Genomic DNA, 144,179 nt, shown 5'->3' with positions numbered 1-144,179 from the left:
AATGTTGTCGTCTTTTACATACTGACGTCTCTGTTTTCCTATTTTGAGTGTTTTAGCTTTGATTTATTTTTGTGCTTCCCTATCTGGGTTGACATCTGGTTGCTCTGTCTTGTGTTCTAGTCTTGAGTTGTTATCTGATGTTATTGATTTTCTAACCAGAGGACTCCCTTTAGTATTTCTTGTAATTTTGGTTTGGTTTTTACAAATTCCCTAAACTTCTGCTTATTTGCAAATGCCCTAATTTTGCCATCATATTTGAGAGACAGTTTTGCTCGATATATAATTTTTGGCTGGCAGTTTTTCTTTTTCTTCAAGACTTTGTATATGTCATTCTGTTGCTTTCTTGCCTGCGCGGTTTCTGCTGAGTAGTCCGTGCTTAGTCTTATTCACTCTCCTTTGTAGAAAACTTTTTGTTTATCCCTGGCCACTCTTAAAATTCTCTCTTTATCTTGGTTTTGGCAAGTTTGATTATAATATGTCTGGGTGACTTTCTTTTGGGGTCTACCTTGTATGGGGTTTGATGAGCATCTTGGATAGGCATCTTTTCCTCTTTCATGATATCAGAGAAGTTTTCTGCCAACAAATTTTCAACAATTCTCTCTGTATTTTCAGTTATCCCTCCCCTGTTCTGGTACTCCAATCATTCTGAGATTTTTCCTTTTGATAGAGTCCCACATAATTCTTAGGGTTTCTTCTTTTTCTTAAATTCTTTCATCTGATTTTTCCTCAAATATGTCGGTGTCAAGTGCTTTATCTTCAATCTAATTCTGACTTCCATTGCCTCAATTCTGCTCCTATGCCTTTTTATTGAGATGTCTAATTCTGAATTTTTAAAAAAATTTTCTAGATTTCTGTTTGCTGTCTTTTTCTGGGTTCTTACAACCTGTTACACTTTTCATCATGCTCTTCTATAATCTTCTTAAGTTCCTCTATTGTTTTATCTCTGTGTTGCTTTGCTTGCTCTGTGTTTTGCCTGATCTCCTTCCTGATCTCTTGAAGAGTTCTGTGTATTAATCTTTTGTATTCTACCTTCAGCAACCCTGGTGGTGTAGTGGTTAAGTGCTACGGCTGCTAACCAAGAGGTCAGCAGTTCAAATCCTCCGGGCACTCCTTGGAAACCGTATGGTGCAGTTCTACTCTGTCCTATAGGGTCACTATGAGTCAGAATCAACTCGACGGCAGTGGGTTTGGTTTTTTGGGGTTTTTTTTTCTACCTCTGGTAATTCCAAGAAATTATCTTCCTCTGGAAGTTTTTTTTTAACATAATTTTTACTGTGCTTTAAGTGAAAATTTACAAATCAAGGCAGTCTCTCACACAAAAACTTATATACACCTTGCTACATACTCCCAATTACTCTCCCCCTAATGAGACAGCCCGCTGTCTCCCTCCACTCTCTCTTTTTGTGTCCATTTCGCCTGGAAGATTTCTTGATTCTTTGTTTTGGGAGCTTGCTGAAGCCATCATGGTCTGCCTGTTTATGTGATTCGGTATTGACTATTGTCTCCGAGACATCAGTAAGTTATTTATTTATGTTTTCTTACTGTGTCCTAGTTTCTTGTTTTGTTTCATTTTGATATGCCCAACGGGCTGCTTGTGTGAGCTAGTTTGATTACTGGCACCTTTGAAGTTCTCACATCCTGTCACCAGGTGGTTAGATCTGTTACTAGGTATGTGAGCTGAGGAGTCCATTTACTTTTCTGGCATGGATTCAGCTCAGGTGTCCAGGTAGTCAGTCACCAAACGTGTGGTGCACCTACAGTCCTACCTGGGCAGGGGTGATTGGAGTAGGCACAGGTTTCTGGCTGCGCTAGGGGATTGTGTGCTGAGCAAGTCAGGGGGCTGACAGCTGCCCTTGGGTATCTGGGAGGAAAGCATTTCCCTGTTCCCTAAAGCACGTAGGTGGGTGGGTTTTGCAGCCAGGCTATGGGCACCCAATGCTGTTGTCCATAAGAACTGGGAGGCCCCACTTATCTTGGACCCCTGTCGCAGGTGACTAGGTGGTGTGGGTGGAGCTGCAGTCCTCAGACCCCTGATGTGGGTAGGCGAGGACCCTGCTTAATGAGCAGAGCAGTGTCAAATGTCACAAACCTGTCACTCCACCATGTAGCTGAACCAATGAAGTTAGGCTTCAGATATATGCCCTGTTGTACTGTACTAATGAGGATCTACACTGTTGAAACGGGCCCACACAGGTCTATGCAGGGGAGAAAGGCATTGAAAGTCCATGCACCCTTTATGCCTGTGCCTAGACAAATGAGCTGTGTCTGCCCTGAGGTCACAGATTAGGGAAGCTGGCTGATTATTTTTTCCTGTTTAATTTGTTCCCTCTCCAAGGCCAGGAGAATGGCTCAGGACACATAATGAGTCCTACTTCCAGTCCCGGAGACGCAGCAATCTCTGAAGCCAGCCCAGGACCTGGTGCAGAGCGGGGACGGGACAGATAAATGGGAGAGAGGTTTTTCCCAAAGGGGTGTTTTTGATTCGCATGGTAGGTTAGACACTTTACTTATCTTTTGCCAATTGAATGCCGCTTTTCACTGGTTCTGGAGGTCTGAGATAAATCTCTGCCGCTCAGTTTCTCCCAATGTGGAAAACGTGTCTCAAGTGCCACTGCTTATCTCACCTCACACAGCTGATCCCAGCCTACAGGGTACTGGTTCCCACTGGGTCAGGTCTGGCAACTCCTTGCTGCTTCTGAACCATCTCTCTCTCCCCTGCCACTCAGTCTGATTCCTCAACTTCCCCATTGGTGTTCACAGCTCCTAGATTGTCATACATAATCAATTCACTTGTTTTTGGGAGGGGTCTTTGTTGCAAGAGGGACCACAGGAAGCATCTGACTACTCCACCATCTTGGCCTTGCCAAGAGTGTGTATTAACAGATTAAGTTCTTAAGTAATAACCTTTCAATCAGAAAAACCTAAAAACCAAACCTATTGCTATCAAGTTGATTCTGACTCATAGCTACCCTACAGGACAGAGTAGGGCTGTAATCTTTTCAGAAGTAGGCTGACACATCTTTCTTCCGCAGAGCCGGTGGGGGGTTCATATCTCTGATCTTTCCTTTAGCAACCAAACATTGAGCCATTGAGCCATCAAGAATTCAAAAGAAGTGGAGTATTTCAAAACTGAAAATTGCCATCTCATTTTTTTTTTTTGTATTCCTCTGCAAATTTTATGTACTAAGATTCCAGAAGAAGATAAAAATAGGCTATGAATCAAAACCATTAATCACATCCTGTTATTTTTAGTTATCTTTTTCATCCTGATATTTTAATTCAACATCAGTTTAATATATATAACCGTACTTTTTTTAGGGGAAACATATTTTAGACCGATCATGGAAAATTTTTACCAAAAGATTAATTTAAAGTTAAAACGGGGTGGTTGTCAGGATCTGTATCCATGACCTTGGAAGATGGACTTACTTAGTCACTTGGGAAGTCCTGTTAATAGTCTGTCCTATGACTCAACTATCAGCCACATAGAGACAGTGCAAAACACTCTAAATATTTCATATCTAGAAATGTAAAATCACAAATAATCATTAACAATTGGGTGGCAGGTTACATTACCCTCCATACTAAAAACAGACACTAAAAACAGGAATTTTGAGATAGCTTATAAAATATTTGGCTCTGAGTAAACTTAGAGTCAAAACAAAGTACCAGTGTTTTACTTCTGTTGGAATGTTTAGAAAGACCTTTCCTTACACAACAGGTGCTCAATAACATTTGTTAATTGGATTTAATGTGAGAACCCAGATTCTACAGCACAGCAACCATTAGATTCCTGATTATGTTTAGATACAATGGCTATGCTTTATTCCTGGAATTCAGGAATTCAGCAACCTGGAATTCAGCAGAAAAGCCCTTGCTCTGCACTCTGTGCATTTCCTGCTGCCCCAAATCTGTGCATGTGTATTCAGGGCTCATGCTGAATTTGTGTTTGTGAGGGTGGAGAAATCCAGTATTCCTACCTCACCCCCATTCCCAGCTTCCAGGGAAGCCAGAGGACTGTCCACAAGCTGGGTGATAACGAGGGGATTTTCTAGATATTGCCAGAAAGGCACTTATCAACAATTTCTTTTTACACAGTGTCTTAGTCATCCAATGCTGCTATAACAGAATACCACAAGGGGATGGCTTTAACGAAAAGAAGTTTATTCTCTCACAGTCCAGTAGGCTAGAAGTCTGAATTCAGAGCACCAGCTCCAGGAGAAGGCTTTCTCTCTCTGTCGGCTCTGGAGGAAGGTCTTTGTCATCATTCTTCCCTTGGTCTGGGAGCATCTCAATGCAGGAACCTCAGGTCCAAAGGATGCTCTCTGCTCCTTGTGGTGTGAGGTCCCCATGTCTCTCTGCTCACTTCTCTATTTTATATCTTAAAAGAGATTGGCTTAAGACACTATCTAATCTTATAGCCCTCATCAATATAATTGCTGTTAATCCATCTTATTACATCTTAGTGATAGGATTTACAACATACAGGAAAATCACATAAAATGGTGGACAATCACATAAAACAGTGGGCAGTCACACAATGCTGAGACTCATGGCCTGGCTAAGTTGACAGACATTTGGGGGGGACACAACTCATTCCATGACACACATCACTGAAGTGCTAATTCTTCTGAATAGAAGGACTTGGTAAGGATGTCACAGCTCCTCAGACAATTCTCGTTCACCCTTTCCTGGCCTGGAAGTCATCAGAAGTAGGTGGAGTGTATATTATCATGGATGCTTCTAACCATGTATCAGCTTGTATATAAACACATTTTATCAGCCCACATATTTTTCTACCATCACACTTTCACTCCCAGCAATGTAGTAAAAATAAAACAACATCACTTTACCTCTCTATGAAGCCATAGGCTGTATTTTACAGGAAGGATGATATGGGCGAATAACTTTATATTACTCAGGGCCAAAAACAAACAAGCAAACAAAAATTCGATGTACCTAGGCTCAGTTTTCCTTATTATGCTATATTTATTCCTCTCTCAATCATCTTTGTAAGGGCAGTGCCTCCAATATTTTTTGCTCCCCCAAAAGAGTACGTGAGAATCATGAAGAATTTTTTAAAAGCACAAGTTACTTGGACCACCCCAGGATTTTATCAGAAACTCTAGAGGATAGGATCCAAAAATCTACCATTTTAACAGCAACTCAGGCACCTTTCTCTGGCCAACACCAGCAGCGTGTGAGAATCACCACCCAGGGTGCTTAGAGTAGCATTTCACATAGTTTTATTAAAATATTTGATGAATGAATCAATAAATGAGTCAAAACTGTGGAAATTAGCAACAACATGAGCTCTGACCACACCAAAGGTCTGTAAGTCCCATTCTTGGATCTTCGGGCCTAGGTGGATGCCGGTTCAACTCTTATCAGGGTTGCCGCGCTCCCATTTCACCTCTGAGCAGCCAGCAACAATCACGCTCAGCTGAGAAACGGTGTTGAGAAAAACTTGGTTTCTTTACCTCTTGAGTTGTAAAGTAAAAGATAAAATCATAAGCCTCCAAACCAAAAAACCAAACCCACCGCTGTCGAGTCGATTCCAACTCATAGCCTCAGCTTCCACATAAAGGTACTGGTACTGAATATAATAGTGCCCTGGTGGTGCAGGAGTTAAGAGCTCAGCTACCAACCAAAAGATTAGCAGTTCACATCCACCAGCAGCTCCTTGGAAACCCTGTGGGGAACTTCTACTCTGATCTGTGACTTAGGAGATAATATTGGAGCCATTATTCCCTGTCCTAAAATGTGACCCAATTAGAGCTGGACTCACAAGAATGCATGAACTGGGCCCTGAGGTATAATGATGATAGCTAGGACAATGTTGGAAAACATCTTCTAGGGAATTTTCACATAAACAAATCATAAACAGAGCACAAAAGACCCACATATTTTCTACTCTTATCTTTTGCTATCAGCATTTAGTGAATAGTAAGATTTGTTGGACCAATGAAGATCCTCCTTTTACTGAAACCTGTACCAATGATAGTTAAGAAAGATAATTCTAAATGTAGGATCACAGTTTCTAGCCAGTCCGTGAAAAGGTGAAGCTTTCAGTGGTTTTGGCCATTTGCAATGTTAATATACACTGATGACTCTGTAATATTCCTTGGACTCGGGCAGACATGGCACTAGTACCATGCTTATCTGTTTTCCCACTTTTGCCTTTCTGAATATATGCTAAATAAAACTTTTCTTTTAGCTCTACTAAACTTTGTGATGTTTTTACCCTACAACACCTATAGGGTCCCTATGAGTCAGAATCGACTTGACAGTAATGGGTTTGATTTTGGTTTTATTCAATATACTAACTATTTATATAAAAAATATAAGTTGGAATCAACTCAAAGGCAACCAACAACAACGACATTGAGTATCTACTGTATACTCTTGCAGGCATAGCAGTGAATACAGAATAATGACAAGGTATCTTACTTCTACTGCTGCTATAAACAGAGATACCACAAGTGGATGGCTTTAACAAAGAGAAACTTATTTTCTCACATTCTAGGAGATCAGAAGTCCGAATTCAGGGTGCCAGCTCCAGGGGAAGGATTTCTCTCTGTGTTGGCTATGGGGGAAGGTCCCAGTCATCCATATTCCCCAACTGAGGAGCTTCTCAGTACAGGGACTCCAGGTCCAACGCATGCGCTGTGCTCCCAGTGCTTCTTTCTTGGTGGTATGAGGTCCCCATGTCTCTCTGCTCGCTTCTGTTTTTTATATCTCAAAAGAAACTGACTTAAGACACAGCCTTATCTTGTAGATTGAGTCCTGCCTCGTTAACATAACTGCCACTAATCCCGCTTTGTTAACATAATAGAGGTAGGATTTACATCACACAGGAAAATCACATCAGATGACAAAATGATGGACGGTCGCACAGTACTGGGAATCACGGCCTAGCCAAGTTGACAAACATTTTGGGAGCACACAGTTCAATCCATAACACCAGGTGAGCATTGGATACAAACTTGGAAAGACAAAAGGATGTGATGGTAACTTTGTTGACATCATCTTATTCATTCCTCAGAAGAATTCTGTAGGTGGGACAAGTATTTTTATCTCTAGTCTCCAGGGGAAGAATCTGAGGCTCAGAAAGGTTAAATACCAGTTCAAGATTGTATACTGGCAGAATCTGGATTTGAACTTCTCTTCTTTATGATGGCAAAACTCAAGCTATTACCATTAAACTTCTACACACAGGGCAATGGAGGTTACTATCCATTCAACATCCACTCCAGAGGTATGAAATAAGCATTTACTATTTTTTTATGTGCTAGCCCTGACATAGATGGGGTTACACATGGTCTCTGTCTTCATACAGCTCTAGTTTAATCCGGAAGACAGATATTTAATAGTGAGTGCAACAAGTATTATAAAGGAGAACTGCAGGATGTTACAGAAACCAGTAACCAGGAACTTATCTTGGCCTAAGGATTCAGCTAGCAGCTAAACCCAGAAACCCCACCGCCTAGCTGCATAATTTTGAGGAAGTTACAGTTCCACATCTGCAAGCTGATAACACCTATTAGAGGTTTTCTGAGGGTTATGTGATACAATGTATATGTTGTTATTGTTGTTGTGTGCTGGTGAGTCGATTCCGACTAATAACCACCCTAAAGGGCAGAGTAGAACTGTCCCATAGGGTTTCCTGGGCTGTAATCACCACAGAGCACACAATCAGGTCTTTTCTCCCACAAAGCGCCTGTTGGGTCAAACCATCAACCTTCCGGTTAGCAGCCAAGTGCTTAACCATTGAACCACCAGGGCTCCTTACAATGTATGTAAAGCACCAAAAAAAAAAAAAAAATGCCATGACTCAACTGACCCCATTTGGGTCAGAGTAGAACTGTGCTCCATGGAGTTTTTAATTGTTGATTTTTCAGAAGTAGACCACCAAGCCTTTCTTCCAAGGTGCCTCTGGGTGGACTCTACCACTAACCTTCCATTTAACAGAGTACATTAACCATTTCGCACTTGCACCACCCAGAGGCTATGTAAAGCACCTAGCCTGACAAAGAGTAAGCACTAAACAATCCTAAATGAGCAATTATTTAAAATATTCATTTACATTTAAGATGGGGCTGAAGAAAATTTTAGAATATGCAAAATTAGGGGCAAAAGGAGAAGAAAAAGAACAACACAGGCAAAGGAAATACCAAGGGCAAATGCCCTGAGGCAGGAGGAACATAGAATTCTATAACTTGGTTTAAGGTCCAGTTCTAGAGGGTCCTGCCAGAAGAAGCTGGAAAGGTAAGTGGGAACGAGACCAAACATCGGGGCAAAGATTTTTGTCTTTGTTCAAAAGCAATTGAAGCAATTAAACATATTTTAAAAGAGGAAGTAACTTGATCAGATTTGAATTTTAAAAGATTACCCCAAGAGTGGGTGGAGAGAATTTCTATTTTCACTTCCTTATTGCTGATTTTTTTTTCAGCTAGCTTACACAGCTTTTTTAATTTAAAAAAATAAAATTAGGATGGATACTTCTATCATCTGAATTGTGACGGTTTCATAGGTGTATACATATGTCAAAATTTATCAGCTTACATACTTTAAATAAATGCAGTATGTGCGTATGTCAAATATACCTAAATATAGCTAGCTGGTTTTTTTTTTTGTTGTTGTTATGGAGCCCTGGTGGCACAGTGGTTAAGAGCTATGGCTGCTAGCCAAAAAACCGGCAGTTCAAATCCACCAGTTGCTCCTTGGAAACCCAGTAGGGCAGTTCTACTCTGTTCTCTTGGGTCGGTATGAGTTGGAATCAACTCGAGGGCAACGGGTATAGCTGTTATACACAATTATCAGAAAGAAAAGTCACTTTGACAGAGACAAAAGTAAAGACAGAGAGACAAAATAGTAGCTACTGCAATAGTTTACTTAGCTAAAAGGTGGCAATGTCTTGGATGAGGATGGTGGCAACTAGCATGGAGAAAAGTAAGGACCTGATGATTAATTAAGTATGGAGCATGTTCAGGATAAACATAAGAAAGAAGTCTGAGTTGAGCAAACTGGGTAGATGATGATGTTGTACATTGGGCTCCCTAGAGAGCAGACAGAATTAGATATAGACCTTTAACTGGTGAATGCTTTGGGGATCAGCAACAATGGAAGGGTAGGGAAAGAAGCAAAATTACACATGTGGAGAGGTTCATCTGTGAGACCGACAAAGGCCTCAGTCAACCGTATGTGGAGCCCTGGAACTGAGGTGATCCTTCAGAATGGTCCTCAGGTGAGAAGAAGGGGTCATGCTGACCAGTCATCAGATGGCAGCTGCCTCTGGAAGCAGCCATGACCTCAGGCAAGGCGGCTCTCTTAGCTGAGTCAGTCCCCAATGAGGGCTGACATCTGAGGGCCATCCTTGGGCAGCAATCTCAGGAGCCAGTAGAATAAGCCATTCCTTCTCAAAGGGGATCTGGGGGAACATCTCAGAGACACCACCGCTGGTATCTCTCTCACAGAGACACAGAACACTCATTTCTCAGATTAATCAACTTTACATATTATAAAAGTACAGACATCAGTCAAATACTACACTAGCTTCTTTGTAAGAACCTAAATTTGATGGTTATGAAGGCATTTTCGAAGATTTACCTCCTGAAATCACACCACTGCAGGAATAACTCCAGTTTCTTCATATGGTCGTGATGAAGTCTCAGTAGGAACAGAAACAATCTGAGGAAACCCATTCTACCTACTTCTCTCCTTTCCCTCTTTTGTAAAACCCTCTCATTTGTCTTTGCTCAAAAGCAATTGAAGCAATTAAATATATTTAAGAAAAGGAAAAGATTTGGTCAGATTTTATCTGGATCATCATTATAGCCTCCTACCTGGGTGATGTAAGCTGCTTCTGTGTCCAGGCAAACCATTCTCTACATTTCAGCTAAATATCTCAAATACTAACCATTTATATCTCCAATAGCTAGCAAGTGCCTGGTAGATAGTACATGATTAATTAACACTTGCTAAAAGAAAAAAAAAATGACTAAAGAATTTTTACGTTAAGATATAGTTCATGTGTAATACCAATAAAATTCACAGATTTATATGTGACTTAACATTTGAGAGACCAGTTGCCCTTGAGTCCGTCCGGCTCATGGTGACCCCACCGGTGCCAGGGTAGAACTGTGTTCCATAGGGTTTTCAGGGGCTGACTTCTCAGAAGCAGACTGCCAGCCTTACTCCTGAGGCCTTTCTGGGTGGGTTGGAACCTCCAACTTTTTGTTTAGAAGCTGCGCACTTTTGTACCACCCAGGACTACTTAACATTTACTGTGGGATTAATATGACATAACTTTTACCTAGACTAGGTGGCACACAATTTTAAAGCCATTCAAAGGCTCCCGTTGTGCCAGAGTAAAATCCAGCCTCAGGCTGTAAGAGGCCCTTTGCCTTCTGGTCGCTGCTCACCTCTGCAGTTTCACTTTTTACCTCTTCTGCCTCTTCTCTCACTTTCTAAGAAACATAACTACAAGATGCTTCAAAATCCTCAACATGTCACGTCCCCTTTGCCTTTCGTGGTCTTTCCACAGGATGTTCCCTCTGCATGGGACATTTTTCACTCTCCCTATATGCCTCCCTCTCCACATACCTTTACGCAGACACACACAAACACCCTCATTCATAACACACACCCACACATGTAATTAATTCCTATAAAACTATTACGTCCTATTAAGACAAGGCTAGAGCCATACAGCCATTTTTCCTTAGCCTCAAGACAGCCCCTCACCCAGCCCATTTCCTGGAGTTCTTTCTTTTCCTCCTCAGAACCTCCTTGAACAGAAACAGCCACGGGCTGGCCAAAACTGACTGAAACCCGTCCTGTCCCCCCATCTTGGCACCTTAGGTGACTGTTAGCTCATAAACTGCCTCATGCATGGCAAATTCTCCAACCATGTGTGGAGAGCTAACCTGCTAACGAACAAAAATGGGTAACTTTCTCTTGTGCAGGGGATTGAACCCAGGCCTTAGAAAATGCTTACTCATTCTAAAATGCTCCGTGCATTTTATATTTTGAAACTGATCCTGCCTATATAAACTAGCCTCAACAAGCTGCCTATGAGGCAGTCTTGGATGACACCCAGCCCTGACTGTCTCCTCGTCTGAACAAACAATAAAGTTGCCTTTCATTCTTCCGAACTCGCTGTCTTTTGGGCCCTCATGTAGTCATGCCCAGCAGAAGCCAGAGTTCCTGGCAACACTATCTTCCATGACCAGCCTGCATCCCTGCAAATCTGGGTTAGGTGATTTTCCTTTGGGCTTACATAACTGGCTGACATCAAGTCATAGTAACCATACTGGACAGAGTAGAACTGCCCCATAGGGTTTCCAAGGCTGTAAGTCTTCATGAAAGCAGATCGTCAGGTACTTTCTCCTGCGGAGCCAATGGTGAGTTTGAACTGCCAATCTCTCAGAAGCTGGGCACTTAACCACTGTGCCACCAGGGCTCCTTTTGGCCTCACACAGTACCTTTTAATTCCCTCATCAGAGCATTTATCAACTTTAGTCATAATTTCTTGTAATTTTTTTTTTTTAACCTCATCCCACTTCCATCCCACTTGACTATAAGCTCCCGGAGAGCAGGAGCTTAGACTGTCTTACTCATTTTTATGCCCTCTGTAGCTGGCTCAGTGCCTGATATAGCATAAGTTCTTAATCTGTTGAAGGAAAAAATAATTAAGTAGATATGTTAAGTGTCCCGTATTAAATATAAAACTAACAATACCAATTTATGATCTGTGCCAGGGGCCAGACATAACATTTACAAATAGCAAATACACAGTTTGAATAATGCATAAAGAATTCCTATTCATTTTCTGTGATCCACTTAGAAGAGTGAACTCTTCATCTGTTCCTAGGTCACCTCTGTGATCTAACAAGGTTCTATGCAATTTACTTGCAAGATTGACGTCAATTCTTTAACGCCAAATTGCCCTGGGGTGATTCAAGGGAAATTTCTTCTAATACAAGATGACAGTAGTTAGTTATAACTTGTTAATAATGCCCTTCACACTAATATACCCTTAAGCCATCAGCCAGTACCAGGGGCTGGCTGGTTTGCCCAGAAACCACACTGCTAGAGAACAGGTATCAGGCTGTTGCATTTTGAAGGTGCTTTTCCATACTTGTTCCTGGAAAAAGTATACCTTTGGCAACATTGGATGCTGAACAAAGTCATCCTCATCATCATCATTTTGGGACCAAAATTTTCTCTTATCCTTTGACCTTACACAAAGGTCAAAATGTCAAGTAAATATCTTGAAATTTTATTCATATCGTGCCATGTAAGCTTAACTCTTTTCCCATTATCTCTGCATTTTAACATTGAAAAAGATGGATAAATAAATACATAATGCATTGTTGAATTGTTTATTCCATTTGATTTTTACAAAGGGTTATTGAGGAGTTTTTTCTCCAAACCAGTAATGTACAGTCATGCATCACTTAATGTCCACTATATGTTCTGTGAAATAGGACGTTATGTGATTTGGACATTGTGCAAACACTGTGCCAAATCAGGCCCTGGGAGGCCGCTATCCCACTGCCCAGGGCGGCCTGGAGGGGAATGGAGACCTCCAGGGCCCAGGGGAGCCTAGTTCAGCCAGCACAGGTTATCTACAACCAAACCCTCTAGTTTTCCAAGAGGACCAGGAAAGTTTCCTTTTGTGTTGTGTTTGGTCCTGTTCTCTAATACATGTCCCATTCTCCAATCAGGATTTTTGAACTCTATTATAACCTTGGTCAAATGCCTTTGCACAGTCAATAAAACACAGGTAAACATCTTTCTGGTATGCTCTGCTTTCAGCCAGGGTCCATCTGAAAACAGCAATGAAAGATGTTTACCTGTGTTTATTGGCTATACTAAGGCACTGGACTGTGTGGATCATGATAAATTATGGATACTATTGCAGAGAATGGGAATTCCAGAACCCTTAATTGTGCTGAGGAGGAACCTGTGCAAAGATCAAGAGGCAGTTGTTCAGACAGAACAAGGGGATTCTGAGTGGTTTAAAGTCAGGAAAGGTGTGCGTCAGGGTTCTATCTTTTCACCAGGCCTATTTAACCTGTATGCTGAGCAAATAATCTGAGAAACTGGACTATATGAAGAATGGGGCATCAAGATTGGAGGAAGACTCATTAACAACCTGCATTATGCAGATGATAAAACCTTGATTGCTGAAAGTGAAGAAGACTTGAACCACTTGCTAATGAAGATCAAAGACCACAGCCTTCAGTATGGATTATACCTCAACATAAAGAAAACAAAAATCCTCACAACTGGACCAATAAGCAGCATCATGATAAACAGAGAAAAGACTGAGGTTGTCAAGGATTTCATTTGACTTGGAACCACAATCAACACCCATGGAAGCAGCAGTCAAGAAATCAAAAGACACGTTGCATTGGGCAAATTGGCTGCAAGAGATCTCTTTAAAGTGTTAAAACCAAAGATGTCACCTTGAGGACTAAGGTGTGCCTAATCCAAGCCATGGTGTTTCCAGTCACCTCATATGCATGGGAAGCTGGACAACGAATAAGGAAGACTGCCTTTGAATTGTGGCGCTGGCGAAGAGTATTGAATATACCACGGACTGCCAGAAGAATGAACAAATCTGTCTTAGAGGAAGTACAACCAGTGTGCTCCTTAGAAGCAAGGATGACAAGATTACATCGCACATACTTTGGACGTATTATCAGGAGGGATCAGTCCCTGGAGAAGGAGATCGTGCTTGGTAAAGTAGAGGGTCAGCAGAAAAGAGGAAGACCCTCAATGAGATAGATTGACACAGTGACTTCAACAATGGGCTCAAGTATAGCAACGATTGTGAGGATGGCGCAGGACCACACAGTGTTTCATTCTGTTGTGCATAGGGTCACTATGAGTTGGAATTGACTCAACAACACCCAACAACAACAACAACATTATAACCTTATGGGACCACAGACTTACATGCAGTCAGACATTGCCCAAACTGATGTTACATGGCATGTGGCTAGAGTTACTTTAGTGCTTTTAATTATATCAGATAGATTTATAGCTCAATGGTTTCAGGGAATAGTATTTCCTGGACTATAACTTATTCTGCAATGATCTCCTTTTAACAAAGTATTTGGTCATGCTTATTCTTATTGTGTTTTTAAAGAATCAAATGAAAATCACCGTCTATCATTGAGTACGTGGAGATTTCACCAGCTTAGGTCATGGGACACAAGGCTCTACGGGCAAAAATGGTGGAATCAGCAGCATCAGTCACGGGACCTCCAGGTCACAGAAAAGTGATGGAGAGGTACAACCCTCGAGTGAAGCGTCAGAGAAAGTTTTCAAGGCAGGGAGTCTTCCAGGCAACCTCAAAGACATGAAAATGGATAAGGGCATGAGCTTTGTTGGACGTTAAGTCTCAGTTCAAATGCTAGCTCTCACTCTGATTATCACTGTAAGCTGCAGACAAGTCATTTAACTTCTCTGAGTCTCAGTTTTATCAGTTTTTTACAGACTGCTGAGTAAAATGATGAGTGCAAAGGACTTAGTGCAGCTCTGGTTCCCAGTAAGCATTCAGTAATCAGCAGCTCTGAGCAGGAAGCCCTGGAAACCCTGGTGGTGTAGTGGTGAAGTTCTACGGCCACTAACCTAAAGGTCAGCTGTTCAAACCCACCAGGTATTCCTTGGAAGCTATGGGGCAGCTCTACTCTTCCCATAGGGTCGCTACAAGTCGGAACTGACTCAATGGCAAGGGGTAAGTAGGAAGCCCTGGAGGCAGAGTGGGTAAGCACTGTGCTGCTAACTGAAGGGTCAGCGGTGCAAACCCACCAGCTGCGCCACAGTGGAAAGATGCAGTAGTCTGCTCCTAGAAAGATTACAGTCTTGGATACCCTATGCAGCAGTTCTACTCTGTCCTACAGGGTTGCTATGAGTCAGAACTGACACAACGGGAACGTGGTAGCACGAGTTAATGCAGCAATGACAACCAGGAGAGAACTGCAGCTGTTGCGGACAGGATCAGAGGGCTCCTCAGGATTCAATCCTTAGTTCTCTGTAGTCTGGCTAAACCCTCAGGAATAAAAGGACCTTCTCTGGTATTTGACCAGGCTCCCTTCCTGTTCATGGTCTCTGGCAAGGGCACCTTCTCAGGCAGACAGTAGAGACCGAAAGGAGATTTTAATGTTGGAGAAGCTTGTGACCAAGACCCAAGTTTCCATTTCACTATGAACAGCACAGGGTGACCAAATGTCCTGGTTTGCCAGGGCAGAGAAGTTGCCTGGATTGTTGGACTTTCAGTGCTAAAACCATGGCCAACCAAAACCTAACCCGCTACCACCAAGTTAATTCCGACTCACGGCAACCCTAGAGAACAAAGGAGAACTGCCCTATAGGGTTTCCAAGGCTGTACTCTTTACAGAAACAGATTGCCACATCATTCTCCCTTGGAGTAGCTGGTGACTTTGAACTGCCAGCCTTTCAGTTCACAGCTGAGTGCTTTAACCACTGTACAACCAGGGCTCCTAAAACCATGGCAGTCCCAGGCAAACCTGGATTGGCCATCCTCCCAGCATCCTCTGAAGGCTGGTCAGGTGACCAGGTGGTCATTACAGTGATCGAGACTTTTCCAATTAAACATTTCATATAGGAAATATTGAATATTAAAATAAAGGGAGTTTCACTGCATTGCAATTTACCCAGGGTATTAAACATTTTTTCTCAATTCTCTTTCAGTCACTATTTCTCTCCTTTTTTTCCTGGCAATACCGTACCCTATAAAGTTAACAGTGATCCAGTCCCTAGGCTATGATCCTACTAATTCCCATTTGAAGTAATTATCTCACTGAGACTCATGGCAACTCAAAAAAATATTTCTGAGATAACCATTTAATTAAACCCAGCAGAAACAAGAATGAATAATACAAAGAAACAAAATGTGAACTAGGTATGGGCTAATTTCTTTGTAACAGATGAAACTCTCTCTTCCACCAGAAGACTAAATATTGTTCAAAACACCTCATTCTGTGCTAACAATGAAATGTGCTATCGACTTCTTTTAATTACTGTGGAGCAATAAAAGTTTTGAAACTGAGTGTCTTCATTTAATACATTGTACATACAATTGGTTGGGCAACAACAACAAAGTGCCTTGTATACTTTTAGTAATGCTACAAGTAGCAGCAACAGTTACAATTTTAGAGGTAGTTACTGAACACTGTATTATATTCATCAGCAATATCTCAAGTTTCTGTTTTCTGGCCTAAAAATTAAGAAATCACCTTTTCTGTATTCTCAATCACAACCTGGCTCTTTTCCTTTGTAATCTTCTCTGCTACGCCAGCCTGTTTCCCTTTGGTCTCTGGATCTATTGCCTTTATCTTTACTTGCTTCCTGACCCAGGCAAATTGCCAGCCTCAGGCAAAACTGTGAGCTTGCAAAATTTGTTTACTCCATTTCCTCCCTGCTTTTCTTTTCCCTCCTTTATGACTAAATGTTCCAGATACTGTTCTGTGTTCATTAACAACACTAGACTCTCTTGACTTGGGCCCACAGGTCCAAGAACTTTGTGTCTCCTCTCAGCTAAGAATATTCTGGGGGATCTTGGGGGTAGGTGGTAAATCCTAGTTAATTCAGACGTGACTTACGACTTGTTATAAGTGAACAAACTTTTAGCCAAAATTATTCTTTAATTCAATTTAAGGGCTTCTTGAATCAATTAATAACAGAATTGTAAATAAGAAAAATATTTATTTTACTTCTACATAATATAATATATAATATATTTATATATGTTGCTGTTGTTAGGTGCCATTGAGTTGGTTCTGACCCATAGCGACTTTCTGTAAAATAGAATGAAACACTGCCTGGTCCTGAGCCATCCTTGCAATCATTGTTATGCTTGGGCCCATTGTTGCAGCCACTGTGTCAATCCATCTCCTTGAGGGTCTTCCCCTTTTCCACTAACCCTCTACTTTACCAAGCATGATGTCCTTCTCCAGAGACTGATCCCTCCTGACAACATGTCCAAAGTACGTAAGATGCAGTTTCGCCATCCTTGCTTCTAAGGAGCATTCTGGCCACTCTTCTTCCAAGACAGATTTGTTCGTTCTTTTGGCAGCCCATGGTATATTTAATATTCTTCACTAACACCACAATTCCATGTATCAATTCTTATTCAGTCTTCCTTATTCATTGTCCAGCTTCCACATGCATATGATGCGATTGAAAATACCATGGCTTGGGTCAGGTGCACCTTGGTCTTCAAGGTGACATCTTTGCTTTTCAACATCCTAACGAGGTCTTTCAGAGCAGATCTGGCCAATGCAATGTGTCTTTTGATTTCTTGACTGCTGCTTCCATGGCTGTTGATTGTGGATCCAAGAAAAATGAAATCCTTGACAACTTCAATCTTTTCTATGTTTACCATGATGTGGCTTATTGGTCCGGTTGTGAGGATTTTTGTTTTCTTTATGTTGAGGTGTAATCCATACTGAAGGCTGTGGGCTTTGATCTTTATCAGTAAGCGCTTCAAGTTCTCTTCACTTTCAGCAAGCAAGGTTGTGTCATCTGCACAACCCAGGTTGTTAATGAGTCTTCCTCCAATCCTGATGCCCCATTCTTCTTCATATAGTCCAGCTTCTTGGATTATTTGCTCAGCATATGGATTGAATAGTTATGGTGAAAGGATACAACCCTGACGCACACCTTTCCTGACTTTAAAACACTCAGTATTCCCTTGTTCTGTCTGAACAACTGCCTCTTGATCTATGTATAGGTTCCTCATCAGCACAATTCAGTGTTCTGGAATTCCCATTCTCTGCAATGTTATCCACAATTTGTCATGATCCACACAGTTGGATACCTTTGCATAGTCAATACAACACAGGTAAACCTCTTTTTGGTGTTCTCTGCTTTCAGCAGGGACCCACCTACCATCAGCAGTGCTATCCCTGGTTCCACGTCCTCTTCTGAATCCGGCCTGAATTTTTGGCAGTTCCCTGTTGATATACTGCTGCAGATGCTTTTGAATGATCTCCAGAAAATTTTGCTTGCATGTGATATTAATGATATTGTTCGATAATTTCCGTATTCAGTTGGGCATAGGCATCAATACGGATCTCTTCCAGTTGGTTGGCCAGGTAGCTGTCTTCCAAATTTCTTGGCATAGGCGAGTGAGCACCTCCAGTGCTGCATTTGTTTGTGGAAACATCTCAATTGATATTCCGTCAATTCCTGGAGCCGTGTTCTTTACCACTGCCTTCAGTGTAGCTTGGACTTCTTCCCTCAGCACCATCGGTTCCTGATCCTATGCCACCTTTTGGAATGGTTGAACTTCGACTAACTGTTTTCGGTATAATGGCTCTGTGTATTCCTTCCACCTTCTTTTGATACTTCCTGCATCGTGTAATATTTTCCCCATAGAATCCTTCACTATTGCAACTCAAGGCTTGAATTTTTCCTTCAGTTCTTTCAGCTTAAGAAACACTGAGCATGTTCTTCCCTTTTGGTTTTCTATCTCTAGCTCTCTGCACTTGTCATTATAATACTTTGTCTTCTCGAGAGGCCCTTTGAAATCTTCTGTTCAGTTCTTTTACTTCATCATTTCTTCCTTTTGCTTTAGCTGATCGACATTTGAGAGCAAGTTTCAGAGTCTCCTCTGACGTCCATCTTGGTCTTTTCTTTCCTTCCTATCTTTTCAATGACCTCTTGCTTTCTTCATGTATAGTGTCCTTGATGTCATTCCACAGCTCGTCTGGTCTTTCGTCATTAACGTTCAACACATCAAATCTTTTCTTGAGACGGTCTCTAAATTCAGCTGGGATATATTCAAGGTTGTATTTTGGCTCTCATGGGCTTGTTCTCATTTTCTTCAGTTTCAACTTGAACTTGCATATGAACAATTGATGGTCTATCCCACAGTTGCCCCCTGGCCCTGTTCTGACTCATGACATTGAGCTTTTCCATCGTCTTTTTCCACAGATGTAGTCGATTTAATTCCTGTGTATTCCAACTGGCAAGGTCCACGTGTATAGTCGCCATTTATGTTGGTGAAAAAGGTATTTGCAATGAAGAAATCGTTGGTCTTGCAAAACTCTTATCATTCAATCTCCAGCATCGTTTCTATCACCAAGGCCACATTTTCCAACTACCTATCCTTCTTCTTTGTTTCCAACTTTCGCATTCCAATCACCAGTAATTATCAATGCATCCTGATTGTGTGTTTGATCCATTTCAGGCTGCAGAAGCTGATAAAAATCTTCAATTTCTTTATCTTTGGCCTTAGTGGCTGCTGTGTAAATTTGAATAATAGTCGTATTAACTGGTCTTCCTTGTAGGCATGTGAATATTATCCTATCACTGACAGTGTTGTACTTCAAGACAGACCTTGAAATGTACTTTTTTGATGATGAATGCAACACCATTCCTCTTCAAGCTGTCATTTCCGGCATAGTAGACTACGCGATTGTCTGATTTAAAACGGCCAGTAACGGTCCATTTCAGTTCACTGATGACTAGGATATCAGTCTTCATGCATTTCCATTTCATTTTTGGTTATTTCCAATTTTCTTAGATTTATACTTGGTACCCTCCAAGTTCCATTATTAATGGATGTTTACAGCTGTTTCTTCTCATTTTGAGTTGTGCCACATCAGCAAAGGTCCCAAAAGCTTTACTCCATCCACATCATTAAGTTTAACTCTACTTTGAGGAGGCAGCTGTTTCCTAGTGTTATTTTGAGTGCCTACCAACCTGAGGGGTTCATCTTCCAGCATTATATCTGAAATATGCCACAACTATTCACTCACTGGATCCCTGGTGGCACAGCAGTTAAGAGCTTGGCTGCTAGCCAAAAGGTCAGCAGTTGGAATCTACTAGCCACTCCTTGGAAAACCCTAGGGGGCAGTTCTACTTTGTCTTATAGGGTTGCTACAAGTCAGGGTCAACTTGATGGCAACAGTTCTGGTTTATTCACTTGTCTGTCCATTTGTTGTACTGTGGTGGCTTGCTTGTTGCTGTGATGTGGGAAGTTATGCCACCAGTATTTCAAATACAAGCAGGATCACCCATGGTGGACAGGTTTCAACAAAGCTTCCAGGCTAAGACAGACTAGGAAGAAGGACCTGGCCATCTAGTTCTGAAAAAACTAGCCAGTGAAAACCTTATGAACAGCAGAGGAAAACCGTCTGGTATAATGATATAGTGACTATTGGTGATGTTGCTGTCTTAGTCATCTAGTGTTGCTGTAACAGAAATACCACAAATGGATGGCTTTAACAAAGAGAAGTTTATTTTCTCATAGTAGAATAGGCTAAATTCAGGGTATCAGCTCCAGAGGAAGGCTTCCTCTCTGTGTCGGCTCTGGAGGAAGGTCCTTGTCCTCAATCTTCTCACAGTAGAGGAGCTTCTCTGGCACAGGGACCCTGGGTCCAAAGGACACGCTCTGGTCCTGGTGCTGCTCTCTTGGTGGTGTGAGGTCCCCAACTCTCTGCTTGCGTCTCTTTCCTGGTGGTGCAAGCCACACCTGAGGGAAACTCCCTTTACATTGGATCAAGGAGGTGACCTGAGTAAGGGTAGTGTTAGGATCCCACCCTAATCCTTTTAACATAAAATTACGATCACAAAATAGAGGACAACCACACAATACCGGGAATCATGGCCTAGCCAAGTTGATACACATATTTTGGGGGTGATATAATGCAACCCTACAATCATTTAAAAGGCAGCAATGGAAATTAAATGACAAGTTTTCATTCATTCTGTCATAGAAAAAAAAATTATGGTGAGTTTATCTCTGCTTGCAAATAATCCAAGACAAAGTAAATTTAAAAAGATGTTGTAAATTTAAAAGTTGCATCAATACATGATGGTTTCCATGAGATTTCCCCCAACATCTTAGAAATAAGGGAAATACAACTGCTCTTTAAGAGTTAAACTTTAAGATGGATAAATTTTATAATGGATAAGAGCAGAAATTAGCAAAATTATCTTTAAATCACAAATGGGCCTGACTTGACTCTAATTTAATTTCTGTTGAAGGAATATATCATTGGTAAGAAGTCTGGGTAGCAAACTTGGAAACAGAGACAGGGCATACAGGGCACATGGGTACCAGTCAAGGAGGGGAGAAGCCCAAGTTTGCAGCACACAAGGGTGTCCCTGCTCTATTGGAGGTCAACATAGAAAGTTGAAACCACTGGAAACTGAGTCTTTCTATCTTTGGGACAAAATCATCCTGTCATGGAGATAGATGAATCAAAACACTCTAGTCATGTAACTCCACATGTTCTGAATCTATGCAATCAAACAACCTTCCGATAATGTCTTTGGTTTCCTGAGTAGGCTTGGCTACACAGAAAAATGCTTTGGCTTTGCAGTTGGACTACTCAGATGTATAAATCGAAGCTACTGGAAAATAATAAATTTAAAATTCTGGTTGTATATACCTGTCTTATGACCTTTGGAAATGTAAGCACATCCGATTGCTAAAATGATGATACTTGTGAGATAAGGACACTCCAGAACATCCCTTGGGGATCTCTTGGGGACAGCCAGTGGGCTTTCCCCTGGCAATAACCCTTTATCAGATACTTTTCCATTTCAAATGACTACCAATATCAATTGGAGTGGGGGGGATGCTATGATTTACCTTTAGTTATTGTTTTATTTATTCTAACATTGCCACAGTGGCAATTCCACGAACAAATACTAACTACTAGTGGGGAAGACAGCTCAGACCAGCTAGGCTGCAGGTAATACTTGGATTTCAAATATACCACAGATAATTCAAAAAGTAAACAAAAAAATTACCATTTATTACATATCGCTATAAGTTCAGACACAATATCAGGCACCTTACATACTCTATCTTACTAAATCTCACAGCATGGATCATCATTATACCCCTCTCTTACAGACACCCTCACCTCCCTGCATTACACTTGCCTAGTAAAACCCAGCATGGGTGAATCTTACTATCCATCTTCTCATTTGCTGCCCCCAAAGAGCTGAACCCGGCCAGAAAATTCATATAACTAAACTAAATGGCTTATTCGACATTTCATAATCGCAAACTTCGAAAGTGCTCTCAGCATAGCATGCTAATGCTTCTCTGTAGGTTTACCTTTTCGCACTCTGAAATAACTTTTGAATCTTCTCCAAAAATTCCTACTTGCTCCTTCCCAAAGCTCTCTCAGGAGATTGCCTTGCCTCTACTTCACTGAGAAAATAAATAGAAGGTACTTGATGAGACTTACCTTATGTTTCCACCCATCAAATCATCACATTTCCCTAGAGCTGCTCCTATTTCCTTTCTCTTCTATTAAAGGTCAGTCCTCTACCTGTTCTTGTTTTACTCTTAAGCAGAAAAATATGTACAGCTTTTTCAATCTTAAATAAACAATGGTATATATACACACGCACACCACACACAATCATTTGTTTCCCCTAATAATGTTACAGCATACTAATTTTTTTGTTACATATTATTATAAAATTTGGAAATTATCAAAAGGTCTCTCTCTATATATATATCTAAATTTTACCACTCAAAGATAACAATAACATGCATGTTTGTTTTTAAAACATACTTACGGTATAAGCACATTATGGCATACCTGCATTTTCCTGGTCATTAAATATTATTCAGAATTGAACGGCTTTTAAATATCCATAATACGCATTTATCAATTTCTTTATTGATGGACAAGTTTGGTTTTATGAAATCGTGTATGTACATGTAAGATATCAAGGTTAGAGATTATGTATAATTTGATTTTGATACATACTGTCAAACTGCTGCTTGAACCAATTTACAAACTCTCACATCAAATACCAAAATCGAAAACCAAAACCACCGCAGCAGAGTTAATTCCGACAAATAGCAATCCCTTAGGACAGAGAACTGCCCCATGGGGTTTCCAAGGCTGTACATCTTTAGGCAAGCAAACTGCCACATCTTTCCGCCGCAGGGCGGCTGCTGGGTTAGAACCGCTGACCTTCCGTTAGCAGCCGAGCGCCTTAACCACTGCGCCACCAGGGCTCCTTCTCAACCTGTCATCCTGGTCAATTCAGTAGTTCCTGGAGAGGCTCTTGGCTGTGCCCTGCACTCTAACTCTGGCTGCATGAGCTCCCTCCGCCCAGCAAGGGACGCTGTCGCCTTCCGCCGGGGTCGAGCAGCGGCGTGGGCGGCCTCGGCGGCGTCACGTGACCCGCTCTGTGCGCCGAAGGGCGGTCTTGCGGAGATTGGCCTTACGTACGCAGCGCCATGACGTAGTACGTAGGGGCTGGCTAGCCGCCATCTTGCTTCTTTTTCTCGCTAGCTCTGTATCTCTCGGGAGGCAGGGGAAGTGTTCTGGCAGTTTGTCCGTCCGCGGCTTTGGTTTCCTGGCCCGGTGGCCTTTCCGACCCCCTCTAGCCCTAACCTCCCCTTCCCCTCCCCTCGGCCGGAGCTCGGCGTAGACCCTCGAAGTGCGCAAACACGCTCGGCTTGACACTCACCCTGGCCGGTAAGGAAAGCGAGGGCGTCGGGGCCGCGCTCAAAGCGGGCCCCATCGGGCAGGGCTGGCGGGGGCGAGCTGAGGCTTCGAGTGCGCCCGCCCTGGCGCCCGGAGGAGGCCTCGGGTCCAGGCGTCCCCTCCGCTCCCTTTGGTTACCGTCATGTCTGTGGCTGGGGACTCGGCCTTCGGGCCGGGGAGCGGGAAACCCGAGTCAGACCGGCTCCATGTGGTCTGCGGCGGGGCCCCGGAGCCGTCGGGCTGCCCCACCGCGTCCCTAGCTCGGGTCCCGCGGGGCATTGCGCGCCCTGCCGGGTAAACGGAGGGACTTTCCATGCTGCAGGCCCGGCGGGCGCGCGGTTCTCCCCTGGTCTGGTGGACGCGCCCCCACAAAGCCGAGGGCCTCTACGCCTCCGTCTTCTCCGTGTGTGCTGGGGATACGGTTTGCAACCAGCATGGCGTGGGAGACACTGGGTTAAAGACCTGACTCGGTGAGAGGCCTTCGGGGAACCTGGACCAACCCTGCTTCCGCTAGGGACGTGCTGCCAGTGCCAGAGGAGGGTTCCGGTTATCTCTTCTCACCCGAGGCCGCCCCGTCCCCTCACCTGCCTGGTGAATCCCACTTGGCAGCTTCCTTTCTTTGCGATTGGATTAGTCTTGGTGTTATGCTGAAGGCCCACTTGAGGACTGAAGAAAAGAGTATGAGGACCAATAAGGATATTGATAAAGTCTTACTTTGCACGAGAGGAATGCGTCTGATCCCTTTTAAAGGGATGTATATTCGTTTTTACTTGATTTGAGATTTTTTTGAGGTTTCCAGCGTGCCTGATCTTTGCTGACATCTAAGGCTACCCGGATTTCCGCATTGGCTGGTCTTCAGCCTAGATTCATAGATTCGTACTTGGAATTGTTCTCTGCTCTGCAGAACTGGGTTTTTATTTGGAATGCACCAGAAGGAATGGAGGATTCTTGAATGCTAAGTGTTTGGGAGCTTTCTCCTGAAAATAAAAATCATAGTGTTACGTTAAGTGCCCAAGAGGCCTAACATCGGTATTTGTTAAAGTGGATTTAACCTGTATATTGGTAATCAAGATGTTGCCCCGACTGGAGTCATTTCTGTGTGTCACACACGCACCTGCAGCATCTCTTCTGCCCCATCCCGTTACATTGATCCCTAAAAAATCAGGAGCGGATTGAATTGGAGTTTTCCCTTTCGAATACAAGTCAAATAGTCATTCTCTCTCTTCCTGGAATGGAATTTTCAGGATGTAGGCTTTTTATGTTTTACTTTTTTGGTCTAATGAGTTTATATATGGGGCTGTTCTCCCTTCATCGTTAATTGACCTTTTACTATATACTGAGCACAGTAACAAGCCTTTTGTTTGTATACATTATCTTTTTTAATTCTACTGCATGTTTTTGAGGGACATGCTATTATTATCATCCCCATTTTACAGGTGAGGACACGAAGTCTGGGGTTAAAGTAATTAGACCAAGGTCACTGAGCATTTATTGGTGGTACTGTATAAACTCAAACGAAGGCTATGTAGAATCAAAGGAAATGCTCTAAGCCATCGTACTGCCTCCCTGTTCCTTGTAATTTTATGATTTATAGTAACTAAATAATATATAGCGTTAAGTGATAGTTTTCCTTTCCTTGGACTTCAGTATATGAACATTGTTGCATGTGAAGGTTAAAATGTTGCAAGGTGGGAAAAAGGGTTATACATGCTTTGGAGGTGGGATGGAAGGGTTTTTGTTTTGTTTAACTTTTTTGTATTTAAAGGCCAGGTGAGTGCTTAGAGATAATTCAAAACTCTAGCTCTGTAGTATCATAGATGTAAGATTTTAGAGATGAGGAAATATTTTACCTATAACACTATGAGTCGGAATCGACTCACTGCCGTCGAGTCGATTCCGACTCATAGTGTTATAGGTAAAATATTTCCTCATCTCTAAAATGGGGATAATAATAAGAACCTTCCTTAAAGGCTTGCTTCAGGGATTTAAAAAAAAAAAATGTATGTAAAGGGCTTATTACTGTGCTCAGTATGTAGTAAAAGGTGAACTGATGGTGGAGGGAGAAGGTAGAGCATTGATGGATGAAAACATTCTCTCCTAAGCAGTAGGTAATCTGCCGCGAGTGTGTATTCCTTAGATTTTTAAGAAAGTTTTTCTTTTCTCTTTTTCCTAATTTTTTTTTGAAGATACTAAACATTAATGTCTATTTTTTGTTTTGTGTTTTACTGTCACGTGGTGGGTTTTGTTTTTTAAGGATTTCTTCTTCGTGCTCTCCTGTCAGAACTCCTGGAGTCAGTGTCATACTGAAAATACTGCGCAGGAAGTGCTGGTTCCTCCCAGCCCCTCCCTCCGCCGCCTCCTTCCCTTCACCACTATCCTGGTAAAATGTGTCCGAAGGTTACCTGATGTCCCCCTCTACTTCCAAATCATCCTCCTTTTTCCCCAGAAACATTGCTTCCATTTGTAAGTCAGCTGGGTAACTTGTGTTTTGGATGCCATTTATACCATATTTCTGAAAGACAAGGATCAATCGTTAATAAAATGTTATGATATAAATTGGTACAGAACCATGTTCTTCCAGTGAAGGAAATCTAAAAGTTGTGTCTGACTAACTTATGACTAATACACTTTCAGTAAAGCGAGACTTGCCACCGTGTAAGTAAGGTAACATAGTGCACGTTTATCTGAGTCTGTTAACTGTGACGCTCAGAAATCTGAGAATTATGTTTTGTGAGTCATAACATTTTGAATTCCTCAATAATGCCATCGATGCATCAGTCAGAACGTAGAGAGGCTAACTGTAGTAAATTTCTGTTGTATTTTTTTCTTAGAAATCTAATTATAAACTGATCTTTCTGCCAGTTATGTTTCTAGTCCTTATTTTGCTCCACATTAGCAGAATGCCAGTCATGTTTTGGAGCCTGTTTGTGCATGCATTTGCCAGCAAATACAAGGGTTGTTACTTAAGTTTCAACAGGAAACTTTGGTCTGGACACAAATAGCGACATTATTACTGTCAATGTAATGTACTCACCCCTCTATGGTGCTGCTAGATGCTGTATATTACAGGAGTGTGGGATATGATATGATCAACATCTGTCCGGCACTTCTAGTATAGGAAAACACTGCTGTGTGTTATGAACCTAGCATGCCATCTAATAAATTTCTGTTTACTTGTCTGTGCCAGTATTAGCCTGCTTCCTCTTGCTAAACTGTTTCCATATCCTTTTCACCTAGCACTCAACTCTACAGCGAAGGGGTTTGGTATTTTGCTTTATCATCTAGTACATTCTTTGTCATATACCTGCAGTTTATTACTGAGTGAATAAGGGACAAACACAAAAGAATAGGCCCATGTTTATGATTCAACAGGCAAACATCTTACTGGTTCTCAGAGTAAATGTTGCCTCTGTCTCTTGCCTCTCCCCCAGTGCATCAGCCTCACCAAGAAGAGTATCTGCATCTTTCATAAGAGTATGTTTACAAAGAGGTCTAGTGGAGGCCCTGAAAGCGTCCTTGAGACCTGCTAAGGACGTGTTTAAAGCAACATCAGAAACAACCAGGAAACTGCAGAAATGGCCATTAAGGAACAAAAGGCTTAGAACTTTTTACTAAGATAGATTAGGTAGTTGGGCAAGTACAGAATTCCAATTTATGCAGTGTATTTTAAGGATGAGTATTGTAGCTTATTAAATGTTTCTAGTAACAGAGATCAACATGTATTAAATACCATACATAGATTATCAAATTTCAAAGAGAGAGACTAAGTATAAAACTGTACTTAACACAGTATAATCATTTTTTAAAACTCTTGAGAATTTTTCTCTTCCAGTTAAAATGTAAGTTTTTTGCAATGTGGCTGTTTATTATAGTGTGATCTGGATTTTAAGTAACCGTTTTAATGTCAAGGTATAAATTTTATAGATCTTAACTGAAGAAGCATAATATGGGAGCTATAGAGTTTACTTGCAAAGGTTACGAAAATGGAGCAAACAGGAATTTTGTTTTTAAAGTTATTGAAATGTATTTGATGGAGAAGGGAGAAAGGTTATATTGCAGTATGAGTTTTTGTTATTTAATTTACATTAAGAAAAATTGGATTTTTTGGTGTACAGTTTTGAATTTTCATACATGATAGATCCATGTAGCCCCCACCACAGTCAGAATAAGGACAGGTCCATCTGTAGCGTGAGTTTTTTCAGTCATCTCTGATAGTACTCTCCGGAAGGAACAGTTTTTATAGAAAGATAAAACATCTCCCAATTTTAAACCACAGTCTTCTGGTGTTTTGGAGGCAGGAAAGCATCTCCCCTGCTGAGGAAAAAACTATGGAATAGGGATGAAAAAGTCAAGAGTAGCCTACATGTGCTGAATAATTGGTTTCTTGTTCAGGGGAAAAATAATCCAGTTATATTAATGAAAAGCTTTAACGTGGAGTAAATGAAAGTAGGAATTAGGAGAAAGAAAGAGATGGGTGGGTTTATATGTCTCAAAACAGACATTTCAGTGATGGAGAATAGAGCCAGTGATGAGGGGGGTGCTAATTCTCTACACTTTCTTAAACTTAAAGGAGCCCTGGTGGTATAGTGGTTAAAACCAGTACAGCTGGACTAAACCAAAAGCTAAGAAGTTTCCTGAATGTAACCAAATACTTCAGAGGACAGACTAGCAGGGACAGGGTTCTGGGGACCATGATTTTGGGGAACATCTAGGTCAGTTGGCATAACAGTTTATTAAGAAAATGTTATGCATCCCACTTTGGTGAGTGGCGTCTGGGGTCTTAAAAACTAGTGAGTCGCCATCTAAGGTGCAGCAGTTGGTTCCAAACCACCTGGAGCAAAGCAGAATGAAGAACGCCAAAGACACAAGGAAAATATGAGCCCAAGAGATAGAAAGAGCCACCTAAACCAGAGACTCCATCAGCCTGAGACCAGAAGAATTAGATGGTGCCTGGCTACCACCAGTGACCGTCCTGACAGGGAACACAACAGAGTCCCTGATGGAACAGGAGAAGAGTGGGATGCAGAGCTCAAATTTATGTAAAAAGACCAGACTTAATGGTTTGACTGAGACTGGAGGGATTCCGGAAGATATGGTCCCCAGACTCTCTGTTAGCCCAAGACTAAAACCATTCCTGAAGCCAACTCTTCAAAGATTAGACTGGATTGTAAGACATAAAATGATACTTGTGAAGAGAGTGCTTCTTAGCTCAAGTAGGTACATGAGACCAAATAGGCAGCTCCTGTCCAGAGGTGAGATGAGATGAGAAGGGACAGGAGCTGGTTGGATGGATATGGGAAATCGGGGTGGAAAGGAGGAGTGTGCTGTCACATTATAGGAAGAGCAACTGGGGTCACTTAACAATGTGTGTATAAATTTTTGTTTGAGAAACTACCTTGAGCAGTAAACTTGCACTTAAAGCATAATTAAAAAAAAAAAAAAAAACTACGACGATGATAACTCTGGAAGCCAATAGTAACATTTGTTGAAATATTAGAAAGTTCAGAGTGACTGGCCATTTTCATTCTGTACATGGTAGTGGTTTAGAAAGAATGAGAGCACACTGCTTTCAGTACAGTGTGATCAAATTTAAACATTTCTGATGATGTTAGTAATAGTGGTCTGGAGAAATGAATAAATACATTAATGCAATTGAGAAAATGATCGACTGTTACTGAAAGGTAGGCGGTTCAAAACCACCAGCAGCTCCATGGAGAAAGATGTGGCAGTCTGCTTCCTTAGAGATTTACAGCCTTGGAACCCCTCTGGGGTCACTGTGAGTCAGAATCGACGTAATGGCAGTGGGTTTGATTTTGGGTTTCATAAACTTAAAACTCCAACCGTTAAAGGCAAACCTTTGAAAGATTTGAAAAAAAATGAATGATTTGAAAGATATGAAAGATTTAGAAAAATCCATGATGCTGAATGAGCAATTATTTATAACTCTTGGAGAGAAGGCTTCTCTCTTTTTCCTATAACATGCAACATACTGGCCTTACAAAAAATAAGATTCACTAAGAAATTATTTATGCTTTGGTTTTTGTTTGGATATGTATTATTATTTTTTAAGATATTGGTTACCGTCTGTGGAGCTCTTGTCAAGTGTCACACACTATTCTAAGAGCTTTATGCACATGTTGTCAATTAAATCTTATAAGAGTGTTTGAGTAATTAGCCCACACTTGAGGAAACAATTTGTTGGGAGTAAGTAATTCTCCTGAGTTCGCCCAGATGCTAAATGTTAGAGCTGAGATTTCAGTTGAATTAGTTTTAAGAGATTGGTTTTTTCTTACCATTCTAGATTAGCTTTGTATTAAAGTGATTTTGATAGAATGCTATAATGATAAAACAACTTTTTTTCTAGTACCACAAACTTGATCTTGACATATAGTTGTATGAATTTTTTTTTAATTCTTTTGGGTTTCTTAACGTAACTTGGAGCCATAGATTGGTATTTTTCTGCTAAATGAACTATTTTCCTTTTGTGTGTGTGTGTGTGTGTTGTATTTCCATGTGTGACTTTAAACATTTTAAATATTACATAAAATTGTGAAGAGTGTTCCAGCAATCACCTGATTGAGTAAATAGTAGAGAAAATGGCTTTACTTTTCTAGAATGGTAACTTTTAGTACAGAAGATTTGATGGCCACATTTCTTTTCTATTTGTTAAGGGCTTTCTTCTGCCTGAGAAACTTAATTCAAGTGTTTCAGTTTCCAAGAACAGCCCCTTCTACTGTTCTGAATAGAACTCCAACAGATTTATTTATATGACACTTTGTTTTTTAAAATGACAATTTTTAATACTTTTACTGTAATGCTATTTATAGGTTAGTCATTGAACATATGGTGGTATTCTTAGCTTTACTATTTTCGCAGCAAATGTAATCTTAAAACCATTTGATGTCACTCGGACTTTAGAATTACTAATTGATTATAACAATTAGAGCTGAAGAGACCTTAGAAGTTGGCCAGTTCAACTTCTTATCCAAAGCAATAACTGTCTTTAAAATATTTCTGAAAATGCCAATCTTGCTTTTGCTTGAATGCGTCTGGGAGGTCACTGCACTCAGCCCTTAACGTTTATAAGCCGTATATCCTGACGTCTTCCAAATTTGTCAACCACATAGTAGCCCGCAGCCGCTTTACTTTCCGTTTACCTCCATAGTCGGCACTGGGATTTGGCTTTCTTATTGGAGCTGTTTTTTCCAGAGAGAAACAAGTTGTAGATCTCTTCATAAGAGTAATTGTATGCCTAAAAAGAAAGTAAAGCCCTGGGGGGATAAGGGTCCTGTAAAGAAGGAGGGGAGGGATGGCTGAGTTTATCTCCTGGAAGGACCCTTCTCTCACATACCTGCTGGCACCAAATTCAAATTTGTGTCTCAGCAAAATTATAGATCACTTCATGTCACAGTTCTTTGGGTTGATTGGCAAATTTTGAAAGTAGAGAATGCTATGAATTTTTTTTCCACCTAAACTGGACAGTTAGAAAATTTTTCTTTTGTATTCAGTCGTTTCTCTTTTAGCGTTTATCTTAACGAAGCCCAGAATTGAACACAATACTCTAAATGTAGCATGATAAATTAATTCAGTAGAACTGTTACAGTAAAACCTGCGAAAACCAGAGCCCGTGTAAGGCGGAAAACTGCCAGAGCAAGAAAACTCGATATTTTCCACTAAGTACAGAGAAAAGTGGTGACTGCACCCTGTCAATGGCAGAAAACTTGCGACACCCAGAAAAACAAGATAGTCCCATTGAGTTCCGGCTCTCGCAGGTTTCACTGTTGTAAGAATGGCATGGGGAAAGGAGAATCAAGATCAACAGCCCAAGGCTGGTTACTGTGAGGTGGAGATAAGACTTGCCGCCTCTCTCTACCGTCTTTACCTATTCTGACAGGAGCCGTCCCTCCCACAGCACTCTACTTCTCTGCTGGGTTTGATAACTCATTGAAGTGACCACCCAGAACTCACAGACAATACTTAGGATTAGGGAGTTAATTACGGAAGTAACAGGTTACAGTCCAGGTTGAGGAACACTCAGCATACAGTTCTTCCATCAGGACAGTCTCTTCCCAGCCGTGCCACAGGCATACCCCTCCCTGGCCTCTGGGCCTCTACCCTGCTTGGGCAAGTGTTACAAAGCTTTTTTAGCTCTGCCTTTTAAGTGCCCAGGGGCACCCAACTCTGCCTGTAAGCCTCCTGCTCTCACCTTTCTTACTCTGTGGGCTGGGAAGCCCACTGAGCCATCTCTTGCCAGACTCTCCTGCCACTGTTTCTCTCTCTCCCCCTCTCTCTCTGTCTCTCTGTCTCTGTCTCTCTCGGTCTCCTGGTTCCAAGATCATCTCCGTGCAGGGATCCCAGGTCCAAAGGACACACTTTGCTCCTGGCTCTCCTTCCTTGGTGGTGAGAGCCTCCCCTGCTCTGGAATTGGCTTTCTTTTAAGCCTATTGGGTTGGCAAAAAAGATCAATCCCCTTGATGCATCACAGTTACCTTATTTGCACAGTCCCACCCAAAACCATGACGAGAAAGGCACACAGAAGCGATCCATAACGCCAAAACTGTTTAATTCTAGGTCTGGGCATTAGATGTCTATTAAAGCAGTGCTGTCACACTAGCTCTGGCTGTCGCAGAGCTAGAGCCCCATCATTTGAGCAGGCTGGGTCTGTGGGCTGCATTGACGAAGTCCAGTCTTTTTTACTGTGGAACTCAGTTTTTTACTATCGTTTGACTATAGAACTTGATTCTTACATTCAGTTTAATTCTACACTAGCTTTCTAAGACCTTTTTTAAATCTTAGAAAGTCATCGAGTATATTATTACTTTTTCAGATGTACTTATCATTTCATATGTGATGTCTACTTTCCAAATCTTTATCTAATTATTGGCAAAAGACATTGAAAAGTACAGGATACAATGTACTAGTTATTTAGGCCACATTACTTCATATTGACTACATGCTTTAGCTGTAAAATGATTCTTCCCCTTCAAATATTCTATGATTTTGATTTGTATTGTTTTTAAAGAGTGTGTAAAGGCATAGCACTTTGAATAATTAATCTGTTCAAAATAAATGGAGGAAAAGCAAATCTAAAAGTAAATTTATTTTTTTAATGTTTATATTTTATGGAGGCTGACTGGCCTGGACCTAGAAAGAGTGGTGAATGTTTTGGCTTTTTGATTTGAAGTAGAAAATTTTTAGTTAAAATTTGAATTATAAAATGCTCTTTTCTAAAATTAATATACCAATTCCCTGTTTTAAAAAAATCCATGGTACACTGATTTTTTTTAATTGTTTTATTGTGGTAAATATATGTATGTAGGTATATAATAACATTTGCCAATTCAGCACTTTTTTTACATGTACAATTCACTGACGTTGGTTATATTCATCATGTTGTGCAACTATCACCACTATCCATTTCCAAATTACTCTGCCACCATTGACAGAAACTCAGTGCTCTGTAAGCTAAGACTCTCCCTTTCCCTCTCCCCCTCAACCCTGGTAACCACTCAGTCTTTGGTCTCTACACATTTTCTTATTTCATTTAAGTAAGATCATAGAATATTGCTCCTTTGTGACTGACTTGTTTCACACAGCGTGTCTTCAAGATTCATCCATGTTGTGTGGCATGTATCAGGACTTCATTTCTCTTTGTGGCTGAGTAATACCGTATGGTGTGTGTGTACTACATTTCATTTTGTTTAGCCATTCTTCTATTGATGGGCATTTAGGTTGTTTGCACTTTTGGCTATTGTGAACAATGCTGCAGTGAACATTGGTGTACAAGTTTCTGTTTGTGTTCCTGCTTTCAATTCTTTTTGGATATATACCTAGGATCGAGATTGCTGAGTCTTATGGTAGTTCTGTGGTAACTTTGAGGAACTGCCAGACTTTCCCACAGTGGCTGTACCATTTTGTATCCCCATCAGCCATGGATGGGGGTTCCAATATCTCCACATCCTCGCCCACATCTGTTATTTTCCTTTTTTTTTTTTAATCATAGCCATTCTGGTGTGGGTGAATTGGTATTTCATTCTGGTTTTGATTTGCATCTCCCTGATGACTAGGAGCCCTGGACTAATGGAAAGGAGTCCTGGTGGCACAGTGGTTAAGCACTTGGCTGCTAACTGAAAGGTCAGTGGGTCGAGCTCACCAGCCACTATGTGGGAGAAAGATGTGGCAGTCTGCTTCTGTAAAGATTACAGCCTTGGGCAGTTCTACTGTGTCCTGTAGGGTCACTGTGAGTCGAAATCTACTCGAGGGCACACAACAACAACATTAAAAACTAATGGAGGCTCAGTGGTAGAATGATTGCCTTTCATGCAGGGACCTGGGTTCGATTTCTCATCAGTGTGCCTCATCTACAGCCACCGCCCGTCTGTCATTGGTGGCTTGGGCACTCCTGTGATGTTGAATGGGTTTCAGTGGACCTTCCAGACTAAGATGGGCTAGGAAGAAAGGCCTGACGATCTGTTTCCAAAACTCAGCCAGTGAAAGCCCTATGGATCACAGCAGTCTGATCTGCAGCTGATCATGGGGATGGTGCGGGACCTTGCAGTGATTCGTTCTGTTGTGCATAGGGTCACCATGGGTTGGAGGCTGACAGTGTTAGCTAACAACAATGACTGATGCCATCAAGCATCTTTTCATGTGCTTACTGGCAATTTGTATATTCTCTTTGGTGAAATATCTGTTCAAGTCCTTTGCCTGTTTTTTGATTGAATTAATTGTCTTTTTGTTAAGTTGTAGTTCTTTATATTTTCTGGAAATGAAACCCTTGTCAGGTAATAGTTTTTTTTTTCCCTTCCAATCTGTAGATTGTGTCTTTGTTGTTAAAGTTTTTTAATACATAGCACTTCGATTCTTACGTTTTACATTATTTTACCTCAAAATGATATTTCTAACAACAGATAGAATACATTTGTTGATAGAAATATTACTAGTCTGTGAGTTTTAGGCATAATACTTTATTTCCCTTAAGTTTGTTTCTTCATTGGTGAGCTTCAGTGACTTGGGCTTTGAGCTCTTCTACTCCCAATTTTTACATTATGCTGTATTCCTGTAGCTCAGAGTTTGTAAACATTTGGCTTCAAAAGACATGACTGAGTTGCAATGTATAGATAGAACTTGGATCCTTCTTTTTCGTTAGGAGAGGGAGAAATGTGAAAGATTATTTAAGGTTAGAAATCTAGAGGTCAGAAAAAATGATTATAAGGAAGTTTGGGAGAGAAGATAAACTTCTTTTTAACTTTTTCTTTTGAAATAATTTCAGGCTTACAGAAAAGTTGCAAGAGCACAGTACAAAGAATTCCAATATTCTCTTCATCCAGATTTCCCAACTGTTAATATTTTACCATATTTGCCTTATGTTTGCCTTATGTGTGTATGTTACTTGATTCTTACCCCCCCCCATCCCAAATAAGATCTTTTATTTGTCGCTATTAAATATCTGAATTTTAAACAGATTGTGGCACTGGTAGCTCATAGCCATCAGCGCCTTCAACTTTAGCACCTGTCTCATCTCTGGTAGCTTTCCCAGAACTGCTCCCTTCACCACGAAGCTCCGTGGCTTTTCCCAACTTAAACTTGGGCTTCTTCAGCATTTTTACTTTTCTAACGAATGCATCATGGAGAGGATAGGTTAGCAGTCCTTTTCTGTGTCTTTCCCAATGCAGTCTGGAATCAGTCGGTTGACTGCTTTTTTCAAGTCATTTGCCTACGCCCTTCAGGTCATAATTGCCATCGTTTTCTTCTGGATTTGGTGGACCCGTTGGTGCTGAGCATAAGAGGTCTTCCGACTCTGATTGTTGGTGTTTTTTAGTAAAACCAACAGAACAGACAAAGCAAATAACCATCAGTAGTCCTGCCATCAACATGAGCTTCAGTCGTGGTCTGCCATTTTTTGACCATGGAGCATATTTTGTCACGGGTAAGATCCATGCCAGGGAAGTTGATCAGGTAGTTTTTGCCATGAACATCCTCAGTAATTAGCTTGACTTTTCTAAATGCATCTCCATCATTCTGCAGATTGGCAAGGCTCCCTTCCAAAACATGACCCTTGAGGACATCAGGTGCAATTTTTGTTCCTTGAGTCCTGTGTCTAGTGTTTTGCCGATATTTCTTATATTGAACGTAGCTGGTGTTTTCACATCATACCAGTGTTTCTTAGAAAATGGATCAACCACTTTCTTCTTGGCTGTTTTTTTTTTTTTTTAACCACCTTTTACAAGGCACTTGTTCTTGCCGGCCACCATCGTGTTGCTTAGAGACCCAAAAGGCCGTGCTTGGTTCTTAATATCTGCTGTCTGAGTTCTGTCATCTCCCGAAACTGTCTTGAAACCTTACACTCAAACCACAAGCTCCTGTGCCAGCAAATTTTTTTGCTCGGTATATTTTCTCTCATTATTTTTATAAAACAAACAAAGCAATCCATAGTAAGCTTGACCTATAGTAAGCATTCAGTGATTTTTGGTGTTATTATCAGAGCTTTCATTCAACCATATTGAATTTACCAGTCCCTTCTCCTCTGCTTATTCCCTTGTGACTTTCCTTTCTTCCTTCTCTGGCTTCAACTTCACTACATCCATTCTGTTGGCAGTATCCTCATCTCCCTAGCTTTTTCTTTACACCTCTCTGGCACACCTCTAATCTCTGTTTCAGTCTAGCTGTTTGTATGCTTCCCACCACTGCCCACTGTGCTGCTGGCATTGGAAAGAATGGAAAGATTTGGGGATACAGTATCTCACTAGTCCTTAGTTTCTACTGGGCTTTCAATGCTGATTGTCAGTGCTTCGTTTTCCTGTTTGGCTTTCCTATTCTCCCAGTTGCTTTTGAACCCTTTTCCAAACTCCTCAAAGTGCCAGAGCCGCTAACCTCCCGCATAGGATGAGGGCAGCATGTCTCTTCACCTTTTCCTAGCAGTGCCCAGTGTATGGTAAGCGCTGGGGAAGTATTTGAAAGAGTTAACGGGGAATTGCACATGTTGAATTTGAAGTTAAGAAATTTAAGTGAAGATGTTTTGTTCTGTAGATAATAGTGTGTGTTTTAAAGACTGTAGTTGGAAGTAATGCTTTGGGAATTACCCTTAACAACATGTTTGAAGCAGTGAACAGGAGATGAGATGGCCAGAGGAGAAAGCACAGAAAAGAAGGACTGGCAAGAAGGCCTTCAAAAGCACATCAAAATTTATGTGGAGCACAAGGGAAAAAATGACTGAAAGCTGTCAGAGTCACAGAAAACAAGGTGAAATAGTTTACTAAAAAAAAAATAATCCACTGCTGTCGAGTCAGTTCTGACTCACAGTGACCCTGTAGGACAGAGTAGAGAACTGCCCCATAAGGTTTCCAGGGAACGGCTGGGGGATTTGAACTGCTGACCTTGCTTTAGCAGCCGAGCTTTTGACAGCTGCGCCATCAGGGCTCCACATAGTTTGTACAAATGCTAAAATATTTTCCTTTTATATTTGTGTGTGACATATGGTTATTAATTAGTTAATAGACATTATTCATCTGTGCGGTAGAAGTTTGAGGGCCTGCGGTATGCTCACCTGGAAATAGTTGCAGTTAACAATTTAAATAATGGGGCATTGGACTGGGTTTTCTAGGGGAACTAGACCGTCTGTCGTCGTAATAACAATGAGGAAAGAAAGTTAAACAGTACTTCGAAGCCCTTTATGGCTAAAAAGATAATTGTGTCATTTAATTGAATTTAGCAAAGTGATAGCTTGCTGAAGTAGGATTGTTGTTTCATTTTTTTTTTCAAATATACTAAATTTTAAATATTTAAAATAATAATTTTAGTATCAAAAACTTTTGAAATCATTTGTGATGGTGAGTAACCTTAGAATCTTATAATTTTTGTCGCTAAAGGAATTTTAGAGGCCGTCGCCGAGCTCCTTTGCAGATGTAGAAACCACTTACAAATGTTCCCAGATTTTCAACCTGTGATAGCTGTCCTTCCATGGCAGCCATCTTTTTGCTGTCACTCACTAGTCATTGTCATCATTTCATTTCGAAAGGTTGGTGTTTATGTTACAGTAAACTGCTGCCTTCCAAATTTCCCTTAGGCCTTTTGGAAACGGTCAGTTTGCTTTAAAAAAAAAAAAAACTCTTTGTAAGATGATATATTTATTATCCAAAATTTCAAAAACACAGAGGCACATGTGCTTTGGTACGTCTTATTTTAGTGAAAAATGCTAATTTATTACCAGCATTACTCAGTTTGAATGACAGAACCTTGAATTTAGAAAGATCCTAGCTTTTTCTTTTCTTAAACAAAGGGAGGGTGTGTCATTCAAAAAGGTTTGTGTTTGCAGACTGACTTGAAGATTTAGATTCTTAGGGGCGTAGTGTGCAGGACCAAAACCCAAACCTGTTGATTTCAATTCATAATGACCCTATAGGACAGAGTGGAACTGCTCCATAGGGTTTCCAAGGCTGAAATCTTGACAGAAGCAGACGGCCACATCTTTCTCCTGAGGAGGAACTGGTAGGTTCAAACCGCTGCCCTTTCAGTTAGCAGCCAAACACTTAATTATTGCGCCACCAGGGCTTCTTGTAATCAGGACAGTAATATTAGAGAGGTATTCTTAACAAAAAGCTTTTCAAGAATAAAAGGGCTACAGGTAGCAGGTGTAGTTCATTTGACACTATATAACTGTGCTGGTAAGTTTTTGAAATCAGAAGCTGCCAGGCTCCTAACAAATGCTCCTTGTTGAGCATACTGTTTCAAGTGTTTTTAAATTGCTAATTCTGTGAATTGTAGCATTTTGTTACTTAAAATGTGGCAGTGCTGAATGAGCTGTGCATTTACTTGGCAACAGAGGTGTTTGACTAACTGCTCTCTCCAGTGGCTTCTCCTGGCACTCTGAACAAACTCAAATGCAACACTCCTTTTCCAGGTCTACCAGGCCCTGCCTGCGCTTGACTTCATCGCTTGCCTCTCTCCCTCAGGCATGGCCTTTATGCTTGAACCTTCTTCTCTTAGGTCTTTACGAGACTGGTTCCATGGTTCTCAACTGTGGTTACATTTTAGACTCTCCTGGGGAGCTTTACTGTCACTAGGCTCAGACCCTGGGGCCTTGGTATATAGTGTTTTTTTAAAGCTTTTCCCCAGGTAAGGCTGTGTAGCCTGGGTTGACAACCACTAATTGGTTTAGCTCATGTCACCTTTTCGGAGAGATCTTTGTGGACCCTTACCGTCCTATCCAAAGCGCCTTTCTCCTTATCGCTATCCCGTTACCCATTTCGGTTTTTAATTCCCACAGTTTTGTTACTTGTTAAAATTTCCATGAAGACGGGGCATGACCTGTCTTTTCATGAATGGCCCAGCATCTAAAGCAGCCTTTGACCATTGTCAGCAAACAGTGCGTGTTTGTTGCGTAAGTGTTGCTGAGTGCATGTTTTCACTGCAGCGTTAAGGAGGAAGGCTGGTTTCTCTGTAGCCTGTAGAGGATTATTTTGCTAAATTGTGTTTCAGAGAATGTACTAATTACTCCAGGAGGCTTTGGGAGGACGTTGGTTTCATTATGTAAGGTTTTAGTATCCATGGGCAAGGGTACACAAGAGAGAAGCAGGTATGTGATCCCTTAGAAAAACTGTGTGGTAGGTTCTCATGTCAGTGCGCAAAAGTTAGAGGCATTCTCTTAACAGCCTTTGAGGGTGGAAGGAGGGCTAATGACAGTCGTGTAAAGCTCAGTGAAGGTATGTCCATTCAACAGAGTAGTTACGTGTATGCATTTAGATTCATTTTTCCGGATTTTTTTAATTGCATAAACCATAAGGTAGGTAAGGAGAACGTAGTCAAATGAACCTTCAAACCATCTACTGGTTTTTTCATGTTCATCATAGTATTAGGTATTTGTAATGCCAATAAAGATAGATTTCATTTAATTCTGTTCTTTTTATTTAATCATAAATCATAAACTTTTTTCATTTTCTGGTCTTGAAACTAATTTGCATTTCAAATCATGGCTCTTTTAAAAAATATTATATTTTTCTTGTTTTCTAGTTATAGAAGCAGTGTGCACTGATTGTTTAGACATAGATATTGTAGTGTATATAACCAAGAAAGTCAGTATCTGTTTTGATTATGTGACTAGACAAGTCTGCTGCTTATCATTCGTGCCGTGCTTTTCTAATATTTGACATATTTATTGTTTTCTTTGTACTTTATATTATTTCTTGTTTTAAGAAATCATTTTCAATTGTTGTGTGCCATTGAGTTGATCTCAGCTCATACTTTTTACTTTATACCTTGAGCATCTTTCTGCATAAATCTCTGGTTGTTTCATAAATTTCAAATACAACTGTCCCAAACCATCTTCTGGTTTTCCCCCCAGCACCCGTCTTCCCTAAATCTCCTCCCTCAGTCTTCTCCACTTCACATAATGCCCAGCTTTTCAAGCTGAAAACCTCAATTATCCTTGATTCCTTTCTCCACTAGCCCCTTACATTTGTCGGTGTTTACAGCCCACAGCATCCTATGATGTCACCTTCTCTGATGTCTCCACCTTCCACCCTTGGCCCCCTGTGATCCATTCTTCACACCATAGCCAGAGTTGATGTTTTTAAAACAAAGAACACAGGCCTCTGCTCAAAGCCCAGCAATTTCCTACTGCTCCAGAGGTAACATTGCAAACTGTCTTACCCAGTTACCTGGTGGTACAATGGTTACGCATGCAGCTATTAACCATAAGGTCTGTAGTTCAGCCCCACCAGATGTTCGAACCCACTAGTGGCTCCACAGGAGAAAAGACCTGGTGATCTGCTCATGTAAAGATTACAGCCTAGGATTAGCCCTATGGGGTAGTTGTACTCTGCCCTCTAGGGTCACTATGAGTCAGAATTGACTCTATTGCACACAGCAGCTTACCCAGTTGGTCAGACTTGTGCCTACCTTGCCAGTCTTCTCTTTCTTCTTTCCCTTTCTTACTATATTTCTGCTTCACCAGCTTTTCTGGTTTTGGACATGATTAGCATCTCAGGGCCTCAGGACCTTTGCATTTGCCTTTCATTCAGCCTTACTGGCTCCTTCCCTTTTGGGCCCAAATCAAATCTCTTCTTCAGGCCTAACTTAGTGATTAACTTACCTAATGTAGTTCAACACTTTCTCATATTGCCCTGTTGATTTTATTCATAGCTTTTGTCACCATCTGAAATGATCTTGCTTACCCATTGTTTCAGTTATTTTTGTTGTTGTTGTTGTTAGTTGCCATCATGGCGCCCCATGTATGCAGAGTAGAACTCCATAGGGCTTTCAAGGCTGCGACATCTCAGAGGTGACTCTGAGGTGACTCAGCCACCAGCCTTTCTGCTAGTAGTTGAACACTTAACAATTTGTGCCTCCCGGGAAACCCCTGTTATTCGAATTACCAGACTACAAAGTGAGACCAGTGAGAGCAGGTTCATGTCTGTCTTTCCACCGCTGTGTCGCCAGGGCATGACATAGAATACATACCTGTTTCAAAAACTGGGCTACTTAATGACTGATTTGTTTGTTTTAAATAAATTTTTGTTACATGCCATAGCGCGGTGAATGTATTTGTACATGTATTTAGCATACTGTATAAGTATTTCTTTAGGATGGATTCCTTTTTTTTTTTTATTGTACCTCTGGATTTTCTTTGCCTGTACTTGGGAGATTTTTACATTAATCCCTATAGATATCGGTTTATGTATTTTTTGTGTATATGTGTGCTTGTGTATCATTCTTGTCTGGTTTTTGTGTCAGTCCTAGACTGGCTTGAATTGAGATTTCCTTCCTTTATGCCAGAGGTTGGCAAACGTTTTCTTGTAAAGGATCAAATTGTAAATATTTTAGGCTTTGCCACATACAGTCTCTGTTGCATATTCTTCGTCTTTTTTAAAAAGAATTCTATAAAAATGTAAAAACTATCTTAGCTCACAGGCCATAATGTTAGCAGGCCAATTGTCCAACATTATCTTAACCTCAACTGTTGACGTTTGCATTTCCCTGTTACTCTTTTTGATTCTAGGTTTGTCTCTCATAGGTAAAATATGTTTTTACCTGGGTATTTTTCTTTTAATAAGTTGAGTTTATCTCATATTTCATTTAATAATAATTCTGTGATAATGCATTTGGATAGTCTGAGTCCATTCACATTTGTTTAGTGGTTAACATTGTAGCAATAAAGAATCTTAAACTGCTTTCTTATCAACTCAGACAAAACACTGTATTGATTCCGTGTTTATTGTTTTCCAAAGGTTTTCTCCCTCCCCCTACCTCACTGTTACTCTATTCTTGCATTGTTCTCCATATTCCTTATCAGGGCTGCTGATATTTTTACTTTCATATCTTGCCAGCTTGTTTCCTTCCTCCCCTCCCCTCTTCCGTTATAATCAACACTCCATTTGTGTATCTGCTAAATTTGTGTATCTCTGGTACGCCATTCTTAATTTCTCTCTAATCCCTTCATTGTCTTGTTCTCTGTCTCAGTTCTAGTGAATTTGTATAGTAAGATTCTTTGTTAGCCTATGATCTAGGGGTCCTTTTATAAACATGGTTTTTGTTGATACAAAGTGTCGTACCTGGCAGGTTTTGGTGTACGTGCACAGCCTGAACTTCAGTGAACATAGCCATCTCCGCCAGAAACTCCCTTGTACCTCTCTGTGATCTTTCTCCTCACCTACCCCAAGCAGCTGCTGAAGTGCGTCCTGTGCCGTGGATACGTGTGTATTCCGTGAGATGTTATACAAAGCGTGGTGTGTGTTGGAGGGGAGGTCCCGCCTTTTCATTCAGCAAGGTCACCTTGAGATTCATCTGTATTGTCTTTTTCAGCAGCTCATCCCTTTTTTTGTTCCTCCGCATCTCACTTAATCCCCAGCTTTTCAGGCTCAAAACCTAGATTGTTCTTGATTCCTTTCTTCTCTAGACTCCTGTATCTGTGCATTTTCGTAGCCCACGTCATCTTTTGGGTTTAGTAGTCCATTGTGTGACTATACTACACTTTGGTTATCCAGTCACCAGTTGATGGACAGTTGGGTTGTTTCCAGGTTTTGATTGTTACAAATAAAGCTACTGTGAACACTCGTACAAGTTGTTGTATGGGCTTAGGTTTTCACTTGTCTTAGACTAATACCTAGGAGTGGAATGGAAGTATCATATGGTGATGTCTGTTTAACATTTTAAGAAACTTGCCAAACTGTTTTTAAAAATGGCTGCACCATTTTACATTCCCACCAGTAGGCTGTGAAAGTGACAATTCACCGACTTCCTCACCAACACTTACTATAAAAAAAAAAAAAAAAAAATCATTCTGTAATTTTAGCCATTCTGATAGGCGTGTAAGGAGGTATCTTATTGTGATTTTAATTTGCGTTTCCCTAATATTAATAATGTTGAACATCTTTTCATGTGCTTATTTGCTTTTGTGTATCTTTGGTGACATGTCTTTTCAAATTTTTTGCCCATTTTTAAAAAATTGGGTTATTTACTTTCTTACTGAATTGTGAGCTTTTTCTATACAGCATATGAGTCCATTATTGTATATGTGATTCACAAAAATTTTATTCTGGTCTGTAACTTGTTATTTCATTTGCAGCAGTGTCTTTTGATGATCAAAAGTTTTTAATATTTTTGGATTCTGTTATGTTCCATTGATTTGTCTTATCTACCAATACCATGCTGCCGTCACTGCAGTAGCTCTGTGTCTTACAATCAGGTATTGTTAGCCCTATCAGCTTTATTCTTCTTTTTCAAAATTGTTTTGGCTCATCTACGTCCTGTCCATTTCCTTAGGAATTTTAGAATCAGTTTGACAAATCCTATCCGCCCCCTCCCCCCCGTCCCCCAAAAAATCCCTCCTGGGTTTGTTTAGGATTGCTTTGAATCTAGAGATCAGTTTGGAGAGAATTGACATTTTAATACATGAGTCTTAAGACCTATGAATATGGCATGTGTTTACTTAGGCCTTCTTTAACGTTTTATAGTTTTTTGCACTTCTTTTATGAGATATATCCCTAAGTATTTTGCTTGCCAAAACAGAGGGTCAGTGGAAAAGAGGAAGACCTTCAACAAGATGGAATGATAGAGTGGCTGCAGTACTGGGCTCAAACATAGCAATGATCATGGGGATGGTGCAGGATCGGGCAACATTTCATTTTGTTGTACATAGGGCCACTATGAGTTGGAACTCATTTGATGGCACCTAAATTTAACAACAATTGTAAATGGTATTAAATTTCACTTTCTGATTGTTCATTGTACTATATAGAAATACAGTTGATTTTTGTGTATTGATCTTGTATTTAACCTTGCTGATTCCCTCATGGCCCTGGTAGTGCAGTGATTAAGAGCTTGGCTGCTAACCAAAAGGTCGGCAGTTCGAATCCACCAGCTGCTTCTTGGAAACCCTATGGGACAGCTCTGCTCTGTCCTGTAGGGTCGCTATGAGTAGGAATCGACTCAACAGCCACAGGTTTCGTTTAATTCCCTTATTCTAGTAGCTTTTTTCTAGAGCCTGTCAGATTTTCTACACATATGATCATGTTGTCAGCAAATAAAGACAGTTTTACTTCATCCTTTTCAACCTAAATTCTTGGTTTTTGTTTTGTTCTTGTCTTAATGCACTGGTTAGAACCTCAGTGCAACGTTGAGTTGTTTCAGGAGGGAGGGTAAATCTGGTCCCGTCACTCCATCGTGGCTATAAGTGTAAGCCTGTTATCCCTGATCTTCACTTTCTGGGGAAAATCATGTAACCATGATTTTTTAAATTAATTTTTGGCATATAAACAGGAATTAAAATTTTAAAAAATACTTTAAATGATACAAAGTATAGCTAAGTCTTGATGATGACTGTTCTGGATTGCTTGGATTCTTTTGATATTTTGTCTAGAAAATAATAAATTTTTGAACAAGTTGCTGCCTTTTCTCTCAGTACATATTAGATGAAGTTTCACTGTAATTGAGAGTTTCAGGGCATCTCCCAAGCCTTTCAGGCACCAGGGAGCACGTAGGCTGAATTACACTTTGGCTTTAAACTGACTGAAAGTGCCCACACTGAACCGGCAAACCATTGTAGTAGAATTAGCCTCTCTGATTTATTCAGTCTTACTCTTTATTGGCTACCTCTAGAAAAATACGTATTCTTTTATAACAGTAGGTACAATAAGTCAGAGTTTCTCCCTGTATTTTGACTGGATTATCTTTGTTTACATTTACACTAACCTCAATCATGTCTTTTTACGACTTAATGTTTTATTTTGGTACAGTAGATGCTATAAAACATCAACAGATTTGTAAGTCCGGGAAAGCATAAATTTGCTCTCTCTTCTGGTGCTATCAGTAGCTAATTGTCTGTCTCACCTTGGGGAGTACACACACTATGTACTTTATTTACCTCTTGTTTGAGAAAGTAGCATTTTTAGACTGTCTTCGTAGGAACTTTTACTTTGACCTGCTACAGAACCTATATTTTGTGGCTTTCAGGGACAATTGCTTGTTCTTTTTATATTTGGAAATGTGTTCTAATATATAGGAGCGTTCTTTGGTTGGTTGGTTTTGTTTACTTTTATGTAGCAAAATTAAGGTTCATTTTATAATTCTTTCCAACCTCTAATGTTCTGTGATTTGAATTTGCCAGAATTGAATCAGAGATCCTAGAACCCCGTGGTTTAGATTGTATAATATTTGCTCTTGACGAGCATATGGGCAAGCTGAACCCACAAGATAAAATATCTCATTATTTTCGTTTTTTATTTGTATACTTGTGAAATTGAACATTTTGCTAATTTGTTTCCTGTTACTTTCTTTAGTGAATTGTCTGTTCATAGCCCTTGATTTTTTGGTTTCTTCAAGTTTTTTTTTTTTTTTTTCCTTTAATTCCTTGAGTTCTTTGTATTTAAATTTCATCAAATGTTGAGATTTTTTTCCATTGACTCTCAATTTTATTTTTTAACCACCATTTCCCTCCTCTGCCGGGCAGGACATTTGGCAGGTTTGCTTCTGAAAGCCCTGACAAGAAATCCTTGCCTGTGTTCTGGGTAGGGTTGAAACTTTGTTCAAAACAAAGAAGAGATGTAAATAGAAAATGGGATCCATTCGGGAGAGTAGAGCTCTGGGCTGAAGATATAAATGTTTATTGCAATTGGTAGTTAATGGCCTAATAGTAACTGAGATTCCCTAGAGAGAAGAGTATAGAGTAAGAGGGAACTGGGGCAGGGAAGAGAGCACAGGAGGAAGGAGTGGCCTTAGTGGAATGGGAGGAAAGATAACACTCCCGTTACTGCAGTGATTTTTAAGACTGCTTGCATATTAGAATTCCTTGGGGAACTTTTTTTAAGAGTTAAGAATTGGCACCCAGGCCCTACCCCACCCGCCTGTCATACTGGTGTAGTGTTCTAAATCCCCAAGTGATTTTACGGTGCTGCCAGGGTTGAGAACCGCTGCTTGTTTCTGTTTATAATAATAAATCAGTGGGTCTTAAAACTTTTGTTTGCCAGGAGTTTCACCTAGAAGACTTGGTAGAACACAGAATGTTGGGCCCCAACCCCAGAGTTTGATCAGTAGATATGGGGGTGGTGCCTGAGAACGTGCGTTTCTGACAAGTTTTCAGATGGTTCTGAGAATCACGTAGCAATAAGTGGAGGAAAGAAAGGATGTGTGTAGGTGCAGGTGGATTTGTAGGCTTGCCCCTGGAAATTGTAGGGTGCTCCTCTCTCAAGAGTATCAACTGAGATGTTTCAACAAATGAATGCAGCACTGGAAGTGCCCGCTCATCAATGCCAAGAAATTTGGAAGGCAGCTCCCTGGCCAGCCGACAGGAAGAGGTCCATATTTATGCCTATTCCCAAGAAAGGTGATCCAAACAAATGTGGAAATTATTGAACAATTTCATTAATATCACACGCAAGCAAAATTTTGCTGAAGATTATTCAAAAACGGCTGCACCAGTATACTGACCGGGAACTGCCAGAAATTCAGGCCTGTTTCAGAAGAGGACGTGGAACCAGGGATATCATTGCTGATGTCAAATGGATCCTGGCTGAAAGCAGAGAATACCAGAAGGGTGTTTACCTGTGTTTTATTGACTATGCAAAGGCATTCAACTGTGTGGATCATAACAAACTATGGATAACATTGAGAAGAATGGGGATTCCAGAACACTTAATTGTGCTGATGAGGAACCTGTACATAGATCAAGAGGCAGTTGTTCAGATAGAACAAGGGGATACTGATTGGTTTAAAGTCAGGAAAGGTGTGCATCAGGGTTGTATTCTTTTACCATACCTATTCAATCTGTATGCTGAGCAGATAATCCAAGAAGCTGGACTATACGAAGAACAGGGCATCAGGATTGGAGGAAGACTCAACCTTGCTTGCTGAAAGTGAAGAGAACTTGAAGCATTTACTGATGAAGGTCAAAGACCACAGCCTTCAGTATGGATTACACCTCCAACATAAAGAAAACAAAAACCCTCACAACTGGACCAATAAGCCACATTGTGATAAATGGAGAAAAGATTGAAGTTGTCAAGGATTTCATTTTACTTGGATCCACAGTCAACACCCATGGAAGCAGCAGTCAAGAAATCAAAAGCTGCGTTGCATTGGGCAAATTGGCTGCAAGTTCAAATCCACCAGCTGCTCCCTGGAAATCCTTTGGGGCAGTTCTAGTCTGTCCTACAGGGTGGCTGTGAGTTGGAATGAACTCAGTGGCAACAGGTTTGGTTGTTTTGGCTTTTAGGTGTTGATAGTCATCATAGACGGTGAAAGAACAAGTTGACTGTTTGGTACATCAGTTCATCTTTGTCACCTGATGAAAGATCTCTTGGGATCTTAATTTTGTCATCTAGTGTATATTTACTATCCGTTTTTTGTTGCTGTAAATGAATATTCTTTCTTTAGCCAAGTTATTGGTGAACATATACAAACGTGATAGATCCTGAGAGTGCACCTCCTTTCACATCATCACATCCTTGGCACCACTGGAACATAATTACATACATTATTATACATATGATAGTAAAAAAAAAAAAAAAACCCACCAAACCCACTGTTGTCACGTTGATTCCAACTCATGGTGACCCTACAGGACAGAGTAGAACTGCTTCTCACAGGGTTTCGTAGGCTGTAAGCAGACTATCACATCTTTCTTCCCGTAGAGCGGCTGGTGGCTTCAGATGGCTGACGTTTCAGTTAGCAGCAAAGTGCTTAGCAACTGTACCACCACGGCCCTAGATATGATAGTGCAGTGTCCATATATAAGTGTAGTTCTTTTGGTTGCAGGTGAGTATTTTCACGGTTATCTCACATAAAGGTGGTTTCGTAAGTCTGTGTGGAAAGCCTCAGTGGTTATCCACACAGTGCAGTGGAGGGAGACCACAGCCTCAGCGGTTATCCGCACAGTGCAGTGGAGGGAGACCACAGCCTCAGTGGTTATCCGCACAGTGCAGTGGAGGGAGACCACAGCCTCAGCGGTTTTCCGCACAGTGCACTGGAGGGAGACCACAGCCTCAGTGGTTATCCGCACAGTGCAGTGGAGGGAGACCACAGCCTCAGCGGTTATCCGCACAGTGCAGTGGAGGGAGACCACAGCCTCAGCGGTTATCCGCACAGTGCAGTGGAGGGGGACCACAGCCTCAGCGGTTATCCGCACAGTGCAGTGGAGGGGGACCACAGCCTCAGCGGTTATCCGCACAGTGCAGTGGAGGGGGACCACAGCCTCAGCGGTTATCCGCACAGTGCAGTGGAGGGGGACCACAGCCTCAGCGGTTATCCGCACAGTGCAGTAGAGGGAGACCACAGTGGAGGGGACCAAACCAGGACCTTTAGTTTTGCATTCAGTCTCATTTACCTCTGAACATAAGTTTCCTTATCTGTAAAATTGAGATGCTAACTATATCATAAGATTATTGGTTTGAAATATGATAATAACCAAAAACCAAACCCGTTGCCGTCAATTCAGACTCAGCAACGCTGTAGGCTTTCCAAGGCTGTAATCTTTATGGAAGCAGAGTGCTGCATCTTTCTCCCGTGGAGTGGCTAGTGTGTTCATACTGCCAGTGTTTCAGTTAGCAGCCAAGCGCTTTAACCACTGCGCCATCAGGGCTCCTTAAATGTGTTAACAGGTGAGAAAATACTTGATAAGGCTTATGGAACTACACACCTGTTGAATATGGCAGTCGATACGCATCGTCTCAGCATGTAATGCTAAGTCTGCATTTGACAAATGAAAAACTTCAGTAGATAAAATGATTTTTATAACGGTAGGTCAGTTAAGCGCTCGACTGCTAACCGAAAGGTTGGCGGCTCAAGCCCACCCAGAGGTGCCTCAGAGGAAAAGCCTAGCTGTCCACTTCTGAAAAGTTAGCCACTGAAAACCCCGTGCAGCACAGTTTTACTCTGACACACACGGAGTCGCCGTGAGTCAGAATCGACTTACGACAGCTGGTTTATGCAGCGGTTCCTGGACTTTGATGCTTTCTCCGTGACATGCCTGTTCTGTGTTGTTTTTAGCTCCTGTTGTTTATTTCTCAGTGCCGTCAGCTGTTGATGACGTCTGTGGTAGGACTTCCCACTCCTGCCCCACTCCCACCTTTACTCCCTCAAACACCCTTAAGTTGATAACGTGGTTACACCTTTATATTAGTCGGAGAAAGGTAATGTGAGAGCTCATTTGTGCCTTTTTTCCCATTTATTAATAGACTAGCTTTTTAGTTAGGGTGCATTTCCAAGATTAAGGTACATTAGCACCACCAAAGGTGAAAATTCTCTGTTTATATATGAATATTCATTAAAACACTGTTTCTAATAGCTTCTCATATATACAGATGCTTGTCCTGATAAATGCACTTCATTTCTTGAACACTTACTCCATAGACATGAAATACATTACTGTCGTTATATACCTTGTGTTTATAAGGAAATGTTCTATCTTTTACAAATGCAGAAAAAGTGGAAGAGTGTTCTTGCCATTCTAAACTGTTAAATTAATAGAGCTTTGGGCACGTAATGCCTGTAAACCAGGTATGCAGCTTTTAAGGAAATGATGTTATCCTTGTATCATATTGGAATTCTACACGTGTATAGGCTGATGGCACCAGTGATCTAGAACCTATTAAATTGAATAGTATTAAGTAGAAAGACGGCCTCCAAAGATTCACTGTATTTGAACTGTTCATCTCAGCATGTATTGTCTTCATTCTCTTTAATACAGTTAAATGATTACAAACTGTAAATAACTAATACGTTTGCTAATACATGGTAGTTTATTATGATTAACTTTGTTATGCGTTGGTTTGATTTTGACAGTACTAAACAGGTTAATGAAATTATCATTGATATGAGTTATTGAGGATTTCTTTCTCAGTGTTTTTATTTTCAGAATTTCTGTGAATATTTGAATTTACTAAAAAATGTTTTAGTTAATGAATTCTAAAATTTTCCTTATTTTTCTTTGTTATATGCTCCTTAAGACTGGTTTTAAGGGGTGCGGCAGGAGGTGGCAGGAGGCTTTGGACTCGATGAGTTTCCACCGAAATGTCGGAGAAGTCAGGCCAGAGCGCAAAAGCAAAGGATGGGAAAAAGTATGCAACACTCAGTTTATTTAATACTTACAAGGGTAAATCATTAGAAACACAGAAAACCACAGGTGAGTAAAATCAAGTGGTATTTATATGTTTTTCATATTTTTTATGCTTTTGTTTTATTACTGTAAATGGTACATCAGAACTGCTGCTCTTGTTGGGATTTTATCTTTCCCGTGTTCTTTATCAGGTAGTAGAAGATAAGTAGAAGTGTATCATCCCACAGGGAAACACAGTCAGAGAGACTGATAGACGTAGAGCTACCTAGGTGTGGATATTTACTACCACTTTAAGTGATGGAGGGAACCCTGGTGGCATAGTGGTTAAGTGCTATGGCTGCTAACCAAAGGGTCAGCAGTTCGAATCCGCCAGGCGCTCCTTGGAAACTCTATGGGGCAGTTCTACTTCATCCTGTAGGGTCGCTATGAGTCAGAATTGACTCAACGGCACTGGGTTTGGTTTCAGTTATGGAATAAAGTCCTGTGTTTTGTATGTAGTTACCTTGAACACAATGTGTACTCCTAGTGCTCACTTATCAACTATCTCCTTATCCGACATTTTGCGTTTTTGACAATAGTAAAAAAAAAAAAAAAATGTACCACCCAACTATTTTGTTCGTTTACGAGGCGGTGGGCGTGGCGGCAAAGGCTACAGAGCTTCCCCTCCCTAGCAGTGGCGGGTCTCCGGGCAGCCTCCAGGAAGCTGGGCAGCACTGCCCCTCGCCTCCATTCCCTCCTGCCTCCAGCTGCCACGTGGGGCTGGCCTCCTCTGTGGCCACAGCCTCCAGTCAGATGCATAGGCAGCACTGAGCCAGCAGACACCTGTTCTGGGTTTCCAGCTCCTGTGTGGCCTGAGGCCCTGCAGCTTAAAATTGCTGTGGAGTGGAAGGGGAGGAAAGAAAGGCATCAGAGAGATTTTTTTTTTTTTTTCCATATTTGAGGAAAATGCCTGCGAGTTTAATGACATCCCAAAGTGAACCAAACTGGGCTTGAAGCCTCTACCTACTTGGGCTGGGTGCAGAGCAGGCTTCTGGGTGTGAATGCAGGGCTTACACGGGTGGGAGTGGAGTCCTAGGGGCGGCTCCTCCAGGGAAGCTGTGACTCAGCACAGGTGGAAGGTGAAGTGAGTAAGCCTGGGCCCTCTGGTCATACAGCCTGGCTTTATCCAGGTTTGTCCCCTCCAGGCCTCCTTCCCTGCAGGGGAATAGTCCCTAATGGGGCTCCTCACAGGTGATGAACACATCAGTAAATCTTACCAAAAAACCAAACCCAGTGCCGTCGAGTCGATTCCAACTCATAGCGACCCTATGGGACAGAGTAGAATTGCCCCATAGAGTTTCCAAGGAGCGCCTGGTGGATTCAAGCTGCCGACCCTTTGGTTAGCAGCCGTTTAGCACTTAACCACTACGCCACCAGGATTTCCTCAGTAAATAATTAGCTTTTATTATCTCTACAATCATATGGTCTGAGTTAAAAAAAAAAAAAAAATCAAACAAATGGATGGTCTGAAAACAAACAAAAAAATACTCCGTTTTCCCGTAACACTGATTTTTACATAACGGCCTGGTCTTTGGAACCTGACCATGTTCATAAGTGAGGAGTAGGTATACAGTAAAAGTGAAAAATGTCTGATACGTTAGTAGTATTCATTATGAATATAAATTCAGTATATTCTTTAACATTCTGAAGTTTGACTTTGAAATAGATTGCCTGAAAACTTTTCAAAACCACCGTTATGAGTGTTTTGTTTTTCATAGTGTATTGGATTTCATGGTTAGAATTTTTAAAATATTTGTTTACTGCTTTATTTTACTGTTTATACATTGGGTACGCCGCAAATGTTTTAGTTTAAATTTCTTAAAATAATAGTTCGGGAGTTCCATTATTCCTATTTTCTGGGTTATCTGAAGAATAAAATGGGTAATATGATGGATGTTCTTAGAAAATTGATGTTATTGGTCTTTAGTTGCAGCTCGACATGGATTACAGAGCCTTGGAAAAGTTGGTATTTCACGGCGTATGCCCCCACCTGCTAACCTCCCAAGTCTCAAAGCAGAAAACAAAGGCAATGATCCTAATGTGAACATTGTACCTAAAGATGGCACGGGATGGGCATCCAAACAGGAACAGCATGAAGAAGAAAAGTAAGTCAAAGTGTATCAGAGTGTAAAATCATTCCCCTTTCTTCATAGGGAACTATTAATTGAGTACCTGCTGTGTAATAGGTGTTGTGCTGAGTATATTAGCTATCCCATGTCCTTTAAAGCCTTTGATTATATAGTCAGCCTTTGATTAATGTTTCCTATGACTGGTTTAGTCCATAATTCCATTAGTCAAGGTAGAGCAGTTGACAGAATTGCTTATTTGCCATTTTTCTTATGTAATAGCCTGTGTAGTTCTCTCCCCCACACCCCCCACAACCATACCAAATCAGACATTCCCTCTCTAACATGATTAATTACGAGTTGACTCTGTTTAGCAACCTGCATGTTGACAAGGATTTTTAAATATAATTCACAATTGTATCTCCAGTTTTGAAACTATACCTGATGCACAGTAGGTGTTCAAGTAATATTTATTGGGTAAATAAAGAGCAAGAAAGCCAGGATAGGATTAATAGTGTCTTCTTAATCACCATTCATTTGACAGCATGTACTTTAATGCCATCTATGCATTAGGCATTGTGCTGGGCTCCAGGTCATTGAATGATCAAGCAAAGTTTTGACAGTTTTTAAAAAGACAAGTCGTTGCGTTCTTGATGTGTTTTGCCTGTTCCTTCTGTACTCTGTTTGAGGAGTTTTATATAATAAACTTGTGTAAAAGCTTCTTCTTAAGGACTCTCTGTTCCCTGTTTTTTGTAGAATTATTTTATAATAGCAAGTCAGTTATAGGTCAGAATGTGCTAGAAACATAGTACATTTCTTAAGACTGGTCATTCCTTTTCAATTTAACCATTGTCTCATTACCAAGATTGACAAAAAACTGTAGGCCCTTTTTATCATGGAATGGAGCAGGTAGGTTGCTGTTACCTCTTTGAACAACAGTATTAAGTACGGTGGTAAAGCTGTTGACTGCCAGACGGAGAGCTTGCTTAGCCTTTTAGCCCCCAGCTAACTCCACCAATCCAGACTGTACGTATGCGTATACTGTTATTTTAATTATAAGTGTTAACTTCTTTAAAACAGTATTCTGGGAGCTATATTCAGTAGTTTTTGTTTGTTTAACAAAATGGAAAAGAAGCAAAATTGTCTTCTCTTTGGTGGTTATCATTCAAAGATAAATATGAAAGGGGACTAAAATAGTAATAATACATTTAAAGAAATGTTAGAGGGAAGACATTTGTGGGGAATGTATTTGTGAGTAAATATGTAGCCAAAATAATTTGTACACAAATTTATCTTAAGTATGATGTTTATGTTGTTTTAACATGTAATATCTGAAATAATGGATTCACATTTTTTTTAAGAACACCAGAAGTACCGCCAGCACAGCCAAAACCTGGGGTCACAGCTCCCCCAGAGGTAGCGCCTGCTCCCAAATCATGGGCCAGTACCAAGCAAGGTGGGCAAGGAGATGGTAAGTGGACATTAGCTGGGGAAACTGGTTAGGCTTGGTAGTTACTGAACAGCCATGCAGGAGATAAGGGGTGGGCCTGTCCTGTATTGGCAGGGTCTGAGCATTTTCAGAGATGACACTTGTTGTTAGGTGCCGTCGAGTCGGTTCTGACTTATAGCGTCCCTGTGTACAACAGAAACAAAACACTACCAGATCCTGCACCATCCTCACAATCATTGTTATGCTCTAGCCCATTGTTCCAGCTACTGTGTTAATCCATCTCATTGAGGGTCTTACTGTATTTTCATTGACCCTCTACTTTATCAAGCATGATGTCCTTCTCCAGAGACTGATCCCTCCTGATAGCATATCCAAAGTATGTGAGATGTAGTCTCACCATCTTTGCATCTAAGGAGCATTCTGTTTGTACTTTTCCCAGATTTGTTTGTTCTTTTGGCAGTCCATGTATATTCAGTATTCTTTGCCAGCAGAATTCAAAGGTGTCAGTTCTTCTTTGGTCTTCCTTATTCACCTTCATACTTGGGCCTTAAAAAGAGTTGTCTTTTTAATCCCTTGTGCTAATTAAGTTTCAGCGTTAAGGCCCATGTATGAGGCAATGATAGGAGTTTAAAAAAAGTCTAATTCACCCCACATTATTTTATCTTCACCCCTACACATCCAGGCAAAACTAAGGTTTCTTCGAGACATAAAAGTACCCAGACACTGAACATATTACTAGAAACCACGTTCAACTCCATCCGTGCCCTAACCTCTCTTATTTCAAACACACTGCCCATGGTCTCCTGGGTGGAGAAGAACTAGAAAATACCTTAAAGCAGGGTAGTTGTATAACAGTCACCTTCTCCCAAGAAATGATGGATCCCCAGCAGAATTTAATTTCCCCACTTGGAAAACTGGAACCATTATAAACATTCTATGGAAAAATTACTCTGGATCCTTAGTTAATAAAATCAGCTGTTTAATAGTTAGAGCTACAGAAGGTAGGTGGATAGGTGGGCAGGTGAATAGCGAGGTGCCTTCTGTATCTCATGCGAATTGAATGAAAGGTCTGTGAGTGTTTTAGCCTCAGCGTGTTGTGTGCATTATTTACTCACAAACTGTATTTCAGCAAAATGATTTGAACTGATTCTTGGAGTTATGAGCAAAGAAATTTGACTCTTATTGAAGATGTTAACAGTCATAATAAGAGAAAAAGAGAAGTGAGGTTCTCCTCACTTGCCAGATTATCTTAAATGAGTTCTCTGGACCAGTATCTGGTAGATTCCTTTCTTAAATTTTTTTTATCTCCTCATGGCTGTTCATTAACTTTTCAAGGGGTTCTTTATACATTAAAAAAGTTTTATGGATATGAACAGGCATCACTGAACAGTGGAATAACTTATCGGAAAGTTCTATCCTGGGAGGGTTATTTGAGTTATCTTCACTATTAAAGTTACATTTAATAATTTTTTTAAACATCTCTAGGAATCCAAGTGAATAGTCATTTTCAGCAAGAATTTCCCAGCCTGCAGGCAGCCGGGGATCAGGAAAAAAAGGAAAAAGAAGCAAATGATGACAGTTACGGACCTGGACCTAGTTTACGCCCACCGAGTAAGACTTCTTTCTATCTAATACAGATATAGAATGGTACTGTATTTGCATTTTCTTGTGCTAATATAACTTCCTGCCTGCTGTTGTTGTATGTAAGACTTTACTAGTTTGATTTAAGGGCCATGTACCTCTGGATGCTGGGCTCCGGGGCCAATTATCTACACCTGTATGTAATGGATGAGTGTTTTGTTCCCAGCATCACCTTTGATCACCCTGTGAGAAAGCCTCTGAAAGCACTAGGCCAGGACCCTTTCTTTGACAGGCACGTGATGGTGTCCAGGCTGTAATAGTGGGTAAAGCCAATGACTGTAGCAGGTGCCAATCAATATATGCCTTTCAACTTGAGGCTACTGAGAACCCAGGGGCTTTGATTAAAGACATTGAGGAGGATGGGATGAAGGTTGATCTTGCCATCAAACCAGGAACTACAGTTGAGTGTTCGGTGCCATGGGCTAATCAGATAGATACAGGCTTTGATATGACAGTGGAACCTGGCCTTGGAGGGCAGAAATTCATGGACAACATGATGCCAAAGGTTCACTGGTCGAGGACCTAGTTCTTGTCTTTGGACATAGAGGTTGATGGCAGAGTATGTCCTGACACTGTCCATGAGTGTGCAGAGGCAGGAGCTAACATGATTGTGTCTGACACTGCCATTAGGAGGAGTGAAGAGCTGGATCTGTGATCAACTGGTTAAGAAATGTTCGCTCAGAAGCTGCTCAGAAATGTTCTCTTGATAGATGAAACCTCAAGCATCCCCATGTTTCTGCTCATGAAATCTATCAAATCATATCAGTTTAGGCAGTGAGGCTTTTCCGAGCAATTATGCATTCTAGTGACTAAAATCTATAGTGCAGGAAGCTCTGAGACGGTAGAAATTGGTATGTGTATTGTATCTACGTTTTTAGTGATGGAATTTAAAGATCGGTATGGTGAATACTATTTTTACTGGAAGACTTGATTTTTATAAAGAATAAAAATATGGCTATATTAAGGTTACAAAACAAAAATGTGTCTTAATGCCAAAGAGACATATTAGCTACTATGAAATTTCTAGCAAGTTTCTGTTGTCTCTTAGCTGTTTTGCAAACGCAAAAGAAGTCATTATGCTTTTCCTGTTTCTTGTGATTTGTGTATATGCTTGATAATGTACTAAAATGGAACTTAGGAAAATTCTAAGCTTGGGGCTAGTTGAGATGAGATCCAATATTCTTGTGTCTAAAATATGCATTTTCCACTTTTCACCATACACTTGATGCGTAAAAACTGTTTTTAAAAAAAAAGACTGTATAAAGTTCAAAAACAAATCAAAAAAGAATGAAAGAAATCTGAGAGAGAGTGGATTAGCTGGGGTTTCTGGTTCAGGGATTTTCTCACAAGGTTACAACCGGGTTGTCATCTGAGGCTGACTTCACTGGGACTGGAGGACTCACTTGGCTGTTGTTGGCAGGTAGCCCTAGTTCTTTAGTATGTCTGTGGGCCTCTCAATAGGGCTGCTCAAAATGAACTCCTCAGATTAAGTGATGAGATAGAGACAGTCAGACATTCCCCACCCAAGATGGAAGCCCACAGTCTTTTACTGTGTCATTTCAGAAGAGACCTGCCATCACTTCTGACATCTTCTGTAAGTCACACAGACCAACCTGGTATACTGCTGGCAGGAACTACACAGAGTGTGAATACCAGGAGGTAGAGATGGTTGGAGGCTGGTTACCACACGGGATTTCCTTGCAAAACCACTTATCTGTTTTATTTGGTTAAGTGTAAGTTAAGCCAGGTAATACAATCACTAAATCTGCTCACCTGTAACTAGCAATAGTTAGGCTGAAAGCAAAGGATGCCGTCGCTGTCAACCTTTACAGGTTGTAGAATTCCCACTCCAACTTCTTCAGGAAATCTCCTGTTTTACCTGAAGTATGACTGTCTGACATACGGACCAAGTGAGAACAGTGGATTTATTTTCTGCATCGAATATTGATAAAGCTTAATAGAGAAGTTCTGATATTTTCTTCTCCCACCACAGTGTTTGCTTGTGGTGGCCTCCTTGAGGTACATGCTCTCTGCTTTGGAGGCCACTGCTCTTGTCTACCTAAACACTTGAAAGCGTTAGACAGCAATAGGGCCCAGTTTAGACTTTCACTGTTCCTTCATTGTGCTTGCTTGCTTGCTTAAATTGCCTTGAAATGTGCCCGGGTTGGTTTTACCCTGTTACAATTTCATATGTTTTCTTCTCTCTCTATATCAGATGTTGCTTGTTGGAGAGATGGTGGTAAGTCTGCTGGTTCACCTTCTCCATCCGATCAAGATGAAAAGCTCCCCAGCCAGGTTGACAGCACAGCTGGAACATCAGAGCAAAATGATATCCTCAAAGTGGTGGAAAAGAGGATAGCTTGTGGTCCTCCACAGGCCAAACTGAACGGACAGCAGCCTGCCCTTGCTGCCCAGTATAGAGCTATGATGCCTCCTTACGTGAGTACTGTTACAGAAACTAGCTAGTGAGATGATCTGGGATCCAAGGCGACGCTGGGAATGGGGAAGAGTTTAGGTCTTTATTTTCATTAACATCCAACTAAAAATTAGCACTTTCTTTGATTATGAGTGAATGAAACAAATCACAGGAGTATCAGCAGTACCCGTGACTTCATTATTAATAGGACTCATAGATATTTTCATGTCACATTGCATCGTTGTAGATGTCGCAAAATATTGTTTATACCCAACCTTATTTTAAAATTGTTAATTGTTAGACCCCAGGTAGACCCACTTGTTGTTTAATGACCTAATAAAGAAAAACTTACGTTACCGTATCACAAATTTTTTTTAAATTTTGTGGAAACAAATTTAGCGTAATTGTTTTCTTTTGCAATACTGTGTGTTTTAGATTATGCATTTAAAAACATTTTTCTGAGATGTGGTCCATAGGCTTTACCAGACTTCCAGAGGGCATCATCCATAAAAAGGTTAAAAATATTGCTTTAATTCTAAAGTTTTTATTGTTGTCGTCAGCTGCCCTCGAATCGGCCTTTCTCCCCTTAGTCCTTCATAGTCTGAAAGTGTCATTGAAACCTGCACAGTATTATAGCAGCATGCAAGCCTCCCCTGAAAGATGGGTCATAGCTGTGTGTGAGGTGCATTGGCCAGAAGCTGAACCCTGGTCTCCCACATGGAAGGCGAGCTACCACTGAACCACTGCTGCCCTCCTAAAATTTTTATTAGAGTACCTTTATTTTTATCTTAACTTTCCATTATGGAAAATTTCAGACATACACAGAAATACAGATAATAGTCAAGAACTTGACTCAGAATCTGCCTAGGCGTTGCCCATAGAAAATCTTCCAAGTAGCTCCCTACCCCATCCCTTGCCCCTCGGGCTACAGATTATCCCTTACTTTTATCTGAACTGAGTTCCTTGTTCTCAACAGATCTACCCCCAGTTAGTCTACTCCTGTTTTAGGTAAAATCCTACATTATTTGCCTCTGAGTATTCTAACTTGTAGGGTCACTATGAGTTGGAATCGGCTCGACGGCAGCGGGTTTGGTTTTTTTTGTTGTTGTTCCAACTTGATTCTGGTTGTGTGTGTATTTTCTTTTTCATTTAGTTTTTCATGGCAATACAGTTTAATTTTAATTTTATTGGTAGGAAAACAGAAGTTCTTCATTTAATATGCCTTAGTTATTATCTCTATTAGTAAAAACTTGATGGGGGCAATGTTCTTGTAAATGGCTTGTTATTGAGGGTGAAGGATGAGTTATATCAGCAGATAAAATTGTTAATACACCATTTATTTTAATAATTCTTTCTATAAATTATAATTTCAGGCTGAGGCAGGTTGATAATTTATAACTGGGTTGCTGAATTTATCAAAATATTTTTGTTTCCTTCCTTCAGATGTTTCAGCAGTATCCAAGAATGGCGTATCCTCCTCCTGTCCATGGTCCCATGAGGTTCCCACCTTCTTTATCTGAAACAAACAAGTAAGACCATCCAGTGGTTAAAATCTGCAGTGCATATATATGCTCATTGAGATTTTCTGGTGCCCAGTGGATTATAGTGATTGATTCATTTTTCTGTTTTCAAAGTACAATTTTGCTGTTGAGAAATGATTGGCTAACTCATGAAACGGAACAAAAATACTTCATTCTTCTAAAACTTTAATTGACGTAAAATTCTGGAAAGTGAAAATTATGGCCCTGAAATTGATGTCACTTGTTTCTCCATTCTTTGTTCCACGAGTTAAAGACTTGTGATGGTTTTTCTCAGTTACATATTTTGAGTTTAGTCTTGACCACATTGTCATTTATCATATCTTTAAGTTTTCTTTTAAATCTTTGAGAATTTCTTAAAAACTCTGCTGTTGAATAATTATCTTGATACAGAAAATAAGAGTGTTGAATTAAATGAGCTCAATTCCAATCTTTTAATATTCTCCTGAGATGGTGTTTTTTTTAAGATGGCATTACTAAAACTTGGTATCGTTTCCTCTCATAACCTCCCATTCATTAGAGGCCTTCGAGGAAGAGGCCCACCTCCTTCATGGGCATCCGAGCCTGAACGTCCCTCCATCCTTAGTGCATCGGAACTGAAGGAGCTTGATAAATTTGATAACCTAGATGCTGAAGCTGATGAAGGCTGGGCAGGTAGGAGACAAAATGAGCTACATGCTTTCCGTTGTTAAAGGCTCCTTCCTACACAGTCAATCTGAGTTTTCCATAATTTAATAGGTGCTCAGATGGAAGTGGATTATACAGAACAGCTGAATTTCAGTGATGATGATGAGCAAGGAAGTAGTAGTCCTAAAGAGAACAGCAGGTAAATTGTTGTGATATCTTTTACTCATTTGAAGAAAAAAAGTGTTTACATGCTTGGCATCTAATGAATGATATTTTGAAAATCAGTGTTGGGTACCATTTTAAATAAACTTGTTTGACTTGATCTGTATTTATAAAAATGGAGAGTAATTCCTTGAGTTACTACAACTGCTTTAAGTTCTTGATTTTTTAAACCTTACCAGCTGCATTAGGACCTAAGGAAATGAGAATGTTTTCTCCCTTTCCTTCTAGCCTATAGGAACATCAGAGTCAGGAAGTCTATGGGGAATGAATCATAAAATTTAGGCTCTTAAAATACACAAGAGTTTGTATGCACATATTGGTATAGTATCTAGTCATGGCATTGTAATAGACTGCTGTTTCATGATTGATTGTGATAGGCAGTGATTTTTTGCTATTAAAAGACTAGTTGGATTACTTTTTTCCTGATAAATTAGAATGCAATTGCATGATACCTCTAATGTCATATTTAGTTGCATTCAGATGAAATTTCTTGGGTGGAGGGATACAGAGTAGTGGGATCGTCTCCCTTTGCCAAGACTTGTGTCGAGTGTGAGTGCTCAGGTTTGATGACTGCTGACTGTTGCATTTTATGCCTTCTGATGAGCTGGCCGGGCCCAGTCCCCACTGCATTATAGATACATAGTGTATGATGAGTGAATTAATTATAGCAGCATATCACAAAAGCATTGTATTCCTTTATATTTTTCCCTCAAACCACATGGTAATTTTTTTTTTTTTTTTTTTACATAGAGAAAAATGCATTTACTTACGATACAGTCCACTTTTCTTTTTTTATTTCCCCTGGGTTTTGATTCTTCAGTGAGGAACAAGGTTCAAAATCCTCTGAAAACACTGAAAACCGTAAGGAAGCAGATGAAGTTAACAACACTAAATCATCTTCTCAGATACCTGCCCAGCCATCAGTAGCCAAAGGTCTCTATGGGAAAGGACCTCCATTTAATCAGGTTTGTTGGACTCATGGAGATCTTTGTCATTGAAGATACTATGGATGAATTAATTTTGTAGTCATAGAGTTGGAAGGGAACTTAGAAAAAGGGAACTGTATAATTTCTTTTAAATGTGGATCTGAACCATAATTTTTATTGCATATTAATAAGAGTTACCAATATATTAGCTAAAAATCAAGTAGAAACTAAAATTTTACCTTTTTTCTTACAGCCACTCAGTCATATCAAAGTAGAAGAATATAATTATTTTTCCAAGCTAAAACTTAAATTTCTGAAGTACTTTATGGGTTACAAAGTATTTTATGAATCCTTGTCAGTATTGATATGTTAAATTATACATATCTGAGAGCTTTGCTTAGTGAGTAGGGAAGTCTAAGAAGCTTGAGTCATTTTCAAGAATATTGCAAAAGAAGGGATATAAGAGGGCAACAGATAAACTTGATACCACTTCTAAGATGGTAAAGGGTAACAGGAGCTGCATTTCAAACTGGGGATGGGAAAGGGTTTCCCTTGAGGACGTCTACTCATTTTAAGGAGTCATAGTACGTTTATTCAACATGTATCTGTTGAATTCATGTTACTCAGATGGAGGAACCTGTCCCTTCAGGGAGCTAAAAGGAGGTGGCTAACAGTCTGTGAAAGGGAAAAAGCCAATAAGCATTCATTACAATACAGTGTGATAGCTCTGTGATACAGGTATGCCCATACAAAGTTCTTTGAGAACTCAGTCAGTGGAAGTGGTTTTGCAGAGGACTGTGCTTAAGCTAATTCTTAACAAAGCAAGAATTACCCCATAAACAAAGTGAAGAGAGCCATTCCAAGTAGCAGGTACATGTGCTGAGTAGTGAAGTTTGAGAAAGTGTGGCATTCAAGAAATTCTGAGTAGTTTGGTATGGGGGAGGGGTAGGAGAGCTAGGTAAGAACCAGCTGTTAAGTCGCGTGTGTTATACAAGGAAGTTTGCATTTTATCCCTAAGACATTGGTGCACCATTGAAATAAGCTTATAAACTTTGAAAAGGCTTTTTCAAATAATATTTTTATAAAATTATTGTTTTATAACTTTTTTACTTATTAGCATAATTAAAAAAAAAAAAACAAACCCATTGCAGTTGAGTTGATTCTGACTGATTGCAACCCTATAATAGGGCAGGGTAGAACTGCCACGTTGGATTTCCAAGGCTGTAATATTTAGAGAGGAAACCTGGTGGTGTGGTGGTTAAGTGCTACGGCTGTTAACAAAAGGGTTGGCAGTTCAAATCTGCCAGGCGCTCCTTGGAAACTCTATGGGGCAGTTCTACTCTGTCCTGTAGGGTCACTTTGAGTCGGAATCAACTTGACGGCACTGGGTTTGGTTTTGGTTTGGTTAATCATTACGGAAGCAGACTGCCACATCTTTCTCCCATGGAGTGGCTGGTGGATTCAAACCACTGACTTTTTGGTTAGCAGTTGAGCACTTTAACCACTGTACCACCAGGGTTCTTACTGGCATAATAAAACCAAACCCATTGCCATCTCGTTGATTCCAACTCATAGCAGCCCCATAGGACAGAATAGAACTGCCTCATAGGATTTCCAAGGAGCGACTGATGGATTCAGACTGCCAACCTTTTGGTTGACAGCTGAGCTCACGACTCTTGCACCACCAGGGCTCTGTTACTGGCTGATAAGGAGGATGATAATTCCTTACTTCATGGAAGAATAGAGGAATATATAAGAAATGTCTTAATGTCTTGATTTTTTTGTGTGTGGCATTGGTTTGTATATTAGCAAATGAATATTCCATATATTATATTTGGTTCCAGTATGTTTTAGATGCCTCTTTTCTTTAGATAAATCTCAGATTTTTCAATTTTCCATTAGGGCGGGAAAAAATCAGATAAAGAATTGTGCTTGCTCAATAAAATTTAGTAATTCTGTGAGGCATACCTCTCTCAGCCAAAACTTCCTAGGTTAGAACTCCAGAATTGATACACTAAAGTTCTCTTGTTAGCAAAGTGCATTTGAAACTGTCACCCCGTTGAGATGGCAGAGTGATTCTGCAGGAAGTTATCTTGCGGTGATGTGTTGTATTTAAGAAAAAAGACACAGCAGTCTTTTTAACAATCTTGTGGTTTCATTGAGAAAATTAATACATTAAAAAATATTTCTAGTAATTACCTTTATTGTTACCTGCTTATTTTGTAACTGTCTTTTTCTACTTTAAAATAGGAACGTGGACCATCTTCACACCTACCACCACCCCCAAAGCTGCTTGCACAGCAGGTAAAATCTCAACTAAATGCTGGTTTATGGTCTGTATGTTTTGTTTGATTTCTTTTGTTTTAATAGAAGGGCTCTTTCTATGTTTCTTATTTATAATTTATGAAATATAATTATGGATTTTTACCTTCTAACGCCTCACATCTTCCTTTTTATCCTTTCCGTCTTTATTGTCAGCTGATTATTGTTAGCATGCTCCTGATTTCACTAAGAAAATAAGAAAGCACTTAAAAGATAATCAGGGTTTCGAACAGGCGCTTCCAAGTTAAGTGATGGCCACAGAAGCAACACTGAAACAGACTCGAATTTTAAAAAATTTGGGTGAACCAGAACCATAACTGGAATGGAAAAAATTACAGGTCAAAGCCCTACTAAAAACTTTCCCTCTTAGAAAACAAGGGCAGCATACGGGTTGCAGAACAACCAGATCTCTTGCCCATTGGATCTTGTGCAGAGTCAGAAACGGCAGTGCCCTGCTCAAAGATGGCAGTTGACCACACTGCTTTGAATGTAAGTCAAGCTCCTCAATCTTGGCAGTAATCCAGTCTCATGCCTCAGGCTCCTGAAAGGGTACAACAAACCACTTCTGAGTTTCCCATTCCAGGGCTTAGAGCCGTAATTTTTCCCATTCCAGTTACAGTTCCAGATCACCCAGATTTTAAAAATTCAGGTCTGTTCTGGTTTTGCTTTATCAGCCATGATAAAGCCCAGAAGATGACTATACCTGTTTTCCCAAGTCGTTGTCCTTACATTCTGACTTCCTTCTGGTTACCATAGAACAGCTGTCCTTGAACTACTTCTTGTTCCCTGAATCCCATCCACTATCACTTACCTGCAACATTGTCTCCCGTCTTTCAAAAGAATTATCCTCCCGTCGTCGCTTCTCCCACACCCCCCAGCAGCTTCTCCTCTATTTCTCTGTTCTCTTTCAGGGCAAAATTCTTTTAGTGAGGTATTTATACTTGTCTTCACTTTTAACCCTCTCCAGCCATGCCTTCATCTCTTCGCTACTCCTTTGAAACTATTATTGTCAAAGTCATTAATAACTTCTGTCTTGGTAAATCCACTTCTCGTGTCTTCATGTTATTTGATCTCAGTGACATAGTTGATCTCTCCATCCTTCTTACGATAGTTTTTTAACTTGCTTCTGGAACTAAGTAAGACACTATCTTTTTTTTTTGGAAGATAGTTGAAATTTCAAATGTTTTGGTGTGTGTGTATATATATATATAATTGAAGGTTTACAGAGCAAATTTCTTGTTAAACAATTAATATATGTATATTGTTTTGTGACATTGGTTGCCCACCCATGACATGTCAACACTCTCCCCTTCTTGGCCCTAGGTTCCCTGTTACCAGCTCCCCTGTCCCCTCCTGCCTTCTCGTCCTTGAGTTGGTGTGCCCATTTAGTCTCCTTTTGATTTATGAGTTTGTCTAATCTTTGGCTAAGGGGTGAACCTCAGGAGGAACTATAGTACTGAGTTAAAAGAGTGTCCGAGGGCCATACTCTTGGGGTTTCTCCAGTCTCTGTCAGAGCAGTAAGTCTGGTCCTTTTTGGTGTGTGAGTTTGAATTTTGTTCTACATTTTTCTCCTGTTCTGTCTGGGACCCTCTATTGTGATCCCTATCAGAGCAGTCAGTGGTGGTAGCTGGGCACCACCTTGTTGTGCTGGGCTCGGTCTGGTGGAGGCTATGTTAGTTGTGGTCCATTAATCCTTTGGACTAATCTTTCCTTTGAAGACACCACCTTACTTTGTTTTCTCTCTTATTTCACTTTCTACTCCTTCTGGACATCCTATACTGACTTGTTCCTGACCTTTGGGTGATGAGGGGCTCAGGGCTATGTTCTTTCGTTTATCTATACCCTGGGGGAATCTCTCAATCATTTATCTATATCCTGGGGGATCTCTCATGTGTGCTGATGGCACTCAAATTTATATTTTCAGCCCTAAGAGCTCTACCTTGACTTCAAGAGTCTTATATTCAGCAATCCATTCACCACGTCCACTTGGATATCTAATAAATTTCTCATATTTATTATGTCTAAAGGACATCACGCTTGGTAAAGTAAAGGATCAGCAAGAAAGAAGAAGACCTTCAATGAGATGGATTAACATGGTGGCTTCAACAGTGGGCTCAAACACAGCAATGATTGTGAGGATGGCACAGGACCGGGCTGTGTTTCCATTCTTTCGTATATAGGGTCGCTGTGAGTCAGAACTGACTCTGCTGCACCTAACAACAGCAACAAAACTGTAACAAATCCCTAGTCCTATACATACGTAGTTAGGCTTCTTGCTCTGTTCTCCCCATCTCAATTAATGGCATTATCATCCTTCTGTTTGCTCAGGCTGAAAACCTGGAAGTCACCCATAAGTCTCCCTTCTTTCTTACCCCACACCCAGCCTAGCCTGTCAGCAAATTATGTCAGCTCCACCTTCAGAGTATATTCCCACCCTTACTCCTTGCCACCACCATGTCATGTTTTCTTTGAGCTATTGCAGTAGGTTATTAAGTCTCGCTTCCCACTCCTGCTGCTTGCTCATCTGCCACCTCCATCCCAAATTCTCCTATAGTAGACCTGATCTTTCTAAAACTGTGTGTATTAGGGCGCTCATTCCTTGCTTGGATCATATTTGTGACCTTTAAGGTGTCGGTCAGCATTTCTGATCTCATCTACTGTTCTCCCTCCTTCTATGTCTAGCTACAGAGATTTTTTTGCTGTTCTTTTTTATTTCATCCTCAAAACTTTTTCCTTGGTGTTTCCTCTAATAGGAAGACCCTTGCCTGAGATCCTTCTTATGAGCAAGTTCCCTGCTCCTATATTACTACTTCAGTGGCCTACCACCATCATCTCCACCAGTTACTCTCCTCTTCACTGAACATGTTTATAGCGTTTCCACAAACTAAAGTTAAAATTGCTTGTTTGCTTATTTATTAGCTATCTTGTTCCTTGGTGAATTCTCTGCTCTTAAAATAACACTGGACACGAGAGGCACTCATTCTGAATAAATGTCTTTATGCACGATGTACGAGCTAAACTTTTAGAAAATTATAACTTAAAGCTAGTAATATTCCACATATTTTTCTAGTCAGTGGAAATTTGGTTGAGAATTAAAATACCTATAAATTCAATCTTGTGTTTCTGAGCCTTTTAAAAATATAAACGTGATTTTATCCTGATGTAGTTTAGAATTAAGTAGGTTGAAATTACCGGATTTTCTTTTTTTATTCATCTTTTCCAAGTACACTAAGATAGACAATGTTCTGGGCCATAAAATAAGCCTCAGTAAATTAAAAAAAACTTGAAATCAGACAATGTGTTCTCTGACCACAAGAGAATTAAATTAGAAATGATTAACAGAAAGATAAATTTTTTAAAAACTTACGTATATGGAATTTTCCGACATCAAACAAGAGACTGCAGAGGACATTAGAAAATGTTTTGTCCGCAAGGATAATGAAAATACAGTATCAAAAGCTTTGGTATACAGCTTAATGGGTGTTTAACCAAAAACAATCCAATGTCATCAAGTCGATTCCAACTCATAGTGACCCTATAGGACAGAGTTGAACTGCCTCACGGGGTTTCCAAGGTTATAAATCTTTACAGAAGCAGACTGACACATCTTTTGTCCATGGAGCGGCTGGTGGGTTTGAGCCACCAACCTTTTGGTTAGCGGCCAAGCTCTTAATCACTGAGCCACCAGGGCTCCTTAATCAGTGTTTAGAGGGAAGTTTATGGTTTAAATGATTTATTTAGAAACGAAATGTATAAAATCAGTAAGCTGAGCTTCTACCTTAAGAGGGTAAGCTTGTTTTTGAAAATTAATTCTAAGATAAGTAAAAGAAAGTAAATAATAAAGAAGGAAAATTGATGACTAGCAAACAGTGAGAAGAATTAAAGATACTAATAGCTGGATTTTTTTTTTTTTTTTTAAGATCAGCAATATAATTGACCGCTGGTATACTGATCAGGAATAAAAGAGAAGAAAGAAATTACCAAGATAGGAATGAAATGGGAACATCAGTACAGATGCTGCAGACATTAAAAGGATATTAAGGGAAAGACAGTATGATCATTTTAGCAGATTTAACAAAGCATTTGACAAACTCCAGTGCCAATTCATGATTAAAAACTCAACAAACTAGTAATTGGAGAGGACTTAATCAGATACAGACCATCCACAAAAAAAACCTGTAGCTAACATCAGACTTAATAGTGAAAGAGCAAAACACTAAGGTCAGGAACAAGGCAAGGATGGTCACTCTCACCATTTCTGTTTAATGTTGTCTTGGTGGTCCTAACGAAGGCAGTAAACAAAATAAATCAAAGCAATATAGATGAGAATGGAAGAAGCAGAAGTGTCTTTATTTGTAGACATAATCATGTATGTAGAAAATCCTAAATAAAAGTTACTAGAACTGATGAGTAAATTCGTAAGGCCGCAGGATAAAAAGTCAGTAAAAATATGTAGTTGTATTTGTATATACTGCCATCAAACAGATGGACAATGGATTTTTTTTAAATACCATTTAAAATAGCACCAAAAATTATCAATTATTTGGGAAGAATTTAACAAAATATGTGTAGGAACTTTTCGCAGAAAACTATAAAACAGTGATAAGAGAAATTAAAAGAAAGATCTAGTAAAGAGACATACGGTATTCAAGGTTTGACAGCTTCAATATTATTAAATGGCAGTTTTTTCCAAATTGATCTATAGGTTCAGTGCAACCCCCATCTAAATTTCCAGCCTTTTTTTGGGGGGGTGGGTAGAAATTGACAGACTCATACTGGAAAATTACCTGGAAACCAAAAGGATCTAGAGCAGCCAGAACAGTTTTGTAAAAGAAAATAATTTGAAGGAGGATCTATGCTGCCTGTTAAGAAGACTTACTCTAAAGCTACAGTAACCAAGACAGTATGGTGCTGGCCTAAGGACAGACATATGGACCAGTGGGTCAAAGTAGGGGAGCCCAGGTATATTATCTTCACGTATGTGGTCAATTGAGTTCCATTAAAGGTGACAAGGTAAATTGATGGGGCAGAGTTGGTCTTTTCAACAAATGGTGTTGGAAGAACATGATATTCATGGGGGGGGGAATGAACCTTGACCCTTATTACCTCACACCATACATGAAAATTAACTCAAAATGAATTACAAATCTAAATACGAAAACTAAAACATCTGGGAGAAAATCTTCACTTTCTTTGAGTAGACAAAGATTTCTTAGGACGCAAAAACATAAATAAGAAAAACTGATGAATTGGACTTTGAAAAACAGTCTAAGAAAATGACAAGATATGCCTCAGAAAAAAATATTTGTATCATATATACATGACAAAGGAAATATGATCCAGCAACAAAATCATGCCACTCCTTGGAAACCCTGTGGGGCAGTTTGCTCTGTCCTGTAGGGGCGCTGTGAGTTGGAATCCACTCAGTGGCACCTAACAACAACAACTTCTGGTAAACATACAAGACCCTCAGAACCATTAGACTGAACAGAAGAAGCCAGATACAGAAGAGACTCTAACTGTATGTAGCCACTTAGGAATATATAGGAGAAAGACAAAAGTACTATTTAGTGCTGGCAGCAGATCATTTATTTATTCCTTGGGGCCAGAGACGGGTCCTGAAGAGTGATGAAAATATCTTGACTGGGGTTGGTGGTTGCACAGGTATATCGTTTGTTCAAACTCATCAAGGTATACCCTTAAAATATGTGCATTATGTTTTATGTAAATTTTACTTCTATGAAGTTGTTTTCTAAAAAATGCCTACTCTGGGTTTACTGTGTAAATTAGGTGCTTTATAGTAAAGCCTGGTGTTTTCATTACACCCTTATTTTTTCTTCTGTAAAGATTCTGACTGGATTGTGTAACTTTTAAGATTTCTTCATTCTAAACTCTTGTGGCACAGTGGTTAAGTGCTTGGCTGTTAATGGAAAAGTCAGCAGTTTGAACCTACCAGCCTGCTCTGCGGGAGTAAGATGTGGCAATCTGCTTCCATAGAGATTTACAGCCTTGGAAACCCTATGGAGCAGTTCTGCTTTGTTCTGTAGGGTTGCTATGAGTCAAAATTGGATGGCAGTGGGTTTGGCTTTTTTCTTTCTTTCTTTTTTTAATAGCTTTTAAAATCAGCATGCTAAAGGAAAAAAAAAAATCAACTTATTTATGTTTTCAGTCCTTCACATGCTCTTTTCATCCTGCTTGCTTTTGTATAGTTGCTGGCAGTGGTTTTAGGCTTTGTGGTCAATCATTTTATAACACATTATTTTGAAAGTTAAATCATTGAAACGCAGCCTCTCAGGAGGTGACCCTCCCATGTGCCACCCTGGGTTCCATATAGATAGAACTGTCCTGTCCCACCCCAAGCTGTTTTCTGGGAATTTCTTCTCCTTTTTGATGTCTTCAGCAGCATTGTCTCCATCTTCTTCGCTCTGCTCTTTAGCCTGCTTTTTCCCATAGCTACCTCAGTCTTCCCAGGGCCCACGTGCTGCCATTTTGGGTCTTTGTGGCCTTTTCTCTGGCAGCTGTTGCTGAAGCACTTGTACTTTAGATTTTTTCTGAATTTTCTTTAAGTCTCTAAATTTAAATTGAGATTCATGTCGTGTCTGGTTTTACTTAACAAATACTGAGTAACCAGTAATGTTGGACACAATAAATAGGTATGTGCTCAGTAAATTGGATGTCTGGATTAATTATTCTGGTCTTAGTTTGGGGAATTATCTAGATTTCTGTTTTCCCCATGTTGTTATTTGTTTTCATCTTAAATGTGTTTTCCTGTTAGTACTTTTCTCTCCCTGTCTATGCCTTCGATTTCCAGTGTTGGTCAGAAATACAGAGGTGTCATGCTCATCTGTTATCTTACTGTTTCAGCATCCGCCTCCTCCAGAGCGACAGGCAGGGCCTGGAAGAGCAGGCCCTTTCCCCCCCAAGCAGCAAGTACCTGATGAAGATGAGATTTGGAAGCAAAGACGAAGGCAACAGTCAGAAGTTTCTGCAGCAGTGGAACGTGCCCGTAAACGGCGTGAGGAGGAGGAGCGAAGAATGGAAGAACAAAGGAAGGCAGCTTGTGCAGAGAAACTGAAACGATTAAATGAGAAGCTCGGCATTGTGGAAAAACAACCATCTCCAGAGGAAATTAGGGAAAGGGAGCGTGAGAAAGAACGGGAACGTGAGAAAGAACTTGAAAAAGAACAGGAACGGGAGAGAGAGAAGGAGAAGGAGAGAGAGAGGGAGAGGCAACAGGAAAAAGAGAAAGAACTAGAGAGGGAGCAGGAAAAACAAAGAGAAATGGAGAAAGAAAGAAAGCAAGAAAAAGAGAAAGAACTAGAACAGCAGCGGGAAAAGGAAAAAGAACTGCAGAAGACAAGAGAACAGGAGAAGGAGCGTGAGCTGGAGCAGAAGGAAAGGGAAAAAGCGGAGGAGAAAGTTGAACCCAAAGAACCTGCTTTAGAGCCTGTGATAGAAAAGCAAGCAAGCGAAAACAGCAGTACTAAAGGTACGGTGGGCTCGATCATTCTTCCGTGAGCTTTACAAAAAGTCCCACGTTACGGTGTGGGTGTTTGTGTATTGTGTGTATGTGTATGTTTTTAATGTATGTCATCTAAATTAACTTGATTGCTTTAAGATAGCATTTATAGTACGAAACATGATCATGAGACCCCCCCCCCCTTTATCTTATTTCATATTAAAGAAAAACAGGTGTTGCTAGGAGTAGTTCATTTGGTTTTGGAAAGGATGACAGTGGGTTTATTCAGCGAGGGGAAAAAACAGCTGAATAAGCATCGCTGGAATGTTTCCTAAAGTTGCTACAGGAGCTTCAATTCTATTTGTCCTGCGAAGTTGTATTGGCTTCCCCACTTTTTTCAGATTCTGAGACGTTTAACTAAATGAAATCTCATTGGTTCACGTGCATTAATACCCATAGAAATCTACTGAAAGAGAGCTTAATGGAAATGTTACATTGTCATAATTAAATAACCCCAACCATTTTGTAATTTCAGATTTATTTCTATATCAGTTTAAATATAGTAGAGCTGATATGTTTGGCAGATTCTGATTTCTGTGTAATTATGCTTTTTTAAAAAAGTTTTTTTCTAGATCTAATCAACATTTTCCTTCTTCAAGTTGGCTTATAGAGTAATTAATGGAATTAAAATATAGCATAAAACATTGCTACAAAACTCGTAGGAAAGTTTCAGTCTTAATGAACAAGTTGAGTTAAAACAATGATTTAAAATAGAAATAGTTAAATTTTAGTAAGTTTTCTGATATAGAAGTATGATTTTTCTGACCCTAAATGTCTTGCTCTTTCTAATAAGTCTCTGCTGCATTTTTTACATATTATAACCCTATTTAAGAATTTTTAATTTTTTCTTTGTACTCAGGGTTACTGTCCTAGTTATCTAGGCTGCTATAACAGAAATACCACAAGTGGATGGCTTTAACAAAGAGAAGTTTTTTCTATCACAGTCTAGTAGGCTAGAAGTCCGAATTCAGGGCACCAGCTCCAGTGGAGGGCTTTCCTTCTTTGTCAGCTCTAGAGGATGGTCCTTGTCATCAGTCTTCCCCTGGCTTGGGAGCATCTCAGCACAAGAACCTCCGGTCACGCGCCTCTGCTCAAGACTCTAAATGCTTTCTTGGTGTTAGGAGGTCCCTCCGTCTCTGCTGGCTTCTTTTCTTTTGTATCTCGAAAAGAGATTGACTCAAGATACAACCTAATCCTGTAGATTGTGTCCTGCCTCTTAAATTTAACTGCCTCTAATCCTGCCTCATTAACATCACAGAGGCAGGATTTACAACACCTAGGAAAATCAAATCAGGTGACAAAATGGTGGACATTCACAATACCGGAAATCATGGCTTAGCCAAGTTGACACACATTTTTGGGGGAACACAATCCATAACAGTTACCTTCAAACTTGACTTTTAGTGTAACTATGAAAAACAGTATTTTATCTCAACTTTTTCTTAGTGAGATAAGGTCATGTGAATCATTTGTTTAGAGATTTGATAATTTATCAGATTTCATAAATTTTCTTCATATTAATCAGACTAGAGATACCTTGATTCTAATATTCAGCTTTTATTTTATGTCAAACATTTAACAAGATTGCTCAAAACGCCAATAAAAGTCAAATTGTCACAACAGAAATAAAAAAAAAAAACACTCGTGTACATAATATTAATAAACGCTAAGAGAGGTCAAGCTTAAGGAATCTGGTTAACCAACAGTTAACGAGAAAAGACTGTGAATTAGAAATAAGGACATTTATATTTTAGTCCTTGTTCTGCCACTGAGTAGATGTGTTCACCTTGTGTAAGTTAAATTTTCAGTAGTGGCTATACCAAAAACCAAACCCCGTGCCATCGAGTCGATTCCAACTCATAGCGACCCTATAGAACAGAGTAGAGCTGCCCCATAGAGTTTCCAGGTTGCGCCTTGCGGATTCGAACTGCCAACCCTTTGGTTAGCAGCCGTAGCACTTAACCACTACACCACCAGGGTTTCTGTGTAAATTACTGTTTTCTTTTTAATAATCCTTCTTTAGTGTTGGTTTCATTTTCATCCAGAGTTTATGTGTTTTCCTGTGGTAATTTAGCTGAATTTATCAGTGAGATATACCCATTTGATTTTAAGTGTTATGCCTACTTGGCTCTTTTTTTCCCTCCAATATTTTGTTTTTCCCCTTTTACAACATTTTTAATATTGAATGTAATGCAGACTTGAAAAGTGTAATTTATGATTCTTTACAGCATGACTTCTACATTGACAAGTAAACTCTTTTTGTAAGCTCAGCTTTGTAATTGTGACAAATTGCATACTCTAGAACAATATGACTCACATTTTCCTCAGAATGAAACGTCTTTTATCTTTTCTTTGAATATGTGTGTGGTTCTCATTCTGATGTAGCATAATTGACACCCCTTATATAGAATAATTATTTAAGATAGCGGGCGGTCACTCTGCTTTATTCAGACTTAAACTCATTATTGTTAGTTTTCTTTGTAGATAACATAGACCCTCGATCCTGAGAAGACAACAGAAACTAATGTACCCTATTTTAAGTATCTATAGATCATTTGTTTTCACAGAGGTCATAGGGAACCACAGGTAAATATTGACAGTTGTGTTGATATTTATTGAAATAAATGGAAAATAGGTGAAGTTTGGTGTGTTTTATTAGCACAAAATAATCAAATTCAGATTTTTGTATGGCGAGTGAGACATTTGGGCCTGTGGTCTTTATCTTAAGAACCCAACACTGAGGAAATGTAAGGTTTTGGTAATCAAATGTTGCTTCCTGGATGGCTACCAGTATATGAATACAAAACAGTATACTGGAGTATTGAGGCCACCGTCTTCCTCATTAATTTTTATTACACCTCAATCTAATCATTCCATTCTGCTGCAAAAGCTGCGTGTTTTATAAGTGTCATGGATGAAGACAGTTATCTTTCACCTTTTTTTGGGCAGAGGAGGAGCCAGTTTTCACCAGACAAGACAGCAGTCGCAGTGAAAAAGAGACCACACAAGTGGCTCATGAAACAGAACCAGAGTCAGGGGCTCAGCCTCGGCCTGCTGTGTTATCTGGCTACTTCAAACAGTTTCAGAAGTCTTTACCACCACGGTTCCAGCGGCAGCAGGTGAGGCTAAAAGTATTTTATTATGTATATGTTACTGGAAAGGTTTATTCTTCATAGTTTGAGAAATTAATTTGACATAAAACCGAAAGTATCCAAAGCACAGAAATTTGCTCTGAAATTTTTTTCTATTTTAATAAAACTTTGTCATTACAGATTTTACCTTGACCTTCTGTGTCATCCCTCTTCCCCTGCCTCGTTTCTAGAGGCCGTTTTCCTAGGCAGTGGTCGTACAGCATAATGAGTGAATGGTTAGTTGCTTACATCAGGTATGGGCAGAATGTTATGGCTCATCCTTTGCTCTTCGTTGTCTTTTTCTCCCAAGGATTCAGAACACCTGTTCTGTGATGTGATGTGATGTGTTAACTCATCCTGTGGAAGTAAAATCTCAAGATGTGGGGTCGTTCTTTTCCAGGAGCAGATGAAGCAGCAGCAGTGGCAGCAGCAGCAGCAGCAGCAGCAGCAGCAGCAGCAAGGCGTGCTTCCACAGTCCGTGTCTTCGCAGCCATCTGGTGGTGCTGTCCCTCCGCCGCCGCACAGGCCTCTGTACCAGCCCATGCAGCCTCACCCTCAGCATTTGGCTTCTATGGGTTTTGATCCACGGTGGCTCATGATGCAGTCGTATATGGATCCTCGCATGATGTCAGGAAGACCTGCTATGGATATTCCACCCATTCATCCTGGTTAGTTGAAATTGACATTGTCACATGGCTCACAGTTTGGCAAGGTCAGAGTGTTTTGTTATTTTCCCATTTTTAGCCTTAATTCCTTTGAGGGTATAGTCTACTGAAAACCTATATTTGAGCTCTAGATTTTTAATCATAAAACTATGTAACTTTCTTTCAACACAGTAGTTAAAATGCCGAACACTTGTACCAGCTTTGTGGTAAAACCAAAATATTAGTACTTTTCTGTTTCATAAATATTATTTAAAAAATTCCAGACTGAAATTGTTCACTGTTTTATTAGTAACATCATTATTGGCTACATTACTTTTGTCCCTTTGAGTATTTCAGCACTTAAATTTTGTCCACATTTCCCAGCCTTCTCGTTTTCTCCACTATTTACCAGCCTACCATTTGAATTTCCTTAGAGGTTTTTATACAAATGAACTAGCAATCTTTTATGGAATCCATCAGAGTAAATCCGGATAATCAGTTACCAGAATGTATGCAGGAAAATTTAAGAGTGATAAAAAGCTGGTCAAGAATCAAATCTTCATTTTAAAGTTTACACTGAAGTTTTAAGTAGCATAATTTATAGACTCTTGATCAGCTAATTAAACTAGATTAAAGGAATCTGCTATAGGAATATTTTCCCTGAAATTTGTCAGTGTTGGTATCATCCTCAGGTTACTTGTATTAACATGCATAGGGTCAAGATGCCTGGAGTTTCCACTGATGTTTTGTTAAGTCAATCAGTTTTGCTCAGGGGAAATATATATATATATTCACATCCAGACCATATGTTGAGTATAGAAAATTCCAAATAGCAATTAGTAATAATTGCTAATTAATAGATTCTGCATCTGCATGAATTTATTACTGTCATTTTTTATAATTCTCTTTTCATCTTTTTCTGAACTTTCATTAAAGGAATGATTCCTCCTAAGCCATTAATGAGAAGAGACCAGATGGAAGGCTCACCAAACAGTTCGGAGTCATTCGAGCATATAGCTCGACCTGCCAGAGACCATGCCATTTCCCTGTCTGAGCCTCGTATGATGTGGGGGTCGGATCCCTACCCTCATGTAGAGCCTCAGCAGGCAACTACTCCCAAGATAACAGAAGAGCCGGAGGACGGGAGGTAATAGGTTATTAGAATTATTAACAGACAAATAGAATGATGAAAAGAAAGCTGTGTAATACCTTTGAAGGTCCTTCGGATTTAGGACTGAACCATAAAAAAATAGCCTGATTTTATTCTATTTAGTGAGCTTTGTTTCATTTTTTGATGTATTTTCTTTTTTCTTGCATTTCTGGATTCATTAGGGCATTTTGTAACCTAGTTATGTACAGTGAACTAAGTGCTGAAATTCAGTGCTCAGTATTAAAACTTGACAGAGTTTTACTGTAGATTAGATGTGACGAAATTTAAATGTGTCTGACATGCTTATTGTGCAGTCTGGCTCAAGTGTGGATGTAATTCTTCCACTGGTGAGAAATAGTAGACATTTAACTATCAGTATCTTTGGGAAATTTTCTAAGACCAAGATAAGAAGAAACCCTAATTTACAAAGATTTTGCAGCGGCAGACAATTAGTAATCTCTCATAATTTACAGCCATAGCTTTAGAACATCTGCCCTTTCAAGGGCTCATTTGTGATAAAATTTTATAATCATTTCTAATTAATTGGAACAGATAAGAGTTGCCATAGCATACCCTTTCATTCTAGGCAGAAATTTATTTTCTTGATGGGTTAGAAATTCACCTCAGCATAGTCTAAACTTTTTATAGATGGATAAAAATGCTCTTTATGATTAGGATTCATCATTTCATGTTTTGAAGTTAGGTTGTTTTACTGTACGTGGGAAAGGTTGTGCTTTGTCAGTTATATTTTTTAATTCTCTTCATCACAGGCCTGAAGCCCCCATGGACCAGGAACAGATCGCTGCTGCTTATCCTGTAGAACACAGTCAGTTGGAGTCTCATCCAAAAGCCGACTTTCTCAGAGAAACGTGTGAGACAGAAGTACAGAAGTTTCTAAGCAGATCTGTGGAGGACATTAGACCTCACCATAGTGACACCAACAGTCTGCCTGCTTGTTTTGAAGTATCTGATCAAAAGACCGTATCCACTCCTCAAGAAGAGCGGATTTCTGCTGGAGAAAGTCAGCCTGTTCGGAAAAGAAGTGTTTCCCATGGATCTAACCATACTCAAAAATCAGAGGAACAAAGAAATGAGCCATCTGCAAGCATTCCTAAAGTAACCAGTAGATGCATTGATTCAAAAGAACCAGCAGAAAGACCAGAGGAAAAACCAAAGAAGGATGGCTTCGTACGATCTTCTGAAGGACCAAAACCTGAAAAACTTTATAAATCTAAGTCTGAAACTCGTTGGGGCCCAAGGCCAAGCTCCAACAGACGGGAAGATGGTAACGACAGGCCTGTGAGAAGATCAGGTCCCATTAAAAAACCTATACTTAGAGATATGAAAGAGGAACGGGAGCAGAGGAAGGAAAAAGAAGGAGAAAAGGTCACAGAAAAAGTTGTAAAGCCTGAAAAGACAGAAAAGAAAGATGCTCTTCCTTCACCCCCACCACCCTCAGCCCCGACCCAGCCACAGTCAGCTCCACCACCACCTCCACCAGAAGTAGAGAAACCTCCTTCAATAGAGACTTCAACTGTGGCTCAAAAGCCATCTCAAGATACTGAGAAGCCCTTGGAACCTCTGAATAGTGTTCAAGTAGAGCCTACAGTTAAACCTGTAAACCAGCAAACCGCCTCAGCACCAACAGTCAAGGAAGAGAAACCGCCTGAGAAGGTCATCACCAAAGACATTGTCATAGAAAGGCCTCGACCAGATTCAAGACCGGCACTCAAAAAAGAATCAACTTTACAAACCCCTAGGACCTATTGGAAAGAAGCTAGAGACAGAGATTGGTTTCCAGATCAAGGATACAGAGGTCGAGGCCGAGGTGAATATTACTCCAGAGGTCGAAGCTATAGGGGCTCTTATGGAGGGCGAGGCCGGGGTGGTAGAGGGCACCCTCGAGATTATCCTCAGTATAGAGACGCTAAGCCAAGAACAGAGCACATGCCCTCAGGGCCTCTCAGACAGCGAGAAGAAAGCGAAACCCGAAGTGAGAGCTCCGATTTTGAAGTTGTCCCTAAAAGAAGAAGACAGCGAGGTTCAGAGACTGACACAGACAGTGAAGTTCATGAAAGTGCCAGTGACAAGGATAGTTTAAGCAAAGGTAAACTCCCCAAAAGAGAAGAACGATCTGAAAACAAAAAGCCTGTAAAGCCTCAGTTTTCTTTCAAGCCTGAAAACCATGTCCGAATAGATAATAGACCACTTGAAAAACCCTATATGAGGGATGATGACAGACCTAAACCAGGCTTCCTTCCTAAAGGAGAGCCAACAAGGCGAGGCAGAGGGGGAACGTTCAGACGTGGTGGCAGGGATCCTGGAGGTCGCCCCTCACGCCCCTCCACCTTACGAAGGCCTGCTTATCGGGACAATCAGTGGAACCCGAGGCAGGCAGAAGCTCCTAAACCAGAAGATGGAGAGCTGCCCAGAAGACATGAGCAGTTTATTCCTATACCAGCTGATAAACGACCTCCAAAATTTGAGCGAAAATTTGACCCAGCTAGAGAGAGGCCCCGAAGGCAACGCCCTACCCGACCACCAAGGCAAGATAAGCCGCCTCGGTTTAGACGACTAAGAGAGAGGGAGGCTGCCTCTAAAACAAGCGAGGTGACAGTGGCCACAAATGGCACAGTTAACAATGTGGTCCAAGAAGCAGTCAGTACTGCTGGGGATGTTTCTGGGAATAAGACACCAGACTTATCTAATCAGAACTCCTCAGATCAGGCAAATGAAGAATGGGAAACGGCTTCTGAAAGCAGCGATTTCAATGAGAGGCGAGAGAGGGATGAAAAAAAAAATGCTGATTTGAACGCACAAACAGTTGTAAAGACCGGAGAGAATGTTTTACCTCCCAAGAGGGAAATAGCAAAGAGAAGTTTTTCCAGTCAGAGACCTGGGGTGGATCGCCAGAATCGGCGCGGCAGCAACAACGGCCCACCCAGATCAGGAAGGAATTTCTCAGGTCCCAGGAGTGAAAGAAGGAGTGGCCCCCCGTCAAAAAGCGGGAGGAGAGGGTGAGTGTTTTGCTTTAGATGTAACTACTTTTGTCCCTCTGAAGAACCTAAAGGTCATTTTCTAGGTTGAACTATGCAGACTGGTGGAACGTTGAGACCACGGCCTTCAGACACCCTTCAAACCTGGAACTGAACCCACTTCCAGAGATCTCCTTCCAGCAGGTCAACAGACAGGCCCATAGAGTGCACAGCACCGTCCACGAAGAACGTGCTCCTCAGAACGGTCAACCACACAAGGCTAAAAGGGCAGCACTTGCCCCCAAACAAAGTGCAGAAGGCAGGAAGGGTCAGGAGAGATGGGCGAATGGAAACGGGAAACCCAGGGCTGTCGTATTGAGGGCATTGCCACTAATGTGTATAAATTGTTGAATGAGAAACTAATTTGCTCCGTAAACTTTTACCCAGACCACAATAAAAACATTAAAAAAAAACAAACAAACAAACAATGTGAAGATTATTGAATTGATATTTGTGAGGTACTTAGTATCTGGCATATAGAAAACAACTTTTGGGGAGTGCCCTATTTTTTGACCAAATTCTCAGGTTGCAGCCTAGCTGATGAGAAATTTCTTTGGACAGTATTCTGTTACTCTGAGTTCCTTAGTTGTGTATACCTAGCATTTCAGATTACTAGACTGGTAAGGGAACATATTTTTGCTTTCCAGATAATTTTTTTTAAGTCCCAGGGAGATATTGTGTCCATGTGTGTTTCTTGAGTACCTGCTTCACTGAATTTGAACCTCCCTTCTTTAAAGGTCCAGGAGAATCAGTGTAACAAAAGTACTAGAGCAAATAGTTCATATAATGGAATTATTAGAATTGCAAGTAATAACACTTAGGGGAAATTTTGATCTGATATTTGTGCCGTGTAGATAGCAACAACTTTGAACCTGCAGAAATAGGAGGCTGGTTGTAGTTAAAATGAATGTTTTGTGAGACTCCCACCTAGAAGAAATCAATTCGTTCTTCTTCACATATTTGAGGCCATGCTCTGTGTCAGATATTTTGTAAGCTTTTATCTTGAGTGATATTATAGGCTAATATGAATTAATAAACTTCAGAAGAGAATATTGTTCACAACAAACTGTAAGAATACATTTGATTTATGAAGCGAGTTATTTCCATATCAGTTTTTTATATGTTTACATTAACATATAAATTTGAACCTTTTAAAAATATATACACGTAAACATGGAATGCTTTTTATAGATGTTATTTTCATATGCTGCCTATGTGTGAGGAAGATCTAGTTGTGAATACGTTAGCTTGTATCACAAAAATTTTCTACTCTAACCAGTGTTAATTAGCTCATCTGTGACTTGATGGACAAATAAACAATAGGAAGCTTTGGGGCATAATCAGAGATCTAGGAATTTATTGTAAAGAACTCTAGGGAGCTAGCCCATCTCCATGTCTTTAGAGGCTCAGTTTTAGTGAGGTTGTACTCAACAAAAGTCTCAAAGCCTTGTTGGTATTTAAGTTTGGGCCTTCTAACTCAGTACTGTTTCTTCTTAGATTGAACGTTAGAAACTATTAGTAAGAACTTTTTTTCTTTTGTTTGGGTATGTGGTGGTAATAATAGTTCAAATTGTTATTCTGTAGACCGTTTGATGACCAGTCTGCAGGTACAGCTGGCGTTGACCCCATCAATGGTGGCTCTACACACCACCAAGAAGGAGCACCTAATGGTACAGGACAAAAGAACTCCAAAGATTCTACTGGGAAAAAAAGAGAAGACCCCAAACCAGGTCCTAAAAAACCCAAAGAGAAAGTAGATGCTCTCTCGCAGTTTGATCTCAACAATTATGCAAGTATGTCTTAAACTCCTTTCATTTACTTATTTTAACATCTGAAGTAGGTGCTATAAATAAGAGTTACCTAGTCACCAAGAAGAGGGTAGGGGTGGTTCGGTGATAGAGTTCTTGCCTTCGGTGCCAGAAGCATGGGTTCAGTTCCTGGTCCGTGCACCTCATGCATAGCTTGCATTTTGCTGCGGTGCTGAACAGGTTTCAGCAGAGCTTCCAGACTAAGACAGACTAGGAAGAAAGTCTCGGCGATCTACTAATGAAAATCAGCCCTGTAGATCACAACAGTCAGAGTCATAGCTGATCTTGAGGTCGATACAGAACCAGACAGTGGTTGGCCTCATTGCGCATGGGGTTGCCGTGGGTCGTGGGTCGATGTGATGGCAGCTAACAAGTCATCAGAGAAGGACGGAGCTGGGTCTTCAAGGTGGAGATGGAGGCAGTTTATGAATCACTGACTTATTGAACTAAAATAATACCAGCTCTCAGCATACTATTGAATGCTTGCTAAAGTTTTTTTGTTAAAGATAACCCACAGGGTTTCACTGTGCTTTAAAAAGGAGAAGATTAAGTAACCACCCTACCTTTCCAAATAGGTGTGGGAAAACACAGGAAGCAAAATGAAAATAATTGTATATAGGGTGTGTCTTAAAAGATAAAAAGGAATGTTCAATCCAGTGAGTTAGATAACCTTTATAAAATTGATATTTAAGATATAGTAAATAGAGAATAAATAGTAGAACACAGTGTTGTTGTAGATAAATACTTTATAAAAGCCATGAAGTGATAGGGTATCAACTGTGAATTATGACATAGGTGATAAGAAAATGCTGCGCAAGGAAGTTAACAAGGCATATCTGTGGAAAGAAATTATACTTATAAAAATGTACTGCTTGCCATTCAATGAGATAATAAGACTCAAGTTGGAAATACTGAATAAAATTGTGAGAGATTTACTAAGACCAGATAGTAGCAATGGGAAACTTAGGTTAAATGCTGAAATTCCAATACTGCAGGTATAGATGAAGTTTTCCTCCCCTCTAAAATGGGTAGGACATACACATCTTAAACCCTGATTTGGGCTCTGGCCCTGAATAGTTCTCATTTCTGGAACATTGATTCTCAAAAATGTGGTCCCCAGACCATCAGCATCATCTGGAAATTCGTGAGAAATGTAAATTTTGGGACCCCCACCCCAGACCTAAGTGAATCAGAAACTGGGAGGGGAGGCAGCCGCAGTCTGTTGTTTTAACACGTCCTCTAGGTGATTCCAGTGCAGGCGAACGTTTGAGAACTACTATTCTGGGCTGCGATTTTAGAACTTATATGGAAAAGAAATAAGCTGAGCTTGATGGTATGTTTAAGAATTTCAGCTGGATTATTTAGAGCAGTGGTTCTCAATAGGGGTGATTTCCCCCCCCCCCCGCCCCCCAGAGGAACTTTTGGTAGTGTCTGGAGACATTTTTGGTTGTCACGTCCTGGAGGTGGGGAGAGGGAGTACTACTGACATCTAGTTGGTAGAGGCCAGGGATGCTTCTAAAGGTCCTGCAGTGCACAAGACAACCAGCCCAAAATGTCAGTAGTGCCGAATTTAGGGAATGCAATTGGAGTAAATCCACAGGAAGCTTGGATGCTAACCTTATCATAGGCCACAAGAGAGGGGAGAATGACCTTCATCTAAACACCATATATTTGGAAAATGACAAGTGAAAGTTACAAAGAGGTCCACAAAAATGGCACATTTGTCTTCCCAAATATTTGTCTACCAATTTTCCTTCTTCCAAAGAACTTTGGTAGTAGGAATATTCCGAAGTATTATATTATTGGATTAAGAGAGAATATAAAAAGCTAAGGGCGCTAGGTATTTCCAAGTGGACGATGGAAGTTGAGCTGTTCGTTTTAACTCATTAAAAGTATCTTTAAGAGTCATCTTTAGGTTGTTTTCTTAACAACATTGGTTGAGTAATAACTCTTTAACGTGAAATGTTACAAAGTACCACGCGAGAACAGGGTATTGAAAACAGAAGAAAATATTGCTCAGATTTTCACAAATACTGTATGTGGGTTGGATAACTAACTCTTCCAAAGATTCTAAAGGAGCTTCTTGGAAGGAAGTTAAAATGAAGTATGGTGGCAGGGCTGTGAAAATAAGCTTTAAAAAATACACTTTTTAGTCTAAGTGAAAAACTGAGATGAATTTAGAATTATGAACAAAGAGGTTTCTTCACCTGAAATGGAGTGCGTAACATCCTTTGAAATGTTTGGCTAAGGCTTTTCATCAAATGAGCATATACTCCATTTTACAGAGTTAGTAATTTCTGAATTTAAAACACGGAAGTGTCTTAAATAAATGAGAAGCAGTTGGGTTTTTTCCCTTTAAAATCAAGTTTTTATTTTAAAAAAACAGAATAGCAATAATAAGTTTTTAAAGAATGAGAACCAGTCTTAGTATTTATTTCCACTCTGTCTTTACGTAAATGCAAATTTTTAGCTATTTAAAAAATTTTTTGTTTACAGATTGATTTTTCCCTATGTACTCCTCCCTGGTCATAGTCTTTTGGCATTCTCAAAAGTTTACACCATCCCAAATTGTATATTTGTCATTCCCAAGCAAATAGTTATTTTTACTGTGTATGTTTGTTCCCTAATTAAAATGTATATTGTTTACAAAATTAAAATAACAATTTATTTGAATTGCCTCATCCTTTTCTTGATTTATTTTTATTGTCCTCATGTTATATCCAAAAACTACATTCCTTCAACAAATTTCTTTTTCCTTGAAATAATATTTAACAGATCTAGATTTTTTTATGCTCATTGGAATACATAATTTCTAACAAGATAACTAAAATGATGGTTAGTTGGACAGTAAGTTGGAAATATATCTTGTTATTTATCTGCTGGATGATTCTGATGTATGTACATTATATTGCTTGCATTTACGTGGCGCTTTGACTTGCCTATCTTTTTTTTTTTTTAACACCTTCACATTGTAGACAAGGGTCTGTAGAGGCATTAGGAGTCACAAGACCAACTAGTCTGACCACCTCCTCACCTAATGGCCTTTAACAAATCAGCCTCTCTGCACTTATTTCATTCAAAAAAGGGAACTAATAGTAATACGCACTCCCTAGAATGATGAGACACAGAAGAGGTAAGGCAGCCGTGTATGTGAAGCCCTGCGCAGATCCGAGCGGACACAGAGAGGAGAAGTTACGTACTTTGACTAAGGTCACAGGATAGTTCTGATTTTTAGGCGTTGTCCCTGTATTGCTTAAGACAGAAAAGGTAGGTCAGTAGAACTGTATATCATCCAAAGGAAATAGTTTTAGGCCTTTTATTTTGGACGTTGTTTCTGAAATCTTTTCAAATTTTGATCCTTAGGTCATTTTAATGAGTGGCTGTCTTATGGGATGGGAAATGGGAGATAACTTATACTGTGAATTATCTTTGAGTTGTCCTTTTTTTTTCCTTCCTTCCTTTTTTTTTTTTAAATACCATTAGACTAAACAGTGCATTTAAACATTGAACCCTTCGATTGAAAAACACAAAAATACCATTTTGGATCTTTTTGATACCCACAGGTGTTGTTATAATCGATGACCACCCTGAAGTAACAGTAGTGGAAGATCCCCAGTCAAACTTGAATGATGATGGTTTTACGGAAGTGGTATCCAAAAAACAGCAAAAACGTTTACAGGATGAAGAACGCCGCAAGAAGGAAGAACAGATCATACAGGTTTAAAACTTGTTTCAGTTTGTTGCTAATTATTTAGGTTGTTGCCCAGTGTGTACTAGCAAGTGATCAGCTTTTCCGTCTACCTATAAAGTCAATGCTGCTTCTGTTATTCAAGTGTTGAGAGTAACTTGATTTTCACAACTTTGAACTGTTCTGAACCAGGTGAGGTAAAATTTAAATACAGTGTAATCACTATAGGTCACCACTTGCCTTAGAGCAGATCATCTTTAATTTGAGAACATATTTTCTGTTTTAGTACTGGGTATCTTATTTGCCTGTCTGCTTCGTGACAGAGTTACCGAGGTAATTTAAAATTATCTTAGAAATCTAATGAACACAACCACCATGATCCAATAGATTGCAGATTTTTGGACTATAAAAGTTTTGATTGTAATCTAAATTAGTTTATTTAAATACACAGTATGAATCAAGATAAATCATTCCATTTAAAACAACCCAAATAAACCCACTTTGCTTAATGCTGACAGGAGATAAAAATAAATAGAACACATGGATCATGGTTTTAAAGAGCCCTATTAGATAGAGCCGTGGTGGCACAGGGGTTAAGAGCTCGGCTGCTAACCAAAAGGTTGGCAGTCTGAATCCACCAGCCGCTTCTTGGAAACCCTGTGGGGAAGCTCTGCTCTGTCTGACAAGGTTGCTATGAGTCAGAACCAACTCATCTCATCAGCCGATTTTGGGGGAATTAGATGAGAAGGCTTGAAGACAAGAAATTTTTTTAGGATTCTATTATAGAAGGCAATGTGTATTGAATTTAATATATATTGAGACTAGATCTTTTCAGAAGTCATTTATTTTTTTATTTTAGGTAGGTAATACAGTAGTGCCTATTTTTATACCCTGTAAAAAAAAAAATTTTTTTTTTTTTTATATGAAAACGCTGGTGGCGTAGTGGTTAAGTACTGTGGCTGCTAACCAAAAGGTTGGCAGTTCACACCCACCAGGCACTCCTTGGAAACTCCATGGGGCAGTTCTGCCCTGTCCTATAGGGTCACTATGAGTCGGGATCGACTCGATGGCAGTGGGTTTGGTTTTTTGGTTTATTCCCTGTATAGCATATGCCACAGCAACACTCCTGGAATTAATGTTTCTATGGCTGACCTGAATTGAATGAAGACTGTTAACTAGCTTTTTGTCAGAGCAAGTTAGGTTTTGCTGCCTGATGAATTTATCACAAACTTTTTTAGTATTCTGGATTTCAGAATTATGGAGAAAAGATTGTGAATTCATGTATCAAAAATGTATATTTATCTTTTTTCCTTACATCATCTTGGCTTCTCATAACTTAAAATCTCCTTAACAGCCTTGACATTTTCAGACTGTGGAGTACGCATTTTGAAAAGTAAAGGAGCCAAATTAGCAGTAGGTAGTTCTCTGAAAAATTGCATTTATGAACTGTTGCTTTCAGCTGCATTATTGACAGAAATAATTCCTTCCAAATTTTTTCAGGTCTGGAACAAAAAGAATGCAAATGAAAAAGGAAGAAGTCAGACCTCTAAGCTTCCTCCAAGATTTGCCAAAAAACAGACTGCAGGGACCCAGCAAGCACAGTCTCCAGCCTCAGGTCCAGCCATGGCCTCAGCTCCAGCTCCGGCTCTAGCCTCAGCTGCAGTTCCAGCTTCAGCCTCAGCCCCAGTCCCAGCCCCCACCTCAGTTCCAATGCCAGTATCAGCCTTAACCCCTGTTCCACCACCAGCCTCAGCTTCACCCTCAGTTTCACTTCCAGCCTCAGCGCCGGCTCCAGCCTGCACCTCAGCCACAGCCACAGCCTCTTCCTCAGCTCCAGTCCCAGCCCCAACCCCCATCCTTGCCTCAGTCTCAGCCCCAGCCCCAGCCTCAGTCCCCATTCTTGCCTCAACAGTCGCCTCAGTCCCCATCCTTGCCTCAGCCCTAGGAGCAGCTTCAACTCCAGCTGCAGCCCCAACAGCATCATCCCCAGCTGCCTCCACAGCCTCAGCTCCAGCTGCCCCAGCCTCAGCTCCAGCTGCCCCAGTCCCACTTGCCCCAGCCTCAGCTTCAGCCCCAGCCCCCTCTGCCCCTGGCCCATCTGCCCCAGCCCAGACTCAGGTACAGACTCACAAAACAATCCAGAATTCACTCCAGCCTACAACACAGACTTCAAAACAGCCACCACCTTTAATTAGGCTGCCTTCAGCTCAAACCCCTAATGGCACAGATTACGTAACCACGGGAAAACCAATCCAGAACTCGCAGTGCCATGGCACTCTGACAGCTGAACTGTGGGACAACAAGGTGGCCCCAGCTGCAGTGCTGAGTGACATCTCTAAGAAGCGTAAGTTTACAACAGAGAAGTGAGCGGTGGGGGACAGCGTGGGACACTGGGTTTGGGGCTTTTTTCAATTTTTATGTATATACTCAGTTTTTTCTAACCGCCTCATTTTTTGTTAATAGGAAGCAGTAATGATTTCTTAGCTTCCTATCGAAAAACCTTTGTTTCTAGAATAAGCATGTTATACTTTTAACAACCATGTTGTATTTTCATGGACACAATTTTTGTTTATAAAAAATTGATACGTGAAGTTTAGTGGGTTTGTATGTTATCTCTTTAAATGTGACATGAGAAGTCATTGTTTCAATGTCTGGCTATCATTAAGAGAAAAGATTGAACAGATTAGGGATTATTGGCCTCAGAATTTGAATGATCACGTTTTCTGTGGCTTCTTTTCAGTGGGCCCCATTAGCCCACCACAGCCGTCTTCAGTCAGTGCGTGGAATAAGCCCTTAACATCCTTTGGATCAGCTGCTTCGGCAGAGGTAGGAACAGATTTAAAAAGGGTTTGGTGGGGTTGGTGTGGCAGACTTTTCCTTACAACAATGTTTCAGACTTCGGCATCCATCAGAGTCTTCTGGAGGGCTTATTAAAACAGATTGCTGGGCCCCGAGCCCAGAGTTTCTGATTCATTAGTTTGAGGTTGAAGCCTGAGTACATTTCGAATAAGTTCCCAGGTAATGCTCATAAAATTTTTTTTTTAATGCAATTACTATTGTTTTGATTTTTCTACAATGTTTTACCTTGAATAGTTAGTGTAAGTACTTAGAAGCAGAGTTCACAGAACCTGGGGGTGGTTCAATATAATTTCTCAAACACAGACAGTATTGGTAAATAACTATTAAGGTCATTGATTCCCCATTCATTTATTCAGTTAACATTCATATAACACTAATGACATACCAGGCAGTGTTCTAACCTGTGGACTGGCAAAACTTGTGGCTCCCACTGTAGTAACTAACAGTTAATAACATGCAGGATGTTAGATGGTGATCAGTGCTAAGGAGAAAAGCGAGTCAGTGGAAGTGCCTAAGGAATTTCCCAAGGAGTATGGAGATGTTTTAGAATAGAGTTGCCAGAAAAGCCTGCTGAGCTGGTACAGGTAAAGACTTGAAGGAGATAAGAGAGCATGCTGTTCAGAGGCTTGAGGGAAAGTGAATTCCAGGGTCAGAGAATAGCCAGTACAAAGGAGCACCGCTGATGAGTTTGAGGAAGATCGGGGGGCCCATGTGACGAGTGAAGTAAGAGATGGGAAGAGAGTATTTAAAGTTGGAGAAGAAATAGCAGACCCTCTAAGGCCTTTGAAAGAGATAAGAAGACATTGGAGGGCTTTGAGCAAAGGAGTGGCAGGATCTGACTTTGTTAAAAAGATTGTTCTGGCTGATGTGTCAAGAAAAGTTGGTGTGGGGGGCGATGGGGGACAAGAGTAAAAGTTAGGATGCTATTATAATCCAGGTCAGAAGATGGTACCTTAAACCAGGAAGTGGCAGTAGAGATGCTGAGAAATGGTTGGTTTCTGGGTATTTGAAGGTCAAGCTAACAAGATTTACTGATGCATTAAATATGGAATGTGGGGAAAAATGAAATACAGAGGGTGAAAAAATGAAAGAAGTTAAAGTTAGCTCCAAACACCAACCCCTACTCCAGCTTTCTGACTTTGTAAGTCTGGAGTAGACATCATCTGTTTTGATGTTAAAAGTTCTACATAGGACTCCTTGTACAACTAGAATTGGGAGTCACTGGATTCAATATTTAAGACCCTCAGTTTCAGCATTTTTCTTCAGCCTGTTGGTATTGGATTTTTGATTAATCAGAGAGCTTTTCTTATGCAGAAAGTTTAAGATTTTTCATGTGATATGAAGGAGAGAACAGTGGAAAGTTTGTTTCAGTTCCTTGTTTTTTGATGGGTACACTGAATTTAATAATTTTATTCTTAAAATGTTTGGTGGTCTAGTTCTATTGATTGACATTAAAGTACATGAATAATAATTTCTTAGCACTCTTAGCTGCTAGATTTTTCTTGCTGTACTACTCCAAGTTTATAATACTAAAGGAATACTTAACTTTCAGCTTCAGTCAGTGACCAGCAAGATGTTGGAGGGTTATCTCATTTTTCTCTCATACTTTCCTCTTTTTTTAATTCATCCTTTTTATGCTCTTTATGTTTTCTGGGTAGAAGGTGGTTTTTTGTGGATGTTCATTATACATGATTTTGGAGTTTTTTTCTCCTTGTGAAATTTTAAGGTAGCAAAGTTGACATTTTACTTTTAATTCATTTTACAAGATGGAAAGAAATCCCTAATGAGACTTCTTCTCTACTAAAGTTGAGTTCTTAATTATTTTCTTATTATTTGGTTTAATGCTATGAGTGTGGAAACCCTGGTGGCATAGTGGTTAAGTGCTACAGCTGCTAACCAAGAGATCGGCAGCTTGAATCCACCAGGCACTCCTTGGAAACTCTACGGGGCAGTTCTACTCTGTCCTATAGGGTCGCTATGAGTCAGAATAGACTCGACGGCAGTGGGTTTGGTTTGGTTTTGGGTAGGATTTCAACATTGACTAAAGCGTGTGGAGATTTTTATTCTAAGTTACATCTAAAATGTTTGCCTATATTTTGAAAGTAAATATCCAAATATTAAAAATAAATCTGAATGACACGCCCTATCATATTGTTGACATTGTTGCAGTGCTAGATATGACATTAGCCTTAGACAGTAATTGCTAACTTCATGCTAACTTTAGAGATGCCAAAAATGATCTTTAAGTAATGATTCAACTGTATGACCAAATACCAAAGCCTGAAGGTGAACTTGGTGTGTTTTTCGTGAGAAAACTGCACTAGGTTATTATAAACATCCTTTGGCTTACAAAGTGCTATGTGGTTTGGCGTCTGCTTGTCCATCTTGTACCACCACTCCCATCACCTGCTGTCTCCCACCTCGCTGGCCTTTGTAGTTCTCCATCTTTACAAACTTCTGAGAATTAAATGGTATTAGTATTGCTGTATCTCTTCTCCCCCTCCCCCATTCATTCATTATTCTGTTTGTTTGTTCATTTGTTTGTTTATTGCTGGTTATATCTTTGTGTGTTTGTTGCTTTTACTTTTGTTTTAAATGCCGACAACTTGAGAGTATGGTCTGCACTCATAAGAGCCAGGACATTTAAAACTTAAGTCTTGGCTGGTCTTAATTTTATCAGTTGTTTTCTAATACAGGTCAGGAGTGGTTATGGGGAAGCTATAAAACAATCTGTAATTAATCCCAGTTGAGGTTGTAGGTGTGTAGGTCACTTCAATCCTACTTCTGTTGTACTGTTTAAAATATGTAGTGTTACATAAATTAGTCAAATTTGAGCTCTATTTTGTTTTGACAAGTTTTTAAATGTTCTTTTACTAGGGAACAAAGAATGGTCAAGAAAGTGGAGTTGAAATAGGAATTGACACAATTCAGTTTGGTGCCCCAGCTTCAAACGGGAATGAAAACGAAGTTGTTCCTGTGCTTTCCGATAAACCTAATGACAAAATACCTGAACCCAAAGAACAACGGCAGAAGCAGCCACGGGCAGGACCTATCAAAGCCCAGAAGGTAAATACAATTCGTGTTCCAGATATACTTTTAGGAAAGCCACCAGCACTTACAGAGAGCAAATACCTGTTTAAAATTCAGTTTAGCTTTTAATAAATATCTTTGATCATGGTGCATCCTTGTCATAAACGTTGAATTTAGCTTCCAGATTTGAGTCCAGTGGAAAGCAAGGAACATAAACCTGGTCCCATTGGAAAGGAGCGTTCATTAAAAAATAGAAAAGTAAAAGATGGTCAGCAGGTGGAGCCAGAAGGACAAGAGAAGCCAAGCCCTGCCACAGGCAGAAGTACAGATCCTGTCACAACAAAGGAAACCAAAACCGTCTCGGAAATGTCTGCTGAAATAGGAACAATGATTTCGGTGTCTTCTGCAGAATTTGGCACTAACGCAAAGGTACACAGCATGCAGTAATTACTAGTTCAGTTGATGCAGACTGTGTCGAAGATAAGGGACAAAAGCAGCAACGGTATACTTTTTTGCTTGAGGCATATAATACTATAGACTATGTGGGTTATTAGGAAACCCTGGTGGCGTAGTGGTTAAGTGCTATGGCTGCTAACCAAAGGGTCGGCAGTTCAAGTCCACCAGGCGCTCCTTGGAAACTATGGGACAGTTCTACTCTGTCCTGTAGAGTCGCTATGAGTCAGAATCGACTCAACAGCACTGAGTGTTTTTTTTGTTTTGTTTTGTTTTGTTTTTAATGTGGGTTATTAATTCTACAGAGAAGATTTTATGGTGTGCCTAAATCATCTAAAGATTCTTGACGGTGAATTTTTTAATGTGGAAATTTATTCTTGAATCTGGGCTTTTTAAGTAGCTTGAAGTGAGAAACATCTACACAAGATTGGAATGCTTTTCATTTTCAATTTGGAGGCTTTGAAGGAGTTGCTCTATGTTACTTAAAATAAGTTTTGTTAATAGAGGGATGGTAGAGCCTTATCTTGCTAACTGGTGAGATTCTAAAGTAAGGAAATAAGACAAAAGTCAAAAGTTGTGATTTTTCACTACATTCGATGTACAGTCTTTCCTTATTTCCAGTATAGCTAGTTTTCTTCTAGAGTTGGAACAAAGCACTTTTTCACTGGCTGAGCACCAGAGGAAGTAGTTGTCTTGCATATGGGGGCCATGCTGAATGAAAAAATGCTTCCTTAAAAACACTCCTTAAGGCAAGATACCCTTAGTAACTTACAGGAACTAACACTTGTGGGAACAGCAAATTTATCTGTCATTTCATGTTCACTCTAGGACATAATATTCATTGAGAAGAAAGTTAGATGAAATCTTTCATATTATATGAATATTTTTCTTTTTCTTATTGTCATTCGATTGAATTCATGTAAGTAAAAAGCTTATGTGATCTAACTGTAACATATTTAAAAAAGACATTCATGAAAATAAACATACCCTAAAACCTAAGTAATTGTGACAACTTGAGTTCCTGACATTTGTTTATCTACATTGAAGAGAAATAAAAATCAATAATAGAAAGTAAGCTATGGATTTAGTATATGGAAAATGCAGAAAAATTTATTTGTAATTCTCAGAAATAAATAATTGGTACTGTTGACAACTTCTTAGTACTATGCAATGCATTTTAAAAATGTACAGGACCCCAGCAACAGTTGAAATGTTACCCTTTTCAGTGGTAGGTCCATGTTTTATAGCCTACTGTTGACTGATAAATGAACCTTGAGTGAGCTGAGGTCTGTTCTCGCTCCTTTCTTCCAAAATAACTTTACAACTGTTTGGTGCTCGTTAGAAAATGACTCAGTAATTCAATTTAAAACATATTTTTTTCTATTACTACTCCACAGGAGTCAGTCACAGACTATACTACACCTTCTTCTTCCCTGCCTAACACTGTGGCTACTAATAACACAAAGATGGAAGATACTTTGGTTAATAACGTAAGTAATCAATCTGCTATGTGGCAGGTTCAGATAGGAACTTAGCTGTTATCTGTCATCTTGGGTTGTACTCACTGTGTGACCAATATTTGACTCTTAAGCAGGGAAAGAGTTGGTAGTAAATTTGTTTTTAGGAACATTGTATTATAGTTAACAAAGATAGTCAAAGTTGATTTTGTTTGAAAGTCGTTGGCTGTCTATTCAAAATCAAGATTTGTGGTACTTAGGCTTAGTTTCCTAAGTACTAATCCTGTTAACCTGGTTCTGGTAAGAATTTTTGTTGTAGTTCTCATGTTCTACAAGTTCGGCATTTTGTTTGGTTGTGATTTTATTTTAATGAAACCTTTACCTAAGGCGGTGAAACCTCACTGACTTAAAACTAAAGGATAATTAGTGTTTTCAAAGGCTTAGGTATTTTCTTTTGAATATTTTTTGAAAATGTACTGGACTTCAACAATAACAATATCCCTGTTGTGAAGATTGAGCTAGAATGTACATGTAAGTACTTTGAAAACTCTTAAATACCGTATTAGAAGGTAATAGTAGGTTATGTTATAAATGGGGCCATGGTTTCCCAGAGCAACCCTGTTATACTGCATGGTTGTATTAAAAGTCAATACAGTTCGTTTCCTCCAGTCCACCGACTGGCAGATGAAAAAGCCTGCCATGGTCACACTGTGTAACTTAGAAGAGCGTTTCAGAAATTACTAGCATGGTCCGTGTTTTGGAGAGCAGATATGGAGGAAATTCAGGCAGTTGCTCTTTTCAAATATAGCCTCTACAGTAAGCAAAGGTTCTCAGAGTCACCTGTCTGTCCTCCTTTTCAAAAATACCGTCTGCAAATAAATACTGAAAGCTCTGTCACAAAGAGCTTTAGCTGTGTCATCTTGATTGTAAAAATCTTGATTTTTTTTTTTTATCTTTTTGTAGTTTTTTTCTAAGCGTTTTATTCTTCCCTCTAGCATCAAGTATATAGAATTGTAGGGAGTTAAGAAGCATTAGAGTCACTCAGTCCAACTTTATAGTCCAGCCAGAGAGCTCTTAATACTTAGCTATGGAAAAGAAAAAGGAGCAAGCCACAGACTTTTTCTTAGTGATCACAGACCTCCCTGAGAGCAGACTGATATAACTCCTGCAGCTTTGGCACGTTATAAACTTCATGTGCCATACCTGTGCGTCCCTACCCCCTTTTTGATGATGGTTTAAATTATTTTTAACTAATTATTATTTTAACTAAATAATGGAAAACTTGGGAAGGGAGAAAAGACTTCCTGTCAGCGCTTGTGTCACCATCCAGATTATCAAATACTGAATCAGTAAAGTCTTAACAGATAAAGTTTAAATTGTGGTATGTTTTCTCCATTTGAAAAATATATAGACTGTATCTAAGGTGTAACTTTCTTTTTCAAGAGAGTATGTGATGCTTTCTGCCAAACTACTGTCTAAAAATTTATGAAATGGGAATGAGGAAGAAAAGATCATTATTGCCAGAACCCTTAGAAGTTATGGAAAATAACCAGATGAACATTTCCAAGGTTTCTCTGTGATCTGTACGGCTGATTAACATGGGGACTTGTACACTGATGTCTATTTTGCACACTGATGTCTATTTAGGGGAAGAGACCGGGTCATGTATAGGCGAATAGTCGATATTTAATTGTTAGCAGTGGATGCAAGATACATTTGAAAACAGAAAGATCAGTTTGGGTCCAGGAGCATTAAATAATGGTCTTCAGTCTGGAGTGATTTCACGGTGTTGCTTGCTTGTGCCAAGTGTGGTGGTGATTCTGAATTTAGTTACTATAGTGTTAAAAACAGATGTGTTTGGACCTTTTGAAATGTTCTTTTTTCTTTCATTAGTCTGTTTAGAGGTTCCGTTTTATACAAAGAAGCTCTATCCTTTTTTAATTATACTTAAAAGATGCTTATTCCCCTTATTGAGGCTTAATACACCTTTGTAGGATCTTAACTGTTATTTACTGGTTAACGTTACGAATGTTTTGTATCTTGAAGGTCTTGAAGACTTGAATGCAGGTGGGGTTTTTGATGACTGTAGCTCAGATTCATGCAAGAATTTCCATTAGATAGTCCACAGTATCACAGAGCTTCTTTAGACAGTCCGGTATCACAAATGATTACCTTAAAAAAACTGAGTTAACAATCAGAGTAGTATGTAACAAAATCTCTAGATCCAGAGACTTAGAGAAAAAAAAAGAGATGCATAGTAAGTTGTCAGTATCAAATTTCTAATAGTATTTATCATTTTATTACTGTAGCAAAGCCATTTTGTTCAGTATATCAAGGTGGGGAATATTTCGTACTTCCCTCACCCCTGAAATTAGTACATTTGTTCTTGAATTTACTTAGAAGAAAGTTGACTATATCGCAGAGAGATTTTCTTAAATTTTTCGCTGTGTTATGTTAAATGTCTCTGATAGAACCTGTGGGTCCCATAAACGGTGGTAATTGTATTCCTTAGAGCTTTGCTACACATGGACCAGTAGCATCAGCATTACCTGGGAGCTTGTTAGAATCTTAGGCCTCACCCCAAACCTACTGAATCAGAATCTGCATTTTAACAGCATTCCCAGGTTATTCCTATACACATTAAAAATATGAGAGGTATTGCCTTCAGGGGAGCCCTGGCGGCGCAGTGGTGAAGAGCTCAGCTGCTCACCAAAAAGTCGGCAGTTCAAATCCACCAGCCACTCCTTGGAAACCCTATGGGGCAGTTCTACTCTGTCCTAAAGAGCTGCTGTGAGTATACCTTATATTTGCGGCAGACTGTCAATTCATGCATAGAAAGGCAGATGGTAATTCCCTTAGAATTATGCAAGATGTCCATAATTATCAATTACCGTAAACACAAGGTAATTCTAAGCACTTAGATATTCCTTTTGGCTGATGAAAAAACAACACCCGGAGAGTACTTGAGCGTGAACTTTATTAACGAGGCTCGTGTAGCAGACTTAGATTGTGATCTGTGTCGCCTGCCTTTTCAGGTGCCCCTGCCTAGCGCCCTCTCCCTCCCTAAGAGGGAGACCATGCAGCAGAGCTCCAGCCTCTCTTCAGTTCCTCCCACTACTTTCAGCCTCACCTTCAAGGTACGTAGGACCTCATCTCTAAGGGGCCTTGATTATTGCATGCGAGGGGACATAAATTAATATTCTTTGGGAATTTTTACTAGTATTCTGTGATAAGCAACAATACTAAGTTGAGGAAATGGAGTGATGTCAAATGTATACCTTGAAATTGTATTGGTCTCAAACACCACTCAGCAGTGACTTGATGTCCTGGTATTTACCATGGCGAGGCGTCTGGTTAATGTGCGCGTGCTGTATAGGCTACATAAGCAGATCGTGATGTGATTTTTGTTTGCGGGGGTGGGGGGGTACTTACCACCTAGGGCTAGTTAATAAGAAAAGTGAAGACATGGAATTAAGTGGGGATTTTTTAAGTAGATGTATTTATCTCAGTGGTGCTCTTTGTTGGGTTTATAGTACGAGCAGTTACGTCATCTGTTACAGCAGGCTTCCCAATGCGGCCCTGGTTGACATGAACCTTGTTGATGGTCTCCATGGGGGTGGGAGTTGGGAAGGTGCTTGAGACTAGGAAATCTTATCAAAGAACAGGTCTGCTTTGTGCACTTCCTGGCCTTAGCTAGGCATCACCCTTCAGTGCCAGTTCCCATTCAGCCTCTGTTGTTGTTTTCGCTTGAATGCCTATCCCAGTCGGGTTTCTTATGTCTTGTAATACACAGAGATGGCTTCTGTCGTTATCCTGTTAAAGGGAATAATCTAATTTCACATAAGCAAGTATGTTGTTTTTTTTTCTTTAAGCCAATTGCTTATTCTTCATTAAACCTATAGAGCTTTGCCTTTCCTTCCCATTTTCACATTCTAAGAAGAAATAATATGTATTTAGAATTAAAATAAATTTACATTACATTGCTTAAAACTTAACCTAGTTTCCTCATTTTTACTTCTTCTGGCATCTCTATTTGGGTAATAGATGAAGTGTGGTGAAGTTATGGTATATGGACGTTATTAACAGTATATTTTGCCAAGGAAAGTACAGTTAAATAGCTGTACTTTTTAGTTTCCTTCAGTTTCCAAAAACAAACTTTAAATTTCCTTGCTACTTAAGAAATGAAGTTAAGCCAAATGCGTGTGACCTATCTATTATGGAAGGTTGATTAATATCATGTGTTTTTAGCACACACACACAAAACTGGTATGAAAGATACTGTAGTCTGTCAGATCACTCTAAATCATGAAAATCTTAGATGACGTTATGTGCCGAAGACTTGATTCCAACTCGCAGCGAGCCCATGTGACATAGTAGAACTGTCCCTAGGATTCTCTAGGCTATAATCTTTATGGCAGCAGATCGCCGGGTCTTTCTCCCCCAGAACTGCTGGGGGAGTTGAAACAGCCGACACTTTGGATTAGCAGGTGAGTACTTAACCATTGTGCCACACCACCAAAGTGCCTTCAAAAATCTCAAACAGTACAGGCAAATTGAATTGTGGCTAACTTCCTAAATTTACTTCTCCCCCCTCCCCCCCCCAAAATCTTTTATTTTAAAATAAATCACATTGGAAATCAGCAAGGTGAGAGAAGAGGCTCAAGCAAACAAAGTGGTCTATCTTTTGAATTTACAGTTGTGACTTAGTCATAAGAAAAGGTTAGATTAAATGCAGTGTCGCTGAGTCAGAATTGACAACAATGGGTTTGATGTTTTAAAATGAGATACAGGTTGGAATATGTGGAAGTTTCTCAAATTCTTACAATTAAAATAAAGTTTTAGACATTGTACTACAAGGATCCAAAAAATCCACTTCTAAAAGATCTTTCCAATGTTACTGATAAAAAGTATTCTCATGTAAGTGATCACAACTGAATTTGACAGATTCCCTTGGGTTTTCTTCTCAGTCCAGTGTTTTGACTGGTGGAACTGATAAAATGAAGATTTACGGTCTGTCCCTTCCTGTCAGGTAGCCTTAGGACAGGAGAGGGTCTGTATCTGCACCTTCCAGTTCACAACCCACTAGACACACTTGAAATGTGGCTAGTCCAGTTTGAGGTGTGCAATAAGTGTAAGGAGCCCTGGTTGCTCAGTGGTTGAGGCACTCAGCTGCTAACCAGAAGTCCGGCGGTTCAAAGCCACCAGCGGCTCCTCAGGAGGAAGATGTGGCAGTCTGCTTCCGTAGAGATCGACAGCCTCGAAAACCCTCTGGGGTCGCTATGAGTCGGAACCGACTCAATGACAGTGGATTTTTTGTTTTGTTTTGTTTATAAGTGTAAAATACACATTGAACTCAAAATTTTAATACTAAATAATATATAAACTATTTCGGTTTTATATTGATTAATGTTTAAATTATAATATTTTGGATATATTGGTTTGAAAAAAATGCTACCAAAATCTCTATTTTTAGTGTTTTTTAACATGGCTGCTAGAAAATTTAAAATTATACATGTGGCTTGCACAATTGTCTGTTGAATGGTGCTATTCTATGGAATTAAAACCTGTTTGTGCCTTTTAAGAAACTAGGAGACTAGAGCTAAAACCAGAGGGCACAAATGGTTACCAAAACCCAAACCCAGTGCCATCAAGTCGATTCCGACTCATAGCAACCCAACAGGACAGAGTAGAACTGTCCCATGGAGTTTCCAAGGAGTGCTTGGCAGATTCGAACTGCCGACCCTTTGGTTAGCAGCTGTAGCACTTAACTACTGTGCCGCCAGGGTTTCCACAGCTGGTTACAGCTAGTACAATTACCAGAAATGCTTGATGGGGTCTGGGTGTGAAACAGGAAGTGCTTCCACTTCAACCAAACCTATTGCCGTCGAGTCAACTCCTTCCAACTCATAGTGACCCTTTAGGACAGAGTAGAACTACCCCCCATAGGGTTTCCAAGGAGCGTGTGGTGGATTCAAACTGCCACCCTTTTGGTTAGCAGCTGTAGCACTTAACCACTACGCCACCAGGGTTTCCCATCTAGTTACATTGCCTTTTAAAAGACCTTGAGCATAACAAAACAGCTAAACAAAACATGGCTGCCATCTGCGGTTTGAGAAGCACTGGCTAGAAAAGAAAGGAGGGAATGGCTACTTCCTGAGGGCCTTTAGGACCTTTCCACTAAATTCAGAGCCCCAAGACAGTGCAAAGGAGCATGGTATTTCTGTTTCCTTATTCACTAGTGGAGTGGAGGTTTTGTTTCTGTGACTTGATATTCCTTTGACCTGTTTCCCAAAGCCGTCAGTAAGTTTGTGGAGCTAGTCGACACCCCACCCTTTGAGTAAAGGAGCAATGGTACATAAAGAGAAAAAGAAATGTTCGAAAGCCCTGGGGTGTTAATCTTTACGTATAGATACGTATATAAACATACACACGCGTATGTATTTGTTCTGTGTTAATATTGATATTTTGTTGTTTTTAAAAAAATCATGTCCATTTTGTTGCAGATGGAGTCTGCACGGAAGGCGTGGGAGAATTCTCCAAACGTAAGGGAAAAGGGGTCTCCAGTGACGTCCGCAGCACCTCCGCTGGCAAGCGGGGTCAGCAGTAGTGCCAGCGGAGCGGGCACCGCCAGTTACAGCTCGTTCTCAAGTGCATCCATGCCTCAGATCCCTGTGGCCTCAGTCACGCCTACAGCATCATTGTCAGGTACAGACTTCCGGACCTTTCCTTTAAACGTCTTGAATTACTTAGAATCTCTTGTGATTTTCTCCTGGTGACTGTCCCACGGAAACAGTATTATTTACAGAAGGTGTACGATGAGATCACTGTCAGCTGTTCTGTAACTTCTTGGCACTCTCACCTCCTCCCCCACGTTTCCTGTTGCCAATTTTAGTTACTTAGGGCTGCTAAAAGAGACTTTGCTGGGTGTCCCTCAAAGTTACAGATGCTAATTGATTGTCATTTTTACCCATACGCAACTCATTAGACCAGCTGAGAAATAACACAGAATCACACAGCTTTCGCATATTTTGCAATATGTATCTAGTTTGAAGGAGCCGTTGCTCTCTGGATAAGAGGGAGGAGTAGAGAATTTCCAGCCTCTGCTGTTTGACTGGATGGAGTGCATCGGATTTTTCCCCCTTTCTTTTTTTAAGGAGAGTTCATCAAGTTCCCCCAGTTAGAAGGTGACTTTCTTGCCTTTTTCCTTAAATGTTTACCAGCGTATGATCCTTCCCTTGAAATGGTACTGATTTGGGTGCTTTACAGCTATCACAGGACGTTTCTGATCTCTTGACTCCAGGAAAGTGTGCCGTTTTACCATGTACGCAGCTGTGTTTCTTCTGTTGAAAACAAATTTCGTTTCACGCTTTCTCACTTGAATCTCCCTAAGGTTTCCAAGACACTGGAAGGCTCCTTTCCAGCATGGATGAAATAAATCCAGCACAGGATTTACTTTCTTTGACTGGCTCTCGTTTAGTGATTGCGGTAGTAGCTTTCAGTTATTTTGGCATACTGTGCTAGTTTTAAGTTTCAAAAAAAACTGCCATGAAGTCAGAATTATGTTTTAAGACAAACCCAGAGATGGTTATACACGGCGTTAAAATTTCAAATCAAATGGAGCACCCCTTTAGAAAAATACTCCAACTGTATCAGCTGACTCCTACTATATGTGTACTTGGGCTTTCGTAAGTATTCAGATGTTTGTTCATAAATGAATGAATGTAAGGTTAAAAGCCAAGTAGTAGTTTGGGGCTTAACTGTAACAGCCATGCAGATGCTCAGCCTCCTTATATGGCGACTCTTCATTTTTCCTCCTTTTAAATGTCTCTGGTTTATATTTGTCAGGTTTTATGTTCTTGTTTACATTTGGTGACAGGCGTGGGTTTCTGCTCTGAGGCAGCATACGGGCATAAATGGTGTAAACAGCAGCTTTTCAGTTTCCTGTTGCTGTTTTGAGTGATTTACCTTGAACAACAGCAGCACTTTTAAATATGCTCTATTTCCCCTTTATTTTATCTCTCCCTTGCATATAGGAGCTGGTACATACACTACCTCTTCTCTGAGTACAAAATCTACGACCACGTCTGACCCTCCAAACATCTGTAAAGTGAAACCCCAGCAGTTACAGACAGGCAGCCTGCCGTCCGCAGGCCATTTCTCACAGTTAAGCTGTATGCCTTCCCTTATCGCCCAGCAGCAGCAGAGTCCCCAGGTCTACGTGTCTCAGTCGGCAGCAGGTAATGTTTGTAGGAGTGGATGCTGGGAATGGAGACTTTTTCAAGTGCTTATATTTTCTCTTAGCTAACCGTTTCAGTTTAATTTGCTTTTGGTCTGCTGTGCAAATTTGTTCCCATACAGAGCTGACTGCTTTCCCTCTCTTTGATAAGTATTCTGGGGATCTTGGCAGATAACCGTTACTTATATATTATTGTCAATTGTTTCTTATATATATATTATACATATTAGATAGACAAATTAATATCTAATAATTTGCAGAATAATTTATGCACTTGACACATTCCCAGTCAAATTACAAAAAGATTTATTTATGTGTTATCTGAAACTTGACAAATTGATAGTAAAGTTCATGTAGAAGAATAAACAAAATAAGAATAGCAAAGAAAAAAAAAAATTATGTAGTGGGGTGGGGTAACTTGCCCTTCTAAATATCACAGTATTGTATAAGTTAAATTGTCAATAAATATTTGAAAAATATTCAGACTCGCAAATGATTTAAATTCAAATTAGAAGAACAATGAAGTTATTTTTTACCTTTCAGTTTGGGTAATATTAGAAAGATTGATACTGTCTGGTATCTGTTAATGCCCAGTATCTATAAGGGTACAGGATATCAAAAAACCCGACTCATAGCGACCCTATAGGACAGAGTAGAACTGCCCCACGGGGTTTCCAAGGAGCGCCTGATGGATTCGAACTGCCAGCCTTTAGGTTAGCAGCCATAGCTCTTAACCACCATGCCACCAGGGTTTCCAGTAGGCCCTTAAAATCTATGCTGGTGAGTGTATAAACTGGCATAATTTTTCTTGAAAACCAGCTTTTACATGTACATACCCACTGTAGTAGCAGTTTCATAGCTAGGAATCACACAGGTAAACTTGCCTGTTGGTTATGTGTGTGTGTGTGTGTGTGTGTAAATTGCAGTACATTTGATAATAGTGACTAGTTAATAAAAATATAATATGGGAAGCTCTCTGGAACGTACTATACTATATAAAAACAGCAAGTGACAAAACAGTATGTATAATAATACATGGGAAGAAAATCTCGGAAGAATCTGTGCTAAACTTTTCTCATTATGAGATGTCAATTCTTTTTATGTTGGTAAATTCTAGTAAGTAGATATAAAAATTGGAGTGGATTTGCTGCTTCAAAGGATAGGCTCATTTTGAATTTTAACAGATAACGTGAAATCGTTTACCAATTTGTACCCTGTTGGCCATGTATGAGTGTCTGTACCTTCGGAAGCACTAGCTTACAGTTGTTTAATCCACATATACCTGTACTCCAGGAGGTTCACGCTTCTCGTTTTTCCATGACTGTATTCACTTTCAGCCCAAAAGTTTACATGCCATCTGGCTGCTAAAAACTATCGATTTGAAATCTACTAGGAAGTTTGACTTTTACTTACTCTTTGGAAAATTCTGAAATTTTAACTGCTTGTTTTTCCTGGGGGCCAGTAACACAAATCCCGACTTTCTATATGGACACAAGTCATTTATTCAATACCCAGCATGCACGACTGGCCCCACCGTCCTTGGCTCAGCAACAGGGCTTTCAACCAGGCCTTTCTCAGGTAATTATCAAAACTTGTTTCTTTGCATTCTTAGGATTGTTTAATAGTCATCTTGGATCACAAATAATGGACTACCCGTGATTACCTTTATGTGGTATTAGCAAAATTAAAGGGCTTTCCTAAATCTACCAAAGCTTGATGGTTAACAATGTAAAACAGGTATTGAGATGAAAGGACAATTTAGATGTTTACATTTGTTTTTAAAAGGGAGCTATACAAGGCATTAATTTTTATTCTTTTCACGTCTCCAAACTTTATTTTCCAAAATATGATTTGTGTGTTTGATGTCTGTATGTAATATATCTGTGTACATACACATTTTTTTTATTGCATTACAGCCAACTTCGGTTCAGCAGATTCCAATCCCCATTTATGCACCGTTGCAAGGACAGCATCAAGCTCAGCTGAGTTTAGGGGCTGGGCCTGCTGTTTCCCAAGCTCAGGAATTATTCAGTTCTTCACTTCAACCGTATAGGTAAATGCTTCAAAGTTACCTTTGTAATGCTGAAAACAATATAATATTAGGCCTCCTTGCCATATAAATAATTTAGCAAATATTGATTATATATCATTAACCCCCATCTCTGATTATTTCAAACAGCCAAAATTGAACCAAATCAGGCCTCAAAGCTTCTTGAAGAAGAGGGCAACAACAACCCCATAATAATTAAAAATTGCAGGGAATAGTTGCTAAAGGACCCAAAAGTTTATATGCCACCTGGCTGCTAGAAACTAAATTCAAGTCCCCTCTGTGTAAGAACTAAAGCGTGCAAGGCAACTACGGTATGTTAGGGAGTAGAGGCTAGGCTGAAATAACAACAGAAGAGAGAGAAGCAGAGTGACAGAGAGTAGTAGTAGTCTTGGCAGTGGTGACAGGTATACTCCGTAGTGTAGGGGAAGGCATTCTTTTGAAGGTTTCTGTCTTTGCAATTCAGGTAGTAATGAAAACTGTTCTTTATTTATAATAGGTATTTAGCTTACATTAACTCAGTTTAGTCTTCACACAGCCGGATAAGATGAAGTCATCCACATTTGACATAATGAGGAAATTGGGACTTTAAAGGGTTGGGCTTTTTACCTAATGTTACCCTACAGATAAATGGCAGAGCCTGTGTTCAGCCCGTGTGTCTGGTCACCGGCTTAATGAGGGTAGAGGCTAGGGATAGGAGTCTGGTGGTAGGGGCCGTGCATCATGGCTTAGTTCTGCCATCAGTCATCAGTCATCCAAAGGAAAAATAAAGTGCTGTCGGTCATCTAGCTTCAGAGGGTTGCAAAGCTGTGCATTTGTTTTTGGAAATGCGTTTGATTTCTTTTGGTTTTAGAAGTGGTTCAGATAGAATTTTCCATACTTTGTAGATTAAACTTGGCGTCGATTGAGATAGCTCATTGCTTTTAGATTACCATAAATGATACTGCTAAGGAATCCTGGTTCAGCTAGTTAAACTCTCTCAAAAGAGAGCAGATCATTAGTCAACTTGATAATCGTGGCCCTCACTTGAGTTTTTTGAATAAAGATTCCTCAGTAGGATTTAGTGCATCTGTATCATTAGTGATATAATAGGGTTTGTTTTCTGCTCTTACTCTGTCCTTCAGTTTGCTGATCCCAACAGATTCTCTCCCAATAGAAATAAAAACTTTACCACAGCTAGACTGGAAGGTATAGGTAGTCACTTACACAAACCAGCCTCCTTTAATTGATATTAGTTGCACGAAACACTGTTGAAAAGTGTGAGGCCGTGTCCAGCTCTGTGAAACAGAACACAGTGCCTGATTAGTAACGTCCTTCTTAGCCGTGGTGCAGGGAGGGCGCAGTATTTATTATCCCCATTTCAACATTTGTCTTGGAAGGTATACCTTTACGATTGTTTAGACCAGACCTGTTCAACAGAAATATAACGTAAGTCAGATACATAATTTTAAATTTTCTAGTAGACAGATTTTTTTAAAAAAAGATGAAACTAATTTTACTAATACATTTTATTTGACCCAGTATATCCAAAATATTATAATTTCAACATATAATCAATACGAAAATTATCAATGGAGTATTTTGCGGATTCTTTTTCTTCCTAAGTCTTCACCATCTAGTATGTATTTTATACTTAGGATATAACTCAATTTGGACTAGCCACATACTTCAAGTACTCAATAGCCAAATGAGGCCAGCGGCTACTGTATTAGAAGGCAAGGGTGTAGACTTAAAGCAGTTGTTTATATCCCCAAGAACATGTTGCTACACTTTACTCTCTCCAGAACCTAATCAGCCTACTGTTTGTTAATACAGAGTCCCTGAATTCATTGCTACGTGGAAGGGAGAGTTTATAATAGTATGTTCACGTTTTCCCAGTTTATATTTGAAAACATAAATTACAGGTAGACATTGTGAACATTGCTTGTTACCCTGGACTAGCACTCTGGCTGCATGGCTTTTGTTCCTGCCACATGGGTCGGTTTTAACAAACCATAATGTTATATATTGGTAATTTTATCTTTAATCAGCACTACTTGGATTTAGTTACAGGTATGCGTCGCTTAACATCCATGATAGTTTCTGTGAAATAGGACATTATATGATTTGGATGCTGTGTGAACAGCATGTTATATGCAGGAGAGAGACATGCAGGGTGGTCATCAGGCAGTCCTGGGACTTGTACCAGTACACTGAGGGACTATGTGAAAATGTTAGCGTGGTCGCTGCCTGGTCTCAGAGCTGTGCCTGGACCCTGCTGCAGCTGGCTCCCTACCCTTCCTTCCTTTCTGCCTGTTTTCCCTGCCCACCTCTCCTCCACCTCGTCTGCCAGTGACCTTTCCTGCTCCTCCTCCCAACACTGCCACAGCCCAGACCACTTGGTTGCCGCCACCACAGGAGGGGCCACAGTCTCAGGCCAGGCGTGACAAGCAGAGTGCCCTGGCCATAGGGGGCAGTGGCCTCGCGGGCATCACCCTCAGCAGCTCTGACCGCAACTGCCTAGCTCCTGCCTGAGGCCGTCACAGTGGGACAGGCAGCCGCAGATGGGTGCAGGGACCCTTCCTCTGCTGCCCCAGGGCCAGGACTGATGTGGGACCTGGAGAGCTAGTGAGAGACAGATAGGATCGACAGTACTGAGCAGAGTACATCCACCACGTCCTATTCTCTGATCAGGATTTCTGAACTCTATTGTAACCTTATGGGACCACAGACTTAAATGCAGTTGGACGTTGCCCAAACAGACGTTATGCGGCGCATGCCTGTACTTGTTATTTGTTTCAGTGTTTTGAAAGCATAGATTTGAGCCCTCCACCCCAGCGATGATAGGGCAATCTGGGTTTAGATCCCAGCATTATATTTTTTAAAAAACCTTTATGGGTAACCCTGATGTACAGTCAGGGTGGAAAGCTAGAGTCATTTGGTATACTTGTTCTTAAGATTTTCAGATTCCTGATGCAGTTAACCTCTAACACAAGCCTTTTTTCTTTAACACTTAATGTAGATCTCAGCCAGCCTTTATGCAGAGCAGTCTGTCCCAGCCATCCGTGGTTCTTTCTGGCACTGCCATCCACAACTTTCCAGCTGTCCAGCACCAGGAACTTGCCAAGGCACAATCAGGTCTTGCCTTTCAACAGACTTCAAACACCCAGCCTATTCCTATCTTGTATGAACATCAGCTGGGTCAGGCATCAGGACTAGGAGGTTCCCAACTCATTGACACTCATCTTCTCCAGGTAAGGCCAGGGCTGGAGCCACACACTGGCATTGGATTCCTGTGCAGCACATTATTTTAAGGAAACATGTTTTAAAGAAAAAAACATTAAAAGATACAATAAAAAACAAAGATCTTCCCTTTTTTTTTAATTCTAATATTAATATTCCTAGAGATTACTTTGAAGTCATAACTTGAATCTCTGAATTGAACATTTTTTCAATCTTACTGCAACCTTCTTACGAAATTCTTCCTAGGCTAGAGCGAATCTTACCCAGGCTTCAAATCTGTATTCTGGACAAGTACAACAGCCTGGTCAGACCAATTTTTACAACACTGCCCAGTCACCGAGTGCTCTCCAGCAGGTAAACTATGGCATGGTAAATTTCCTCAATTTTCTTTATTCTTAACTATTTTTACAGCTTTTATTGTTTGGGAATTAAAGTAGAACCAAGATGTGGGCATGGTGTAGTGAGTTTTCGAGCTGCCCTCTGAGGTGTCCCAGGAATTCCATGGGGCCACAGTGGGGAGCAGGTGCTCCGTTCCCACAACACCCCTTCTCCCACTTCAGTCGTTCTGCTTTTACCTTTTTTTTTTTTTTTAACTGTGTTTCCATGTAATTAGTGCCTTTTAACACAAGATTCTATGAAAATAAAAATTTGAAAATTATTGTCCAAAATGTCCAGTTACATGCAAGTGTGATGGGTGGTTTACCCGTGAGTGCAGGAGCCGGAAGGGAGCTGTAAAGGGGCAACCGTCAGACAGTGAGGCAGAGTGTAAACCCAGACACCCTCCTTACATACGTGCACGTGGCGACTGAGACACGGTTGCCTCTAGCAGGGCCGTCATCAGCTTACTCTGGAAAAGCCGACAGAGGGCTGAAGGAGAGAAGCAACCCAGCAGTCAGTTTGTCTTAACTATTTTTGGTTGCTGCTTTAGGGGGTGCTGATTCATAAATACATTATGGACATTTAAATTAAATACTCTGGCTGCGTGAAAACCGAGAGGCTTTTTCTTTTTTGTCAGAGCTCATTTTCCTGAGCTCTGAAAGCACTATAAAATACCTATTTAAGAATGTGTGACTAGTCCTAAATTCTTTCCTCATGATTTTGTTATGGTTTGTGCTTGTTGGACATGTGCTGTGGATTAACTGAAAGGTAGTCATAATTATTTCGGTTTTATAGTTTCTCCACTCCAGGTAGCCATACCTAATCTATTTTATCGTTGCACCTTCAGTAGAAGAATGGAGATAGTCGCTGAGCAAAAGATTTGTATTTGGAAAACTTAGTAGATTGACATATTCTCTCTTTTAAATCTTACTGCAAAGTATTTGAGCCTTGTATGTGTGTACTTACAGGGGCAGACGTACGACGGGCACAAGCAGATGGCTGAGGTCTCTGTTTGCTTGTGTTCTAGGTTACAGTACCTCTGCCAGCCTCCCAGCTTTCCTTGCCTAGTTTTGGATCTACAGGGCAGCCTCTCATTGCTTTGCCTCAGACTCTTCAGCCCCCATTACAGCATACCACCCCACAGGCTCAGGCCCAGAGCCTGAGTCGTCCTGCACAAGTAAGCCAGCCTTTCAGAGGGTTGATCCCTGCCGGAACACAGCACAGCATGATCGCAGCCACGGGAAAAGTGAGTGCAGAGCGGTGTGCTGTATATGCACATCTGTGCGTAGCGTACATTCTACAAAAAGAAAATATACCAGTTTTTACCACCCTCCAGGGTATTGGAAGACCCCGTATACTTGATCATTTCTTACCTGTTTATTTTTAATGCACTTGATCCCTCTGGTTTTTATTTAATAGTAAATAAACCACAAATTTTGTGCAACAGTTGGACTTACATAGACTCTTGGACTTTTTAGCCACAAACTTGGCCTGATAATTCCATGGTACTTGAAACCTAATTATAGAATGTTTGTACTAAGATTCTTTACCCTTTGCTAGATTAAGCCTCTACATATAGCATATTAAACACAGCACTTAGCTTAAGGAGTTTAAGGAATGTTGCATTTATTTTATGCTTTTTCTCAGATGTCTGACATGGAGCTAAAAGCCTTTGGAAGTGGCATTGATATTAAACCAGGCACACCTCCAATCAGCGGTAGAAGCACCACACCAACGTCTAGTCCATTCCGGTAAAATCGGCATTTCAATTTGCTTACAGAGTTTCAAAATAACTGATCATCATTTGTTTGACAAATATTAATATGTCACTGTGTGAAGCACAAAAGGAGCTAAAGCATTCCGATAATTTTATCTAAAATGTTAAGTTTTAAAATCTCTTAACATCGTATTTTTAGAAAATTCTTCTAATACAGAGCAAATCTCGCTAGTATCCTTTCTCACCTCTCCTCCTCTGTTGTCTCTCTGCTACCAAAATGTTTCGTAACTCACCTTGGTAAATTTTCATCAGTTACAGTGTGTTAGAGCAATGTCTATAAAAAGCTAACAGCATTATTTACGGCACTACTGTACTGACCAGCAGCGGCTTCTTTCCAAGGGCTACTTCCACAAGTCCGAACAGCCAGTCCAGCAAAATGAACAGCATTGTCTATCAGAAGCAGTTCCAGTCAGCCCCTGCCACTGTGCGAATGACGCAGCCATTTCCTACACAGTTTGCACCCCAGGTGGGCAGATATAAGAGAGAATGAGTATTACTTACTTGCAAATGATTGCTAATTTGGCTAATTCTCTGATTCCATAATCTTGCCACGTTAACCAGTTTAGAAGCACAGTTTTCATGAAAAACGATTTCTGACTTAACAGTAAATATGTGACGTTCAAGTACATCCTCTGCAGTTTGTAGCCAGACACAGGTAGTAATTGTGTAGTTCTAAAGCAGACAACACAGTAGTCCAAAGATTCCCCACACAGCTCTGATAATTCATTGCAGTCCTGTTCCTTTTATCTTCTTGAAGAAGTTGATTTTTCAGAGAAGGGTCCCAGTGCTTGACGTTTTCTAGGTTTGAAGCTCTTTATAGTTTTTTTTTTTTTTAAGATGTCTGTGTGCATTTGAGATGAAATATCTGAAACCTGTTCTAACGTATGTGTTATAAGAAAATTGGCTTCTCTTACCTTTGCCAAGCATATTGAAGGACTAACCAGAACTGATAAGAGCTCTCACAGATTAGAGTCAGTTCCTGAGAAAACACATGTTTGTTGAATTATTATCTTTATTTAGTCTCCAGATTGTTTGGTATAGGTGTTTCCCCTTTGTGCAATTGTATCTGTTTTTAAAGATACTCAAATTAATAGCCTTTCTATCTGCCCTTCAGAATTTGCAGCTTAGTTGCTAAAACCAAACGAAGTGCTATACGTAGCATGCTTTGCCAGATTTTTCTGTCAGACTCTCCAAGCATGGCCTTTGTGCTCTTTGCCCCTGTTAATGCAATGGCACAGTCCATACACCTCCTCTCAGTGGCAGACTGGGCACGGATTTACTCTGGGATAAGCCAACCTGGTTTAGTTGGCTTTTTTTTTTTTAACAGTTCAATGTTGTATGTTTTGTTTTTTTCACTCAGATTCTCTCTCAGCCTAACCTGGTCCCTCCATTGGTAAGAGCCCCACATACTAACACCTTCCCAGCGCCTGTTCAGAGGCCGCCAATGGCACTGGCCAGTCAGATGCCTCCTCCGCTGACCACAGGCCTCATGAGCCATGCTCGTTTGCCGCATGTAGCCAGGGGTCCTTGTGGATCACTATCTGGAGTCAGAGGTAATCAGGCCCAGGCTGCGTTGAAGGCTGAACAAGACATGAAGGTTAGTACAGTGTTAACAGCCAACAGAGCAAGAGTGTCTCTGAACCATGTCTGAAGATGCCTCTGGACCCATAACCCTACATCCAGGCATTCATTGTCTTAGCAGACGTTAACTGAGCTACTTTTTTTTTTTTTTTTTCCTTTTTATTCCCTCCCCCTTTTTTTTCTCTTCCCTCCTCCCCCGTTTTTTTGTTTTTTGTTTTTTTCTCTTTTGTTTTTACAGTCAGAAAAGAATATTTTAAATTCCGTGGCCAAATGAATTGTTTGTAAACATCTGAGGGAGATCTGAGTGTAGATGCCGCAGTTTTTGGAAGAGTAAAAAAGTAACGTGGCATATTATAGGCTTCCCCATTGTCTTTTTTTTTTTTTCCCCTTTTCTTTGATTTCTCCTTTTTATTCCCCCTTCCCCTCCATCCCCTTCCCAGACTTAACATAAGTCATGATTATGTTAGAACTCTGGAATGGGCAAGACATGTTACCTCTCTTGATTTTTCGTCCCTCACAAATCATCCAAGTATAGTTTTCTTATCCTTTTTTTTTTTGTCTGCCACCTGAGGTGGCTGTATTCCACAGTGGATTGAGTAGTTATAGATGAAGAACTCAGGAAAGCACTCTGGGATCCTTCGCGATGAAAGGCACTGATAAACGTGAGGTTTGCCGATGCAGGAGAGTGCCTAGGAGTCTGTGTGGGGACAGTCCTTAGAGCATCACCTTAACTTGTCTGCCTGTACAGCTGGCTGAATCAGCTCATTTCTCTGTGTATTAGACTTGACTTTAGAGATCTTAGTAACATTGCCTGTTTTGCCACTACATAGATCAGGCTAAAACAAAAGTTTACTGGTTTGTGGCAGCGAAAATGTCCATAGCAGCGCTTTACTCTGAATTAGAAACATGTTTATAATAATCCTGTTAGAGTATCCAGTTGTCTGATGAAAGTTTCTTTCTGGGTTTACATTCTTGTGTTTCTGATCCTGAGTAATCAAATTTAAAGACTACCCTGAAGTAAAAACTCTGATTAAACATTAACTGCTTTTATTAAAGCTATGTGGCCAGGACGGTGCATCTGTTCATAACTGTTAAAAAGACTAGTATGTGTAGAAATCTATGGAAACTATTTGGCCTTGGTTACCCCTCCTGCTCCTGGCTCCTTGGCACTTGATTTTCGTACTTAATCCCATGTTGAGAATGACATTAGAGCATAATAATCTTAATGAGGGGGAGGGTATAAATTTCTGGAAAATTGCTTCAGATCTTTGGATAGTACAGGCTACCTGTAGAACATGAAGGGTTTTTATTATATGCAGAAGGCATAGAAACTTAAGTTTTAATTGTATATGTTACAGTGGTATAGTTTACAGACTGATGTAAGTATATTCTTTGAGACACATAGTCAATAAAATTAAGAAATTATCTACTTTACCAGCTCAGAATGTGGTAGGAGCTATCAGAACTTAGTGATCAAGTGAAGTTGTAGTTACTAATTTCTGATGCTCTTCCCCTGCAGAAGAGAGCTGTGGGAAGAGGACTCAGCCACAAGACATTTGGTCCTAGGTGTTGGTAATGCCACAATATAAGTGCTTCCTTTTCCTTTTGTTGTAGACCAAATATTGATAGCTAGAAGTTTTAAGTGTTACATATATGTTTTCAAATTTGCAAACAGGCTCCCTACATAAAATTTTGTTGCAATAAGCTTTGTTCCAGAAAAAATACAAACCAGCAGCAATTTGTTTTATTATTCTCTAAGAGGGCGAACTTTGAAAAGGTGGTGGGAGGTGGTCCTGTTGTTTCAAATGTAAAAAAATAAAATCACATGAAGTATTTTCAAAGATAGGAAGAGGTCCATGCATTAAAAGTTTGAAAGATCAATGAGGTGCTTTTGCTGTGGGCCAGTCCAAGGTGGGGCAAACTCTGATTTGTGATTGGTAAAAGAATATGAACCGAGGTTGACTGACAGGCTTCGGTAGTACTACAGCATTTTCAGTTGTTGTTTCTCGTTTTTTTAAGGCAAAGCAGAGAGCAGAGGTTCTTCAGTCCACGCAGCGGTTCTTCTCTGAACAGCAGCAGAGCAAACAAATAGCCAGCAAAACCCAGAGAGTGGACAGTGATCCAAGCAAACCTGCTGAAACACTGACTGACCCTCCTGGTGTCTGTCAGGAAAAAGTGGAAGAGAAGCCACCCCCTGCTCCCACCATGGCCACCAAACCCGTTAGAACTGGACCAATCAAACCTCAGGCAATCAAAACCGAAGAAACGAAATCTTAAAGGCTATGGTTTATTGCAGGGGTTGGGGGACAGGGGTGGGGAAAATGGCGTCAGATAATGCCAGCGGCCAAAGGGGTAAAATGGTCTGTAACATTGTCCTGTGCAGAACTTGGAGACGCACCAGGGATACAGGAGCAGTTTACACTGACACACAGCTGCTGCACCAGTGAAAGTCAGGCTTTGCAAGCTTGCACCTGCTATACAACACATGCTCCGTTGATGGCCGTGCGTCTTCAGTCAGAATTATGTACAGATGTGTGCACACATTCTTTGAGTGCATCTCATTTAGAACTATAATACTCATGATTAGTTGAAATGCCAGAAATGTGAGGAAAATAACACTGCAGAGGAGTAGCTCAGCCTGAACAGTGTGGTGGTCCCGCTACTACATTACCTGTGGTTTCTTTGCTCCCTTGTGTTCTTTGAATATGGTCTAGCATTGTAGGCTTGGTGGTGAAGAACCAAGGGTAACTGGTGCTAGAGAGAGGAACCTGATTTTGTATTATGGCAGCTCGCTGTTTTTGTAACATGGCGATTGAGTTGAACGCAATCAAAGTACGGGAACTGATCTCCCCTGCTTCCCGGGTGAGTGAGCAGATGATGACGTGTTGGTGTCAGCACCCTGGCACACCTCCAGATAGCAGTGTGTGGCCGCTGCTTCAGTTTGAAATGGTGCTGCGTTGTAGTTGTGGCCCAAAGCTTTGAAGTGCTGCGTGGCATCCCCCTTCTTCCGCGGAGCGCTCACATTCACACAGCACGTTTGGTAAAATAACAGTTAGGTGGAGTGGACTGCTTGCCTCCGCTTGGTCATCATTATCAATCCAATGGTTTTGTTTTTTTTTGTTGTTTGTTTTGTTTTCCCATTTTGAGTGGTTTTTTGTTTTGTTTTTTTTTTAAACGGTTTTTAGCTGATGTTCATGAAGAGCAACGAGTGCTTACAACTGTGCCACTAACACAAGGAGACCCTGTCTGAAAAGGTGCGTGTCTGCACCGGAGCCGTGCCACGCCGCCCTTGGGCCGTCTGCTGGGAGGGTAGAATCAAGTCTCAAATGATGCCTTTTTAACTGTATCCTCTAGTGTTATAGCTGTAGGGCTGTACTGTGTCATACCTCTGTGAATGTAAGATACCTTGTACCTGCTTTATGATACGTAGTAGTGACCGTGCTATATCAGAGCTGCTTTTTAATGACGTTATTCTAGAATGTTTTCTTTCCAGATGATGATTGAGAAGCTAATTAAAAAAAAAAAAAAAAAAATGGTGCCAGGTACCACAACAGTAACAGAACTTTGCTGTTCTCTGAGGTCTTGTTTTGTACTTTTTTTTTTTTAATGGAACGTGCTGGATGTCTCTATAATTTTGTTCAGATGACTGCAGAACCTGGAAAAGCTGCTGCTGCTATTGATGCGTAACACACTGCGATTGGTCTTTTTATATAAATATAAATATATATATATATACATATATATATAATTTGAATTTTTGGAAACTTTAGCTGTCCTGTCAACTTTGGAAAAAAGTATCCCAGTTGTACCGTGTTGAGTTGGCATTGTACAGAAATTAACAGCCATATTGGTCTAGAAACGTTAAACTTAATTTTTTTCCATTTGTACAGGGGTAACGCACTGTATTAAATATGTAAGGTCTTATCTACATGGGTTTGATTACAGAAACTAATAAAGTATTCTCTAAATAATGACTCCCGGAGTTTCTCATCCATTCTTCAAATCTGAAGCAAGAAGGTATGTCATGTACCAGAAATAGTGACCAAGAGGACCGTATTTTTATCCAAATAACTCAAGCCTTCTATGTTTGCCAACTGTGCCCTCCCCCACAAGGTATTTTCATAGGCATGCTATGCTACGCTAATTTTTTATAGCAGCATGTAAAAAATTAAATGTTTATTAAATACTCGGTGGGTAGAAGGTGCAGTTGGCGAACAAACATAGAAGGTGCATAAAAAATACTGTACGTTACGCTCTGTTGCGTGCTGTCGAGTCGATTCCAACTCACAGCGACCCTATAGGACAGAGTAGAACTGCCCCATAGGGTTTCCTAGGCTGAAATCTTTATGGGAGCTGATGGCCAGGTCTTTCTCCTGCAGAGCTGCTCACTGGTGGGTTCCTGCCACCGGCCTTTTGGTTAGCAGCCGAGTGCTAAACCACTATGCCACCAGGGGTCCTTATTCTCTAGGAAGAGGTTATTATCCAGAGAGTTGATTCCTGTCTCAAGAACTCTAAAGCAAATTCAGTTAAAGGAAGTCATGTCAGGGAGGATAGTCAGGGCGCCTGTTCTCAGAATAGTCATACCCATACTAAAAACAGCCTGTCAAGGAGAAAGACAGGTGCTGAGTGTAGAATACAGTTGCACCATTTTTCTTCTAGGCAGAAATTGAAGGACCCAAAATAGATCTCAGTATTTACATTTGTGTATTTTGTATTTTTATTAGCACATTCATAGACATTTATCACTTGCTCAGGAAGTCAGTAAGGCATTGCTTTATCATTTACTCAGTTTGTAGAGTGAAGTACTGAGGGATTGCGATTGCCTAAAATCTCATATCCAAAACACCTGGCTTCCAGACTCAGGTTTTTGTTTTTAGGAAAACTGGTTATTCAGCCACTAATATATTTTATTTACTCATGGTTTCTGTAACTCTGAAGCTCTTAAAATACTCAAGTACTGGTAAACCCCAGCTTGATCCAAGCTTTCAACCTAAGGTTTTTGTCAGAATATTCTTTCAAGTGGTATGATGAATAAGGTTGGGAACTCAAACCTGTACCATAGGGCTGTAGCCACCACTTCACGTATTTGCTGCCTTAGCATTGCCACTATTTTTCATATTCTAGTTTTTAAGTTCAGTCGACCTAACAGGTGGCCAAGTCTGTTGGGATACAGCTTGCATTACCTCCGTTTGCAGCACTAATTACGACACCACTCATTCCTTGGAGCTTTTGCTGGGACCTCCAGTGGAAAAGTGGCAACAGAAACTTATTCATGAAAGTAAGATATTCTTAGTGTTTCTCCACAGTGAGGTGTTGTGCACATCTTGTCTCTGGGTTCCTGGAGACCTAAAGATGTTGCACCGAATAGTTGACAGTACGTTTTGGCCACATAAACTTGTGAACGTGTCTCTGCCCCTTACTGCTCTGGTAATTTGGCCGGGTGGGGTGGCATCTTTGTCCTTTTTGAATAACAAATTGTCCTCTCTGATAGAAAAGTGATTGGGGGAGTATTCTTGGCGAATGAGAGGAGGGTGTAACTTGAAGAGTCATTGAATTTCCATGTCTTCACAATACAGATGACATAAGTAAAGCTCCAACAAACTCTTGGCTGGAGGCGAGATGTAGAATGAGAATGCATCACAGGTTGGAAAGTTGAGAATAGACCCTCAGAACCCGAAGGTACTAGGCACATCTCCAGCAGGTAGCCGGCAGCTCTTTGTGCTGTTGTCTCATTATGTCCGAGTGTCTTAGCTTTGTCACCACTAATTTTACATATCCCTTCCAGTCTTTACTAGCTGTAGTCTACAGTTCATCAAGTTGATTCCTGATTCATACTGACTGTAGTTGACCTAGTTATGGATAAACTTAAAGCTTTTTTTTTTTGGCATCTTGACAGATTTAGGAATTCAGTATTTTCTAGGTGCTTTTAGACATTTTAGCCATAATTTTTCTACTTCTGAAGTGAAACAAAAAGGATAGGACTAGGATGTCTTAGCGTAGCACCAGTTTAACATCTGCATGTTGCCAAAGAGAAGTGCCTCCTTGGCCCTCTTCCTTCCCTGTGTGCTGGTCTCGTTCATGCCTGCAGGTCTGCGGCTGTGTGTGCTCTGAGAGCTCCAAGTAGTGCCTCTGTAGAGCTTTTCTGAAATATCCAGAAGGTAATAGCAACAGATTTCAAACCAAAAGTCCTACTGATTTTTAGTCTTTCTGAGGGCACGATGGATAGAAGCTCAGTTCTGTGTTAGGATGAATATGACCTGGTGTCACTTGAACTCTTAAGTTACCATGCACAGTAGAGTCTTTCGCTGTGTCAGCTTCTGGGCTGGTCAGTTAATTGTGGCAGGAAATCAAAAGGTATGAATACCTTGTTTTATTTTAGGCGTATGTGTCATTTTCCATCCCTTCTTTTGATGAAGGGCTGTGTCATTTCTTGGAGATGAGCCTGCTAATTAGTCTTTTTTTTTTCCTTTATGTAAATCATCTGTCATTTTTCAGTTCTGTCTTTAAAGTTCGTTACTGTAAAAACAATCAGTACAGAATCCCTTTAAGTTGTTACAGATATTTTTCCCACACTTAATTTGAGAAACCAAGGAACATAGATTTCCTAGACACCCAGTTAACTGTGGACATTGGTCAAGTATTTAAATAACCGCTAGAAAGTGGTAAAATAAAAGTTGGTAAACAGCTGCTAATCTGCTCCGTATTCCAATGTAAGAATTTTTTTGGTTAAAAAAATACATTTTCCTTTACATGAAGGAATGGTCTACCATAGGACAAGGTAAACGTACATGAACTGAAAAGTTTAAGCTCTGGTATAATCAGACAAGGGACCAAGTATCAGCTGTACCAGGTGCTGGGAACATGGAAGATGTTTAGTAGGGGAAGGTGGAGGTACACGTAGTGGCTTGAAGTCCTGCGAGTTTTCATCACCAGTAAACTAAAAAAACAAACCTGTTGCCAACACATCAAATCAGCTCCAACACGTAACAACCCTACAGGGCAGAGTAGAACTGCCCCATAGGGTTTTCAAGGGTATAGTCGTTACAGAAGCAGACTGCCACATCTTTCCTCAGACAAATGGCTGGTGGGTTTGAACCACTGACCTTTAGGTTTGCAGCTGATTGCTGTAACCACAGTGCCAAAAGGGCTTTTCATCACTTAGACCTGTCTTCCATTTCCTTGATGCTTCGAGCCATCTTCCAGTGTAGGCTTTCCTTCCAGTCCATCTGTGTGTAATGCTAAACCAAAAAACCAAGCCATTTGCTGCCAAGTCGCTTCCAACTCAGAGTAACTTTATAGGACAGAGTAGCACTGCCCCACAGGGTTTCCAAGGAGTGGCTGGTGGATTCAAACTGCTGACTTTTGGGTTAGCAGCCAAGCTCTTAACCACTGCCACCAGGGCTCCCATGTATGATGCTAAGCGTTCTAAATATGATTTTAAAAAATCTTTCCAAGGTGTCTAGGCCATCCTGATCTGGTATTTCTTTACACATTAGCTAATAAATAGTAAAATTATTATTTAAACTTGGGTCTTATTAGATTCTGAGCCAAGAAAGCAGCGGAAGTTAACAGTTTCCTCATTTGAGGTGAAAAAAGATTCCCAAAATGCATTAATGTTTAATGGAGACTGAAAAAAAAAAAGGTTGCTATCAAGTTGATTCCGACTCGTGGCAAGCCCATGTGTTACAGGATAAAGCTGCTCCACAGAGTTTTCTTGGCTGTAATCTTTACAGAAGTAGATTGCCAGGCCTTTCTTCTGTGTTGCTGCTGGGTGTGTTCAAATTGCCAACCTTTAGGCTAGCCTATTTTTTTTTTTATGGCAAACCACTGTGCTACTCAGAACCTTAGTAGAGATGAGAGGGAATTTTATTAAGCAGGCCCTTCTTTTATTAAGGAGGATAATGTTTTTGTTGTCAAGTGCCATCAAGTCAGCTCCGACTCATGGCGATACATGCAGCAACAAAACGTTGCCCGATGGTTATGTCTGAGGAGGTTATTGCAGCCACTGAGTCAGTCCATCTCCCATTTCTAGCGATCGGTCTTTCTCGATGACATCCCATAGAGTGAGCTGAAGTCTCACCACCCTTGTTTCTAAGAAGCATTCTGGTGTTTCCTCTAAAACTGATGTCTGCTCTCCTGGCAACGCGCAGTATATTCAGTGTTCTCCAACAGAGTCATCAGTTCTGTTTTCCTTTTCATCGTCCAGCTTTAGCCTGTGTGTAAAGCTACATTGTTGCTGTGAGTCAGAATCCTGAGGGGGTTTGAGCCCTTCTAGGACTGACAGCTGCACTTGTCTGTTTCCTATCAATACTGGGCAAGCAGTACCAAAAATGCCCTCTTGGATGACTTGGGTGCCACACACATCCTCCCTGGCCCTGTTGTTAAGAGCAGCCCTGTCTTCTGATGCCCCGAGTCAAGTTCTCCTACCTTGTAACTTCTTTACCTGCTGATCTCTTGACAAAATGAGTCCGAAGGGAAAACTAGCTTAAAGTTTAGTGGATCTCTTTCCAAGTCTGATGGGTGTGTTACCCTTCTGGGAGCCAGAACCTCTAAACCCACAGGACCGAGAGTTGCAGGGATAAGAAGCACCAATTCCCCAAGCAGGTCACAGAGTGATAGCCACTTCATTCCACCCCTTGATCCCTGAAAAGGCAGTCCATCTGTGTTATCTATCGCTGTGCTGCGTGGCTTATTACCCGAAACCTCAGAGCTTAAGACAACAAAATCTTCTTGCCTCACAGTTTCTGTGGCTCAGAAATACAAACGCAGCTTAGCCTGAGCTAAGGGTCTCTCATGAGTTATTTTTTTTAGGCTGTTGGGCCAAGGCTACAGTCTTCATTTAAATACTGGAATGGGGGAAACCCTCTTCAAAGCTCACTCATGTTGTTGGTAGGCCCCCTCAGTCCCTTGCCACATGCAGCTGGCTCCAAGCAAGTGAGCCAAGACACAGAGCACCCAAGACAGAAGTCAGTCTTTTATAAACTAATCTCAGAAGTGGCACCCTTACACTTCTACCATATTCTTTTCATTAAAAGCCAGTCCACAAGTCTACACTTGGGTGACATCACAGAAGATGATAGAGTAGGAAGCTTTAGGAACCTGTCCCTCCACCAAAAAAAACGATTGAGCTGACAAGAACTGTCAGAAGCAGCGATTTTGGAGTTCTGGATTCTAGTGGCACACTTGCAGCGTCCAGAGGAGCGTTTGATGAAGAAAGAGATGGTGAGTTTTGGCCTTGTGCATGGCAGCTAGCATCCTCAGTGCCCCAGCCCCACGCACACGCCAGGTCAATGTCTGAATCCTGTGTCCAGTGGCCTTCAAAATGTGTGGGTACCCCTGTCCCCGCACATGGTTATGTGCATGAGTGGACCTAGTGTCTTTGGGAAGGACTTTGTGGTAGTGCAGGCCCTTCCTCCTAGGGCTCTCGTTTCTCTAGCCAGTGGCTTCTGGGCCCAGAAACTAGGCACAGATGGTGGACTTGTTATTCAGGTGGGCGCCCTCAGCCTCCTCATCATCCATTATTGATTTCTGCTGATTGTAGAGACTGAGTGATACTTGTTGACAGCTCACTCAAGCTTCTCCCTGGAAATGGTCGTGTTCAGTTAACCACCTCCACAGTTCTCTGGGGATCAGGCCCACCAGCTGCCACTCTGACCTTGCTGCTAACTGGGATTCATTCTGCCTGCCTGTTCTCCATCAGTAAGCACTGCTACCTGACCACTACTATTTTGGAATCTTACTATGTCCGCTGCTGCGTTCCCTAGAGAAACCCTGGTGGCGTAGTGGTTAAATGCTGTGGCTGCTATCCAAAGGGTCGGCAGTTTGAATCCACCAGGTGCTCCTTGGAAACTCTATGGGGCAGTTCTACTCTGTATTTGCTGGGTTTGGTTGTTTTAGGTTGCGTTCTCTAGACACCCACAGAACATTCTCAACTGGTGGTCTCCTGCCACAGTATACCCACTCTAGAATGCCCCTTCTGAGCCTTCGTATCCCTTCTTCCACGATCCATTCTGGGATTTCTACTTCACTTAGTGTGGGCCATCCCTTATTCCAAGCTTCCAAGAGCCATCATAACAGCATGTTAATGCCATCTTCCAGGGCCTTTGCTGGGGAGTTAAAACAGGTATCACAAGAGAATGCTCTCATTTAGACACCCCCCTTGCTCCAGCCCTCTCAGGACCAAGCCCCACACATGCACACCTGCTGGCACATGTTGGCAGGTGTTGCCGCTGCTCCTTGCCACCACCCCTCTCCCTACCGGGCCAGCACTTTCCTAGCAGGCAGCCCAAAGGCAGGCCCTCTTGCCGCCCTCGGTCATGAGGGGAGCTCGTCTCCGACAGGAGCACCAAGCAGTCACATCCAAAATGCAGGCAGCAGCAGAGAAGAAAGGACCACCTCCCAGCTGCGTCAGAAGTCCCACTTCGGTCTCAGAATTTAGGGCGTAGTCATACTGACTGTGAAGGAGGCTGGAAACGGTGCCTTGTAGCCGAGAGCGTTGCTGCCTGTCTTAGCATCCTGTGGCTGCCATAACGGATTTCCACAAGCTGGGCTCTGTACAATAGATGTCTATTCTGTCACAGTCGTGCAGGCCAGGAGTCTGAAATCAAGGTGTTGGCAGAGCTGCACTCCCTCTGGAGGCTCCAGGAGAGAACGCAGTCTTTGCCTCCTCCCGCTTCTGGGAGCGCCCTGCATCCCTGGGCTTGTGGCGCATCATCCCGGTCTCTGCCTCTTCATGTGGCCTTCTCTGCGGTGTGCCTGTGCTAGCTCCTCTGTCTCTTCTAAGGATACTTGTGATGACGCATATCTAGGTGATCCAAGGTAATCTCTTGACCTCAAGATCCTTAATTACGTTTGCCAAGTCGCTTTCCCCAAATAACATTCACAGGTGCCAGGAAATGCAATGTGGCTGTATCTTTTGGAGGCCACCCTTTATTGCCCAAGTGAAGTCAGGGCTCTGATACTTAACGAGAAGGGGAATTTACTAAAGCTGGACTAGAGAAATAAATTATACACGTTTGAACTAAGCAAAGTCCTCTGATTACCTGAACAAGCAAATTGGAATGAAAATTCCAAATAAGTTGAGCGTTAACCGCTGTGTTATCTCTCGCATGTAACATATTTCTCCCAGTGTGGTTTCCTTATAGTTAATGGAAAGAGTTACAGACTCTTAGTGTCAGACTGCTTTATACCAGCTCCGCTCCTTATGTATCTGAAATATAAGCTTTACGTTTGGATGTCAGGATTCTGGAGCATGTTTCACGTAAGTATGTTCATGAAGCATGGCTTGGTAGTAAGTTTCCCCAATTGCATCGTAGCGGATCACTTCAGATGTATCTGAACTACAACAAACTCCCAGAAGGTCCCTCTCTAAAGCTCAGATTTTGTTCTACAAATCCATTGAATCAAAATGCAACCAACAACCACAGAACAGGCCAGTTTGGGAAATCAGCACAGTTCACTGCATCCCTTCTGAGGTTTACAACAAGCTTGCACCTCAATAATTGCTTCAAACACAATGCAGAAACTTGTCTACACTTTGAAAACCCTTCAGAATTTAGAGACCGGGAAATCTTAGGATTAAAGGAAACAGGTGGGAACATAATGCTTTTGAAGACTCTGATTCAATTTGAGTAATCGTTGGCCTCCCACTAGCTGACCACTGTGCCAAGCAAGCCTTGGGAAGGTGGAGAGAAAAAATACGGTTCCTGCTTTCAAAAAGCATATAATCGGGTGGGAAAATAAGGCTTGTTACACTCACAATGTTAACTGAGGGAGGTATGTATGCGCGCACACACGTTCACTCCTGGGCTATGATGCATATGTCTAAACGTGGAAAAAGTAAAGATAGTGATTTTTCAAAATTTTTCTCAAAACTCTAAACTGCCCTAGGAGAAGGATACTACAGTACACCCTTTTCACAGGTAAGAAAACCAGGGCTCCTGGAGGTTAAATTACTTGCCAAGATCACACAGCTCAAAAGTGAGAGTCATGGAGTCAGTCAAGTCCTTTACTTTTGAAGCGGGAGCACCTGGTGCCACAGAAGAACCGCGATTGCCAAGGACAGAATCGATGATTATGATGGTCCTGGCGGAGGGCCTTTTAAACGGACTCGGTGGATATTAGGTCAAGATCTCAAGTTTCCCAGCATCTAAGCTGGTGCTCCCCCACTGTGGGGTGGCAGAAAGCCCTGTCGGCTCTGCGCTCGAGACCCCCGTTCTCCGTGCAGCACCTGCAGGGACTTCCCATCATGGTGATGACCACAGGGATAATTAATGTCAGCTGCCACCTAAGGGAGCAAGTGCATCCCATTAGCATGAGTTCTGAGAGACTGGGTGCAGGAGGATAAAAGACTAAAGGGAAGGCGGTTTTGTGTGTTTTGTCTTTTCCGAGGAGGTAGAACAGCTGATACACGGGCTACGTAGTCTGTAATAAAGGCGTTTCTTTACAAAGCCACAAGCTGAAGTGCAAGGGGTCATGCAGTCAGCAGATCTAGGATCAGAAGGTAGGTCTGTTGACCATTAAGGGGATGGTGGTCAGTGAAGGTCTCTGACTGCTGACCAAGGAGTGAGAACTGGAGCAAGGACTGTGGGTAGATGTCCAACCTTAGCACTGGAGGTTAGAAAGAAGGCTAGTTTTCTTAACCCTTCATAGTCTCTTTTCTACACTTTTTCCTCCAGTCCTTTCCTGAGAGTCGGCAGTTAGACTATTTGAGAGAGACCTGTAGAAAGCATGGAATTGCCTGGGGCATCCTGGGTCAGGCTCCCAATAAGTTGAAAAGGAAAACTTTGCACAATGGGAGGGAAAACAGAAAGGTAGGTGAGTTGGGCATCTTCCTAGGAATGAACCATCCAGCCAGAAGGTCAGTGGGTGAGCTCCGGTCTGCAGCTCATGATTTAAGGACAGCAGCGACACCATGTGAGTGACCGTGTCCAGAACAGGGACTGACCTCCAATTCCTTTGGGGATGGCTTGTCACCAAGGTGAAACTCAAGGACTGGTTGGCTCTGTAGTGGACAGAACATAGCCTTTGTAGCCAGACAGCCCTAGGTTCAAATTCTAGCTCTGTGCCCCCTGGGAAACCTAATTTCTCTGCTGCTCAGTTTCCCCATTTGTAGAATGGGATCGTAATACTTACCTTGCAGGGTTATAAGGCTATCAAATAAGAGTGTAAGGGGACACCCCACAGTGGCTGGCCTGAATGAATGATGACTCACTCTGGTTTCTGTTGTCCATCAAGCCTCAGCATCTGCTTCGGTGCTTATCTGAACAAGTAGCCTCGCCCCGAGCCCAGGTCTGTCTGTGTGCCTTTGCTGTTCTTTAGAAGGTAAGCGCTCCAGAAAGAAAGCTCTGAGTGTGTTGTTAGTTGTCCTTATGTAGAATTGAACAAAATATTGCTCAGTCCTGAGCCATTTTCATGATCCTGGGTCCATTGTTGTAGCTGTTGTGAAGTGCCTTCCAACTCAGGGGACTCATCTTCCAGGACTAATATTGGACAATATTTGGTTGCAATCCACAGGGTTTTCACTGGCTAATTTTCAGAAGTAGATAGCCAGGCCCTTCTTCTAGTCTGTCTTAGTCTAGAAGCTCCACTGAAACCTTTCTACCGTGGGTGACCCTGCTAGTACTTGAAATGCTGGTGGCATAGCTTCCAGCATCACAGCTACACATGAGCCACCACAGTAGGACAGACTGACAGATGGGTGGTGGCTGCATTTGCTCATGATGCCAAACAAGTCCTGTTTCCCATTTTTAGGAAGGGCTCCACAGAATTGGCACCTGTTAGAGTAGAAGCAGCACCCTCCAGGCCCTACTGTGCAGCCTGGGATGAACGAATTCACCTCTCTGGGCCTCCGTTTCCTCAGCTGGTACTGGGGGCCTATGAAAGCTGCCCTCAGTTCCCTCCTTTGCAAGACTGGGGTTTGTACTATCTAAATGGTGGGTCAAGCATCTTGCTGTTCCCCACCTGCTCCCACAGCAAGGTGTTTGAGTAACTACCTGCCTTATAACCAGGGTGAGGGAGTGTGGGGAGGGGGAGAGGGCTGTAGCGAGGACCCACTGAGACTACGGCAGGGAAGTTCTGGCAACCTGGCTGTGCTGGATTGAGGTAGAGCGTTTCTCTGACACCTGAAGCCTGTTGTTGGCACCTGTGTCTTAGATTCACAGGTGCAGTGGGAGATCCCCCAGGAGTGAGCAACTCCGCAAATCCTCTGAGTGCAAGGCCATGGCTCAGAAGGTACCCGCAAGCGACAGCCTTAACATCCCCTACGAAGACCTAGCCTCCGAGGTGACCAGGCGCAGATCTACCATGCTCACCAGGTACTCCAAAGCTCTCCTCACCTGCTAGGTGGGATCCAATGTAACTGCTGAGCTCTCCCTAGCTCCTTACACAGCAGGAGGCCCTTGGTTTATGTGAACTCACTCATCCGCTGCCAGGCGGACTTCATGGATGAGGAAACCGCTTTGCTGCCTGTTGTGGAAAGCAGACCTTTCTCATGGTGTCCTTCAATGGGTGGTGATATTCATTTGTTCACTTTGGGTTGTGGGATGAGCTTCAGAGCGCAGTGGCTTCTAATTATCAGTTTAATAGTCTGATGACCATTATACCCTCCCTGTATAAAAATGTATAACTTTCCATACAAGTTTGGGGACAGCTTGGACTCCCTGAAGCTCACCGTCATTTCCGACTGGACTGTAAGCTTCCTGAAGGCAGGGACCGTGGTTATCTCATTCACCAGTATGTTCCTGGTGTCCGGCACTGAGCTGGTGGACAAAGAGTACACGAGCGAAGGGAGCTGGTCCTCACCTTACAGAAAGAAGAGACCCTCACCAGCCTGCTGGTCACATGGCCCAAGGGACAGGGGAGTCCTGTGCGGGGGTGGGTCTGGAAGTCTGCACCTGCAGAGACTGTCCCTAATGGCAGGGCTGGCAAGTAAACTACAGAATTCCCAGGTAAAATTGAATTTCAGATAAACCGGTGTTGTTTTTTCTAAGTATGCTCACACAACATTTGGGATATACTTATACTAAAATTAGTTCTAAAATTCTAATTTAGCCAGGCGACTGGGTGACCTGTATTTTTATTTTCTAAATCTGGCAACCCTTCAATGACCACTGTGGTGACACGTCTCTTCCAACCACCATCACAGTCGATAGAGAGAGCCCAGGGCTCCAGCCCCACAGCGGAGTGCTCAACACAACCCATGAGGGTGCAGAGAGAAAATATTAGGACTGCAACTTACATTTATATTAAACTTTTGCTCCACTGAAGTGGTGTTTGGTGGACGCCACACCTTCACTGCCTCAGGAGGCCACACAGAGGTTCTGAGACCTTCCCGATGGGAAGACCAGAGCTGCAAATGTGAAGTCAGTGGGGGCTCCTTCTCTGACTTTCAGCAGATGCCAAAATGTGGCAGTTTACTTGTGTCAGTTAAGTGGGCTTACAAGTTATATTATCTAGTCCAAACTAATGTAATTCTTAAAGGAGACCCAAAAAAAAATTTCTGCCAAGGAAGCTTGGGTTGAAATAATTCTAATAATGCAAATATGAGAAAGCAAGAGAAGTCAGCAAAGCTGACGCTTTCTACTTTGAGCTCTTTGCCGGGAGCATTATGAGGTTAAAAATGGCGGTCTTATTAAATCTGGTAAGAAGTCGGCAAAAAGAAATCAAGATTATTGATTTGAAATGTGGATTTCTATCCAGTATTGCTCACAATGAGTCTTAGAGATTATTGGAAGTTAAGATACTAGCAAATTGACATAAATTATATAAAATTTCTTAGTTGAGATACATACAGGGGAGTTGAAGATCTTTGCTGATGGGGCACATGGTCACTTTGACACCCCTGGCCTAGTGGGGCATCGTCTCTAGGAGGCTGTGTTCACCACTCTAATGTCTACCCAACAAGGAAGAGATGGCACAATTCTAGCGCTGCCCCTAGCCCCCGCACAACCCCTTCTCATCACCCCACCTCGGCAACATCAGGGATCTGCTCTATTGGAAGATGCAGCAGTGAACTTGTGGTCAGGAGACCTGACTTTGGATTCCAGTTCTCCCTTTTCCCAGTCACGTGGCACAGGCCAGGAGTCACCTTCTGCCTTCATTTCCTCAGCTAAAAGGGAAAATTGTTTCTAGAGCAGTGTCTGGAATGTAGTGGGTATTCAGCTAACAGTTAAACAGGAATCTTTTAATTACTTGAAGGCTCTTCCTTTGAAGGCAGGGCTTGCCCAGCCTTGGAGCAGGACTGAAGAGCCCTGGGTTATCTCAGCAGAACATAGCAGGCTGCAGGTGAGGCAGGCTAGGTGGAAGGTGAAGTCTAAGGCTTACCAGCCCAGACAACTGCTGGAATGTAAATGAAACACTGAAACAGAACCTGCCCCAGGGTGAAATCTGCATAGAGCTAGCTGGAAGGAAGTGGAGAGAACCAATTTATGGGAAGAGCTTTAATCCCGAAATTGAAGGAGCTAGTCTTTTTTTTTTTTTTTTTTTTTAGTCTCTTTGGTCCCATGGTATCCCAGGACCAATCGAGACAGATCAGCTAACTCTTGAGAAGAGCTGACTTGCACAGCATAAATAGTGTATCCAATTTTTGCAAGGGGATATCACTGTAAGTGTTCATAGGTGAGTCTGGAAGGATGTCCTCTAAAATGTTAAAAGTGGCTCTCTTATGCGCTGTGATCTGCTTGCTTATTTGATCCTAGAGGCTCCTAAAAAGAAAGACCTGTAGGTCTACTTCCAAAAAATCAGCCCTTGAAAATCCTGTTGAGCACAGGTCTACTCTGACATACGTGGGATCGCCATGAATTGGAGTTGACTTGGCAGCAACTGGTTTGGTTTTGGTCTTTTATTCAAGTAACGTTTCGTTTGTGCCTTTCATTGTAGGGAAGAGACATCAAGCAAGAAAAGCTGCAAAGCCAAGGAGGGGCTCTCTAATTCTGATTCTGATTCTAAAGAAGTCCCTCATCCTAGCAAGGCCTACCCCACGGTGCCCCCAGCCCCACCTCCTTCTCCAGCAGAGGATTCCACAGACCCCTGAGCACAGAATACTCCAGTCTTTTTGAAGTGGCCTCTTACACAGAATTCCAGACAAGAGTTTCACTGACGTCCTGGTTATCTTTGAAGGCTGCCTTGGAAGATCTTTGTTCTTCCCACTCGTACTTCTCCCAGAGCCACTGTTGAGTTTGTTTGTCCTCACTAATGCACTCGGAGGTTTCTTCTGTTTTTCAAGCCATGCCTATAAGTATTTATTTGATCTTTAATTTATGCTACGTTGTAGAGCGCTTATCATAGGTGATTGTTTTTGAATTAAAAAAAATCATCAGGCCTTGCTGTGCGTTACTAAGTCCAAAGGAGTGAAAAGTCGGGGTAGCCTCTGTGACTTGTCTAAAGATTTGTGATCCAGAGGAAACTGAGGTTTTTGGATTTTCAAAACCCTGCCCCAGACACTACAGTTTTTATGGCCCTTTTATACTAGTTTCAGGAGACCTGGTGGCTCAATGGCTGCTAACCAAGAGGTTGGAGGTTTGAACCCACCAGCCTCTCTGCAGGACGAAGATGTGGTAGTCTGCTTCTGTAAGGATTACAGCCTCAGAAACCCTATGGGGCGGTTCCGCTCTGTCCTGCAGGGCCTCTCCGAGTCAGAATCAACTCACGGCAGTGGGTTTAGTTTGGTTTTTGGTTTATACTAGGTTAACTGAGCTGCACCCCCAGCCCTGAGCTGGTCGAGGGTGGTTGAGTTTTACATTTAGGCACAGTGCTTTCAAAGTTTCCTCCTCAGAGACTGAAGTGAGTTTTCAAACCCTGTAACAGAAGAACCCTCGTGAAAAGCAGCCAAGTGCAGGGCGATCTGGTTAGGCCTACCATGTAGGCCTCTGAGCCAACCTCAAAGCACTTCTAAAGACCTTTAGGCCTCTTCTGAACGGTTTGAAAGCCTTGAAAATGCAAAAAATTCAAATACAAGTGTATGGGAAAGCGCTTACATGCTGTCATGTCGTCCATGTCCTCAATAGAGTCCTGGGGAGTGTTCTTTCTCAAGGCATGCCCTTAAAAATGTGGCCCAGCCCCCCGGCCATGGAGAGTCTACGGGCTGTCTGGTGGGTGTGGACTCAAGCTTCCTTACCTGGGCCGGGGAGAGGAGCATGCTCTGAGCACCTGCTATTGCCATCTGGATGCCCCACAGACAAGGTCAATTGGACCAGCGTAGCAGCACTAGGGTTGGTGAGAAATACGGTCGGATTCTTGGATATATGGATTTGAAAAAGGATTTGATGATGGATTTTGACCCGAGCAACTGCAGGGATGGAGTTTCCTTGAGATCCAACAAGAATAAATTTGGGGTATCGGTGCAGGTGGAGTGGAGAAACTCAGAAGTTCATTTTTTTATTGTCTGATATGCCTAATGGGCATCCAGGTGGAGATGTCAAGTGGGCAACTGCATGTATGAATCAAGTTCAGGAGTCATGTCTGGGCTGGAGATACACATTTGGGGACCATCAGCATTTAAAAAACCCAAAATTCAGCATTTAGATGGTATTTAAAGCCATGATAGTAGATGAGATCATAGGAGCAGTGAGTCGATAAAGACCTGAGCCCTGGGACACTTCAGTCTTAAGGGCTTGGGGCTTAAAAGAGGAACCAGCAAAAGGAACCAAGAAGGGGACAGTCAGTGATGTAAGGAGTCTGATGTTCTGGAAGCTAAGTGAAGAAAGGATTTTCCTTATCCCTCTGCCCGCCCCCCTTCCCGTTCCTACACCGTCATCTTCCACCCCAAAGCCAGAAGCAGTAGCTGATGGAAGGAAAGAAAAGGAGGGTGGGCAGGGCTGTGCGAGCAGGATGTGCCTCATCTGTGTCTGTGCTGTGGCCGCTGATTTCATCACCTAAAGGTGCATCCTTACCTGGTGCTTCTCATTTAAGCACCTGGCAGCTAAAGGTGCTTAACTGGGTGAATGAGTTCATGCACTCTGTCTTCTGGGACTTTGAGTCTTTAGAAGTCATCTCTTAGTGGGAGAGTGGTAATACCTGGTGGATAGACATTTTGGGGTCTGACGGCACTGGGTTTCACTGGGTTGGCCAAGGTTTCAGAGTCCCTAGGTGGTGCAAAAGATTAACAGGGTCAACTGCTGCCTGAAAGGTTGGAGGTTTGAGTCCTCCTAGAGGTGCAACAGAAGAAAGACCAGGTGATCTATTTCCCAAAAATCAGCCATTGAAAACCCTGTGGAGCCAAGTTCTACTCTGACACACATGGTGTCATCGTGAGTTGGAGTCAACTCAACGGCGACCAGTTTTGCCAAGGCTTTGCTTCTCATCCTCTGCCTATTTATTCATAGTATGCGTTGCCTAAATGAAGATTGGCTGGGCAGGTAAGGGGTTGGGGGGAGCTGGGCTGGGAAAGAAAAGTCCAGCTCTTGGCTTTGCATTTCGAAATGGACTCTTTAGGATAGGCTTTAAGCCAAAGCTTTGACTTTCAAGAGCTGGTTTTCATGGAGATCAAAAGGCTTAGTCCTGGTCCCATTAAAGGGGTTTCCGAAGACACACGGTCCAAGATTTGCTTTAAGATAGTGGGAAGGGGAGGTGAGGGAGAGAGAGAGAAAACAAGATCGGTCCACACTGATAACTGTTGAAGCTGAGTGACGTGGATATTGGGGTTCATTCTGTTCTCTCTACTTTGGTGAATGTTTGAAAATTTTCATAAAAGCTAAAAAATAACAAATTGCATAGCAACGTGCTTATACTCCCCTATCCCTGCAATCTGAACAAAGCCTGGGAACTTCAGAGAGAAGAAGAGAGCTTAGCTGCTGAAGAGTCCCTACCAGGCCTTTGTGTCCAGGTAGTTTGGGGCGTGTGAAAGCAGAGGAGGCCTGTACTCCTGTCCGGGTAAAGCCCAGGTAGGCGGCAAACCTCCAGGAGAAGCGGCTCCACACCAACAGGGGGCAGCAGCACAAGAGCAAAAGGGGCCCTGAGGCTGGTCTAGGAGGAGACGGCCAGAGCTCCCCGAGTTACCTGTGGTGGGGGCAGGCTCCTGAAAGGTTCGGGGCACGGGGTGGCGGGGAGTACAGAACAGGCTACAAAAAAGTAGCACACCTGCTGTGTCTGAGCATCAGGACATGGAGGATGCCAGACTTGGAGGTAGACAGGGAGACGTGGACATCAGCAGAAAATGCTGGCATCTGCAGTGATGACAAAAACTGCATGTGACAAGAAACGGAAATGCCGCTTAGCGCAGAAGATGGACGCTAACGGAGTCCTCCCCCTCCGTGCCAGAATGCCACATGAGCCCTCACCCCCGTCATCCCAGGCATAGACACCACCTCGAGGAGAACTGGCAGCTCACTGGTGGGTTGGTGTCCCAGCTGAATTGGCAAGATCAAGTTCTCTACCGGGAGGTTCAGTGGCAGCTCAAGATAGAAATTCAGTGATAGAAAATCTATAAGGTTCGTTCACCTGCGGTTGTGGAATTTATGCCCGTGACAGCAGATGAGAACCGAAGCAGAGGGAGGATGAAGAGGGGGCCTGTTGGGGGCAGATGGAAAGATTATTCAGGAAGGGCCAATGGACACCAGGAGGTGGGGATGAGAAGGGTTAGATTCCACTTTTGCCTGGTGTCATCCTGGGCAGCATCTCAAAACCAGGCACGGGCCTCTCAGTTACACACAGCTAGACACACACACACGCCTCTTTAGCGTCTACAATCACATCTCTTAAACCAAAGGAATTACCTGATGTTTGAAGTTTGCCCTCTTAGGCAAAGTATCAAGTTCAAGGATAAGAATGTTTTGTAGGCTAACTTTATTTCACAACCAAGTGTTATGTAATACCCAACTGGACCCTACCAGAAGCATTAGAAGCCAAGTGTAGTAAACTCAGCGTAAGTACGTGCAGCGCTGGCCACGAGAGCTGCTTCTCCTCCAAAGGAAGCGTAGCTTTTCACTGTGGCTCGGTGTAACTGAACAAGCAAGAACGGGGGATGGCCCTGGACTCTACACGGACAACCTGGTTTTCCCCAAAGTCTACTCCAAATGTACCTTCTTCAGCCAGTGAGGGTCATTTAGAAAAAGCCCTGTGGTTTTCATTAAAAAAACCACTATGCATTACAGCATTTGCCCCAAATCACCGGAAGACTTTAACGATTTCAGTTAGACTTCCCTTTAACAGCTGGTGGAAGAAAAGAGCACCCACTATAATGGGAAACCCACTGAGTCCCCAGATGGCTATTCCGCAGTCAGATACAGTGACAGTGCACATTCACGCACGTTAATGAAAGCTTGGGAAGCAGAGGAAAGCAGCGTGGGCTTTGGATGGCCAGCTCTCCCTTCAGCCTGCTTTCGCCCAAAACTCTGGACATCATCTTCTGCCTGTCCTGGTGCATCCTGGAGGCTTTTCACATCTTGGAGAGTCTGAGGTCATAGGTGACCATGTTGAAGTTGTCCCAGGCAAAGAGCTTCTTCTCCCGGGGGTTGTAATCGACCATACTGCTGTACTTGTAGCGGTTCTTGAATGGGATGGCCAGGGCCTTGCTGCTGCTGGTGCCTGTGTCATAAGCAAAGTTGACCGTAGCATCAGCTGATGAGTAGCTGCTGATGGTGTACAAGGTGCCACAGATGATGAAGGCATTGGCGACTGACTGCTTACGGATGTTAGTCTCCCAGCTTTGCTCAACTTCCAGATTCTCTGGGTTCAGTTTGGAAAGGACAATGGCACCTTTGGAGGCCTCGGTGCTGTAGATGACCCAGAGACCTGTCTCGTCCACAGCTAAGTCAATGTCAGTGTAGCCGCCCCAAGAATAGGGGAACTGCCCGTGGTAGCCAGCTCCAGGAATGTCCTTCTCGGCCTTGACCGTCTCAGTGCTCAGCTCGTACTTGATCACAGTCCTGGATTCAGAGCCCTGGAAATAGAGGCTCCCCTCGTACACCACGGCGCCCGTGCTTTCCAGCGGCGTGGGCAGCACGTGCACCTTGGAAGGGTAGCCCTGCACGAACTGGCTGATGAGGTTGTACTCAAAAACTTGGCGGACGTCTGTGCCGACCGTGTCGACTCTCCATGTTGTCTCCTCAGTGTAGGGGTAGGTGGGCTTGGGGTCTCTCATCCACACGCCATACTTGCCAGTGATTGCTTCAGCTGTTTTCAGAGTGATAGGCTTTCCTACCCAAACCAGCTCTCCACATCCTGGTGAGTTGAGAAAATATACATATTTATTTGTAATCTTTCCAAATACAGAACATGACAACTTAAATGCATGGCAGAGCAAGCAAGAGCCCCAGAAACAGCCCCTCTGGATTTAAACACGGTCTTTGACACCAATGGTTGTGTGATTTTCAAAAAACTTACTTAGGTCCCTAAGCCTCAGTTTTTTCATTTGTGAAAGGGAGCCAATAATAGTGTTTTGGGTACTAGGGCTGTTGTAAGTATTAAATGTGATTATAGATGTTAAATATATACAGGACAGAGTAGAACTGCCACATAGGGTTTCCAAGGAGTGGCCAGTGGATTCGAAATGCTGACCTCTTGGTTAGCAGCCAAATGCTTAACCACTGCGCCACCAGGGCCCCCTGTCTGTGTGTGTGTGTGTCTGTGTGTTAAATAGAAGGGCAGTAGTGGTTCAGTGGTAGAACTCTCGCCTTCCATTCAGGAGACCCAGGTTCAATATCTGACCGGCCACTACCCATCAGTGGAGGCTTGCGTGTTGCTGTGATGCTGTAGAGGTTTCAGGGGCGTTTCCGGACTAGGACAGACTAGAAAGAAAGGCTTGGAGATCTACCTCTAAAAATCAGGCAACAAAAATCCTGTGGATCACCATGGTTCGATCTGCAGTCAGTCATGGAGATGGCACAGGACCAGGTAGCATTTCTTTCTGCTGTGCGTGGGGTGGCCATGAGTTGGAACCGACTCCATGGCCGCTAACAACAAGAACAAATGCTTGGCGCAGACTAGATGCCTGGTAAACATGCATGCAGTCTGGGTGTGAACTGAGCTTTGTCTGTGCAGTGTGGGTTGTAAAGTTGATGGCTGTACAGAGAGGGCTTCAACTCTATCAGTAACGTTCTACTTCAGCTGAGCGGTAGACTTGTCGGTGCTCGTTGTATTATTCTTTTTAGGACTTCTTTGCCTGTTATCGTTCTAAAGAGATGAAAAAATAAACTCTTTATAAAAATAATTTCTATAAAATAGTTGTTTAAGGCCTAGCCAACTTATTTTAATAAAATAAAAACTGAATATAATTTTTAAAATTAATGAAGCGATGGCTGGTGTTTAGATTTAGCTGAATCACAACAAATCTCTGTGCGTTGGCAGGCACCTTCGGTTTTCTCACAGAAGGCAGAGACTTGCTGCTCACAGCTCAGAGAATTATGCTGTGAAGATTTTACAACCCCTGTCCTTGTGTGTTGGCGTGGTGGTGAAGTGCTACAGCTGTCAAGCAAAGGGTTGGCAGTTCGAATCCACCAGGCACTCCTTGGAAACTCTATGGGGCAGTTCTACTCTGTCCTATAGGGTCGCTATGAGTCGGAATCGACTCAACGGCACTGGGGTGGGTCCTTGTGTGCGTCCTTCAGTGCTAGCAGTCATTGTTAACGACACCGACAGCTGGTTACTGAAAACCACAGTCTTAGTCGGAAGGCCTCAGGGAACACTTTGAAGAAGGAGAGATTGTGCTTTTATAAGTGCCCAAAGTTCAGAAAAGACATGCTTTGTAGACTGTGTGAAGAGTGGATGGCGGTGTACACCTGGCTCTAAGACAGAGACGTGAGGGATCCACTGAAGAACGTGATTGTTCAGGTGTAATTAATTCTATGTGACAATAAAGTAGTTGAAATAAACCATCTCTCACCTGCCCCCAGAGTTCCAGCGTGGTGCAAATGGTTAACATACTCGGCTGCTAACCAAAAGGATGGAAGTGCAAGTCTACCCAGAGGTGCCTTGGAAGAAAGGCCCGTGATCTACTTTCAAAAATTCAGCCACTGAAAACCCTGTGGAGCACAGCTCTACTCTGACACACACATTGGAGGTGAATCAATGGCAACTGGGTTTGTTCTCCCCCGAGTGCAGCCCAGGCCAGCCAAGCATCCAGGCATGAGACGTAAGGTACAGAGCTTTGCTCGGGAAAGGCTGACTTGTGGCCAGTTGGCCCCGGAAAGGAACAAAGAGAGAATGCTGGTCCCCTCCATCCCCCTGCTCTGCTCCCAGGAAAGTTACTTGCTTGTCCCTCCCGGTGGGCTAACTCTAAACATGGGACTAGATGTGGATAAAGACCAAGTGGGCACAAGAGGGAAGAATCTAACATCACACCCATGTCTTCCTCTTTGCTCCTGGAGTGGCCGGATGGACTCTCCTTCAGGATTCGGGAAACAGGGACCTCAGTTAATTCTGACTTCAGTTCCTGGAAGTCCAAATTCTCCAAATTCCATTTAGAAGCTGTATTAAAAGAAAGAGACAAAATAGTACTGTGAGGAAAACTGCCTCAAGGACTGACTATGCTGAGAATGGTATTTAAATAGGTTTTCAGAGATGTGGTGTCTGAGATTTGCTTCAAGATGGGGGGCACGGAGAGAGGCAGATAAACCAAGATTGGACTCTGTTGACAACTGTTGGAGCCGTGTGATGCATACATTGAGGTTTGTTCAGTTCTGAAACTTTTATAAAGGCTTGAAAATTTCTATAATAGAAAGCTAAAAAATAATAAATTATATACCAGTGTGCCTAGCAAGGTATTCGAAACACAATAAAATAAGCTCATACACAAATTAATTCCCTCTAGCAGGGCTGATTTCTGAGTGGGCGAGATGTGATTTTAGGAACATGGGTAAGACGCTCGGTGTCTTCTCAGATGCCTGAAATTCAATAATGAACGATTCCCTGCTTGTTTGCTTTTGTCTTGTTTTCTTTTCTCCCGCTTGTCATAATGCAAATATTCCTGTAAGAAGTAACATGTTAAGCTTTACATACTCAGCTAAAACTTTCCATCAGACCTTTCTCTGCAACCAGTTTGGGAGAAGGAAGACAGAGCGTGCAGGATTCCTGCAGGGATTTAGACGTGGTCTGAGCCACGGAGAAGGGAAAGTGGCAAACTGGGAGACATGGGTGTATAGGACTCAGACATCAGCTTGGCCCAGTGTGTCACACGGAACCCTGGTGGCACAGTGGTTAAAGGGCATGGCTGCTAACCAAAAGGTCAGCAGTTCAAATCCACTAGTCACTCCTTAGAAACCCTGTGGGGCAGCTCTACTCTGTCCTGTGGGGCCACTGTGAGTTGGACTTGGCGGCAGTGGGTTTTTGGTTTAGAGTCTCACACATTACTAGTTTTGGGTGAAAGCGCGGTTGTGCAACAGCCCTGGAATACAAGGACAGGGCCATAGCCACCAGGCGGTTCTCTGGCCCTCAGTGACCAGCAGCAGCAGGGGTGGCTCACAGCTCAGGTGTCCAGGACATTGGGGTGGGAAATCCGTGCAGCTCCAGAGAAGGTCAGGAAGACATTTTCTGTCTTTTGTCCTTTGCTCAGCTCACCTAAATTTACACTTAGGCGCCAACGATTCTAGTGAGTGGCTAGCTCTTTACCCTTCTAGATGTACCGTATTTCATCAATCTGAAGCCACACATACTTTCACATCTCTGGAATCAGAGCTCCCCTTTCAGTTGCTGATGTTTAAATCAAAGTAGAGTGGATTTCAACTCATAGCGACCCTATGGGACAGAGTAGAACTGCCCCATTGGGCTTTCAAGGCTGTAATCTTTACCAAGGAACGCCTGGTGAGCTCAAACCGTCGACCTTTCAGTTAGCAACCGAGCGCTTAACCACTGCACCACCAGGGCTCTTTCCTGGCATTTAGCTTTGATGAATTACAGTGTTAGAAAAGCTTTCTCCCTGAAAGGAGCTGAAGAAAACTTTCAGCCAAAAGGCTCTCAAACCCGGCCTCTGTGCAGCCTCTGCCATGCCGCGGCTGTTAAAATAGTGAGAGTGCGTGCCAGCACGCTGGGCGGGGAAGAGGGGGTTGGGCCGATAGACCGATGTCCCCCTGCCTAGTGTGGGCCACCACCTCTTCCTCCCCATGTCCAAACAAGAGGTGCCTGGTGGGTGCTCAGCTCCTGGTCCCACCAAACCCTCAGGTCTCAGAGCAGGAGCCCTGCAGCTCACCGGCTCTTTTCCCCTCACTCTTGGCAGGAACCATGCCTCGTGAGCCTTCTTTGCAGTAAACAAGAACCTCCTTAACACACAATGTCAGGGTATGGCTTCCAGAATGATGGAGGGCCGCTTCTTAGTTGGCAGGTGGGATGGTTGGATTATGAGCCTACCGGCCTCTTGGTCAAGTCAGCCAGAAGCATCTGGCAAGAGTCAGACTGAGTGGAGATGTCTGGCATGAGGCGGAGGTTTGCAGGAGAGGTGCAAGGCCCAAAGGCAGGGAAGCAGTTGTGCTAAGGGCCTGAGCTGGGCCAGAAGTTACAGCTTCCTCATTCAGCTCTGCCATTTATCAGCTGTGTGGCTTTGGGCAGGGTACTCAACCTCTCTGAGCCTCAGTGTTCCTAGCTCACAAACTTATAAAATTGTTTTGAGGATTATTTAAGAAATCACAAATAAAAAGTTCCTCAATAAAGATGTACAAAAACTAAAATTTCTCTTGAATATTTCAAAATCACTCATGTTTCATTCTGAACAAAGGGAAAAACAAAAAGAGATTGTGAAAATGTTAAGCAATATATTGTATCAGAAAATTGAAATTTTTAGGACCTTTATTTGTCTTTTCCTATCAACATATAGTCCTTCTGTGCTTTAAAGTTCACGTCTGTTACAAAATTCTGGAAATTTTCTGTATGCTCTACCCTATCTTCTTTACCTCTACTTTATAGACTCACCTTCTAGAGAGCTCCACCTAGAAATTGAATTTATTACCTGTTTACATACTTTTGGAAGCCCTGGTGGCATAGTGGTTAAGTGCTACAGCTGCTAACCAAAAGGTCAGCAGTTCAAATCCACCAGCCACTCTTGGAAGCCGTGGTGGCATAGTGGTTAAGTGCTACAGCTGCTAACCAAAAGGTCAGCAGTTCAAATCCACCAGCCACTCCTTGGAAACTCTATGGGGCAATTCTATGAGTCAGAATCGACTCAGTTGCAACGGGTTTTCGTTTACATACTTTTATACATGTTGGCCTAGAAAGAAAGGCCTGGCCATCTACTTCTGAAAATCAGCCAACGGAAGCCCTATGGATCCTGTTGTGCATGGGGTCACCGTCAGCTGGGGGCCAACTCGATGGCACCTAACAACAATACATGTTGGCAAATGACATTGTAATGAGTATTGTAGTCATTCTCATCATTGCCTGAAAAGTTAGGTCAGCATTACATAAATGAACAAAAGGAAGGGTGACAACGTGTTTACAGGCCATCACAAGTGAAGATTAGTTAAGTGACTGGTGGACTCGAACTTCCAAACTTTCAGTTAGCAGCTGAGCACATTAAACATTTGTACCACCCAGGGATATATATACATACACACATATGTATATGAACACTTATATATACACATACACACATATATGTACACACACGCACATATATATAAACATATACACACACTCAAACACATATATACACACACGTATAAACACATATATACACATGCACATATAAACACATATATACACACACATATAAACACATATACACACACACACATATATATACACACATACACATAAATATAAACACATACACACCCACACACACACGTATACATATATATATAAAACCAAAAACTCAAACCCGTTGCCAGTGTTGAGTGGTAAGAACAAGTCCACCTTCTCAGCCCTTACCTCATTTCCTCAGCCTCACCAAGCCCTAACCCTCCACACCCCAGTGACTACCAAACGTACATAAAAGCACACCCACACTTAAATTCCAGCTCCCCAAAATACCACTTGACGCAAATCGAGGACCTGGAGGAGACATTTGTTCCGAGCTTTCTTTCCCTGATGTGTAAAAGTACTTTTGTCTTTCATTTTTAGGTTCTCTAAGCTAAATCGCAACTGGGGGTCCTGGAAGGTCATCACACACAGGTGGAGAGGCCTGAATTCCAGCCGTGGCTCTGGGGCTAACTGGCGAGACGGCATGAGTAAGTTCAACAACCCGTTTGGGCCTCAGTTTCCGCATCTGCAAAAATGAGCCAGTGGCATTAGGTGCTCTAGGTCCCGTTCTGGTTCTACATTCTCACACTAATGCAATTTCCTGCTGGTGCAAAAATCCCCTCCGTGAAAAGGACTTCCAAGTTCGGAGTTCATTATAACTAGATTTTGCCTTATTTTAAAAGTAAAGGAGCAGGAAAGGATAAAAAGAAACATAAAATTAGAGAACATGTCAGGAAATCCCCCAAAGACTTGTTAAAAGGCTACAGACAATAAAAAAGAAACATTGCCTCTATTTAACACACACACACAATTCCCACACATACACATACATGCACACACACACACACAAACACCACACACCACGGACACACACGTGCACAGAGTTTTGTTGAGACTTAACTTCATTCGGTTAACAGTCTGAAATAATTAACACCTCATCATACTTTAGTAATCGTAATTTTTTTCATTTGTCCTCAACAGCTGAAGTTTAGCCTAAGTTCTCCCACTAACCAGCTGTGAAACTTGGGCCTCTTGGCATCTTTGGACATCACTTTCCTTCTTTGTTAAGTTCAGAATTGGATCTCTTCCAACTCTAACAGTATAGGATTAAAAAATCCTTTACGCTTTATAAAGTCACTTCATTTGAACCTCACAAAAAGTGTTACTCACAGCAGAAATGTCCACTGCCATTTTATAGCTAAGACACCAAGATGCAGAGGGTCCGTGACTTTCCCAGGGTCCCACCCAGGCAGCAACTCTCAGGGGTTCTAGCCTCACACCTATCTTGCCTTTTATGTAGAAAGCTTTAAAAAAATATATTTCCCCATCATTTTATTTTGAAAATTTTCAAAGCTATAGGAAAGTTGAAAGAATAGTACAATAAACACCCCTTGTACCAATCACCCAGAGGCCCCTCAGAAGAGAGGCCTGGCAATCTGCTTCCAAAAGTTCACAACCTTGAAAACTCTATGAAGCGTAGCTGTACTCTGAAACATACGGGGTCGCCATGAGTTGGAATCAATATGATAGCAACTTTTTGGGGGGTACCACCCACTTCTGTCAATATTTTTGCCACATTCCCTTTACTTTTCTTTCACTCACTCTCTGTACTTAAAGACTTTGCTGAGCCATTTGAAAGTGAACTGCAGACATGGTGGCCCCTCACCCCTAGGTACTTTAGCACATGTCTCTTAAGAACAAGTATATTCTTCTACAAAACCAAAATACAGTATCTCACCCAAGAAACTGAATATGTTAATAATAATGCAGCCTAATAAGCGCCCTACGTTCTCATTTCCCCAGTTATCCCAAGCCTGTGCCTTTAGCTTTTCCCCTCACGCAGCGGCCAATCAAGGATCATGAGCTGTGTTTGGTCACCAGGTCTCTTTGTTGTTGTTAGGCTCTGCCACGTCGGTTGACTCAGAGTGGCCCTGTAGGACAGAGCAGAACTGCCCTATAGGGTTTTCTAGGCTGTAATCTTTACAGAAGTAGACCTCCAGGTCTTTCTCCCCTGCTCCCCCGGAGCTGCTGGGTAGGTTCAAACCACCAACCTTTTGGTTAGCAGCCGAGTGCTTAACCATTGTGCCACCAGGGCTCCTCACAGATCTCTTTGGTCTCCTTTAATCTAGAGCAGGCCCTTCCCTTTTCTTTTTCGTTCTCTCTCGACATTGGCATCTTCGAAGAATCTAAACTCATTGCCCTGTGATCTGGGTTTGCCTGTTGTTCCCTTATTATTAGAAAATCTTTTAAACAGTGGCTATTTGGGAGCACAGCTTTCACAAAAACATGTGAGATACTGTCTTCCCAACTAATGGGAGCAGCGTGCGCCCCCCCCACCACTACCACACACACCCATGCACGCTCTCGTGCACAACTCACGCACACACTCACAAACACACACACACACACTCTCTCTCTCTCACACACACACACACTCACAGACTCACCTTCAGGAAGCAGAGAGCGGGATGAGCAGAAGAGCATCCCAGCTAGAAAAACCTGCCCCAGGGCTGGGTCTGGTGACGCAGGAAAGTAGTGACATTTCCAGAACAACGTATTGAGGGAACTGACAAAGGGTTGCCACCTCTTTATTTTGCCAAAGAAGGACTTTAAAAAGAAAACCTCACCCATTATCATTTCATAAATCTACTGTCATGTCATAAATAGAGGTCATTTTAACACCAAAAGGTAGGTATAACAACCTCTTAACAAATATTCAAGAAAGGATCATTTTCAAAATGGACACTTGGCAACTTTGTACTGATCATATACATATACAAATATACATATATATATACATATACAGAGCCCTGGTGGCACAGTGGTTAAGAGCTCAGCTGCTAACCAAGAGGTTGGCAGTTTGAATCCACCAGCCGCTCCCTGGAAACCTTATGGAGCAGTTCTCCTTTGTCCTATAGGGTTGCTATGAGTCAGAAGAGCAGCGGGTTTGGTTTTTTGGTTTATTCACATATGTCTTGCCTGGCCCTTACTTTCCTCATTTGGCTATAAACTGTGAAAATCTTGTCATGGACACCCACAAGAACTTGGAACCACTGACCTAAACTAAACTACCAGGAGCTAAATTACTGATACTACACGCAAGTGGAGACCCTGGTAGCATAGTGGTTAAGAACTACTGCTGCTAACCAAGAGGTCGGCAGTTCAAATCCACCAGGTGCTCCTTGGAAACCGTATGGGGCAGTTCTACTCTGTCCTATAGGGTCGCTATGAGTCGGAATCGACTCGACAGCAATAGGTTACACGCAAGTGTTTGCTTTGCCTTCCTCAGCTGCTCAGCCTTGTGCTGGGTGTGCAGACTCTAGGCGAGAAGCAAGGACAGGAAGGGCAGGTCTGGGCCCTCTGTGCCAGGTCACCATGAGCCATATCACCTGCTGGACGTGGGGCCCTCCAGCTGGCATTCCTACCTTCCCTGGAGCCTCGTGGCATGTCTCGGGCCTGGGGACACTGGCTCCTTCTCAGCCTTGCTACCTCCTGGTTGCTGCTTTCCAGCCTTCTGGCCAGGTCCTCATTCTCCTGGCCCAGGTGCCTCTTCTCTTCCTCCAGAGTAGACTTGTCAAGGAGGAGGTTGCTATAGGCTGTCTCCAGCTCCCTGGTTTGGCTTTCCAGCTGGTCCCGCTCCCTCCTCAGGGTGCCCAGCTCCTTCTGCATCCCCTCTTCAGTGTCCTGGGGTCTGGCAGACTGATCCCTGGTCAGCTGCTGGAGCAGGCTCTCCAGGGAGCTGAGCCGGGCCTTGGTGGCCTCCAGGTCTGCACGCTGGGTGCTGCTGTCTCTCTGGAGGTCCTGAATGGCCAACATGGCCTGGCCCGGCTCAGGGCAGCTGGACTCATGGGGGCTGGCCACGCTGAAGGTGTACTGGCATCGGCCTCTCCGATCGTCGGCCTTCCGGAGCTGGGCGGTCCTGGCCCCCACACCCCATGCCAGGCACACCAGAAGGAGCAGCTGGACAGCTGGCATGGTGGGTCCACAGCTCTAGAAGCGTGCACAGATGCCCTCAGTCCGAGGCTTGCTCTGGAAAGCTCTGCGCACGGGAAGGTGCCTGGATGCGTGGCCCCGCCGGCTCATGCCTGAGCTCCAGAGAGTTTTATACGTGCAGGGAAGCCAGCCCCACATGTGGGGAGAAAGCAGTGGCCACGTGAGGCCGGGTGGGGCTGCACACGGGGGGGTTGTTTTCACGTTGCCAGCAAGACTCTTAAAAATCTCTGTAAAGAAGTCTGTTTTGAAATTCTTTCAAACAAGGATGTCCCACTTTACACACACCCCCAGCCCCAAGATAGCCCCAGCACCCCCACCTCCAGCACCCCACCCCGTTTTGCACACACACAAGGAGCACGTACTCCGCACCAGGCACCGTGCTAGAACCGGGTACAGACGTGCCAGAGACAGTCTGCTTCTGCAGCAGCCACGGAGAAAGAGCGGGCCAGTCAGTAGGTGGGGACAGCACTCCCACTGGCCTTCCCTGGCAGCCTTGTCCTAGAGCGTCTACCGCGGACTTCTTCCCTTACTCCCTGCTTTAAAGCCAGTGTGGGCGTATCTGTGGAGAACGTCTTAATCTCAGCCTTGCATGTTAGCCTTTGGACTAGTTCCTACTCTCTGTGTGTGCGTGTGTGAGAGTGTGTGTGTGTATGAACCTTTGGAACCCTTCTCAGAGAGGTGTTTTTAAATGTAGAAAATATGTAGAATTATAAAGTAAACAAATGATATTGAAATACAATTATTTAAAAAAATTGAAATACACAAGACTTCTTTACTAGCACATTGAAAACAAGGTCTAGCAGGGAAGTCTAACTGTAAAAAATATTGACTGTGGATGATATTTTATGATACTGGCCACGCTGCTAACCTAAGGGTCGGCAGTTCTAATCCGCCAGGCGCTCCTTGGAAACTCTGTGGGGCAGTTCTACTCTGTCCTATAGGGTCGCTATGAGTCGGAATCGACTCGACGGCACTGGGTTTGGTTTTGGTTGGTTTGGCCACTACGGGAACATGATATGAAGACATCTGTGATTTCTACTGACTACAGCATCACAGGAAGTGCTAATACTCCTGTAGGTCAGGGGCTGTGTCTATACTGGAAGGAAATACTACATGGAAATCTTAGTCAGAAGGCAGTGAAAATAAAGATGCAATTTTTTCCCACCCGAATTCCCCAACTTTCTGGGCCCCAGGTTAAGAATCCCTGCTTTCCATTAAAAGACACAAAGAGAAAAACTAACAAAAATCTACCAGCTGTACCGAGAACCGTCGCAGGTCCACACAAGTCAGCACGTGTGGTAGCCTCACCATTTAACTTTTAAAGCAACATTTGGACTTGAGCGACTGTATATTGTCTGATTTCAATTAAATCTTCAGTATTCGTGAAGCAGATATCTCAGGTGTGCCCTGGCAGACTCACCTCAAGATACGGGAAAACACATTTTGCTCTAAAGCTTCTATTCTTGTTTGACAGGTTCTAAAGTTAGACCTGAACTTGAGACATTTATGAATCAGTGTCCATCACAGCTAACTAAACAGTATCTGAATCAGATAGTAAACATCACTGCAATAATTTTTCAAAAAAATATAGTCAGCAAGAACTAGGTTCAAATCTGTTTGCCTTTACTCTTAAGAACGTTTTCTTTTCATTTAAGGACTAAGATCATTCCTACGCTGCCAACTCCATGGAACTAGAGTTTCTGATAAAGAGAAACCTAAGTAATCCTATTGCTTTCAGTTCATACCTAGAGAAACTCCTGGGTGGTACTTAACACATCAACAAAGTGTTAACATGCTCGGCTGCGTTGAGGTTCTAGTTCACCCAGAGGCGTCTTGGAAGAGAGGCCTGGAGCTCTACTTCCCAAAAATCAGACATTGAAAACACTATGGGGCACAGTTGTACTCTGACAGACGTGGGGTCACCATGAGTTGGACTTGATGGCAACCGGTTTCCAGTTATACCTTGCGACCTGCTCGAGATAACTCTGCTGTTAAATGAAGAACACAGGACTAGAAGTCCGGCTGCCTTGTATAATCCAGGAACATGTGGTCTGTGATTCCTGCGGCCCTCTAGTCAGCTCCCACTGCCCTTTAAATGAATCCTTGTCTTTCTCTGCCATACCCCACCCTCTCTTCTTCTTCATTCCTTTTCTCCCTCTTGCTAAGCTGCAGGCCGGTCGGTGGCTCTTGGCTGCGGGTGTGCTGGTCAGGTATGAAGAGTTTAACAAGCCCTGGTATTTTCACTTGTTCCAGCCCAAGTTTTGGACGTGAGCAAAAACTTCCTCCAGTCGCTCTCAGCGTTCTTTACGGTTCATGGCAGTTGTGCTCGCTGAGGGAAAGAAACCGTGGCTGTTTGGTTTGTTGTGCATTCCTGTCAGTGTGGCTCACGGCCGTTTCTTCTCCCAGAGCCTAGTGTGACAAGAACGGACCCAGCTTTCACCTTCTGCCTTCCTTCACCACCTCCACAGCATCTCGGCTGCTTGAGCTCTGCCAGCTGCCTGCCCTCGGCATCTCCCTCTGAAACGGAATAGCAGAGAACTGTTCCCAGAGCCCTAGAGCACCGGGGCACTTACAGATCAGAAAGCTAGGGACCAGGGACCCTGGGTCCTGCCCAGAGCCACACAGCCAAACAGTGACAGAACCAGAAAGCAAGCTGCGGTCTCCTGACCCCAGAGGCTTTCTGCCTTCTTGCATAAGCTGAGCCCACCGAGGTGCCCGGTGGTTGCCCAGAATACATGAAAGACCCCAGTTGCTTCTCCCATGAATCGGTGCTCCTGGAAAAGTGCTTGTTACCTATATAACTATCAAATAAAGGCCTTTAGTGAAGGAAAACTCATGACACCCTTGAGCTTTCACAGCTGATTTTATGAACTGGCATCCTTCCATCCACCAGAACTATTCTCCTAAAAACAGAGAAAAATCCCCCTGAGAAGAAGCAGGAAACTCGCAGCCCCATGAACGGCCTCAGCTTGTCCTTTTCCCCTTCCCGCCTTTCGCCACCTTTCAGCGCCAGTGTCCCCACCTCCTGGAATTCTCCTGGACTTGGAGACCCCTTTCCCCCTGAGAGACATTGTCCACTCTGGATTCTCCGTTAGACTATGTTCCGTCTCCATTTCTTTTCTGGAGCCTGGAGCCAGGAGTCCTCCAGCCCAGATGCGCCAGCCAGCCAGGAAGATGCTCCTGGGGCGCGCTTCAGCCAGCTGCAGCACACTGCCAGCAGATGGGAAGGCACTGGTCTGGGGGCCTCTGCTGCAGGACCGAGGCGC

General features: G+C 41.6%; 3 protein-coding genes and 2 pseudogenes across 13 annotated transcripts; 3 read left to right on the top strand and 2 right to left on the bottom strand.

The window, feature by feature from the left end:
• The first annotated feature begins 23,269 nt into the window (after positions 1 to 23,269).
• On the top strand, positions 23,270 to 113,292 carry PRRC2C (proline rich coiled-coil 2C). 11 transcript variants are annotated; one of them, XM_010594956.3, is made up of 36 exons: positions 23,271 to 23,501; positions 49,946 to 50,121; positions 52,022 to 52,199; positions 53,522 to 53,631; positions 55,096 to 55,221; positions 57,467 to 57,690; positions 59,111 to 59,196; positions 59,726 to 59,859; positions 59,944 to 60,031; positions 60,875 to 61,019; positions 63,231 to 63,284; positions 70,167 to 70,791; positions 73,771 to 73,940; positions 74,353 to 74,620; positions 75,533 to 75,743; positions 76,517 to 78,763; positions 80,366 to 80,574; positions 84,153 to 84,307; positions 85,778 to 86,621; positions 87,018 to 87,103; positions 90,014 to 90,202; positions 90,344 to 90,595; positions 92,017 to 92,109; positions 95,112 to 95,213; positions 98,580 to 98,781; positions 100,110 to 100,313; positions 101,775 to 101,890; positions 102,229 to 102,365; positions 105,361 to 105,592; positions 105,828 to 105,950; positions 106,987 to 107,205; positions 107,607 to 107,710; positions 108,076 to 108,202; positions 109,097 to 109,333; positions 110,837 to 110,889; positions 111,337 to 111,529. In XM_010594956.3, the coding sequence occupies exons 2-36, from the start codon at positions 50,010 to 50,012 to the stop codon at positions 111,407 to 111,409; spliced, it is 8,535 nt and encodes a 2,844-aa protein (XP_010593258.2). In that variant the 5' UTR covers positions 23,271 to 23,501; positions 49,946 to 50,009; the 3' UTR covers positions 111,410 to 111,529. The 11 variants fall into 11 exon arrangements, with proteins under 11 accessions (XP_010593254.2, XP_010593256.2, XP_010593258.2 ...); XM_010594952.3 differs by lacking the exon at positions 110,837 to 110,889 and having other exon boundaries at positions 23,270 to 23,501; positions 52,028 to 52,199; positions 111,337 to 113,292; XM_010594954.3 differs by lacking the exon at positions 110,837 to 110,889 and having other exon boundaries at positions 23,270 to 23,501; positions 53,522 to 53,616; positions 111,337 to 113,292.
• LOC100673300 (small ribosomal subunit protein eS1-like) lies at positions 34,930 to 36,392 on the bottom strand (annotated as a pseudogene).
• LOC111751987 (ribulose-phosphate 3-epimerase-like) lies at positions 55,228 to 57,460 on the top strand (annotated as a pseudogene).
• Positions 113,293 to 123,352: 10,060 nt separating the features above from the next.
• Positions 123,353 to 126,510, top strand: MYOCOS (myocilin opposite strand). The gene is made up of 2 exons (XM_064282930.1): positions 123,353 to 123,632; positions 126,196 to 126,510. Exons 1-2 carry the CDS (start codon positions 123,538 to 123,540, stop codon positions 126,347 to 126,349), a joined length of 249 nt encoding a protein of 82 aa, XP_064139000.1. The 5' UTR covers positions 123,353 to 123,537; the 3' UTR covers positions 126,350 to 126,510.
• Positions 126,511 to 130,347: 3,837 nt separating this feature from the next.
• On the bottom strand, positions 130,348 to 140,974 carry MYOC (myocilin). The gene is made up of 3 exons (XM_064283186.1): positions 140,346 to 140,974; positions 133,594 to 133,719; positions 130,348 to 131,475 (listed from the first exon to the last, which is right to left on the bottom strand). Exons 1-3 carry the CDS (start codon positions 140,893 to 140,895, stop codon positions 130,691 to 130,693), a joined length of 1,461 nt encoding a protein of 486 aa, XP_064139256.1. The 5' UTR covers positions 140,896 to 140,974; the 3' UTR covers positions 130,348 to 130,690.
• Between the last annotated feature and the right edge of the window lie 3,205 nt (positions 140,975 to 144,179).

Source organism: Loxodonta africana, chromosome 3 (assembly GCF_030014295.1).
Source record: "Loxodonta africana isolate mLoxAfr1 chromosome 3, mLoxAfr1.hap2, whole genome shotgun sequence".
Taxonomy (NCBI): domain Eukaryota; kingdom Metazoa; phylum Chordata; class Mammalia; order Proboscidea; family Elephantidae; genus Loxodonta; species Loxodonta africana.
Note: the sequence above shows the minus strand (reverse complement) of the source record. Positions and strands in the feature narration are given on the sequence as shown.

Coding starts and splice junctions, on each gene's coding strand:
- MYOC (XM_064283186.1), bottom strand. CDS start 140,895: ATGCCAGCTGTCCAGCTGCTCCTTCTGGTGTGCCTGGCATGGGGTGTG. Junction 133,720..140,345: donor GCCACGAGGCTCCAGGGAAG/GTAGGAATGCCA, acceptor CTTTTAATACAG/CTTCTAAATGGAATTTGGAG. Junction 131,476..133,593: donor GAGCAAAGAGGAAGACATGG/GTGTGATGTTAG, acceptor TCAACTCACCAG/GATGTGGAGAGCTGGTTTGG.
- MYOCOS (XM_064282930.1), top strand. CDS start 123,538: ATGGCTCAGAAGGTACCCGCAAGCGACAGCCTTAACATCCCCTACGAA. Junction 123,633..126,195: donor AGATCTACCATGCTCACCAG/GTACTCCAAAGC, acceptor CTTTCATTGTAG/GGAAGAGACATCAAGCAAGA.
- PRRC2C (XM_010594951.3), top strand. CDS start 50,010: ATGTCGGAGAAGTCAGGCCAGAGCGCAAAAGCAAAGGATGGGAAAAAG. Junction 59,860..59,943: donor AGCTGATGAAGGCTGGGCAG/GTAGGAGACAAA, acceptor ATAATTTAATAG/GTGCTCAGATGGAAGTGGAT. Junction 107,206..107,606: donor TGATCGCAGCCACGGGAAAA/GTGAGTGCAGAG, acceptor GCTTTTTCTCAG/ATGTCTGACATGGAGCTAAA.